Below are 144,179 nucleotides of genomic sequence, written 5' to 3'. Positions count from 1 at the left end.
AGGGACTATACCAGGGAAAAGTAAAAGAAAAGATGTTTTGATCTGATTCAATCATTTTCTAAAGATTAAATTTCTTGAAATTTGTCTTATTTATGGACACAGTGATGATAATTGAATGTATCCAATATTTTAATAGCTTACATTTCTGTCTGAAATCATTCCTGTGGTAATTATATATTTGAGAGTGATAGCTTTTTGCCTCTTTGTTCATTACAGTGAAATGATAAATTGACAGATTGGACAGGAAGACATGGCTTTGGCATAGTCTCCATGAGAAATAAGATGGGCATTCAGATACCAGTATCAACAATATTCCTAAAGATGAAATAATACATTCTCACAGCTGATTCACATTGGTGATAAATAATAAACCATATATATTGCTAATAAATGTTATTAGGCACTTAATGGATAGCTGTTAATGATGAACGAGTGGTTAAATATATGTAAGAAGAGATTAATGATTGTTTAAAGAGAAATGGGCAATAAATATTTAAGACATGAAGTGAGGAGAGAAATGTAAACCTAAATTTTAACTTGTTAACACATTTATCCTTAAGCATCAGGAGAATAAATATTTGCACTGGAATCGTTAGCTGGTAAGAATGGAAAGTGGTTAAGATCTAGACATACTTGGAACACAGAAACATACAAAGAATTAGATTTAGGCAAAGGAAATTGAATGAGTAATAAATCAATGCAAGCAATAGTTAGAGGACTATGGAACCCATATAGTATGCAAGGCTACGCTAAAATTCACTGCTTTTGTTTAGTCATGTATTATTCAGTAATGTCTATATTATTCAACAAACAGTTTCTTCCATCGATGTGTGCAACCTCTAATTCTTGTATTTGGCATTGATTGTGTACTTATTGTGTGGCAGGTTTTAACAGGAAATAGTGCAATGAAACTAACAGGCAAAACTCCCTCCTTCACAGATTTCACATTCTAATGGTGGTGGATTGAAGGGAGATGGTCATTTAGACCTAAACAAAGATGTAAAGAACACAATGGGCAGGAGAAATGGAAGTATGAGTATAATGGAATTATCTTAAATGTGAGTTTGAGTTTCATTAGTTTCATTTTGGAATCATTAAGCAGTGTGCTGAGGAGTACTTAAAGACTAATGATTTTACAGAGGTGACTCAAAGTCACAGAAAATGAGAAGATCATCATGGAGATAACATTGAATTAGACATCATAAAGACAGAGATCCTTGTGAATTGGATAACACCTAAAACTTTACAAGCACTTTAGAAGCATGATATGAAAACCAGTTTGGTGGTTGATGTAGTAAAACAGTCACACTTTCCCAGTTCACCACTTACGGAATCATGATCAGAAAACATAGGAACACAATACCTCGATATGAATTGTCATTCCAAGTTCAAATCTGTTAAATGCTGACCTTTTTATACTTTTTATCCTCACAGACAAAGAAGGAAGGATATTGATCAAAAAGAGGTCCTGATAGTGCGAGGTGGATTAATTAGGGATAGTCTTTTTTTTTATTTATTTAATTAGGTTACTTTATACAAAGGAAAAAATGGTTTTCAGCATGTATTCACTACAATTATACATACTGTCTCTGTTAAAAACAACAAGGAGTTTTATCTCCTTGTGGAAAAAAATCAAATTCTGATTTGCCTGATATCTGCTTTTTGGAATATGTTTGTTTAAATTTTTGATTGCATCAATCTTCAGAACTGAGAACCATTAAAAACCCTAAAGGAAGATACTATAGAATTCTCCAACATTCAAATCTCTAGGTAGTTAAATGTTACTTTAATATTAACTATGGTGTTTCTGAATTATTGCTGTAATATTTCAGTAATGGGATAGAAACTGTCAAGGTCAGAACAGCCTCACAAGGGAGATGGGGAAAGAGAAAGCATTAGATCTGAAAAGCACATCTGAAAAGATTCTAAGGAATCTTTTTATTAAAGTAATGGACCAAATGATATCATATAGGACTGTGAGATCCCAGATAATGCCATGTGGCAAGTGTGCTCAAAGATGAAAAGTGAGTTTTCATTTCTGTTTCCTTTATATTTTAGCACATAAAACGCCTTGACACCTTTCATTCTATTAATACTTATATTTAATGTATGTAAAGCTTAATGAAAGTTTTTGTATAGAAAGATTGATTGTTTGAGGTGACTTTTAAAGGGTTTTTAGCTCACTGAACACAGTGACATTGTTTGTGATATGACTGGTCCTCTGTAGGAGGAGCCCTGGACTGGATGAATGGTAATAGGAACGCCTCTTCAAGCCGGTGAACTTAAGCAGTCTAACAAGATTCCAGCAGACACAGGTGAGTGCAACTTCTATGCAATCTGAGAGAAAATTGCAAAAACTTGAAAGCATATGAAATATAAGTTTTAAAATTATCCCAGGAGGAGTTTCAAATGATTAACCATTGCAAATCTGAACAGTAGTTAAGTGCCTCATTTACGATTAGCATAGGTCTACACAAAAGACAAAGGAACCACAATCAGTGAAGATTTCCTAACCCCCCAGTGTGTGTTTTGTTTTTTCAGGAAAATAAAAAATCTTTCAAGATTAGAAGTAACCAAAGATATCAGTACTCTTTCATGTATATTCATCTATATAACCAAAGTTTATTAGATCAACAGTTTTTCCCAAAAATGTTTTGGTTACAGTTGAATGAAAGCTTTAGAACCATTAAGTAGTTTTTGTTAATATGAGGAAAGAGACTTTTTTTTTTTTAACCAAAATAGTTTATTTCCAAAAGAAAAGAAAGAATTAAAATTCACTTGTTTTCATGTGTTTCTATAACATGAACTGGATTTTTGATACCACTTCTGCCATAATTAGCTGTTTGGTGAAGCACGATTCAATTTCTCTTAGCCCCTGTGTATTCTTCCGTATAATAATGAATATAAAAAAAGATGCCTTCAGATTTCACAGGTTTTCAAAGATGATCAGATGATAAGAATGTGTCCAAAGCATCTACTCATTCCCAGCAATGTAATAAATACACAGCAAGTAGCAGGTATTACTTTTCATATCCATATTACATGAAAGTAATCACTTGCTTATAGTCCCCAAATTTATTAAGTAGTTGCTTTCTATATTCTTTTGGATTATTTTTAATCCACTAACTCATTTAATAAATATTTAAGGCACATTATTATCTGTAACCAGTATACTTAGGATTCAGACATAAAGCAAATTACTTTTCAATAAATTCACAGCATTTTTAGAACCATAACAGCAACCAATTATTGAAAGCATATTATATGAAAAGAATGATTTACATATCTCGAAGATTCTATTTTTAAATCATCTGTATTGTCCAATTCAGTATTTGAACCTCTATAATATGGTGACTTTTAAGCCTAAGTTCTCAATTGCTACAACATACTAATGTGGGAAAAGAAGTACATTTTGATATTGGGAGAAAGGAATCATCATTGCTTTGCTTAGTGAAAAATCTTCATTTTTTTGTCATTTATTTTGTTAAGTGCATATTGATTTCAACAGTAAAAACGAATGAATTTGAATTCTTTTTTTTCAGAAATAAACTTTTGGTGAAAAAAAGGGATAATAATTTGTAAGTCTCATTGAAAAATGAAAGCCTTCTCTATGCTTTTCTTTGAAACCATGAATCCTTTAAATTTTTTTTGACAGGTAGAAAAAGTGTCAATGTTTTAAAATTTGCTACTTTATCTCCTTGGAGATTTCAAATCATTATTGCCATTTTACATATTATTTGATAGTTTTGATCTGCCAACAATTCATTTGACTAATATTAAATTCCAAATTATTAACAATTTAATGTAAATAATTTTATAAAAAAAATATAATTAATTTAATTATAAAATTAATTATAAATAATTTTATAAGGAATCTTTTATAGCAAACTGTTCTTCTTTTAATTTCTGTGGAATAGGTGTATCATTATCATTAATGTAGAAAGATAACCATTTGAATTATCTTACTTTTAGCATGAAACATATTTGATGTTTTGAAAAACTTTTTTATCAAATTCACTTAATTAAACTTCTTAATTTCCCTCATAAAGTAGTAATTTATCTTCTTCCTACTTATGATCCTACTTGGACAAATATATACTCTTCTCAACTTTGTTCTATTATTCTATGGAGTTCAAGCATTTCATCATAGGAGACAATGAAAATAAATATTGATCAATTGTCCAGTTAAGTTACAAGTATCTGTATTAATTCACATATTCCTTGTTAGGAAAATACTGTGCATGAGTTGTATAACTTCAAACACCAACCTTTCTCCTCACAAAATTCTGGTGAATGTAAGTCTGAAATCAAGGGTCATGGTCCCTCTGAAGTCTCTATGGAAGAATTTTTACTATCTGGATTATTCCAGCTTTGGTTGATCCAAGGTGTTCCTTGATTGTGAAACTTTAAATCCATTTCTGCATATCTTCACATAACCTTCTTCTCTGTCTCTGTCTTCACTTCTTCTTGTAGGGACACTAGTTATTAGATTTAGAGTACACATTAAATTTAGCATATTATCCTAATTAATTACACCTTCAAAGACTATTATGAAATAAATTCACATTCTCAAGTTCTGTGTGGACCTGAGTTGTTGAGGGATACTACTAAAATCATTATAATTTATAATTATTTGGAAATAGTAGATATTACCAATTAATGCTGACATATCCATTCTTTTATTAAGTTAACATATTTATAAAATTTCTGAGCATTCATAATACAGAAATTGTTTTTAATAATGACTTTGATATTTATTCTGCATGTCTATTACTACATGCGATATGTAAAATAGATATGGAGTCCCAAATTCATGAATAAATTTGCCAACTAATTGTCCAGTGAAGAATGCAAGCAGCTAATTAAAAATTTATTTAGTTATAAATGTGATAAGTGGAACATGGCAGAAATAATACAAAGATATGTCAAGTTTACATATTAGGTAAAATTGACCCATTCTTGGGAATTGAATTCTTTCGGGAAGTAATATCTAAATTAAGATTAAAGAATAACTAAGAATTAACTAATTAAGAAGAGTTTAGTTTATCAGTTATCTCCATTATATTTTCTGAACAATCTATAGTATAAAATCAGTAATTCCAGTTTGCTGAGAAATGTGTTAATTATATCTCTGGAAAATTCACTCTGATATTAAAATTCAATATCCCCAAAAGAGATACAGATGAATTACCCTACGATTAGACCCACAGTCTCACTTCTGCATTACATTTTGGCATTCAGATAAAATTGGGTAGAAACAGTTGGAAAGCTTTGAATTTAGAAGAGTTCTAATTTTATTCACCAATTCTGGACTTCTTAACTCTTTTGAAAAAATCATGTTTTGTAATGAGACCTATGAGGAAAACCCATCTAGCACAGCATTAAGTTCTCATCCCTGGAAGATTTCAGAAAACCCCCACTTATATGGCAAAGGGTATAAATACTGTATTTCTCCTAACATAATTTTCTGTCCTCTGTTCTGCATAAATGGAGTCTCCTGAATTAAATATACATGAAGTATATATTTAATATAATTCATAAATATAAACAATTATACAATATATATTTGTTTCATCCACAAGGCTTGCAGCACCTATAATCTAATAAAAGACCCAAGAGATCATTACCATTGCATTTTATTTTTTCTTTGAACAACTGATAATTCTAAGAAAATGTTGATGTCCTGAAATATAGCAATCTTTATAAGCTCATTTTTTTGAGTAAAGGAAAGAAATTAAACTGAAAATCTTATTGACCATAACATTCAGGTTAATTAACCATATTAAAATTAAGTCAAAATATCTCAGTGAAATTGTCCCATGTGGAAACATGTCTATTTTCTGATAATGTGGTTGACTGCTTTCTATGAATATGAATATGAATATGAATTATCCTCAGAATATCCTAGGAACCCAGAGATGAAAGAGGGAATTTAATAAAACCTCTGTCATAAACAAGCAAGTCCAAAAGAGACAAAGAAGCTTAAAAGGGCAAGGTAACAATTTAATTAAATTAAATGTAATGTAATCAAATCTAATCATATTCATCTCTATTGTACCACATAAGACATACCCTTAGCTAGAGGATTGGTCTCTCATTAATTAGTCAATGGGGGCATTGATTCCAGTATAATTCAATCATAACACTTGATTTAAAAGGTTGCTGAAATACTCCTCCTTATTGGTTTAGGAGAGTTTTGCATATGTCAGGTGGAAAATAATGCAGTTACTTCTGCTGAATGCCTGATGGTTCTCTTACCTTTATACATTCAACATGGAAGAACAATTCAGAAAAGATGTTTGATTAAATCCTCCTCACCTCTTTACTGGACAAAATTTACTCCTTTATTCTAGAATATAAACTATTACCTGGGTCTGCATGCACATTTAATTCTAACCACCAGGCTTGAATTGGATGCTATGTTGCAAGCCCTAAGTACAACACCTGTCTTCTGTATCTTAGACACAACAATTATGCAGAACATTTCCATACAATGTTCAAATTGCTATAAAGACAGTTGATATTTATGGGTTCTCACTCTCCACCTGGAATTGTCCTGAGAGTTCTTCATGTACTAACTCATTTAATCCTCACCATAACCTTATGAGCTATGAGTTATATACTGACACAGAAGAAGTACATTTCAAAAAACTAAAAAGTGGGAAAACACAGGTGTTTTGGGCTTCAGACAAATCACTAATACTTTTATACAGTGGCTGATATAAAATGTATTGATCCTTCTAGCAGTGTTTTATATCCTTATATCTATCTTATAAAGGACCTTGTTAATCATTCTTTGTTTCTTCCATATAAACCTCTATTTTGATGCATCCCTCACATTAACATTTAAATTTGCTCAAGGTTCCTACCCTATAACAAAAATGAAAAATACCAACTATAGAAATACATTAAGTAATAATCTGTCCTAGGATTTTGTTTTCCCTGGGTAATCAGTTCCTAGGAAATTTCATGTCCTCCAGAGCTTCCATTACAATTGATACAGCAATAATTTCAAATTTCTATCTGCAGTGCTTAACTCTTGGTGTCATGCTTTTTTTTTTTTTTTAATCAGTCTCTGCATAGGTCCCTCCCACAATGAATAGCATCTCCATCTATCCATTTTGCAAGCCAGAAACCTAGAAATTACTGCACTTCCAAATTCCTCTTTCATTTCCTCACAATGGCCTGTATTCTTCTAATTCTCAAAGATTTATGTTTAATTCCATCTCAAATCATATCACTTTAGACTTTATTTTTTCTTACATGGATAGAAATAACTTCAAAATACATAAATAAATAAAACGTTCTTTTTCTATTTTGCCAGGATGTATTTTATGTCTCACTCTGCAACCAGGTTGATGACTTCAAAGTTCTCAGCCTGGTGATCCAGGTCTTGCATGGTCTGCTGCCCATCACTGTGCTGTTTGATACCACCCTCCTCATCTCTGCACTTCACCGTCTGTCCCTTCTTTCAGTCCAGGTTTTGTCACATGAGGGGCTCTGTCTCTGCTACTCTCCCTCTGTGGCAGTTTCCCACATCACATCCTATTTTAATTCAAAACTACAAATTGAGCTTCATGTCCTCAGAGAAACATTATAAACCTCCAGAGAAAACAAGATCCCTTTTATATCCTTTAGAAAGCCTGTATACATTTCTTCTTCTGATTCTAATAAGTTCTTTTGACATATTTACATTTATAATTATTATTAACATACACATCTGTCTACAAATGAAGTTCTGTAAAGTCAGGTAAAATGTTCACATCTGTGTCATTTAACATGAAAAAAGCAATTAATATGTGCTACATAAATATTTAGTATATGAATGAGTGAAAAACATGAATTTAAAAGCTTTTATTTTCCAATGCTTTATAGATTACCCCTCATAAATTTTGTGTATCCTAGCTTTAATTTCAGTCTAAAATAATTTTTTTCAGAAAGAATTGTTGTTTCTTTAACTAAAATGTTAACTTAGGGATCCTAGAGAAGAACAGCTTTTCTGAAGCATGAAATATAACTCAAGAAAACTGAGAAGAATTTCTCAAGGAATTTAGTCTACTGTGTCTGCACTTGCTTGGCTTAAGAGCAAAGTTATTCTCACCTGAAATTTGCTAGAAACAAGATTTAATGGGCATAATACATGTGACAGTTCTTCTTAGAAAATGAACACAAAGAAAATGAAAAAGAGAGATTGACAGAAAGGTAAATACAAAAGAGCAGAGAATAAACTGGGAAAGCACATGTCTGGATAAGTATGTGACACTAAAAGCTATTAAAGGTGACAATACCATCATCATTTTTCTACACTGTCTTTTATGCAAAACATACTCAAACTAGACCTGCACTGACCTCTACCCAAATGGCACAGCTTGGGGTTTTGAAAGCATGTTGGATAGTCATTATATTTTATTCCTTTTCACACTGACTGTGGCAGCAGTATCTAATAATATAAAGACCAGAAAAATCTACCTGTATGATATTCAGGTCACTTCTACCAGCTCTTTTCTATTCTAGACAACTGTGATGTTGCCTGCCTAAAAATAGGAATTGAGGACAAGAGATGATGGAGAAAACACTTCCAACACGTTTCCAGAACTAACATTCAAGGTTTCAGCTAAGTGAAAAGAAAATCAATAATTATCATTCAAGAAGTGAATATGACGATATCTTACTTTTCTCCAGTCTAGAAATCTAACAGAGGGAAGAAAGAACATGCAAGAAATACTTTCTACAGTTCTCTCTTCCTCCTCCACCTCATATATTTTTCTTCCAAGTGATCAACTATAAACTCTGACTTTATTTGGGGGGGAGGGTAATGTGTAGTTAGGTTGCCCAGAGATGGAACTTTTCCAGATATGGGATTTTCAATACTCTTGTCCCTGCTATTGTGTTTTCTTTTATGCTACTGCTGCTAGTCTTGTCCAACAACGCATACTATTGTTATAGTGCATTCTATAATGCTACACAGATTTGAGGAACCAATAGTGAGATTGTGCAAAGTTTTTACATAAACAATCTCAGGGTTGAAAATTGACCAAAACTATCGCAGACATTTAGAACTGTATACTTCCCAGCCCTCCACAAGAGGGGCAGTGTTCAACTAAGTGTAAGAAAAGGCTGGTTATTGTTCTGGATGGAATATCAAAACTATTGTGTTTTCTTGTTCTTCATTACTAGTTTTAAATCATGAATTGGACAACATGATCAAGTTGATATAGAAAGATCCCTAATGAATATCTTTTGAGTCCATTTGTTATTCAAAGTTTTCTTACCTATTTACTGCAAGTAAGACCAAGCAGAATGTTAAATTTATCTAAATGAATATGATTAAGCAATGAATACACTTAATAAAAGTTTGCTGCATAAGCAGGAGAAACTGGAATGGAAATGTAATTTGAATCATAGGCTATTAACACCCAAACAAGTAAGGAGGGTAGTGTTTCTGGCCCCCTGAATGAAATATGATCACTGTTGTATATGTGAAGTGCAAACATACTTTAGCAGTGGAAAGATAACAACTCAAAAAGAAAATGACCTAATCTCTATTGTGAATGCATTATCAATGTGGGTTGCAGAAGGCTGGAGAAACAAAAGGATACACAAATGGGAACAGTGCCTGCAGGATCAGCAGAAAAAAATCAATAACAAATTTAGTGTTTGTACTATGAGAGAAAACATCTCTCCGTCCTGTTATTAAAATGGGAATAGGTTAACCTGAGAGAACCAGGACTTTGCTTAGTTGTGATAGATGGTGTACTCTCAGTGAGTGTATTTAGTTTCTAAGATTAAACTCATCTGCAGTTCTTGGTAAAATGAAACAGATGCATTTTTGCAGTGTTCTTAAGCCTTCCCTTTTTGGGTAATTTTTCTCTAAAATACTAACTAAAATATAATACAATATGAAATCTTCTAAGCAAATGCATGCATTATATTATGACATAAAACTAACAGAATAGTTTGTGGCATTAATTTTTGGAAAAGTGAATCTGTAACTCCCCCTCCACCCAAAGTAGATGGGTACATGGTATTTACTATATCACAGACACAGAGAACTGGATTCTCAGACAAATAATACAAATTAAATTAATATAATTAATTGAATGCTACAGTGAAATAGAAATGTTGAGCAACCAGCATCTTAAATCATAAGTCCTTTAAGATGTAGTCTCAGAGTTATTGAGAGGAAATATATCACAACTCCTGATTGTCTATAAATCACCATACAAAGTAGAATGGCAGTATAAGAAATGCTTGATATTTCCACCACAGCCTGTTTTTCACTCTAAAAATCAGAAAATTCATTGTATTATTATATATAATCACCTTTAACCTTATATGAGCAGAAAACATTACATAATTGGTAAATTCCTGTTTTCTTCAAAAACTCAATGCTACCCTAAATAAATACTGTAAGTTGAGTACAAAATCAGCTAGAACTCCATGAATAATTCAGTTTTATTAATTCATCTGTATCAAAGAGGGTAAACTACACATATGTACAAGTTGATGTATGAAACTCATCTATGCTATTTCAAGTTCAGCTTATAGTTTAGTATAAGAAAATGCAGGGCAAAAGTCAAACATGGTCCCATATCAACTATTCCTGTAATGTAAGGATTTCTGTAGAGGTGTTACATGTTAGCAAACAATAAAAACACAGAGAGGTTCTCATTTACAAGACTATGGTAAAATTCTGTATCTTGGTTTTAGTCATTAAATTTTTATTAATATAGTTAATAAGTTTATATTAGAATACTACTGTAATAAGTACACTACTAAATGCTTGAAATAATAGGGTTTTTTTTTTTCCCTCAAGAGTTTAGAATCTGCTGGAAAAGACATGTCTGAAAATAGGTGAAAATAAAATGTGCTCTATGAACCTTGCACTTAGGTATGTGCCTGTAATCTCAGCAGCTCTGGAGGCTGAGGCAGAAGGATTGCAAGTTTAAAGCTGTCCTCAGCAATTTAGCAAGGTTCTAAGCAACTTAGCAAGAATTCGTCTCAAAATAAAAAATAAAAAGGGTTCGGAGAGTGGTTTGTGATTAAGCAATCCTGGGTTTCATCCCTGGTACTAGTGGGGGAAAATGTGCTGTTTGAGATAGAAACACAATGTGCCATTGGAATAGTCAGGGTGTTCCAGACATATGATGTCATATATCCACAATTCCCATATCTTAAGAAACCATACAATTTCAAGGGCATTCCTGATAAAGTAAGACGGGGAGACCTTGGTAAGAGATGACAGTAGGGAAAAAGGAAGCGGACAGTTACTGGGCTGTTTATTTCATGCCAGGAAACGCGAAGCTGGATCTGTAAGCCTTGAGAGTCAGTGAAATATTTGAAGCAGTAAAATTACGTCTGGAGATTGATATTTCAGAAATTCTGGTAACTGTATAAATTAGATATTAAACAAGCTGAAATAAAGAGATAACAGGGATACAGGGTTTCAGAAGTTCATAGAATATGCCAAGACCCTGAATAAGGAAGTAACACCAGTGTTAGAAAAGGCAACAGAATCAGGAGGTGTAATGAAGTAGAATCAATAGGAAAGGAAAGGGAAAACTCAAGAATGAGGTGTATAACGTTGAGCTTGGCCACCGTGTGGATAGTTGTGCTATTCAAAATGTCAGTGATTGCAGTTATAAACCCAAAACTCAGAAAGAAAATCTTGGATAGGTATTCAAAAATCATCAGTGTATTGGCACTAATGGAAACCTCAGAAAAGACAGATCATCTGGAAAGAGTATACAGAATAGAGGATAAAGGTAGTTTGACAGTGAGTCATTGTGGAACTTTGATATGTTGAGAGCTGGAAAAACAATCGCATAGGTGTTATGAGACAATGAGCAGGAGCTGGTGAAGGTGAACTGGAAAAGGTAAAGTGATTACTAGGAGAACTGATGCCCAGTGAGGATGAAAAAAAAAAAAACAAAAACAAAAACAAAAAACAATTTATAGCAGCATCAATCCATAGGGCATATGACTTCTTCCAGCAACACCTAGTATCCTGGGATGACGGCTTGGCTGAACAAATGGTAAGTAATTTTACAATGCTTGGGAGGAAATCATTTAAATTTGTTATAAAAGAGGCAATCCAAACAACTAAGTCTAACAAGTAAGTTGCAAATTAAATATTGATATGATTAGCCATTGAGCCTGAAATTCATAGGAAATAAATGGAAACAACAGGGATGGAAGAAAAGCGAGGAGTGAATAACCAAAATTATGAACATAAGTCAATTCATAGTGAAAATAATGAAGTGAAGGCTGGAAAGAATAGAGACTGTGATCAGGGATTAGTATTTTAGAACTTATTTCATTAGAGGTAATAAAATTTAAGTGATGATAAAAATCTAGGTCATAGCCATGGGAAAAGTTGTCTAAAAGGGTACAAGTTGAGGGAACTAGAATCCATAAAAATGAGCCTCTGTGAGAATAAAGTGGCCAGTGGGCTAGCCACTTAGGATTCTTTGAAGTCATTATGGAGGCTGCCAGGATGTGAAATAAAAAGAAAGACTGCAAGTCACTTATCAAAGTGCCACAGCAGATGACAATATCAAAGGATGATAAATCGTGGCAGAACTTCAAAACCAGAAATTTTAAAATGGGCTGAACATCAATGATCGGGAAGTAGCAATAAGAATTAAGGAGATGCAGATTTTATCTGTGACACCAAGGAAAATCAAGTAGAAATGAATTGAGGATATCCTTCACAGTAAAAACAGGTGGGCACTTGGACAGTCTGATTTTAGTTAAGCACAAAAGTTGAAAAAAATGAGAATTTAAACATGTAGTTTGTTTTAGTCAGCTTTTTGTCACTGTGACCTAATGATCTGACAAAAACAACTTAAAGGAGGGAAGGTCTATTTTGGCTTACAGTTTCAAAGGTTCAGTCTTTGCTCAGCCAACTTCACAGTTCTGGGTCCAAATGAGGCAGAACATCATGGTGGAAGGGTGTGGCAGAGGGAAGCAGCTCAGTATATGACAGCCAGGAAGCAAAAATCTCTACTCACAGGCACACCACCAGTGACCCACCTCCACTAGCCACACACTATCTGTCTATGATTGCCACCAGATCAATCCATGTCAGTGGATTAATAAATTTATTAGGTTATAGTTCTCATAATCTAACCATTTTACCTCTTAAAATTCCTGAGTCATCTCTCACATAAGCTTTTGGGAGACATCTCATATCTAAAACATAACATAAAGGATTATTCAGACAAATAAAAGTAATTAGTTGTGAATTAGCATGCACATATCAGAGAAAATAGAATTACTTTAGAATAAGGAAAGGGGAGTGAAGGGAGAGGAAGGGGTATAGTAGGAAGGATAGTAGGGTGGAAACGCAGTAGAGTGAAACAGACATTATTACCTCATGTACATATATGTCTGTATAATCAATGTGGTCCTACAATATGTACAACCAAGAAAAGTGAGAAATTATACTCTATTTACATATGATCTATCAAAATGCATAAATGTGTTCTACCGTGATGTATAAATAATTAGAACGGATAAAAAATTAGAAACTAAAATTAAAAAATAAAATAATTTGTTGTGAGGAAGGACAGAGTAAGTTAGATATAAGTGGATAGAAGACCAAGGAATGTGGATTTTGCATGTAATTATGCATGGCAAACTATGAAGTATTAAGGGAATTACCTACAAACTGTGGCAACAATCAGAAAAGACAGGTAACAAAGTCCAAATAATAATTTTTATATGATAATATTCATAAGTTTCTTACTTTAGCATAAAAACATTGAGAAGAAATTAAATATTTTGAAAACGAAGCTGCATAATCAGACTTGTTCAAAATATCATTTTGACTTCATTGAGAATAGATTGTTGTCCAGTGATATTTGAGATAGGGAGAACAATTAGGAGACTACTGTAGCAAACCAAAGGAGAGATGATGATGAGCAGATGGAGTCACCTAGCAGGAAGGAGAAAAGTGGGTCAATATAAGACACTTCAGGATGATTACTTGACAGGGTTGTCATGTCAAAATCACTGAGCAATTGTCAGAAACAATAACAAAAAAAGATGTCATGTGAAAATGACTGAAGTAACTGATCACAATACCAAGTTTGTTTTAGCCTTAGTTTGATCAGTTTTTTTGTATGCTTTACCATTCTTGGTCACATAAACTATCCCCTTGTGATACAGAATCTTAAAACCTAAAAACTACATTTCCCAGAATTCTTTGCCCAGAGGGTTTAAGGTTATCTTTCAACACTGAAAGTAATGGCTTGAAATTTAAGAGTCAGACAAGAATAAATATACTCCTTCCTTTAGAGGCATCAAGGAAGTGGGTGGCCAAACGATATGAAACTCTTATCAGGTTCCTGGGAAACTTCTTCAACTGTCCCACTTTGGTACTCCAGCCGCAATTACAATGTTTGTGTTTCCTATTTCAGAAAATCCAGCTGAGTCTGCCCCTGGCCTATGTTCTGTCTGCCCTTCAGATGTTAAGATCTTCTTCAGCATATTCAATCTGTTCCCATGGAGATACCTAAACTTCTTTCTGTTTTGTTTTGCTTTGTTTTTCCTAACTGAATCCTTGACTGATACTGAATTTTGTAACATAAATAGGTCAGAGGTGGGAAACTGGAATTGATTATCTGACCCAGTTTTATTTGAAAATAGTATTAATATCATTGCTAAGATAAATGGAATGCTAGCAGACCAGGGTATGCCTGCAATTTCCTGCAAAGAAATGTTTCTTAAGCCATGGTGTTGGGAGACCATGATGGTTGTTGAAATGGAATTTAGTGGAAACAGGACCTGTAAACACTATGGAATAATTCCTTCTGAACACAGTTAGTTAAAAAACAAACAAACAAACAACAACAAAAAAAAACCAAAAAAACAAAAAAATTCAAGACTTTTTGCCTAAAAGAAAGGGAAAAAAATAAGCTACTACTATTACTGCTTTCAAAGAACATCTATTCCCCTGTGGCATTGGATCAATGTTCAAAATTAAAACAAAAGTTAACTATTCACAGTCCAAGATAATAATATCTAGTTGATATTCACAGACTCTGCAGAGCTTTTATACGACATACAGAGCATTGAATTGCGCCTAAAAAGTGAAAGGGAAATATGGAATGCTGTTATTTGATGAATCCTGGTGATTATGAATACCTTGGACCTCAAATTCACTGCTTCTTTCCTGCTTGCCTTCTTTTCTGAGATCAGTCTACTCTTGCCAGAGGACACAGTGATGAAATGATTATCTTGCAAAGGGTTGCTGATTCTCCTCAAAAGCTATCCCCACCAATTTTCATTACTTATGGGCTCTTTTTAAAAAAGTCAAATTTCTGTTCATTTAAAGAAACAGGGGGAAAAAGTTGAAATAGATTCCTCTACAGCTTTCTCTAAAATCAGACAATATACAAACCAAAAGAAATGTAATAATGTTGCTAATTTATTTTAAAAATGGGAAATGTGTGTCAGAAGAGATTTTGAGGGTATTATATCAGGGAAGATGTAATAAATGCAGGAACATTTATAAACAAAGTATGTTTCTGCTCCACAACCTTAAAGTTTATCATGCTGATTAGATCAGGTAAGGAGGTATAGAAAATACTCTACTTGATACAATAGGAAACACATTTGTCCCACAAAAGGTCAGATTTTAGGAACATGCCACCCTGATGATTTTTATTATTTGTTGTCTAAGGCTTTTCAGAGTTCCTTCCAAAATAAAGTTGCTGCCATGTATACCCCTAAAACACTAAAAAGGACAAGACTCTTTGGGGGTCTTTTAGGATTCTGTAGTCACAATGTATCATATTTGAGCATGCTGCTTCCAGCCATTTAAGGAGAAGCCCAAAGCCACAGGATCTGAGTGAATATCGGAAAAAGCAAATGTTCTGCAGGCAAGAGACTTCAACACAAGATGCTCAGCCAGTTGGAACTTGTGAAGCAAAGATGCAGAGATGCTCAAATGTCTATCATCAATCAGGATGCAATATGCGGTCACCACTCATTTGAAGCAAAGCATTGCCTTTTTCCACAAATAACTACTTTCACTTTGAGAAGCACCTCCTGGTTTGCTACTGCATTTGCATACATTAACCAACATTTTATTTTATTCTACTTTCCTACATCAGTTTATATGCAGCATATGTGTAGCGTTTTATTTAGTTATCTCATTTTTAATTTATAAAACACAAGGGTAGTTTGTAAGTAAGCTAGTAGAGTGATAATCATTATGAGAGGTAGATAAACTGATCCATGGGGGTGTACATCACTTCTTTTTAGAGGTTTAGGTTTTCACATTTTCACTTGTATCAGACTGTTACACCAAGGAAGAAAGAATTATACAACAAAATCTAACAACATATTAGAAGTAGTCTTAGTCTGTTTGGTTGTTTAATGAGATATCAGAAACTATGTGGCTGATAAACAAGAGAAATTAATTTCTCAAAGCTCTGTAGATTGTGAGGTCCAAAATCAAGAATATCAATAGCTTCTGTGACTGGTGGAGGGCCTAAATCATGGCTTATACAGCACCTTCTGTCTGTGTCCTCCAGGCGGGAAGGGCAAACAAACTCTCTTGGGCCTCTTTTCTCAGGGCACGGATTCCACTTGACAAAAAATTCACCCTCGAATTCCAGGGGCACACCCGCAAATACTATCCCCTTTGGGATCAAGATTTAATGTATGACTTTGGGGGGGGCACAAATATTCAGAACATAGCACAGGGACACCTGTTGTTGCTTTTATTGTTATTTGGGGTTTTTATGTAAATAGAAATACTTCTTATAGGTCGGGAATGCGAGGGGGCAATGAAATCATGATAATATTTAACACTATTCACATCATTCTAAACTCTCCCTCTATCACAGGTATCAGAAGTACTAAAAATTGCAGTTTTCATATTCTTGTCAACAAAATTCTAGTTTAGATTTTGACAATAATAGGCATTTGTATGAAATTTCATAGACAGAAAGCAAAAGTCACTTTTCTCTTCCAATGTCTATACCTGTATAGTTAAGCAGTAGAAACCACTTCCAGAAACACTCTGGATAACATCTTCATATTACCATCAAAAAACAGCTGAAATTGTAGACAGTTTGCTCTTTCAGATTTTCCTGAAGCAAGCAGTAATTCTTCGACCTTACGTCTCCCAGACCTTATAATGGTTTTGTAAAAATCTAGGTGCCTATATTAACTTCTATCTACTAAAATATTCTGAAAGTCAACTAATCTCTGAGTTCTCAAATATAATGAACTAGTAGTTTTAAATAAACCCAAATGAGTTTTAACCAAAAGGAAAAAAGTCAAACTTCAACCTAACAATTATAATACTTCCTTCTGACTTCATTTTTAATAATGAAAACAAGTGATCATAGTCTTAAATTTTTGCTATTATTCATGAACATTTTCTTATGGGACCTGACCTCAAATAATGCTTTTTTCCTGTCTTTCATCATATATAATATATATAAAATATAATATCTATAATATATAATATATATAATTAAAAGTAATTATATATAATTTCAATATAAAAATAGATTACATAAATATATATTATATAATATGTTATAACAATACATATGATTTATACATATATTATTATATATTATGATTATATATAATTTGTATATGTATAATACGATATATATAAATTATAAATGTCATATGTATTTATATCTCATATATGAATTATATATTATATATGATTATATATAATATTATTATATATATGCAATATATATTATATAATACTTATGTGATATAAAATGTATATATTGTATGTTATATAATTATATAATATACTTCTATATTATGTATAATATATATTTAAATTAAATATAAATTATACACAATTACTTATATTTAAGTACATTATTTAAATAGAAATTATATATATTATTTCTATATAATTTATTAAGCACACCTTTGTTCCATTAAATGAAATGCTACTGAGGCAATCAGCAAGCAAGAAACAAACTTTTTTGAATAATTATTATAAATAATTTAAAAACTGATCAGACAACAATTAAGAGATATACAATGATTGTCATAATTCATAATTCTTTATAAGCAAAGTGGAGATGAAAGCCCATCAAAGGCAAGTATAGTAAATAAAAGAATGAATGTGCAAATCCCATTGCTCTCAGAAATTGGTGGTTCAACTGCTAGTTACTGTTTTTGGAATGACAATAATGTGGATTTATAATATCATCATAACATTTTAATCATTACTTAAACAGATGTGCCTTATTATGTAGTAATATTTTCACTATTAATCTGTCACAACTGAAAGAAAAATGAAGATTTATTTGGAATTCTTTCTAGGAAGACAAAGAAATTCTGCTAGTATCATTGTTGACAAATAAGAGGTTTCTAAAACGTTTTCTGAGTTTGACTCCCAGCTGTTCACGTTCCACCACAGCCACTGCCAGAGACTAGGGACTATGCTGTGGACTTCTCTACACCTGGCTCTCAGAAAGGACTGCTGGATAAACCAGACGAGGCTGGTGAAGAAAAGAACCTTTTTTTCTAAGGGTACTAGTCATTGAATTGAGGGCCCACCCCACTCCAGTACATCTTAATAAATTATATCATAGGCTTCATTTCCATACAAAGACACATTCTTAGACACTAAGAATTAGACTTTAATGTAGGAATTTTAGGGGACATAATTCAACCCACACTAAACCACTTCTCTTCTTTCTACTACCCCTTCCCTTACCTAAGTAAACACTATTTTTATATCTCAACTAGATTGATGGTTTTATATTGTGTCTGTTCACTGAAAACTCCCTAATTTATGCCCCAGATTGGACTTCTTCCCTGAATTCCAATCATATATCCAAATATATTTCAACATTTCCACTTTGATATATAACAGGCATTTCACACAGGTAAACAGACTTGTAAACAGAGCTTTTATGTAATCCCAAGCCAGGACAATAACAGAACATAATAAAGCACCATAACTGCCCCCTCCTGTCCATCCCTCATCAATGTCCCCCCTCCCCCAATGATAATCAACGATCACACATAATGGCATTCAGGTGTTTGCTTTTTAAACTATACATACCTGGAAAATATAGCTTAATATGGCTATTTTTGAATTGTATGTAAACTGTATGGAAATGAAATTATGCAAGTTGTGTTTTACTATGTCTCAATTTTTTTGCTCAAGATTGTGTTTTTAAGAATTATTCATGTTGTTTTTTTGCATGGTGCTTTATTCACTATGGAATACTTCATAGTGAATACTTCATACTTTCATAGCAGAAAGAAAAACCCTCATGATTTATTTATTATATCATAATAAACTTTGGGGACATTTTCATTTTTTGTCCATTACAGAAATTGTTGCTGTCAACACTCTTGAACATGTTATTTCTGTGCAATTAAGCATAATTTTCTCTGGGCCGTAGGCACAGAAATAGAAGTGCAGTGTCATAGCTATGTATATCTTCACTTTTACTGAATTCTACAAAATATTTTTCAAAGTTGTTTCATCAAACTTTAGTCACGAAATCGGAAGTCACTTTTTAGTCCTCATACTAGGGGTTAGTATTTTTTAAAATTGTCTTTTATTGCATGAATTGTAGAAATATTTAGGAAACTGAAACCTGTACACAGATAATACTCTCATAGAACTCTCATGCTAAAATGTTTATTACAAAAGTTCTAACCTTTAGTCTTTGCTTCTGTGTTCTTCATCCCTTCTCCGTACATAAAGCCAACTTTTTAATTATTTTGTTCAACTCATTCAAATCCTTACTCTATGAAGTGAAATGAAGTGTTGTCCAATACAGAATTATATGTAAACCAATTAAGAAATTTGTATTACTCGTATCCTAACTTTTCTTTGGGTGGGTACTGGGGATTGAATCACTAAGCCACATCCCCCATCCTTTTTCTAAAAAATTTATTTTGAAAGTCCCACTGAATTACTGAGACTGACCTTGAGTTTGCAATCCTTCTGTCTCAGCCTCTCAAGATGCACCAAAGCATCTTACACTTGTTCTAACTTTTAAAATTTATTGAATAGTGTATGTTAAGTATACAGAATAGCAGATTTCACTGTGGCATGTTCATACATGCATGTAACATTGGTCAATTTTACTCCCAAATATGTCCTCTAATCCTCCTCTCCTCGTTCTGCCTTCCTATACCTTTAAGGTTTCCCTTCTACTTTCATGATATTCCTTTTTTCTTTTTCTTTATTTCTCATTGAGCTCCCCATTTGAGAAAAAACATAAAATAATTTTCTTTTGGTAATTGACTTATTTAACTTTACATCATGGTCTCTAGTAGATTCCATTCTCCTGCAAATGATATAGTTTTATTTTTCTTTATGGCTGAATAAAACTCAATCATGAATAGATATCACATTTTCCTTATCCATTCATCTGTGATAAAGATCTAGGTTGATTCTGTAACTTGACTATTGTGAATTGTGCTGTGATAAACATAGGTGTGCATGCATGCCTAAAATATGATGGCATTAATTTTTTTGGCTAAATATTGAGGTGTGGTATAAGCTGGAGGAAAATGGGGAGAACATCAGGTTTCCTTATGTTATTAGGTTATGTTAAAAATGTCTTCAGATTGCCTGCTACATCTATTGGCTCCCTATATTTTGAATTTGCTTATGATTACTTGAGCTTCCTGATTTTATAGTTTTTTTTTTTTTTTTTTTTTTCTGTTAAGTTTTTTCCTAAAGCTGTTTCCTTGCACCTTAGGACCGGTTTAAAGATTTCTCTTTTCATAATAAACTGCAACCTAATTTGATGTGCAAACAAACTGTAATCCACTCTTGTAAAAAGTAGCCTATTCTCAGCCAATCACAAGTAGCCAACTGTTTAAACTATGTTCAAGTAATATAGCTATAAGTTTCAACCAATTCGGATACTGATTTTTTGTATGTTATTTCCTTTTCTGAGTTATAAAACATAATGTGCTTATGTGGCAGACCAGCACATTCTGAACCATTCTTGAAACAGACTACAATGTGATTCTAGAATTGCAAACAATGCCAATTAAGACCTGCAAAACTAGATTTGTGATTTTATCTTTTAAAATATCTCTTACAAACTCTAGGGTAAATTCCAGTCATTGCTTCTATAAACATGTTCATTGCATATTTCCAGAATTCATGGTATACATATGATAGATGTTCTCATTCCCTTCCCCCATTGGTTCTTCTGTTTCTACTTACTATCTCTTTATAATTTATTTATATGCACTTTACATTCACTGACTTTTTCTTTTAGCTGTTTTCCAACTTCTTTTAAAGTTGCAAATTGGTGCAGCCAATCTCCATACTGGAAAGCAGTGTGGAGATTCCTCAGAAAATTTGGAATGGACCCACCTTTTGAGCCACTATTCCACTCCTTGCTTTATACCCAAAGGACTTAAAATCAGCATACTACAAAAACATAGCCACATGAATGTTTTTAGCAGCTCAATTCTCAATAGCTAGATTGTGGAATTAACCTCGATGCCCTTCAATAGATGAATGAATAAAGAAACTATGGTGTATATATACACAACGGAATATTATTCAGTCATAAAGAAGAATAAAATTATGGCATTTGCAGGTAAATGGATGGAATTGGAGGATATCATGCTAAGTGAAATAAGTCAATCCCCAAAAAAACAAAGGCCAAATGCTTTCTCTGGTAAGTGGATGATGATACATAATGGGGGTGAGGGGGTACAAGAAGAATGGAAGAACTTTGGATTATGTAGAGGGAAATGAGAGGTGGGGGAGGGCGGGGGGAGGAAAGATAGTGGAATGAGACAGATATCATTACCCTATATACATGTAAGAGTTCATAAATGGTGTGAATCTAAATCGTGTACAACCAGAGAAATGACCTCAGCAACAGCCAGGTGCTAAGCGATTCAGTGAGACTCTGTCTTTAAACAAAATAAAAAGTAGGGCTGGGGACCTGGCTCAGTGGTTGAGTGTCCCTGAGTTCAATCCCTGGTACTTCCCTGCTCCCCACCCCCCCAGAAAAAAGTATTCAATGATTTCTGGAAAATAGCAGAGTAGGAAACTTTAAGAACCCATCCTTCCACAGAAACAAGGAAAAAGTGGAAAAACTTGTCATGACACAAAGTTGACAGGATTTAAGTATACTAGGAGTTGATAAAAGATGACAAATGTAACCAGAGAGTCCTGTGGCTTTGTTAAATTCCCATTTTTTTGTCAACACTTTTGGTTCATTGGTGGCTTTGAAGAGAGCAATCCTGAGACTGTGTTCCTTCTGTGAGTTTTAGTTCCAGAGGGAGCGTGGAGGACAACAGGACTTCATTATCAAAGAATAGTGGTTGTCTCTTTGGACGAGGCTGTGTCTCCTGAGGTACAGAGTTAGACTTTATTTCTCATAACTTTTGAACTCTCTCAAGGTGGAAACTTAGCAATGTGGAGACCTTCCTTGAAACACTGAGAGCAAAATGAAACAAGCCATTGACAATTTGGCAAGAGATACCTGGTGAGTCAAACTGCAAGGAAAATCCAGGGAAGTTGATACTTTGGGAAACAAGGGCTTTGAAAAATTCCCACTCCCACCTATGTCAGGTAAAGAGGTTACAAGCCTGTCCAAACCTGTTCAGGAAAGACCTGAGAAACCATTCATTTCTATCTAACCTTTTCTTTTCTCTTACACGAATGGTATTACAGTGTTCAGTACATTCATGTTGTTTGGCAACCAATATCCAGACCCTTTTCATCTTACAGAATCTAAATTCTACATTCATATTAAAATAACTTCCCATTTCTTACTCTGCTAGACCCAGGTACTCACCATTCTACTGTTTCTATTAATTAGCTATATTACATCACTCATAGAAGTGGTATCATATAGCGTATGTCATTTAGATTGACTTATTTCACTTCAAGAGCTGTTATAGTATAGGTCAGAATTTTCTTCTTTTTATAGGGTGAATATTATTTCCTCATGTGCCTATACCATATGTTTACTCTTTTATCTTTTGATGGGCATTTGGTTGCTTCTCCCCCTTGATTATTGTGAATATGATGCTATAACCATGAGTGTAAAAATATCCCTTCTGGTTTCTGATTCTTGTGTATATATACTCAGAAGTGGAACTGCTGTATTATATGGGTAATCTTATTTTTAAGATTTTTAAGAAAGCTTCATACTTTTTGATAGAAGTTGAATAATTTCAAGTCCCCCTTGACAGTGAACAAGGTTGCAGAGTCTTCCTATCCTTACCCATATTTTTGTTTGTTTTTACAGTAAATGTTTTAACAGGTACAAAGTAATATCTCATTATGGTTTTGATTGGCAGATCTCCAGTAATTAATGTTGTTGAACAACTATTCAGATGCTGACTGTTCATTTGTACATCATTCTAAGAGAAATGGCTATTGAACTATTTCTCTAACTTTTTAATTGTTATTTGACTGTTGCCACTGTTGTTGACTTTAAGTCTAAAGAAATAAAGATATTATATACAGTCAAAGGGTTAATTCACCAGGAATGTATAACAATTATATTTGTACCTAAAATGAGACCTCTCAAATATATGAAGCAAATAGTGATATAACTGAAGGGAGAAATGGACAGCAGCACAATAATTATGGAATATTTCAATTCCGTATTTTCAGTAGCAGATGAAACAATCAGATGTAAGATCGATATGGAAACAGAGAATTGAACACTATGGACCTGTTGAACAAAGCAGACATATACAGAACAATAAAAGAATAGACATTTTTTCAAATGTACATCGAACATTTTCCAGAATAGATCATATGTTAGACTCCATAATGTCTCAATAAAGTTAATATTAAAATCTTATAAAATATCTTCTCTAATGAAAAAGGAATAAAATTAGATTGCAGTACCTGAGTGTAAATAGGAAAATTCAAAAGTTCGTCAAAATTAAACAATATGATCTTAAACCAACAATAGATCAAGAATAAAGCACATGAAAAATTCAGAAATAACTTTAAGGAAGCTAAAAAAGGAACACAAACTAAATGCAAAGCTAGCAGAAAGAAAGAATGAAGATTAATAAAAGTAAATGAAATTATAGAATAAAAAACAATGAAGATGGATGAAAATAAGTTCTATGAAAATATTATTAAAATTAGTACATATTCAGATGAACTAAGAAAAAAGAGAGATTAAGATTACTTAATCAAAAATGAAAACACATGATCACAAACCTTAACAAATATGAGTGATAAGAGAGTATTGTGAATAGTTTCATGCAACAAACTGGACAAACTAAAAGATACAAAACCATCTGAAGTAGAAATTTTTAAAAATCACAATAGATCTATAACATCTAAAGACAGTAATATCAGAACCCAATTGAAATATCTTTCAACAAAGGAAAATCTAGGACCAAATGACAACTACTGAATTCTGCTACACATCTAAAGAAGAATTGTTTTCATCTTCTCAAATTCTTTTAAGAAAGAAAGAGAAGAAATAAGGAATAAAAGAAATACTTTCCTGATTAATTGTTATGTGGCTTATTTTTGTGATGATGAACAAGATATCTGCAACAATATTGTAAATGTAGTTATTGTCACTAAATTATACGCATTAAATTGGTTGAAATGGTAAATTTTGTTAGATATATTGTATGTTATATATATACTCATGTATATACATGTATATATACATATATACATATATACCCTTGAATATTTAAAGATTATATTATTTATAAAATTATATTTTATAAAATATAAAATTTATATTTGATAATTTTTTTCATCTGTAAATCATCAATTTGTATAGCCTCTACTCCATATTTTATTTTTAAATCTTTAAAGGAACACATTTTCACTGTCAATGATAATTTTAATATCTAAAATCTTTTAAATTTGATTAGTCTATGTATCAGAACAACTATCATTTATATAGCCTCGCTTCTTTACTTGCTTTGATTGTTGCGATTGTGAATTCATATTTGGAGGAAACAAACAAACTAGCAAACAAAAATCAATACCTGTATTTGTGGGAAATCTGTGACCACGACTGAAGTTTTGTTCCCTTGGAAAGTACATGCCTCTCTTTGCAGAACACTAACAGTACATGATTACCCCATGGGACAATTTTTACACAGTGTTTTCCTTCTTGGGGTTTTTAGGCCACATAAGCCATGTGAAATTGGGTCACAAAATCATGTAAGTACCAGCTTGTGGATAAGAATTCCGAGATCCAAAGCTAAGACGTGCTGCAAGCTTTTGAACATTCTATCATTGCAAATGATGACTTCTCTGTCTTATTTATTTTTCCAGGTTCACTCTTTCACTGAGATTGCTGCCCCTTGTCCCGGCTTTATTTGTGGTCCCTGATCTGATCTTTCACTTTGTGTGGGCCCCAGGCACACATGTGTTATTAAAATCAACACTCTATATTAAGGGATCTACAAGTTTTCCCAGGGAAGCCATGGACTTTATTTCACTTATTACTGTAGATTTATGCTTTCTATTTGCTTTCTGCCTCTGAGGATTACTCTTACTTTATTGCCAGCTGAGACATGCATTTTAAAGTCTTTTAAAAATTATATTGAATATTTTTCAGCATTTTAGCAGTAGGATGATTTGGGGTATCTATGTTTCCAGGTTTTATCCAGAGATAGAAGAAAGTCTCGGGGCATAACACTATCTTCATTGTCTAGATTAACCGAATGATGAAACAAATCTACGGACTTTCCTTGCCAACCCATCTTTGATGATCATTACTGCTTTTACCAGATATTCTAAGCAGTTTGAAATTCACACCCAGAGTAGATTGCTTGCCATCAGTTTGAAGTTAGTTTGCCTTGTAGTTTTATTTGGCCATTGAAATGTGAATGAAAGTGAAATGTGTCGCTTGTGTCCAAAAAGTTGTTTTAAAAATACAAATGATTTGATGCATTTCCTGCCTATTGCTGCACTGGCCAAGCATAGGTCAAGAGTAAGCCTTTGCTGGTTTGGATCCCTGATCATTGGCCACAGACAATCACCTGCATGCTTTCTCTCCACCCCCTGATGGCTGGTCTACATTAGAAATGCCAGATAAAAAGAAATAAAGGTCTATTTTCTAGAGCCAGAAAGTTGGGAGAATTATTTGTCATCATATCATAGCTTAGCCCATGCTGTTTGGTGCACTGTAAAATTCTATTTAAGCTCAGTCAAATGTCCATTGCTTCATGTCTTTTCTGCTATTGCTAAATAGCTAATCCTTACCCTATACTATAAGAATAATGGCAGAAGTGTCTAATTGCGCTTGTTATAAATGAGTTGCTGGGTTAGGCTTACATTAACTCATATAATATGATCTTAGAAGTAGGAAGACTATGATCTCTATGTTATGTGTGCAGAAAACATGGGTTAAAGAAATTAAGACTGGGCATGGTGGCACACACCTGTAATTCCAGTGACTCAGGAGACATAGGCAAGAGAATTGCAAGTTTGAAACCAGCTTCAGCATCTTAGTGAGGCTCTGCAATTTAGCAAGACCCTGTCCAAAATAAAAAATAAAAAGGCCTGGGGATGTAGCTCTCTGGAAAAGCACCCCTGGTTTCAACTCCCAATACCAATAAATAAATGAATAAGTAAATAAATTAATTAAGGAACAACCACATGCTTTTCTGACTTTGTCATACTTAAGATACAATTATTGCTGTATTTTTCCTAACTAAAATTAGTACACCCATTTAATTTCATATTCACACAATAGGTGCTCACTTAAATATTTTTCTACTTCTAAGAAAAGACACTGAAAAGGAAAATAAAAATCATCATATCGCTACCCTTTAAACTACTTTCCTAAACTTATTTGAAAGTTCTTCTGGTGTTTTCAGTTGGATATTTAATTCTTTCATTTATTCACTCATTCTCCTATGTATATTGTGTGTGAATATGCAAACACTTTTATAAATATGCAAGGCTATGACTTTGTAAATTGCAGTTGTAGACAAATTTAAAACATGTTCACATATAATTTCCAGGGTTTTTTTTTTTTTTTTTTTTCTTTTCAAATCATGTATCAGGGACTGGGGAGATAGCTCATCAAGTAGAGTGCTTGCCTTGCAAGCACAAAAGCACAAGGCCTGGGTTCGATCTCCAGCACCACACACACCAAAAAAAAAAAAAAAAAAAAAAAAAAAAAAAAAAAAAAAAAAGTATCATTGTATTTTGATTTCCTCATTGAAAAATTCAGAAAAATGTTTTCAAATTTCAGATAGTTATTCTTTTACTTTTCTTATTAACTTAGAATTTTACTATAATTTCCTAAGATGTTTTTGATATTTATCCTAAACAGTTAAAGTCATCATAATACAGTGATCATGCCTATTCATGTTTATAGCAGCACAATTCACAATAGCCAGACTCTGGAACTATCATTGAATAAACAGATAAATAAAATGTGGTATTTAGGCACAATGGAGTTTTATTCTTTCATCAAGAAGTATTAAATGATGTCAGTTGCAGTTTACTGGATGGAACTTGAGAACATTTTGTCAAGCAAAATAAGCCAGAAAGTCAAGGGCTATATATTTTCTCTCATATGTGAAAGCTAGAGAGAGGAAAAAAAAGAGAAAGATAGGCAGATGATAGATTAGATAGATAGATGATAGATAAATAGATAGATAGATAGATAGATAGATAGATAGATAGATAGATGATAGAAGAGAATAAATTAATTAAGGAAGGAAAGGGAATATCATGAAAATTGAAGGGAGACCAGTAGAGTGGAGAAAATTCACCAGGGAAAGGAAGAAGTGGAGGGAAAGGGGAAATACCGGGAAATGATAGTGGTGCATCTTCACTGGTAGGAGGTGAAACGGCTAGCTGTTCATTGTCATAACCCATTTACAAGGAAGGTGACCTCATGGCCAAATCACCACCAGTTAACACTTCCCTTTATGAATTCACATTAGCAATATTTGCATTTGGGGGAGAATAAATTCAAATCTTGGAAACTGTGATCAAGGAAGAAAACAGTTTTGAACATCCCCAGGTATGTTGGCACATGCCTATTACCCCGGACATGTGGCAAGCTGAGGCGAGAGGATCACAACTTCAAGGCCAGTCTTGGCAATTTAGACAGATCCTGTCTCAAAGTTTTAAAAAAGGACTGGGTATATAGCTCAGTGGTGGAATGCTCGCCTAGCAAGCATGAGACCCTTTGTTCCATCTCTAGTATCGTACACACACACACATACACACACACACACACACACACACACACACACACAGTGAAAGATTTGAACCCATTCTACATGATTAGTTGTGATATGAACACTCCCACAAATTACTTTTCCTTACCTCTTTCTTGCAAAATGTCTGTTTCACAGAGTGGTTTTCCTTCATAATATTTTTAAAGGGCACTATCTACTTATAACTCACTGCAAAAGGTGCCAGATGGTGTGTTGGGTTAACACATTTCTGAACAACTCCAGTCTGAGATGAATAGCTACTGGATGAGCTTATCCTATGTGCTATTACTCTTGGGATGAGGCCCAGGAGTGGTGAGTGTCTGCTTTGTATTCCTACCAAGACTAGGAGGAGTCTCTGTTAGTTTGGCTTGTTGTGTGTAGAAGACATCCACTTCTAGATGATATCCTGCAGCTATGTTGGATTTCTGCTTCATGTGTCCACCAGCTCCCTGGGTTATAACATGATCTTCTCTACTCTCGGTAAAAGGAATAACTAATTGTGCCTGCAAGACCATTGAAAAGATTTCCAGAACAGATGGTATTTGAGCTAGCTTTTTTTGTAGGATGAATTGTAGCCTGCTGTATGAAGAAGGACAAGAGAAGGATTTTTAGGTTATAGGAAAAACATCTGGAAAAACACTATTTTCATAACTAAAGTCAACTATGCTATGTTTCTCTTGAATGCTGAATTTATATGACTTTGCAAAGGATGTATATGCCATGTCAAGAGTTCTTAAATTATAACATCAATGGTGTTAAGACAAGTTTTCACAGTTGGATGTTTTAGGAGTAAAATTGAACTACCCTAGCCATAGGAATAATCACCAAGCCTTCTGCCAATGCTAAGCCTTGCCAGAGTCAACAGAATCCACTCAGTCTAATAATAGCATTTACCTTGCAAGTGTATTTGAAGGTAGTTTTAATTCCTTATTGAGGAAGATCAAGTCCACATGTTTTAGCAATGAAGATGAACAGCAAACCCCCTAAATATTCTGGCCTATCTGGTCCAGAGCCAACTCACAAGCAGGAGCCTGATCCTCAGCCAAACAGAATTCCTTCCAATTTTATTATCCTTGGTCCTTTATTATCAGATTTTTTTTCAGTGATCAGATTCTTCCTTGAAATGTCTGCTAATGTTGCCTTGCATTATGTTATACATAGGGGCCAGGATTTTTCTTCTGCAAAATTGAAATACTAAATATTTTAGACTAGTGCAAAAGTGGCCCCTGACAATACGTAAAAGAATAAGTATGGCTATATTCAAATAAACCTTAATTTGGATCAATGGCCATAGTTTGCTGATCTCTGGTTTATACCTTACTCATCTTGAATATCAAGATCTGTTTGAACTTAACTGAGTTTATCACACTTGTTTTCATGGACATGATATATACATGACATCATCCTTGGAACTCTATTAGGAATTTAGAAACTATTTTTTTCTAAATGAACTAACTATTTACTTGGGCCTACAGACACTCAATGGGTAAAGAAAAGCAGGATAAAAAATTTCGCATCTTTGCCTTCATTTTGTATCTGTCTCCTTTCTACTTTAAACTTGAGTCAGATTCCTGCCCAGTTCTGCACATAGACCTTCATCATTTAAAGAATATTCATTCAAAACTGGTAATCCTCTCCTTTTAGGGATAAAAGCACCAAAACAAGAATTACTAATATATTTTCAAGATCTACAAGGGCATTGCCAAATTGTCAGTTTTGATAACATCCTTTTCCAGAGTATAGAAATCTCTAGTTATTCATCTCTAAACCTGAAGAAACTAACTCCATCTTGCCTTTGTGGCTTGTTCTTCTGAGTCATTCTTTCCTGCAGTTACCCAGTTACCTTGGATTCCAGGAACAAGTCTGATGAATAAATACCTGTGGTAAGTCCAGACTACGGCATCCATTCCTGCTCCAAGGCAGCACTTTCTCTGCCCAGAAGGTTCCATATGGCCAATCCTGAGATAATGATCAAACATCAGTTTGATCAAGATTTCTTGACTAGACATACTTACCACCTTCTTTATAGAATCTGGGAGTTCCTGTTAGCCACTAAGACAGTACTGAGGATGTTAGTCCCCCTGCCTCCCAGAATAGCTATAATAATTAAATTCCTTGTTTACTTAACCTTTACTTCTTCTGCTGGATTTTTGAGGCAAGGGCTTGCCTGCTCTTTTGAATTCCCTGAAGTCAGGGTCGGTCTCCATTAACAGAATCATTGTCTGACTCCCATTATATTGTCTCACACACACACACACACACGCACACACACACACACACACACAATCCCTTGAGTTATTTCAGTACTATAGCAGAATGGCTCACTCTGCTCCCCAAAGTATGCTGCAAATCCTAATTCCCTTGTGGCATTGGGAGCAGTTAATGTTTCAAGAACTCAGGCAACTGATTATGAGGGTCAGAAGATTTATAAAGGTGATGGAAATAATAACATAATAAATAATAATATTATCTAGTACTTGTGTTCACCATGTGTCAGACACTAATTAAGTGTTTACATATAAAAACTCATTTAATCCTCATAATAATGCTATGAGTTATTATCCTCTCTAACAGAAGAAGGAACTAAAACAGATGGATTCATTAAGTAACCTGTTCAACACCAAACAGCTGGCAAGTGGTGAAGCCACTTGGGTCAGCACACACACCCAAGAGTTACAGTTCCAGTATCAACATGCATAAGCACCCCACTCTCTGGAAAGACAGACTGATAAAATATCCTGAGACAAATGATCAGCACTCAGTGAGTAATTAGATGAAACGAGAATGGGAGATAAGACTAAGGATACGTTGCAAATAATTTAATTGAAAGATTAGTTAGGAATATAGAATATGTGTTGACTATTTTACTTTTTGAATTATTTTGTATATAGTTTTGCAAGAATTTCAAGGTAGATTTCTCATAGATAGATGACTTGGCCTTAGATAGAGAATTCCTAATTAGAAATACATTTTTTAAAAAATTGTGTGGTCTTATTGGTGCTTTTCAAAGCACGTGCATATAAGAAAACTTATTGAAACACAGATTGTGATTCAGTAAGTCAAGGATAGGGTCTGAGGTTCTGCATTATTAATGAAGTCCTGGTCAGAGCTGGATTCAGGGATGTGTGATCTATAATGTTGTGTACAGATTCCACACTTGAATTAATGCTCTGCTGTCAGCATTTTATTATTAGTAACTTATGAACAAGGAGTGGAGTCCTGCATTTTTATCTTACACTGGGCACCATAAGTTATTTACCTTTAATGCTCCTGCTGGTGTTCTGTGGTCTACACTTTGTGTTTGAAGGGATCTAGTATGGAGTTTTTTTTTTTTTCATATCATCTTTATTTATACAGTATTACCTTCAGAATTCTAATTAAGCTTCGGTTGGAGCAAAAATATAATAACTAAAAGCAGTTACTTAAACTAAAAAATAAGAGATGTCATATTTTGAAGAGAGATCAAATATATTCTTAGGTTTCTTGTTGTGGTTCTGGATGTTCAAAAGCAGGCTCATTTGAAGGTGGAATCAACCCTGAAGGGAACGCGCATCTTCTCTCAGAATGTGGGGGTAGGGACAAAAAATTCAGCTCTTGGCAGAGGATAATGAGGAAAACGCCTCAGTGAATAGACAATTTTGCATTGGATTGGAGGCAGTTCTCCTGGTTCAGATGGTCTTCCATAATTAGAATAATATCCATGTTGCCAATATGGTCGGCCTGGTGGAGGGATCATCATCTTACATTCCGGTTCTCGTGGCGATGACAGGGGCCCAGTGTTAGCATGTGCTCTGTGAGGATCAGTTACTGAATCAGAGCTTGATTCTCTTCTCTCATTGCTAATCTGATGGTCCAGAGGATCCTCTGGGCCTCCTGAGCCTCTTCCTCCTTCCCCTGGATGTAAAGGTGACAATCTGGGTGGACCCTTCTTTTCCACAGGGAAAGCTCTCATTTCAAATGAAGGTTCACTCAATGGTGAGGGACCATATGGGGACTGCCCTCTGGCAAATGCTGTATTCCAAACATCAAGTGCATATGGGTCTTCTAAAAGTTTAAATTGAAACTCCATTTCAGTTAATTTTTGTCTCTTGTGAGCATTTACTGTCTTGAAATACAGCTCTCCAAGATGCCAAGGCATTATCACGTGCTTTTTTCTCATAGGAAATACTCCGCCTCTCATAATAATGAACTATGGTATCCAATTCTTCCTCAAGATCTTTGGCTCGATTTCTATAGGTCTGCAGCTCTTTAGCTGCACGGTTGATCCTTCCATCAACTTTGGAAAACCTCTCCTCTTCCTCTAACCGGCACTTTTCCTCTACTCCTAATTTCCTGTGGAGTTTCACTGCATTTTCTTGATGTTGTTCCATCTTTACTTTAAATTTCTGCTGAAGCCTCTGATTCTCATTTTCAAGTTGTGTGTTTTCTGACTGCAAAGATTCTTGATCGGTCTGAAGATTTTTAATACGTTTTATCAGATCTTCTTTTGTTTTATCTACTTCAGATAATAAAATGTAAATCTGATGTCTTTCTCCTTCTAAGGTTTCTAAAGAGGCATTTAACTCAGCTGCATAAACCAGTTCCTTCAAGGCTTCTTTTGGCTGATTACCTAAGTGAGCACCAATTTCTGATTCACTCTTCATCTCCAGCTCCAAGTTACCATCATCGGTTAGGTCTTCTCCAAGCACAGGAGACTGATCTTTCATTTTTAACAAGCGTTTGGTCAGAGACTTAATGTGATTTTCTTTATCACTTAGAACTTGTTCTGCCTGTACTTTAGAGTCTTCAAATGTTATTTTCTGTTTTTTAAGGTCACTCACTTTTTCCTTCCATACTTCAGCCTCTTGTAAAAGGTGTTTCTGACTTTCCTGCAGTTGGAAATTTTCATTCAAAGCCTCTTTTATTGCTACTTTACGGTCTTCTTCATTCATTTGAAATAGTCTTAAGGTTGTTTTAGCTTCAGCTACTTGTGATATGAGGGATTTTGATTCCTCTTCTAGGGACTTTATCCTTTTTGATATGTCTCCCATCAATTCATCCTGTTCAGAACGTTTAGATTTCTCTTCTTTTAGCTCTGTTTCTTTAAAGAGTATTTTATCCTCAAGTTTAGATTTGGACCTATTCAGCATTTCATGTATTATCTCCAAATGTTGCACTTCTCTTGATGCCTTCTCAGGATTGGCATCCTTGAAAGACAACTGTAAGCCTTCATGCTCTTTTTGAAGAAGGCTAACTTTATCAAGTAGGTTACATTTTTCTTCAATTAGTTCAGAAAGTTTTAGAGCAAGCTTTTTTTCTCTCTTCACATAAAGCCTGCTTCTAACACACTGAACACTTCTCCACAAAAACAAGAGAACAGTAAAAAATCCAATAGCTGCACATATTACCAGCTCCAGACGAAAGGTATCAGCATTAGGGCCTGGTCTTCCATCTTCAGGCAATGCTGGCACAACCCTGAATATTTTTTCCAGACCCAGGTTCCAGTAAGACTGAGAGGTGACCCTTGGCCCCTCCATCACACCAAAACTACTTTGGTAACTACATCCTACCCAGCCACGAAAACAGGCTTCGGACACTAGACTTTGGGTGGGAGCCCAAACCTGCACCTGCGAACAAGCCGATCACTAGGAACAGAATGCTGGAGGTGTGTGGGGAGCCAGGCAAACCGACCCCACGGGTTTTGTGACCTCACTGCCCCGCCCGACCCCTCCCACTCTGCTATGCCCGGCCCATACCCCAAGCAGCGCAGGTTCAAGCCGGTCCCACTGGAGCCCCCTTGCCGCCCACCCCTCTGGTTTCAGCCAGGCCACCATGGAGCTTATTAAGCGCTACTTATTCTGTGCAGTCAAAATATCATCTAGTTGATATAACTAAAATTCTAAAGCTTAGTAAACTTTTTTGTAAGAGGTTAATGCCATATATTTATATTTGTACCACATGCCCTTTTGTTTTAATGGCTCATTTCTTTCTGTCTCCTCCCCTTTCCTTCCTTTTTTCTTTTTCCTTGCCTCCTTTTCCCTTCCATCCCTGTCCTTTTCTTGCAGTGTTGGGGGTTAAACTCCAAGGCGATGTGTATGCTAGGCAAGCTCTCTACCACTGTATGGAGTTTTGAGAATTATGAATCACTGGCACAAATACTGCCTGCTTATGTCAACAACGGTTTATTGGTAAATAGCTATTCCCACCTGTTCCCATACTCTCTTTGACTGTTTTTGTGCTGCACCATGAGTTGAACAGCTGTAACTAACAAATATGATATGATCTTGAATATCTAAAGTGTTAACTATGTGGTCCTTTAAAGAAAAAGCTTGCAGATCCCTGGTCTAATAGATGATGTGAAGCAAATAGTTCCCAAATACTTAAGATGCTATTGACTTATATTTTTCTTTAAAATATAGTTTTGAACTTATATTTACTCAATTTTTCTTATAACACTGCCTGAAGTAGATTTTAAATGTTGAATTATACTTTAAGAAACTGGATTCAGAGGGCATAATAGACTTGTTCAGGATCATGTAGCATTTAAGCTAAAGAGACCAGGCTGTTTCAACTATTTTAACCCCATACACTTGTTTCCTCTGTTTCTCTGTGATCCTCTTAGAAAATTATTTTCCCTAAGCAGAATTGTAGCTACATCAGACGTCTTCCTACAATGATACTCTCTTTGTTCAATAACTCGGTGGTTCTCAAACTACCTTCCACCTGGCACCAGGGTTCTCAGAACCACTTTGAATGTCATTGAAAATGAAGACATTACAGTAGGTTGACCACAGGTTCAAAGTTCCTTACAGACATTCCATATTCGACCTCTGGGTTACAATTCATCTGAAGTGGATTTTCCACACAAAATGGTTTTTCAGAACTACTTTGTTATTATCCCTTTTTTTCCTTTGGTTCCTTAAACCCTAAATGCCTTGAAAACATCTGTTTTCCTTCTCATTCCCCACCCTGAGCAATGTGACAAAACTCCCGTTATAAATTGTTACACCATTATCTTTAACAAAGTTGATTATCTGTGAATCATGTTGCTCAGCATGACTACATTAAAGCATTATGCAAATTGAGTCTATTATTTCTTCCTTTTTGTATATGAAGGGAGGATTGTTTAGGAAGGAGTAACAGTGAAGATTAATTAGACATTGTATCCCATTATACCACAATAATAATTAAGACAATGGCTTAGTTATTATTATATTATATTAACTGTATCTTACAGATATATATGACACAAAAGGCATATTTAAGAAATGACGTTGAAATTCTCATATAAAAATAAAAAGATAAGCTCATTTTATGGCATTCGGGTTTTAATCTAGTTGTAGCATAAAGCTAAATACGATTAAAAAGTACCATATCAGACTTCCATAAAGACACCAGATTCACCTTTTACTTTTTTCATTAAAAAGAAAAACATAGCCAAGAAGAAAATTAACTTCTATCAGTATTTAAAAGCTGCATTAATACTTGAGTTTAAAATTTTCCTGTCTTTTTGTCTCACAATATAGATTTATCAAGAGTTATTTTTAATAATTTCTTAAAATAAATTTTCAAAAAATCTGTTGTCTGCTGAATGTGGCATACGGTCCAGTACTGATCAAAAAATTTGTGGTCTACTATTCCCTAGCTTTGGGTTCTATTCTCATTTCCTTCACATGAACTTGAGTGCATAGTTTCAGTTTAGTGTTTTTGGTAAACTCGAGGATTGAAGCCTTCCCTATCAGAGACCCAGTTTATCTCTAATGGAAAAAAATACAGTTGTTTGAAATGGCTAAATATCAAGGACATTTGTTAGATGAGGAGCAGGTCAAGGTCAAATGACCATGAATAAATGACAGTTAAAGTTGAATTCCCATTTAGAATGATAATTAGCCATGGGCTTATCTTAGAAGGCCTTTATAATGTTAAGGAATGTTCCCACTACCCCAATTTTTTCTAGTGTTCTGAGCATGAAGGGATGCTATATTTTATCAAATGCTTTTTCTGCATCTATTGAAATAATCATGTGATTCTTGACTTTAAGTCTGTTGATATGATGAAAGACATTTATTGACTTCTGGATGTTGAACCAACCTTGCATCCCTGGGATAAAACCACTTGATCGTGGTGCACTATCTTTTTAATATATTTTTGTATGCGATTTGCAAAAATTTTGTTGAGAATTTTTGCGTCGATGTTCATTAAGGATATTGGTCTGAAATTTTCTTTCCTCGATGTGTCTCTGTCTGGTTTAGGTATCAGGGTGATATTGGCTTCATAGAACGAGTTTGGTAGGGTTCCCTCCTCTTCTATTTCATGGAATACTTTGAGGAGTATTGGAATGAGCTCTTCATTAAAGGTTTTGTAGAACTCGGCTGAGAACCCGTCTGGTACCGGACTTTTCTTTGTTGGTAGGCTTTTGATGACCTCTTCTATTTCATTGCTTGAAATTGATTTATTTAAGTTGTGTATGTACTCCTCGTTCAGTTTAGGTCATTCATATGTCTCTAGAAACTTGTTGATGTCTTCGAGGTCTTCTGTTTTGTTGGAGTATAGATTTTCAAAACAGCTTCTAATTATGTTTTGTATTTCACTCGTGTCTGTTGTGATATTTCCTTGTTCATTCTGAATTTTAGTAATTTGAGTTTTCTCCCTCTTTCTCTTTGTTAGTGTGGGTAAGGGTTTATCAATTTTATTTATTTTTTTCAAAGAACCAACTATTTATTTTGTTAATTTTTCCAATTGTTTCTTTTGTTTCAATTTTGTTCATTTCGGCTCTGATTTTAACTATTTCCTGTCTTCTACTACTTTTGGTGTTGGTCTGCCCTTCTTTTTCTAGTGCTTTGAGCTGTAGTGTTAAGTCGTTTATTTGTTGATTTCTACTTCTTTTGTCGAATGTGCCCATGAAATAAATCTTCCTCTAAGTACTGCTTTCATAGTGTCCCAGAGATTTTGATATGATGTGTCTTTGTTCTCGTTTACTTCTAAGAATTTTTTTATTTCCCTCCTGATGTCTTCTGTTATCCATTCATCATATAATAGTGTATTATTTAATCTCCAGGTATTGCAGAAGTTTCTGTTTTTTATTCTGTCATTTATTTCTAATTTCAATCCATTATGATCTGATAGAATACAAGGTAGTATCTCTATCTTCTTGTATTTGCTAACAGTAGCTTTGTGGCATAAAATATGGTCAGTTTTAGAGAATGATCCATGTGCTGCTGAGAAGAAAGTGTATTCATTCTTTGTTGGATGGTATATTCTATATATGTCTGTTAAGTCTAAATTGGTGATTGTGTTATTGAGATATATGGTTTCTTTATTCAATTTTTGTTTGGAAGATCTATCCAGTGGTGAGAGAAGTGTGTTAAAATCACCTAGTATTAGTGTGTTGTGGTCTATTTGATTTCTGGAATTGAGAAGGATTTGTTTGACATACGTGGATGAGCCAATGGTGAAAAACTGAAAGCATCCTCCCTAAAAACTGGAACAAGGCAGGGATGCCCTCTTTCACCACTTCTATTCAACATCGTCCTTGAGACTCTAGCCAGAGCAATTAGACAAACCAAAGAAATTAAAGGGATACGAATAGGAAAAGAAGAACTCAAACTATCCCTGTTCGCTGATGACATGATTATATATTTAGAGGACTCTGGAAATTTCACCAGAAAACTTTTAGAACTCATCAGTGAATTCAGTAAAGTAGCAGGTTACAAGATCAATGCTCATAAATTCAATGCATTTTTATACATAAGTGATGAATCTTCAGAAAGAGAAATTAGGAAAACTACCCCATTCACAATAGCATCGAAAAAAATAAAATATTTGGGAATCAATCTCACAAAAGAGGTGAAAGACCTCTACAATGAGAACTACAGAACACTAAAGGAAGAAATTAAAGAAAACCTGAGAAGATGGAAAGATCTCCCATGTTCTTGGATAGGAAGAATTAATATTGTCAAAATGACCATACTACCTAAAGTGCTATACAGATTCAATGTAATTCCAATTAAAATCCCAATGATGTACCTTGCAGAAATAGAGCAAGCAATTATGAAATTCACTTGGAAGAATAAGAAACCCAGAATAGCTAAAGCAATCCTTAGCAGAAAGAGTGAAGCAGAGGGTATCGCAATACCAGATCTTCAACTCTACTACAAAGCAATAGTAACAAAAACGGCATGGTATTGGTACCAAAATAGACAGGTAGATCAATGGTACAGAATAGAGGACATGGACACAAACCCAAATAAATACAATTTTCTCATACTAGACAAAGGGGCCAAAAATATGCAATGGAGAAAAGATAACCTCTTCAACAAATGGTGGTGGGAAAACTGGAAAACCACATGCAACAGAATGAAATTAAATACCTATCTCTCACCCTACACAAAACTCAACTCAAAATGGATCAAGGACCTCAGAATCAGACCAGAGACCCTGCATCTTATAGAAGAAAAAGTAGGTCCAAACCTTCAACTTGTTGGCTTAGGATCAGACTTCCTTAACAGGACTCCCATAGCGCAAGAAATAAAAGTAAGAATCAACAACTGGGATAGATTTAAACTAAAAAGCTTTCTCTCAGCAAAGGAAACTCTCAGTAATGTGAAGAGAGAGCCTACAGAGTGGGATAATATCTTTGCCACTCATACTTCAGATAGAGCGCTAATTTCCAGAATCTATAAAGAACTCAAAAAACTCTACACCAAGAATACAAATAATCCAAACAACAAATGGGCTAAGGAAATGAATAGACACTTCACAGAAGAAGATGTATAAGCAATCAACAGATATATGAAAAAATGTTCAACATCTCTAGTAATAAGAGAAATGCAAATCAAAACTAACCTAAGATTCCATCTCACCCCAATTAGAATGGTGATTATCAAGAACACAAGCAACAATAGGTGTTGGCGAGGATGTGGGGAAAAAGGTTAGTGTTAGGGTTAGTGTTAGGGTTAGGGTTAGGTTTAGGGTTAGGGATAAGGAGGGTGGTAAGAATGAAGGAAAGAAGGACTGTATAGAGGGAAAAGAGGGGTGGGAGGGGTGGGGGGGAAGGGAAAAAAATAATGAATCAAACATCATTGCCCTATGTAAATTTATGATTACACAAATGGTATGCCTTGACTCCATGTACAAATAGAGAAACAACAAGTATCCCATTTGTATACAATAATAAAAAAAAATAAGAATCATAAAAAAAGTAAAAAAAAAAAATTGAATTCCCAAATACAATTTTTGATTTCTTATGTTTCTTAATGTGTCTTCACATATGTGTGTGTGTGAACACAGTACCACTCACTTTTGACTCTTCTTTTTGGAATTCTGAATTCCTAAAACACAATGTAAAAAAGATATCTATATGATTTTTTAAACATAGCACACTCAAAAAGCAATAATTTATTATTGGCATTAAATTAAAATGAGTTGTTTATTCAAAATAATCCAAAAGCAATGAGCAACTCAACTTACAGAGCTAAATATATACACATAAAAGGGGTTGTGTCCAGAATATATTTAATATTTCTATAAATGCAGAGAAATATAATTCAATAGAAAAATGTTCAGGAGACAAACAGGTCCCACATAAGTGAGGGTATTCAAATAGACAATAAATATAAGAATTATCTCATCAGTCATGACAATTCCAATTGAAATACCACTGAAATATGTAACAGAAGAACAAAAAAACCTTTTTTTAAGAAAAACAATATTTTTATCTTGTCACATGTCAAAAATAATTTGAGGGAACAAAACTCTCAAGATGCTGGGCACAGTGGTGCACACCTGTAATCCCAGCACCCTGGGAGGCTGAGGCAGGAGGATCATGAGTTCAAAGTCAGCCTCAGAAAAAGTGAGGGACTAAGCAACTCAGTGAGACCCTTTCTCTAAATAGAACTCTCAAGCTCTTCTGGTCAGTGCTGAAATTGGATAATCTTTCAAGAAAATTCTTTCTATTATGTATTGAGTTTATAAATATGAACTGAAAATATCGTCACAAATTACAAATGTAACATAAAGGTATGTACTCAGAAGCATGCATGAGAATGGTCATGCCAACTGTATCTATAGTTGCCAAAAATATACACAATCAAAATGCTTATCAACCACAGATTGGATAAACACATTGTGGTATACTTATATATATCATATAAACAAATGGAATATTGTGGATGAAGCAATAAACAAAACAATCAGAAGTAGAAGCAAACTTAGAGAATTATTCTATTTATATATTTGAAGTCAGGATTGTGGTCACCTTAAGAGAGGAAGCAGGTAATGACTGCAAGAGTCATGAAAGTGGTTTTTGAGATTCTGGGAATGTTCTGTTTCTGTACCTGGACGTAATTTCTGGGTTTTCATTTTGTAATAAATCATTGAGCTCTACATTTGTGTTTTATACACTCTGTGTGTATTATATTTCATTTTGAAAAAGGGTGAAGGTTACAATGATAAGACAAAATCTGTACAATAAAAATTACTTTTCCCATTAATTCATTACAAATGAATGCAAAGTTTTGATAGCTACAATCTTATCACAGCTGAGCAGAGGTGATTATTTTTCTTCCCACTCTAAGAACATATAAATGTCTAATTTATATATTTCATTGAGTTGAGAATGTTACAAAATAGCTTGAAACCGACATTAAGATAATTAAAACAATGGCAGAATGGGTTTTACTATCCAGCCAACAAATATTTCTACTAATAAAGTTACAGGTGAAATCGTTTCAACTTAAAAAGTAGTGAGTCATCATTTGAATTAGCATTTGATATGCACATTTTCAAAAGGTTAAGAGATAAATTCAACCTTGTTTCTTCTAAAAAGAGAAAAAATTCCTTTTTACAGAATCTTGAATGAATACTGATAACTATGCAGGTACATTAAAAACTATAAATGAAAACCAAAGATGAATAGTGAATCTGTCCAAATAAATCTTTCCTAACTTCAAAAAAAAAAAAGTAGAAAAAGGCTAACTGTGTTACAACTGTGTGAGTAATGAGATAGTGTATAGCTGATATCAAACAATGGTTCCCAAAATTTATCTCAGCAACTAAGGAACAGGATATTTCATTTGTCCTCCAAGAAGAAAAATGGGAGCCACTTGAAGGACAGAATTAATAAATTCCAAGCATTGTATTTGGCAGAATAATTACCATGTTGGAGATTCAAAAACTCCAAAAGATTAATTGGAAATTAAAAAAAAAAAACAAGTAATTGTTTACAAAATGAGAAATGGATAAATTAAGCAGAAAGCAAGACCTAAGAAAACGGGATACTTATTTAATTGCCACTTCGAAGAAACTGAATTATACTTTCAGTAGGAAAGTCAAATATCAGAGGGTTCTGAAGGAGCTTACAAAGGGGAAACTGAGCCATTTCTGCAAGAAACTCCACAGGATATAATGTCATAAGAGATGACAAGATGGAGAACAAGATGGGAAATAACCAGGCACAGTTTTGGAGTTTGCTGTCAAAAAGATATATAATAAACTATAGCTTGTACTATAATTTTCAGGAAAGAAAATTCTTGCCATTTTCCTGACCACCTTGTCTGAATATTATTTTTAGAGTCCCTGATTTTCCCTGAGAGAAAAGAAGTAAGCATAAACCAGATGGACTTTCACTGCAAACTCTCAATCTACATTCGAAATTGAGAGTCAAGCATTGGTAGATTTTTAGTAACAACTGAGAAGCAACAAGATGAACTTTCTCAATACGTGTGATGTTATTTTCCTTATGAACCTTGGAAGTGCTCATGTATGATATTGTTTATTTGACATTGCGATATTCAATTAGCATGATTTGACTGTTAGATATATACTTAGCCTCTAGTTCCTAGAATTGCAATCATGTGTCTAAAGATATGCATGAAACATAGGAATTACCAAGGGGAAATGAAAATGACTGAGCATATGACACATATAAGGAACTGTCCTTACTAAAGTTATGTTATGTTTTCCACAAGTGGCTATCATTTAACTATACATTACAGGCTTAGCGACAAACTAACTGACACCTATGCAGATTTAGTAAATTGTCAGGAACCACTAGATGTTAAATGCTGGTGTAAAAAGTTGAAAGCAAATCCATGTGATCTATTCCTTTACTTCTTACTACTTCATTCTCTTTCCTACAATCCCCCACCATCCACAAAATGAGCAAAATGATTAGACTTTGTGACTGACAATATTTATGTGATACAAAATATTCTCTTCATTGCTCTAACATCCTATGAATTTCCTACTCTTCTTATTTAAAGTTGAAGCCCTCAGTTACAAAGAAAGCATTTTCCAATGAAATAACCTTCACAATCATGCCTCAGATATTGAGTACCTTAGAAATCCAGGTAGCCTACAGAAACATCTGAGAAAAAGGCCTAAAGGGCTGTTCCATCTATTTCTATTCTTTCCTGAGAACTGTTGTTCACTCTCAACTGCTACAGCTTTCATAAAGTATTATTATCAAAGAATTCACCTCTTATCTTGTACTCTGAAAGTTATATTAAACCATAAACCAAAAGTACAATTATGTAAAAATGAATGATAATATATTAGGTATTGATATTAATTGAACAAATATACACTAAGATTCCATTCTGTATCAGGCATTCTGACATGTTCTGGGTTCATCAAATTAAAAAACCTTTGTTGCTGGAGTGTGAACTTAAAGCAGGTAAAAAGAGTCTCTGCACTCCACTCTTGCTGCCTGTGTTTCAATTTCTTGAGCATGCCATGCCCTGTGAAGTCATATTCCTAAAGAACAGGACATGATGTTCACCCTTTCTACTACTCCTCAGGCTTAAAATATCATTTGCTGACTTTTTTCATCTTCTGGTCTAGGTTATGGGAAGGAACATATATTAGTGGATTATTTAAAACATTCATTCAAGTAACAAACAAAGGAAACTTGAGGGGAATTCCAGAATGCTTTAATAAAAAAATAAAACTTTGAATTAGGGAATTTCATTATATTCATTGGGATCTATATGTGTCCCAATGTGGATTATATGCTCTTTCTGTTGCTAGATTTTCCAAAAAGCAACAGAAAAGACTGTCATTGATAAATATGTATGTAAATAAGTATGTGTGATAATTATATATTATTGTCATCTTAAAGCCTTTTATCAAAAAAAGAAATATTTAAGCATTGCTACAATGGTATTTAGGACATACTACCCCAAAATATGGCACTATGTTAGCCAACTTCCCATACCTGAGAAAAGTCTTGTTTTGTTTGTTTTTTTTTCTTTTTTTTCTTTTGTCTCATAACTTTGAAGGCTTCATAGGCTTCATTCTGTGGCAGTTGACTCTGCTGTATTTGGGTCTCTGGCAAGGCAGTACATCATGGTGGGAATATATGGTGGGACAAGCTGCTCACTTCATGATAATCCAGAAGTGAAACAGCAAAAGAAAGAGAAGAGGGTACTTTCAAGGACTTGCCCTCAGTGACCTAAACCTCCCATGTGGCCCCTCCTCTATGGTTCTACCACCTACCAAGAGCACAGTGGTCTAGGGGTCAAGCCTTGAACACATGAGTCTTTGGGGCATTGCAGATTCAAACTACTGTAAGGACTTTGGCATTTGAGAGGAAAGGGAAGAAGAGGAGGAGGAGGAGAATGAGGAGGGAGTAGTAGTACTAACAAGATTCTTTCCCACATTTTCCTCTCACCTTCTCCCCTGAAGAAGACTGTAAAGCCTAACTAGACTTTCCCTGAATTAGGGCATCTTCTTCAGAGAAATCTGTATACCCCAAAGAAAAAATATGTCACACAAGAACACAATACCTTTCAAGTTCCCCCTTGTTCATGCCATTAGATCATATTATTTTTGTCTTCCAAACATGCTTCCTCACAACTATCAATAAAAGTATAAATTTCCTCTTTTCTTTGGATCTTCATTACTAAAGGCACCTGTGTCATGTTAAACTTATATTAAATAAATGTGTATACTCTTCCCTTGTTACTCTGACCTTTGTTATAAGGGTCTCAGCCATCACTGTAGCAATGGATGAGGAAAGAAATCTTTTCTCTTCTACACCCAAAAGAAATAACGATTTGAAAACTCAGCTCCTATTCATCATCTCCCAAGAAGCCTTTCTTTACCCCTAGATCCTCTGTCATTGAAAATAAAACTCATAAGCTTAGAAATCTTGTCAAGATCAGATCTGTATCCTTAATGCTTAGAACAATACCCAGGAGACTTCCTCAATAAATTGTTGGTTGAGAAAACAAATACTTCTTTTAATTTCCCATGGAATTGACGTCACCTTCTAGTGGGCCCATTGTTATTTACAACTTTGTTTCCCCTCTAAAGGTGGGTTCTTTAAGTACACAGATATCATCATGTTCCATTTTCTTTCATATCCTACTTAACCAACTTAGCATGTATGTGCATAAACCATGTTGGTAAAATGCACATTTTGTCTATTTCAGTGGACAATATACAACGTCTAATGTGTAGAGAAAGAAACTAGATTGGCATTTCAAAATAGGAAAGATAAAATTACAGTAGTACATGGAAAAGATTATGTGTCCATGAAGTACTTTAGCAATAAAATTGGGGGTAAGGGAAGGGAATTATTTGTTTGAACATAGAAAAATAAGAGAAAAAGCATTAATAAATAATAAGAAACTTAAAATTTCTAACACAGGCAAACATGAGTACCATTAGCCAATATAAGAAATAAAAGAGATAATTCTAGTTTACAAATGAAAATACTGAACTGCATTTAATTTAAGCAGAAATGGGATATGAAGATGTTAATATAAGTAAAGAGTAGTATAAATAGGTGTTATGGTTTGGATGTGAGGAGACCCCCCAAAAAAATCACATATAAGACAATGCAAAGTTTGGAGGAGAAATGACTGGGCCATAGCTTTAACTTAATCCATGAATTAATCCCTGGTGTGATTAACTGAGTGGTAACTAGAGGCAGGTGGGGAGTGACTGGAGGAAGTGATTCACTGGGGGCGTGGCTTTGGGGTATATATTTTGTATCTGGATTGTGCAGTTTTTCTCTCTCTGCCTCCTAATGGTCATGTGAGCTGCTTCCCTCTACTACACTCTTCCACCATGATGTTATGACTAACCTTGAGCCCCCAGGAATGCAACTGACCTTCTATGGACTAAGACCTCTGAAGCCTTGAGCCCTAAATAAACGTTTCCTCCTCTCCTGTTGTGTTGGTCAGATCACTTAGTCATAGCAGTGAAAAAGCTGACTAAAGCAAGAAGACTTAATTAAATACATTTCTTAGGAAAGAGGATCAGTTTGCATATATGGTTTTGTGAGACGATTTTCAATGCCACAGCAAGGCACGTGGAGTGAGCAAGTGATTAAGGTCAAAGTGCTTGAAAATGTGTGAATGGAATGAATATGTTAGCAGAGTAACACAATAATGGATTACAGACCCAGAAGTACATAGGAATAGCAGAATTGTGAAGCCCAGTTTCAAGGAAGGATGATCATCAGCAATGTCAAAGAAGAAATAAACTATTAGTTAGATTTGACAATTAGGTACTTTTAATTACTTTAAATTTAGATATAAGACATTTTGATTCAGTGTACTTCAGCTATCTTGGTGATGTTTCAAAATGCACCTTGGCTTCTCTAAATATAAAAAGAATTCAGATAACATTCCTGCCCTGGATGCATGTGATGTCAGCAAACCTGGACTAGAAGGTGTGAGGGAAGGATGTAGGGAAATCAATTTGCAGTAGTAACTTGTTGCCTTCTGCTCTGTAAGAAAGATTGATTTATTGATACTTAGGATTAAAAAAATTAAAAATTGTGAACTTGAACATTGTTTATGTCTTAGGAGATGATATAATCTTTAGAATGATTGTAGAGGACTCAAAAATCTTAACACCAAAAAAACCAAATAACTCAGTTAATAAATGGACTAAGGAACTGAACAGGCACTTCACAGAAGAAATTTGATTGGTCAATAAATATATGAAAAAGTGTTCAACATCTCTAGCAATTAGAGAAATGGAGATGAACACTACACTGAGATTTCATCTCACTCCAGTTAGAATGGCAATCATCAAGAATATAAGCAACAATAAATTTTGGCAAGGATGTGGGGAAAAAGGTGCTCATACATTTCTAGTGGGACTGCAAATTTATGCAACCACTCTGGAAAGAATTATGAAGATTCCTTAGAAAACTTGGAATGGCTCCACCATTTGTCCCAGCTATCCCACTCCTTGGTTTATACATAAAGGATTTAAAATCAACATACTACAATGACGCAGCAACATCAATATTTTTAGTAGCCCAATTCACAATACGTAAGCACCAACTCAGGTGCCCTTCAAAAGATGAATGGATAAAGAAAATTTGGTATATACAAAGTGGGATATTACTCGGCCTTAAAAAAGAATGAAATTATAGCATTTGCAGGTTAATGGGTAGAATAGGAGAATAGCATGCTAAGTAAAATAAGTAAATCCCCCAAAACCAAAAGCTGAATGTTTTCTCTGACATGTGGATGCTAACTCACAATAAGGGGGGTGGATGGGGAAGAATAGAAAACTTTGGTTTAGACAAAGGGGAATGAGGGAAGGGGACAGGAATGGGAACAGGAAAGACAGTAGAATGAATTACTATCTATCCTATGTGCATATGTAATTACATGACCAACCTAATTCTGTATTATGTACAATCACAAGTTATACTTCATACATGTATAATATATCAAAATGCATTCTACTATCATGTATAATTATCAGAACAATTTAAAATATATTTTAAAAATCAACTTTAGGATAGTTGTGCTTTAACAAATTCAATAAAAAATATTTCAAATAAGCTTTATACTTTCCTTGAGAGTGTTTTTTCAAGACAAGGTTTTCATCAGGCACAGCTGTGAACTTCTGTAATCCCAGGAATCTGGGAGGCTGAGAAAAGGAGGAGCACAAGTTTGACCAGCCTGGGCAACTCAGCAATACTATGTCCCCAAAAATAAAAAAGGGTGGGGATGTAACTCAATGGTAGAGCACCTCTGCATTCAATCCCCAGAACTGCAAACAAAACAAAACAAAAAAAGACGAGGTTGTCTATAGTATATTTTACAGAGATCTAAAAATATATCATTGAGAATTTCTAAACTACGTGTGTGCATAGAAGCAACTCTATGTACAAGAATTTTTAAAATATTGTTGAGAGCAAACTCTGTGTGCTTGTGCATATGTGTGTGTGCAAGGAAACAAAGCTGAACAAATATTTCATTTTTTTCTGAAGTGAGAAAGCCTAGTTTAAATAATATAAAACAAATTTGACAAGGTGATGTCTTTGACCACATACCCTCAAAAGGCAAAATGTCTTTTGTAATTCCATTCTCTCAAATATAAGTCCTGACATATTTATAACATAAATTATATTCATGAATATAATATTTCATAATGTTAATCAGAAATTTATTAGTAAATGTTATTGTAGATTTTTTAAAAATTAAATAAACATGAAATTATAAAACAAAACACATGAAGTGTTAGTGATTAGCTCACTTTTCATTTCAAGAGAAGTATATTAAAGAATTAAAGTAGATAGGAATACATTATAACAAATTCAATTATTATGTACAACTATCATGCACCAATAAAAAAATGGAAAAAAGAATCTGATTAGAAATTAGCAAATACATATGTATATATAATATTTAATATGACCAACTATTTGAAGTTCCTAATATCAATGCCTCTTTTTCTTTTGTTTTCTGCAAAGTAACTCCATCCTAAAGAGTCCATACTGCAGAGTGTACTTTGACAGCACATCTTGTGGCCTAGAATCCCCACTCCCAGAAGACATATGGTCTTCTGTTCACTAAAAGACATGTGCAAGAATGTTCAGAGCAATGCTATCCATAACTTCCAAAACCTGAGCACAACCAAATATTCAGCAATCCTAGCGCAGATGAAGAAATTGTAGTGTATTTGCATGACGGAATAACATCAATCAATGAGAATAAACAAACTACAGTCATATACTTGAATGAATCTCAAAAACATTTACTGTATCAAAGAAATCATGTACAGTTGAGTGCATACCGAGTGATTGTATTTACATAAAGTTTATAAACAGGTAGAAGGATCTGTACTGACCAAGTCAGGATATTAATTACTGTTAGGAAGGTGGTAACTGAAAGAAAACACAGGACGGACTTCTGGGCTGCTGGTGATTTACTGAGTCTTCATCTTGGTACTATTTACAGAGCATTTACTTTCAGAAAATTCATCAAGCTGTCTGCTTTTGATGTATGCATTTTTATATATGCAAAACTTTAATTAAAAGTTTACCTTGGAAATGACATATTTTGGGAGCTATGAAAAAAAGTGATTATATGGGTGAGTCTCTCAAGGAGGATCCTATTTCTAACTTAAACAATTTACATCTCTTTAGTTATGCTGTGACTAAATCACCATCAGTGTGGGCTAGTGGGGGTAAATTCAGTAACGATTTACATATTTGCTGGCTATTTTCAGAAAATTTTGGAAGTTAGTTGATGTGTATAGTTATAGCCAATGTCTGTGAATAAGGGTGTTTAGGAAGAAAATAAATTTAGGTGTTTTGATGAACAGATTGTGAATCCAGATGAGCCTTGTTAGATATTTATTCACAGTTCCCCACAACATATGAAAACCAAGTTTTTTTGACCTTCTCAGGAAAAGATAGACCAACTTGTATTTACTCTCTTCCATTTCCCTCAGCAAGGCATTGTTCTAATAAAACATCAAGTCTAAATTTACCGAGTTAAATTCTGCATGAGTTTTCTCCTGCTGGATGACTAGAAATGTTTCATTTAGGGGGAAAAAAAGGCCATAAAATTATGTCAGTTGTAAATAAAACAATATCATGTTTTTAAAAATGTGACAGCAGACTATAAACTGAAAATCCAACCGGCTTGCTTAGTAGGAGGTGCCATATGGAAATAATGAGTCACTCAATCTGTCAACAAACATTTGTTGAACAACTACTTTGAGCCAAACACCATTCTAGCACGAAGAATATACCGTCAAACAAAGTGAACCTAACACCTGCCCTCGTGAGGCTTGCTGTAGAAGAATTCTTGTCAGTTCATCAAAAATAGTAGAAATGAAGAGTTATTAAAGTGTTACAAATAAAATCTAAGCACTTTATTTTACCCTTTGTACCTAGAAATTTTTTTATCATTTGTGCATTCAATTTCAAGATTTTTAATTGTATATTCTTACTTTGAAGGTGTATGCTTCTTTTTTAATTAACACAATCATAAGATTACTCTGTGATTTTCAGACTCGTTCAACACTTACCAAGTAGCGTGAATAAAAAATCCCTCTAGCTTTTGATTATAGTTCTACACTTTTTTTTATTTCTCTCTACTACTTTTATTTAAAAAAAAAATCAGTATCTCTTCTTTCCAAAGCATCTATGCTTTCCAAAACATTTAACCTAATATACAGATATACTGTTTTAAAACTGGGGATATAACCCAGGACATTTCATATACAAGGCAAGTGCTCTACTATTGAGTTATAACTCCAGGCAAATATAACATAATTTCATAGAAATAACTATTTCTTTCCCTACTCACATTTCATTGACTTATAAACAAATTAAATTATTATAACAACACATATTTATCATAAATATATCTGAAAACTTCCAATGGATTCTTCATTAACCTGCAGTTCAGCTGGTGGGAGAAGATATCCAAGGATGTATGAAAATACTGTTTGTGAAATCTTGGAAATTCAACATGCTGTAAGCATATTTTGTTAAACAGAAAGAATAAGGAGAAGTAGTTAATCAAGTTAAGTTGTTTAAATAAGTGTAGGTTGAAGAACAACTAAGCTTGCGATGGTTGATAATAGAACCACCAATCTGAAATGTGGCTAATCCACACTGAGAAGGGCTGTAAGAATACTGCTGTACTGGTATAACTATATAATAGATTATAGGTAACTTCTGTGTTTAAAAATGTAAAAATACCTCTTTAATCATTTTTATACTGTTTATATGTTTAAATGATAATATTAATGATAAATGATTATATTGCATTGAGTAAACATTTATATTGGGTTAAGTAAACATTAATTTTACCTGTTTCTTTTTCTCTTTTTGAAGTAATAAAAAACATAAAATCACATATATGGCTCACATTTGTAATCCTGATTCTATTTTTGCACAGTGCTCTAATGCATGTTATTATATCCATGTATATATTTATATTTTCTTTATATATTCACGAAATGGTTGTATTTTATTTGCAATTAAGAAACTAAGGGACTGCTGTGTTAAGAAATATGCTAAACATCACACAGGGGGCAGCAGAGAGCTGGGCTAGAAATGAGTCTGCTGGTTCCCCAGGCTGTCCTCTCCTAAGCACTATCCATTCTGCCTCCTACTACCACATCCTTGACACCAGGGCAATAATTTTCATTGTTCCTGCAATAAAATGGCAATTCTGAACAGAAATATTTAAACTGGACCAGTTGAAAAGACTTAAATGAAGGGTCAATTTATAAAGATGTGAAAAAAAGTTTGAGAAAATGAATAAAGAAAAATATATTTACTCAGATGAGTAATAGCAGGAAACCCGACTCCCCCTAGTGCTGAAAGGATAAAGTAGTTATCAGAGCTCAGAGAAATCACACAGGGATGCAGTTACCACATGATAACTCAGAAAAAGGTGCCAGTGTAGTATATATCCAGCCTTCATCCTCCTATCCTCTGAGCTTTTGCAAGTATCTCCCATTGATCTAAGTCAACGGGGAGCCAGAGGGCAAGGGCACCATTAAGCAAGCTATATGGATCAGCTTATATCAGAGACCACAGAGCAGGGTGGAAAGAGGGTAAGGGTAGATCTAAGCGGGTAAATGAAAGGTATCTCTACTCTACTAAAATATAGAATGAACTCATTTTTCTAACCATAAACTCCTATACTAGATATATGTACTCATATGTAATAAACGACAGCCACAAATGTTATTGCATTAATTTTTTTAAAAACTCCATGAAAGTAATATGTTCTTTAAGGGAGAGGTATGGTTACATTGTGATACTAGCTTAAAGTACTCACTCAACCGAAAAATAAGAATATATAAATTTTGGACTCAGATCCATAGCTCATTAAAATCTTTTATATAGTTAAAATTAATTTTATAAAGCAACAACAACATTTCCCCAACTATACAACAAGATTATTATAAAGGGCAACACTTTAGTTCTTGAAAAGTGTAAACTATGATACAGGGGCCTTATGATCAGAAAGCAATCTGACCTTTGATCTAAACTTTGAAAAGTCCAAACTTCTCCCTACGGTTACAGTCAATCCACAGCAATTATGTTTTCATATCCACCATTCCCTCATCCCTAGCTCTAGGCTCCTGCTTTTGCTGAATCAATTCCAAACATGAATTTCCTCATTGACCAACTTCCACTTTCTCTGTACTGCAATGCAAAACGAAATATACATTTCAATTTCCATTAAAAAATTCCCTTCAGAAAGAGATTGTTCAGTGAAATAGACTTGATTTTTTTAAGTATAAAATATTCACTCTAGCAAAGCAAATATAGTATATTGTTACTATAAACTACTTTGTAACTTTGGGACATTACTAAAATCTTTATCCATCAATGATTTTGACTAGAACACATTTATAATTTTTTAAGATTTTTCCCCTAAAAATAACAGTAGAAAAATATAATAATAATATACAATAAAAAGATAATAAAGTATTAGTTAGCTCAAACATTTTCACTTCCTAGTGGTTATGTTGATGTTATATAGCCAAAGTAATAGAGATGCTCAATAATAATTAAGGTAAATTTAGACTTTTACAAAAACCACAAATACAACCTCCAAATCATTTTCCATATTTAAGCCAGATGCATTTTTTAAATCTCAAATGGTATTATGTCAGTCATTTCCAAGCACAAAATACCCCACCAGCTTTTTCAGATTCAGAGTCAAGTTCAAACTCACCAACAAAAACATTTCTTCCCATTCATCCACATGTATCCACTACCTGCTCCCCTTCACCCTTGCTACCATTAAGACTGGAATGAGATTATTTGTTCAACTTGTGTTTTTCATAATCCAGATAAAGTAAGTCCGTAAAACCTACTCCCCACCCCCTGGGTGCTAGGACTCAAACCCATGGCCTTGCATATGCTAAGCACCTATTCTATTACTGGCTGACAAACCCAGTCATTATACGAAAATTTGGAACATAAAGTGTATCTTCTTCATCATATCCCTTATTCATTATTTATCTTATTTTTTCATAATATGTATTACTTTTACTTGTCAAACACATGAAGTAAAAACTTAGCCATTGGTAGGAAAAGTAAAAGTTATTTGTTATAAATATGAACGTTGGATATACTGATAAAATAGACAAACCAAAGAAGAAAAACATTGAGATAAAACAAAAGAGAAATTGATAGTGAAGTCAACCCAGAGAACTCATCCTTAGGCAGAGAGGTGTGTTAGTATAATACCAACAAAGCTGTTTAAATTTAGAATGACAGTTAAGAAGCAAATTACAATAAATTGTGGAGGAAAAAAATCAAGTTGCAACTCGGTGATAGTGTCCTATTTACTATCTTTCAATATTTCTGTCAAACTCCTTTCTTTTGTTAGAGTGACAGAAAGAGTGTTAGGTCCAAAGAGTCAGTGGCTGTTTTTTATGAGCAGGCATACCAAATTAGTTTTTACATATAAATTTGAAACTGATGTTTTCTCCTTGCCCAAATAGTTAAGCTACCCCAAGGGCCATTCATAAATGTGTAATTGTTCTGGGAGAGTGTTATACACCTTAGCCTACCACCAATAAAGCTAAATTATAAATTTGCATTGCAAACTGATATTTAAGGCCTCTGTCAAAGAAAAATTGTAGCAGATGGAGTTAAACAAGCAAGGAATACTTGAGAGGCTGATCTCAGTTCCCTTGCAACAAAAGGTAGGAAAGTTTGTAAGTGCTGAGATGAACTCATGGCAGAGCACTGAAGGATATTGGGGGTTGGAGGAGGCTGGCTACAGATCATGAGGAAGCAGAGAGGCATTTGTCAATATGATTAGGTCATCAGTGTTTGCTGGTTGTCCTTGATGGACATCAGACTCCTACTCTCCCACAGAACCTTGGAAAAGGGAGCGCCATACCCTTTAATGGTCACATTTAAAATGGATGGTCAGAAGTTCTCCAGAAAGATATGTCTGGGTCATAGAAGATTCACAGCTCAATGACTGAGAGAACAAACTTATAACTGAGAGTTCCCTAAATTGAATGCTCTAAGAAAAGGAAAATTAGGGGATTACAGCCAGAAACTCTGCAATACTACGACTATTCACCTGGAAGTCCCTACCAAGAGAAGAAGAGGAACTGGCTTGTTCTACATCAGCTTCCTTGCCTTTGCCATGACTTTCTTAATTAAAAACAAATGCAGAATATGCATCTCCCAATATCTTTACCAGTAGCCCCTTTTCCAAACCAAAGCATGGTATTTTCTAATCCATAGGTAAAAGAAATATTTTCTAAAAAGCTATTTTCCCTCCTATCAAACATATATATAATAACAATATGCACAAACATTTACTGAATGACTCCCATTACTTAACCCTTTGCTTAGAATAGCTTCCACTCTTAAAATGTCCTGGAAATCTATTGTTACACCCAGTTTCCTATGTGAACAATGAGGTTTGGAAAGTGCTTACTTTCATTATACTTAAAGATGGCATCAGTTATGTTTTTATATTATCAGACATTCTAATGCATTGTTAGTTTTTGGAAAAAAGCATGATCTAAGTAGCAGAACAACTTCTTTGAGCTTAAACTGGTTTAATTATGCACACTCACACACATACATACACACATGCACAAGTTCATATAAAAATATGTATAGCCTCCACAAATTCTACCAACAGATATTGATTATTGTGTGTTCAATTAAAAGTTGCAACTTCAGTAAAAATTTGAAAGGTAAAAATAAGAATAGGTCTAACCAAAATGTCCAAAATCTTTATGGGGAAGTCTTTAAAACACTTCTGAAAGAGAAGTAGAGTTGAATAAGTGGTAGGACATTGATGTCTTCCTTGGAACATTTCAACGTCATCAAGATGTTAGATGTCCCTAAATGAATGTAAATTTGAGAAATCCCAGCAAAAATTCCAAGAAACATTTTTTTAAATGGAGCTAGAATAGTTGACATGCAAGGGTATCAAGAAAAAACTGAAAAGGTAAGACTATGGAGTAGAGAGAGGGAACTAGTTGCACAAACCCCAGAAACAAACCATAGAGCTGCTATGATTAAGAGTCTTCTGGTACAGGGATAGACATAGAAATGAATGAAGCAGTTGAAAAGCACAGAAATGAGAAAACTACTCATAGAAATCTTGTATAGGAGAAATGTAGAGTAGTGACTCAATGTTTTTGTTGTTTGTTTGCTGTAATAAATTACATTGGTTCAATTGACTATTTGACTACTGTGAAAAAAGGAAGAATAAAATCAAATATTCACATGATACACAAGAATTAACTGCAAATGAATCAAAGATCAAATATTTTGTACAGAATGTATTTAAGTATTAGAAGTTTAGGCTGAATTTCTGTTTAAACTGCATATAAAGAAAATTTTATAACACACAAACTCAAGATATAATAAAAAGTAAAGATTTTTATTTTTTTAAAAAAGTAGTTTTTTATTTTTTAAAAAGCAAAGATTTTTATTTTTTATATTTTGAAAAGATTTAGGGGAAAATATGCACACACTTCATGGGGAACAACTCTATAGCAAAATCAAAAGTCATATGACAAAGACATATGGGAAAATATTTGCCACATATACCACAGGAAAAGCAACTAAGAACTTTTAATAATGAGGGAAAATGTCCAAAAATCCTATCAGAGAAAATATGTGAAATCAAAATGATTACAAGGATATAAAAAACAATGAAAAGGTGTTCAATTTAACTCATAGTAAGAGGACTGTAAAATAATAACATATGGAGTTATAATTTCACAACTATGAGATGGGCAAAATTCCAAAAGCTTAACAAAATAGACTTCAGCAAGAATGTGGCAAACAGCCACTCACATACTTTGCTAGTGAGAATGCAAAATTATCCAATCCCAGTGGAGAGGAATTTGATAAAATCCAAGAAAATTGCATTTGGACTTACTTTTTGATGCAGAAGTTCTACCTCTAGGAATGCATCCTAAAGACACACCTCCAACAATATTAACATTCACAAAGACAAGATTATTCATAGTAGCATTCCTATAACTGTAATGTATTAAAGTTACCTAAATATTCAAACATAGAGAATTAAATAGACAATGGTATATATACAGAATGACATCATATACTGCTGTTTCTAAAGAAAAAGTGAAGAATAGGAGGATGTCTGTGAATGCATATGGAGCCATTTCTAGGAAATACTGTTGTTCAGTCTAAAAAGTCAACTACAAAGAATAAATAAATATATATATATAGATATATATATAAACACATACATATATGAATATGTTGATGAATATGTAGTATATATACACATATGCATGTACATGTTATATATAATGCTATCCTTTTTACAAAAGACAAACAAGGCAGAAGAAAATATGCATATTGTTGCTTTTCTTGTGCCGGGCTAGCTCAAGGTAGCTAGCAGGGTAAGCGGCAGAGTCAAGACTCAGACTCTGGGAGTTGGGTGGAAGCAGGCATGTGGTGAGCAGCCTGCAAAGTTGTTTATTGTGGAAGTACACAAGACTTTTATAGTTTTCTTGACCAATCATCATTTGCCATGGTTACACCTTTGTCCTATCCGAATTGACATCCTTTTCTTAGGTCTCTCAAGCCCTGCCCTTTGGTTCCCTTGGTAACAGCACATATCTGCTTATCCTGTCATAAAGATCCCAGAAAGTCCATCAGTAAACAATGAGGTTTATCACTTCAGCACATGAAGGGAGGGTGATGGGATTGTCAGAATATAAGAGAAAGCACTGCCGAGTGTGTTTTTTTGGTATTAATTTGACATTGGGAAACACACTAACACTGTACATACTATAAAAATAAAAATGTGGTCTTATTAAGAGTTAATTACAGTACTTGATGGTGAAAACACTTTACAGCAACAACTGTAGGCTAAGTGATAACACCTTTCAGTAACACACTTTTACCCTGTGAGGTCACTGCAGAACCTTTCTATTTTCTCCAGAAATCTTTACATCAGTGACTAATACATTGTGTTATTTCACAGATCTGGCTCCATGAGAATGTTATAGGCCAGACTCTAAGGGAAATGACTAATCAGACTCCATTTTGCTCTAAGACTCCATGTTAGGTAGGAAATAAGCTTCTCCCATGGGAACACCCCGCCTCTGTGCCCATCATCAGTTACTTGGTGTGACATGTTGAATAATATACAATGGCAACTCCTATGTAGTATAGAATTGCTCTGTTTTGATTCCTATTGCTCTTAACCAAGGTACCATGTAAACGGTAATTGTGTGGATGTTAGCAACCATTCTTTAGTTTATACTTAGGTAAGGATCATTTTGACCATCTTCCCCCTCTGTTGATGATCTAATGATGTTAGTTTGTAATTTCGAATCATAGCAACAGACACTTATGATTGATGTGATTTTTGGTATAAGAACCCCTACAACCCTGTGGTCGAGGCTGTTCTCCCAATAGACATTTTTTTGGGCATTGTGTGAGACAGTCAGCCGGCCAGCTTAATAAAGACTCTCAAATTTGGACTTCTCAGTGGTGATCAGTCTGTTCTTAAGTTGCGTCCCATAACAGTACTTGCCTGAAATTCCACTGACTTGGGAGGCTGAGGCAGACGGATCATGAGTTCAAAGCCAGCCTCAGCAACTGAGCAAAACCATGACTGAAAATAAAACATAAAAAGGGGAAGGGATGCATCTCAATAGTTAAGCATCCCTGCGTTCAATTCCTGGTAACCAAAACCAAAAAAGAAAAAAGAAAAAAAGTCACAACTCACAAAGTACCTTGCTGAGAACAGAGAGCATATGGAACATATTGTTGGAAAAGATAGTTATCAATACCAACTACAGCCATATGACCAGCTGCAGAAAAGGACTATAACAACTGTAAGTATTTATTTTGCATTTGCCATGTTAATATACTTTTGCCATGTGCATATATACTTTTTTGCCATGTGCATATACTTTTTTCCCATTTCCCCACCATCTGACACATTACATGTGAATAGTATTTGTTATATTTCCATATTAAAGGTCTAGGATGTCAAAGGAGGAATATAACTCAGAAAATATATGAACATCAATGAAAAATGTACAAATCCTCTTTTATAAAGAGGATTTGGACATATTTGGCATATAAGGGGTAGTTACCTTAAGTTAGGCAGAAGCACATATTCTTTGACTATACCTTTTTGAAAGTTAAATGTGGTCAAAACTTTGTGGATGAAATATCCACACGGGGTAATCATAGTAAATATCTTTGGTGTCAAGTTAGCTTTGTTGGACCTAAATTTCTCAGAATTCCCTTCCATGGTGTGGTACTCAAAATTCTGTTACTGTATCACATACCAGAGATGATCAACTTATAATGAAGAAAGGCTTACTTTGTCTCACAGTTTTGGAGGTTTCAGTTCATGGTTGGTGGGTCCTATGGCTTTGAGGCTTGTGTCGAGGCAGCACACCAAGACAAAGCACGTGGCAGAGTCGATTACTCTGTGGTGGCCATAAACAAAAAGAAGAGAAGAAGAGGGGCTGAGGTCCTACTATCCTCTTCAAGGGCATGTCCTTAGGACCAGAGGTCCTCCCACGAGGCCCCACCACTTAAAGTTTTCACATGGGTTTCAAGGAGAAAAACTATAGCTCACGGATAAATCTGGGTTCATTTGGATCATAGAAACTTTGCCCACTGAAATGAAAAGGTACCATTAAAGAGTGGTTACAGTGTTTGATGCTGAGGAAATCAAGACCAGGACTAAAATGCTGCTGCAGGCCATGCATGCTATTCACCTGCTGCTCCTGACTAACAGTATGTCAGCAACCAGGGCAACAATCCTCCAGTTTTGGCTTTAGTTTTTCCACCTCTTGTTCCAGTAGGCTTTTAGCTTCAAGATGTGGGACACTCCCAGTAGAGAAACTGGAAACTTGGAGGACTTAGGAGACCAATGCAAAGTTCAATTGCACGTATACGGGTTACACTTCAACCTCACATATTTTAGATTTTCTTTGTTTTCCCCCACCTTATATCCACCTTTCCTGTCAGCCTCAATCTAAAATGCCAGATATAGACTTTTATAGACTGTTTAACCTGCAACCACAATTACAGAGGACCAAATCCTAATAGATAGATTGGTTCTGCTTTTCTCATCAAATCATAACTACAGAGTTACCTGCATGAGTTATATTATAAAAAAAACTAAAGGAGAGAAGTAAAAAGTGATAATTCAAGTAATTTATGAACACAAAATTGGACTCTTTACTATCAGTCTTTGGCCATGTTAGAGAAAATACTTATATTCTTAGTATATTTAGGTTTTTTGATGTTGAAATAGGGTAGCAATCAATTTTAAAAGTATTTTAAATATTTTATAGTATTTTCACATTCTAGGATCTAGAACATTCACTAGGAAAGAATAACTTACAAATATATAAATAAAAAAAGCAATAAAGACTCTTGTGGAGATGGATTAAACTTGACAATAATCATATAAAGTCATGATTTCTAAAATAGAGAATAAATAGATGCATAGGTGTTTATGTATATGTGCATTATATGTGTGTATGTATGCATTATTCCTCAGTTTTATTAGTTGGAAGGGCTTAGAAAAGAATAATTCTAAATCTTGTTTTCTGATACCATTCTTCAATGATTGAAAAAAGATCATCTGTCCATATTAGCAATGCAAAAGAAAATAAGTAGAAGAGAATGGGCGTTTCTTTGTAGAGAACTAGAGGAACTTTTGGAAGTTGAAAATCAAAATTTTAAAGTCATCATAGTAAAGACTGGTTTAGGCAACAATCATGAGTTGATACATTTTGATGAAAGGTAGGATATTTGTATTTCCTTGTCTATAACTGACTTACTGAATATAAGGGAAATGACTAAATCACCAATGGAAGAAATCAATGATTCTTCATCCTTGTAACAAAAATTAAAAACACCAGTGAGAGTGAAATTGGGTATCCAATATGGTAGATGTTTCCAGGTGTGATAATACCAGAATGACAAAACATGACTTACACAGTGTTATGTCTAGGAATGCATAATCAGAGCTGAATATGAGGCACCTTGGCAAATACAAAATAAGTGACCTCATAGTTTAAAAATTTGTTCTTCAAAAATGTCATTATAAAGATAAAAGACAAAGGAAGACTGTGTGAATATTCTAAATAAACAGAGACTAAGAGACATGACATCAGACCACCACATCTGACCCTAAACTGGTTTCTTTAAAGGATGGGAAAAATGTTATTCAGGACATGATTGTGTCAATTGGCAAAATTGGAATATGAATGGTAGATTACTTGCAAGTGTTATTTCAGTGATAAATTTGCTGGATTTATAGTTTTACTGAAGTTAGGCAAGATAATATTTTTAAGAAATAAATAATGGGAATTGGATTGATGAATGCAACTACTCTCCAAAGATTTACAAAAATATTATGTTTGTAGAAATATGCACAGAGAGAGATCACACAAATGGATTAGAATATTAACAATAGTTGTACTATTTCTTTTCATTCTTATTCTTATAAATTTAATAAACTTAAAAGCATTTCTCAATTTATTTTTGTATTAAACATGCTTGAAACTATGATACAGCTGTCTAAACAAAATCTGAAATGTTCTTAAATCCATGGCATAAATTTTATCAGATGAACAAACACAACAAGACTATCTAACTTAGCATATATAAGAAAAGAGAATTGTAAGATTTATGCACACTAAAACCTGGATAAACTTTTCTTCATGTGATAAAGGTTTTATTGGAACTATTAACTTCTTTTCCTCCCTTTTTCCCACTCCCATTAGTCTCTGGCTCCTCCTCCTCCACCTCCTCCTTCTCTTGTTTTCCAGCATCCAGAGCCTTGAAGTACGGAGGAGTTAATGAATAGTTTTCTCAAATGTTGATTGTTTTATACCACTTTTATACCAATTCCAGCAAGATTCAGGGAGATTCCTATTTCATGCTCTTTGCAGAGGTCTTTAATGAGATAGTGCATAACCCTCTAATTCAAATATGTAAATGGAGTCCAATTTAATACTTGGTAGATCCCTCTTGGTTTGGCATTAGGAAGAAAATACCTCCTTTGGGCTAAAAAAAACCCAGAGAGTTTAATACATTTCAAGGAGTTGGTTGGGGTGCTTTATAGAGAATCTAAATTACTGCTACTTTTGACAATTAGGTCTTGGAGGTAATTAAAATAAATATATTGATAAAATTTTAAAAAGAGTGAAGAGAAAGTGTCTAAGATGGTCTCAGAATTCTCTTTTTTGCATACTTATGGTTCATAACCCAAATCCTATCTGGAAGTCATTTTCTAGTAAGAGTTGATTTTGAAACTTACTGAGTAATCTCTAGATCAACAGCTTTTGGAGTCAGTTTGTGATTCAGAGTTCAAAGTGCCTTGCCGACGTTGATTTATGTTGACTAAAACTATTAAGAATAAGGCATTGCCAATGCAAAACTGCATGGTTAATGACAAACAGCTTAACTTAAAATTGTTTTTATATTTGTTTGCTATATTAGGAACTATTTCAATGTGTATTAAATACTGTAAACTTTTCGTGAATGTTTACAAAATGACAAAGGTTTTTGCACATTTTTTAGTGAAAGTAATTTTGCCCAAAGTTTTCCTTTTCAGTTGAGCCATGGAATCCATGAGGACAGACCTATGCATGTTGCTGTTCTTCCTTTCTTTGACCAGGACAGCAGACAACTGTGCTGCTAAGGGACGGGAGAAACTTGACCTTTTCCCTTGTGAGTTAGTGAGCATGCAGGCAGGACAGACAGGTTGTCCTCTGAGCAGAACTGTATCCTTCCCCACAGTAGACAAATTAATCTTTCTGAATCACCCAGAACAACTTTGTCTGGATAATATCAGTAGTCAGATTTCATTAAGGTAGAATATAATAGTAGAATATAAAAATATTTTACCAGAAAACTTGTGAATATCTAATTTTTATCCACAACCTGTCATTAATTTTCCTGAAAGATCAGCAGGTGGGTACATATCAAGCAAAGCACAACACAGAAACATTCTACTCTGCTTTGCCCATATATTCTGAAGTGAAATTACAAGGAATTAAGTTAAATCATTTGAAAGCCTTCTTTATTTTTGTTGTTAGATGTCGGGGTCTTAAGCCCCCTTGCTCTTCTCGACCAGCAACAAGGGAAGGGGACACTCCCCAACAAGGTCAGATCAGGATAGGTAAGGCTGACTGACCGCCCGCTCCCAGCCCTCCAGGCGGAGGACAATCAGACGTGTCAGGGAGACCTGTCACAGTAGGAACTCGTTTATTGAGGAAGTCACACAGCTTTTATGTAGGGTGGGGGCTAGGTGAGAGCCAATCAGCTTAAAGGTCAGCAAGGCAGCAGGGTTCACGCAGGCAAGAGTCCCATTGGACTATATGGCAAGCACGAGCTGATCATGTTCGTGGAACTGTTGTTAACCAATCCCTGACGGTGGTCCGGTTTATTGTCATTAACTATTGAAACCGCCTTTGAGGCCTTGATCCTGCTCACTCACCAGGAAGTAAGGAGTCGGCCTGAGTTAGTTAACGTGTCATTAGACCCAACGGTTAGATATTTTGGTATCATATTTATAATCAAATAAATAAAAGAACCTCTCTCTACAGACATGAGAGTCCAAATCTTGATCTTTAAATTTGCCCATTAAATGGGATGAAGGTTTGAAGGTCCAATATTTCCAAAATCAGAAATAACTCAGTTTGGTTGATACAGATTTGATTATTCCAACTGTAAAATGTCATCCAAACACTGGCCTTAAGTCTGACCAATCCATATAACTAATCCTTGCCTTTGGGCATGGAGTAAATGTGATCTGAGAGGACTTGTTTATTCTGGTGAACAACTAAGGAGTTAGCATAGGGAAATTTCTTATTCAAATCCATGTGTGAAATTAGAGACACACGTGATATCAGGCAGGTAAAACTCTGTGTTCTAGGGGCATTCTGGTCTGTATAGTCTTCAGTCATGACAGTTTTGAAAATAGTCCTTGATTCAAATTTAGGCTCCATTTCTTATATTTGTTTTGAACCATAAATAAATATGACTTAATAGCATATATTTAAAAATGTTAATATCAGGCTGAAATTCTTTGTAACGGCCTCAAACTACTTGTCAGGCACTATTTTATTCTGAACATTATGAAAACTCAAAGAAAAATAACATATAACCACTTATATTGAGCTATTGTGGGAGGGTTAGATATTCACATTAAATGTAGATAATTTGTAGTAACATAATAAGCACCATGATTCTGGTATTCATGGGTCAATGGGTACATGAATGCAAGACACTTTGCTCAGTTTAGAGGCTTGATAAACACTAGTTTTTTTGTTTTTTTTTTTTTTTTTCTCTGAGCCTTGACAGATCTGTAGGAATTACCCAGGAGAAGAAAGTGAAATATGTATTCAAGGTGGTAATCAGGAATACGATATAATATATTCAGAGCACAGCTAGGAATTTTATATTAATAGAACAAAAAATGAAGAGTGAAGCTTAGAAGATAAATCTTTAGAAAGTAAAGAAGTGTCAAATCATGAACATGTTGACTTAAAAAGTTTAGAGACAATCAAGGCTTATCAAAATGAAAAAAAAAGTCGAAAACAAATCGAACAAATAAAAAAAAATAAACTTTTGAAAACCTAAAAACATTTAAAACACTTCACCGTTCCAATTTTGCCTATTCCAGAAAGCTTTTGGAAAGATAAAAATGTAATCACTCTTGACTTAGAATCACTGATGTTCACAACTGGGTTGGCCTTAATAGACAAATGGAATTAGTTTTGAATCATCCCATGCTCACCTCTGCTCTTTTTGAGCCCTCCTTTTAGAGCTGCACATCTGGAGTTCAGCTACTGATTTAGGCTGGTCCAAAATTGTGTTAGGTGAATACTAAAGAGATTTAAAGAATCAGAATATTCACAACCCAACACATGTAACAAATGCAAATAAACATGCATGTTTTGACCTACATGATTCTTTTTTTTCATCCAAAAAGATGGTGCCAAGTTATTTCTGTTATCAAAATATTAATTATATAAACTATTTCAGGTGTGAGCCAAAGTCAGAATGGGTGGTCATTTTCAACTAGAGAAGCTGTATGCTAATCTGCAGCTGCTGTAGTATTTAAGGAACATTATTACCAAGAGATGAACTGTGCTGAAGAGGGTAGAGCCAAGTAAGGTGAGATGCTCAATTCATAGTGGTTTCAGGAGTGGGGAGAAAATGCTTGCAAGGAGAGAGTCTGATGGTAAAAATAAATGACTGGAACAGGATCAATCCTAGGCAGAATTATCACAGAAGCAGATACATATTTTAACTCAGAAAATGAGTACAGAGGGGCTGGGGAGATAGCTCAGTCAGTAGAGTGTTTGCCTTGTAAGCACAAGGCCCTGGGTTCGATCCCCAGCACCCCAAAAAAAAAGAAAGAAAGAAAATGAGTACAGAATACAATCAGGGCTTACAGCTAAAGGTAAGGGGCTGGGGTTGGGGTTCAGCACTGGGGCAATTGCCTCTCCTGCATGAGGCCCCAGGTTCCATCCTCAGCACCACATAAAAATAAATAAGATAAAGATATTGTCTCCATCTACATCTAATTATTTTTAAAGCTGAAGGTAGGAAGTTGGAAGTTTGGATTTACCATCTGAAATTGTATGTTTTGACCAGTTTAGGGTCAGAGGAAGATCAGAATCAGCACTGGAAGTGCAATCTTCCAGAGAACAAACAGCATAACAGTCAACATGGTCTTCTGTGTGTACTTGTGTGCACATTTCTTCTCCACGTTGTATACTTTGCTCTACTCTTAGAGAAAGTTTTCATGATCTCAGACAATATATGACACTTAAATCCTCATGAATAAGGTGCTGTCTACAGATGATATCTGCACAATGACCCTAGTGTAATTATGGTGTTCACATGCCCTCCAAGTGATGAAGGTGATTTTATTCAACATACAGAAATTATAGTATATACCTTCACCTACTCAACCAGCAAATGTATATAGAGGATTCTGCATATTCTTCCTGATGCCATAAAAGTTAATGTAACTAATGCAGACATATCAGTGTTTCCAAATTGCTTCTGAGAAGCAAAATAGAAGCACCTTTAGCCTAGGTAGCAAGAGGGGAAAATACTACAATGAAGCATTTGAAGAAGTTTCTCAAAGAAATTAATAAGCAATAGTCTATATGGTGTTCATTTTCAAATGGAATAATAGACTATGACATAAAGTGTACAACAATGATGTATGATACACAAATGATGTATAATAATCGTTAACTCTCGTGTCACTTTTATATTATCAATTTTTATCTGACTCTATCACTTTCTGTGTGATTATCTACCTGAAAAAACTCAAAGACATAGCATTTCTGGTTAGATCAACTGGTTTTGTAATACTATGTTAGTCAGCTTTTTGTCACTGTGACCAAAATATTCAATAAAAATTTACAAGAAAAAAATTTTATTTGAACTTAGAGTTTCAGAGGTTTGGTTCATGGTTGATAGACTCCATTTCTCTGGGCCCAAAATGAGGCACAGCTCCATGGGGAAGGGCATTGTGGAAGAAAGCACTTGGCTCAATACAGCTGGAAATCTGAGACAGAGAGAGGGGTGGAAGGGAACCATAGAAAAGATGAACCCTTCTAGGGTACACCTCCATTTACCTACCTTTGTTATGCCCACCTATCTATGATTACCACCCAGTTAGTCTATTCAAACTTGGATGCACTGATTAGTTTACAGATCTCATAATTTGATCACTGTGCCTCTGAATCTTTCTCCATTTAATGCAGTAGCTTTGGGGGGACACCCAATGTTTATATCATAACTTTCCAACCAGAGCCCCAAAAGATCATGTCCTTTTCATAGTATAAAATTCATTAGTCCATTACCCAAAGTCTCATCTTAGATTCAAGGCATACACTTGGATATGATAATAGCCAAAGGCAAGTAAGTGCCAGGTGAGGTGGCACATGCCTGTAATCTCAGAGGTTCAGAGGCTGAGGCAGGAGGGTCACCAGTTCAAAGCCAACCTTGACAAAAATGAGGCACTAAGCAACACAGTGAGATCCTATCTCTAAATAAAATACAAAGTAGGGAATGTGACTCAATGATCGAATACCCCTGAGTTCAATTCCTGGTACTCCTTCCATTACCCCAAAAAGCAAGTAAGCAACATTCATCTAATATACAATGACACAGAGTAAACACTTCCATTCCAAAAGGGAGGAATAGGGCCATAGAGAGAAGGAATGGAACAAAAAAAAAAAAAAAAAAAAAAAAAAAAAGATTAAAACTTGGACAAACATTTCCTGTAGTTTCACATCCAGCATCTGGGATACATGGTGGCAAGATGTGATCTCCAAAGAACAGTTTCACTCTTTTGGCCTTGATAACTACAAACTATGTGATCTTTTCATCTTGGCTATCTCTACAACCAGCAAATATCCTTGGCACACAGTCCATATTATTGGCATCTCTCACCTTGGGAGGGCTCCATTTTAGTCTCAGTTTCAACTTTACAGCTTCACATATTGCCATCTCAGGGACACCCTCAGGGGCAGAGATTTTCATCCACTACACTTCCTGACCACCCAATCTTTTCTTTGAAATTTCAGTGTAAGGCTCCATGACCCCTTAACTGCAGCATCCTGCACTCCTGCAGAACCAGAATTATGTGGACAATGTCAAGGTTTACCACCAGTTGGAGCAGTAGCTGGGCCCTTAGAATCGTGGCTACAGTGGACTCCGTGTGTGTCTGTGCAGCTGAGCATGGTAAAACAACTTCCTAGGCTGCTCTGTGAGAGCAGGTTGCCCTAGGATCTCCTGAGTCTGTAATGAGTGCGGTCTTGCTAATCCTTGAGATGCCCTCAAGGCAACTTTCCTAGTGTAGTGATTGTAATGTCTTTAACAACCACAACTTCCTTGGCCTCAATTCTACATACATTTTTTTCTGATCATATATCAAGGTAATACAGTTTCCCTTCTCTGTTTCTACTCCTGATTCTCCCAGTAAAAGTGGCTAAAAGTTGCCAGCAATGTGCATGCCATTGCCTGAATGCTGTGCTGTTTTAAAATTTCCTCCACTTGTTAATTAGTACATCACTCTTAAATTCAGCCTCATAGAAAGTCTTAGGACACAAACGGTAGACAACTTCTTTGCCAGAATGTAACATAAATGACCTCTAGTCCAATTTCCAATAAAGTCCTCATTCTCTGAAATCTTCTGAGAATGGTCTTCACTGCCCTCACTCTTACCAGAATTTACGGTCACCACCAGGATTGCCCACTGAACTTCACATACAACATTCTAAGACTTCTTCAATCTGCTTCTACAAACTCTCCCAAACTGCTCCTGCAAACTACTCCCAAAGGTTGCTGAACTACATGGTCAAGTTAGTCACAGTAATGTGTTCGCAGTGCCAATATCTGTGACAGTCACCTTTTCTTCATTGTGAACAAAATAACCAACAAGAAAATCTTAGAAAAGAAAAATATATTTTGGGCTCACAGTTTCAGAGGTTTAGTTCATGGTCAGCTGATTTTCTTTACTCTGGGTCAAAAGTGAGACAGAATATAATGGTGAAAGGGTATGGCAGAGAAAACTACTTGGTGGCAGTGGGAAATGGTGTGGAACGGCTTCAGGGGAGACGGATCCTCCCAGAGAGGTCCCCAGTGAACTACCTCTAGCCATGCCCCTCTGCCTACAGTTAAGATCTAGTTAGTCCATTCAAATTAGGATGGACTGATTAGATTATAGCTCTTGGAATTTACTTATTGTACCTCTGATTATTGCTGTGTTAATACTGGAAATTTTGAGGGATATCCCTTGTCTAACCCATAAAAATATTGAAAAATAAAATGTGATATTAAAAAGAAACTCGAGTTGAAATATGCATGATTAATTTGAACATTTGATAGTTCAAATTAAAACAAAACAACAGAATATTTCACCCAATTGACTGAAGATTCTTAATATTTAAACTTGGCAAGAATGTGATGTCTAGCTTTACATAGTATTAAGGAGAATATAAAATTAAGACAACTTTCTGAAAAGTAGGAGGGCAAATTACATTTCAAAAGCCCTAAACATTTTCCTACTTTTTGACCCAGTAATGAAGTATCTCAGAATTTAGTAAAATAGCTTCATTTACACACACGTGCATGTATTCAGATTTTCGTTTGATCTTTATTAGAAACAATACCAAATCATTTATAATGACTTACATTTCTAGTAAAAATAATCACTTAAGAACATATTCAAGTGACCAGTGATTATAGACATTACAAAAGATATTTTCAAGAAATACTTGATGAAATCAGAAAATGCCTAGAATAAAATTTGCTGCACAATATTATTGCCTTCTAACTTCCTCTGGGCTGTGGGTGATGAGTGCTGCAGAGCAACAGTTACCTGTTCAGTGTCCAGCACCTATTCTTAGACCTTGCTCCGTTCTGCTTTTAACGGAGGTCACCCACTAAATGGAACTGATAAAATAAGGTCCAGGGCTACATCTCAACTCCACATGAATCATTCAAATAAATAAATTACAGAAGGAGGAGGAGATCTGAGTTCATCCATTGTACAACCAGGAAATGCATGTCAGTTTACCTGAAGAAGTGTATTAGAGGCAAAAAGAAATAATCTAGGAATTATTCAAAGTTGTCTCAGTTGTTATAATGGAAATGACAAAAATGTGTAAGGTCTCACCTCAGAATACATATCAGTTTGACCTGGTCCTTGCATTCATCTTTTTTTTGGAAATCTCCCTGATTCACATGTTCTATTTAAAATAAAATGAATAGTTATTTTCCAGCCAGTTCTTAATTTCCATTATTCTACAATTCTAATAAATGGAATACACATTTTTATAGAAATTAAAAAAAAGTTGTGAAGATTTGATAAATTATGCAAAATGACAGAAAATTATTACTTTATAAAAAGACATATTATCATTTATAGTATATAAGATATGATGAAATAAAAAATTTTAAACCATCTTTATTTTCTCACTATCAAATCAAATAATTTTCTTAAATGTTGCAATATTTAGAATAAAAAATACCAAAGCACCACTAAATTGAATATCAATGCCGTTATGCCTGGTTTATTTGTAAAAAACAAGTTAAAATTTTATAGTGGTCTCCAACATTTAAACATGGAAAATGAGTTCAGGGAGACAACAATATTTATAGTTGTGAAACATCAACATAAGTAGATGTTAATTTCTTTCCCCCCCAAATTCTGTGGTCAAGCACTTGCCTAACATGCATGAGGCCCTACATTTGACCCTTAGGACCAAAAAAGAAAAAAAGAAAAAGAAAAAATGAAAAAAAAAAAAAAAAAAAAAGAAACCTTTTTCAGAAGTTCAGATTTTGATTGCATAGAAGTGTTTTATTTTCACAGTAGCCAAACAAATAAATAAACACAAAGTGCTTTTATAACCTGAAGGCAAAGTCATTCTACCTAGTATGTAGGTCATCTGTTGTTTACTGGTTCTGTTTTGTCCAAACAAATACTTCTTTTCACTCATCATTGACCATTAACGCCCACTACCATTCTTTGAACACTATTTCTTAAACTGTTTTCCATCAGTGAAATCTTGAAGTTGTACAATGCAGGGCTTAGACTAGGCTTCAGTTGAATAAAGGCAACTCTAATGACAAGCTGGAGGGGCTCCACAGAAAGGAGGGTGGTGTCGGGGTGATGTGGTGTCACACTCTTCTCAAGCACAGATGGAACAGGCAGCCCCTGCTCAATGTGGCTGGAGAGGCTCCAAACTCTCTCCGTCATTAACATTTCCCTCATTAATCTGTTTTGATTTCTTCTTCCCCACTTACTTGGCCTGAATTTTTTTTTCTTTATTTTTAGAATCTTAGTGATTAAGTAAATAAAGGCAGAATAACCTCTTTATGTGGCAGCTTGGTACAGCAGTAAGAATATAAATAATTTCTGCAATCAAGGGCCTTTTTGAATTTTGGCTCAGCTGCTAAAATTTAACCTACGTGGACCTCACTTTTTCAAAATGTGGAAGAGAGAGAGAGGGGAGAGAAGAGGAAATATTAGAATATCTTTACTTCTAGTTTAAGTGTTATTTTGAGAATAAAATAATATCAAATAATACATAGGACTAGGTTGTAGAAACCTGACGACATTGTACACAAATTTGACTGTTTTATTTAGTTAGAAAATAAAGGACCCTCTATCACTATTTTGGTACATGATTAATTGCTAATCATCATATCTTAAAGGGAAAGAAACTTCAATAAAGGTAAATAGAATCTATTTTTAAAAAGGTATAAGGGACATTTTATGGCCTGGCCCATGAATTTTACTGGCAAGAGGTATAAAAGCCCAGGTGCATGAACTTGGAGCTGGAATGCACGTTTCAGAGCTCTTTTTGGGAACTACCCATAACTGGATCTCACTTGAACTAACTCTGTGTTTGGCTGCTCCCCCTTTCCTGCCCTGCTCTCTGTCTCCTCCCCACTCGTTTCTCTTGGGAGTGGGTCCTTAAGAAATCCCTTGCAATTAACTCCATCCTTGGCTTCAGAAACGCAACAGATAAATTTGCTTATTGATTCAATAAATATTTATGAAACACCTTAAGTTCCAGCAATGTCCTCTTCCAAAAGGCAGAGCAGAACACAGTTTCATTCTCTATGCAACACATATTTTATAGAAAAAGAAAAGTGAGAAAATAAGTAAATTAATAAGTCTATAACACAGTCTTTAATTTTTTTTCACAAATTTTCAAGAAGTGATAAAAATGCTATGACTTAAAAATTAACCAACGTAATTGAGGGAGGTGATAGAGAAGGATAGAAAGTGCTATCTTAGAGAGATCTGAAAGTACCCCAGAATCACTTTTGAATGTGAACAAAAAACATTCTCTTGACTATCATTTATATGTTGTTAGACATCTCAAAATTGAAATGCTGGATTATGCTGGGATAGTGCTTGTCCAATATGCCAAAGGATCTGGGTTGGATCCCAGTACTACAGGAAAAAAAAAAAATGGGTCTGAGATATTACTCAGTGACAAAGCATTTGCCTAGCATGCACAAGACCCTGCCTAGATTCTCTTCCCAGTATTGCAAATAAATCAATAAATAAATATTGATTTACACATTGGCTCAAGGCAGGGTAAGAACTTACCATGTGCTGAGTATCCTGATTGGCCCTGAGAAGACATTTTCTCACAGAATTAACAGGAATAGAAGAGGGCATTGGGCTGATACTCTGATACTCATTGAGGCCCTGTTTAGGTGAGTAGGAAGTGGTGCCTTCTTCTCAACCCCAGGTCCCTGACAACCCAGGCAGAGGTAGGAGGACGAATGAAGATGCTGAGGTATGTTTCTGAAGGATGATACAAAGAGGCCATTCATATCAAGTATAGACTCTAAGAAAGAAATTTATTGCATTGTTTTCCTTCTGTTCTTTTAGGAAAATTAATGTATTTTCATCTAGTCATATGTACCATAATTAACATGGATGCTTTTCTGCATACAATAGTTATTCCTTAAGTGATGACTGATTAGAGGAGTGTGTTTGTCTGTGTTTGTGCACATGTTCCAATTTTGACTTTACACATAGAGGAGTTAACCAGCATCCTCTCCTGCTGAAAGTTATAATTAGATATTTCTCTCAATTCACTGTTTACATTGATTATTGTTTGGAGCCAGACAAATGCAAAATTAATACATTTAATATATAATATATAGAAGGTAATATATGCAATAGCATTCATAAATCCACTTTTGTGTATGGATTTGGCCTTTTTTACAACTCTTATTCTAACAATGTAGTCTTTCCCTATGAGGCATTTGTCTCTGCCTACTATTGCAATAGGGCATGCTTAAGAAGAACTAATATATAATATATCCTAGTCTCCTGCATTTCAACCCTTGGAGAAAAATCAAATGGAAATATAGCCCATAATTCATTCTATAAAATTCAAGTTTCCCATAATCTTAATAAAATATCATCAAACTAAGCATCAAAAAATGGCTCTTCAATAATCAAGTACTGCTGACTTTGTTTCCTGGGAGGAAAGGCTCACTAGAATATTTTAAGCAAATCATGGATGCAAATGTGAAGCATTGCCTCAGAGTCTCTGTGCCTGATTTCAAGAACATCAGTTCACAGGGCTGCACCAGGACCTCCTCGAAGATGAATGGACCATTTGGACTTAATGTTGATCCAGACGGCAGCAATTCAGTACAAGTTATTTCCATCTTGTGAGATTGCAATCCTCTTTTTCTGTTTCTGTGAAGAAAGGAAAAATAAATAAGCCTACCAATGTAATTTCTTTTTATATTGATCAGGTTTTTGGCATTAAAAATGTCTGCCCTTTAACCTTTTCCTTTTCAGAAATCTTTCAATGACTCAGATGTGGATGACATGAATATGTTCCCCAGAAGACACTATAGCCAATACTTTTTTTATTACTGACAATATAAAAAATGGACATGTTTTAGGCTTTCTACAAATTACTATTTAAAAACACAAGACATGATTGATCACCAGATGGAGCAGTAAAAATGAAAACTGGGAGATGGAGATGGAATACAAATATTTAATCATGGATGGGAAAACAATGAAAATCTGAGGGTAACTATATTCTACTTGCAGATAATAACCTTTCCTATGAGAATGAGTCACTTATGGAATTTAACATAGGAACATAAATCCCGTTGCATAGTAAACACAAATTTTTGCTTTTGACACACTCACTGTGATCAAAAACATTTTTTAACTATTTTAATTTGAAAAGATCTTTTATACTAAAAGTTTTAGATCATACAACTTGAAAATCATCACTTCACTTACCGAGAAAATAAGTCAATTTCTTCTGTGACTTAAAGAAAATATGACAATATCATGAAGCATATTGAAAGCTTTCTGACAAGAGATTTGAATCCTTAATAGTAGAGGCTATATGTAGTACTTTGTTTATAAAAAAAAGAGTGTAGATCTGATGTGCCCCCAGAACACTGATGGAATGAAAATTTATTTGAAAATACTCAGCAGATGGCATCGTATTATTTCTTTATGCAATTAAAGCATTTTATGTTGCATATGCATGTATTTGAGATGTTAGACTGTGTTGTAGTCAGTTTTTACCCTGCTGTGACCAAAAGACCTGACAAGAACAATTTTAGAGGAGGAAAAGTTTATTTTGAAGCTCACAGTTTTAGAGGTCTTAGTCCATAGACAGCTGGCTCCATTCCTTGGGGCTGAAGGTGAATCAGAATATCATGGCAGAAGAATGTGGTAAATGAAAGTGGCTCAGAACATGACAATTAGGAAGCAGAGAGACAGAGAGAGCTCCACTCAGCAAGGACAAAATGTATACTACATAGGCACACCCTCCAGGGACTCACCTCCGCCAGCCACACCCTACCCATCTAATGTTACCATCCAAATCATCCCTATCAGGGAATTAATAAACTTATTAGGTTAATATCATAACCCCATCATTTCACTTCTAAACTTTCTTACATTTTCTTACTCATGAGCTTTTGGGAGACACCTCACATTCAAATCATAACAAATCAAAACTTTTTCTGTCAATTATTTGCCACACTATTCTGTGGTACTCGGCAAAGATCATTGACCACTCTAACATTCATTCACCATCCCATTCTCACATTCTGAGAGACCTAGACTCTGAAAGTTTACTATCTGGCATCTCTCTAGATACACTGAAGTAAATCAAAATATTCACTCTGAAATATGATAAACAAAGAATATGTTATCATATTATACTGACTGTGACTTTTATTTGCTCCTATAATGCTTGAAATGAGACTCTTCCTACAATTTTGACCCCATTCTGCATTTGAATATGTTTAGTTTATACGCCCTGGTTCACTGATAATGAAGAGGCCAGGAGAATATGGCAGTGATTTCTACCAAGGCACCTTACGGGGAGAGATACACCTTTTACTTTATAATGATTCATATTTAAGAGAATGAGTGACTTGAATTTCAAGGATAAAGGAATTGAATACTGATCTTGCTTCTCTAACTTCCTATGGTCTATCAGTGCTGATCAGGGTAACACATTCATGAAAGTTCAACTGACAGTACAGAAACACAGTGAGTTTCACCCACTTAAACAAGAATCTGGATTAAGCCATGTAAAATGATTCTGCCTCTATCAGTCTGGGTTATCACAATAAAAAGATCTTCCAGGTCAATATAAAATATCTTCTCAGATGTCATCTGGTGAACATGTCTGGTTCTTTTACTCTTTCAGTTTCAAATTGTCTCATTGTAAAATTTTAGCCAAATTAGCCACCTGTGCATGAAATTTACCAGCTTAGGTCAAGTTGAGAAATAACTCAAAAGCTGCACCTTTTATTGTCCGCCTATGAGATGTTTCCCCATAGCGCCTGTGATAATACAGGAATATTCAAAAGTAAATTGACTAGATATTGAGAGCTCTAACCTAATCCATCCATCCTACTTGGAACGGACTAACCAGGTGGTAAAGTAAGCAGAAGAGGCATGGCTAGAGGAAATAGCTTGCTGGAGGCATACCCTGGAAGGGTTCACCTTCCCTGCATCCCTTCCCACTTCCTAGTCACCATGAGCAGAGCAGTACTCCTCTGCCACGCCCGTCCACCATGATGTTCTTCCTCCCACTGACCCCAGAGCAATGGAGCTGGGTGACCAAGGAAGGAACCTCTGAACTATAAGACAAAATGAACTTTTCCTCCTCTAAGTTGTTCTTGTCTGGTATTTTTGTTACTGCAATTACAAGTTGACTAATAGCACCATAGCAATTCCACCTATTGGAAGGCCAACTCAGTAATGTTGGACTCAATACAAAATTTACAGACCTTTCTTTTTGTTCATTTTAGTTTCTTGCATTCTAACTAATGAGTGAGTATTCATCTCCTAGTGTTACCACTCTTTTTGGAACATCCAAATTATAGCTCAGTGCTTTGGAATTCAAACCATTCAATAGGTCTATGGTGATTTGCTCAACAATTCAGTTCATTCATAGGTAATGCTTAGCAGATTATACAGTAATCCATAGCAATCTTCCCTTAGAGTTCTTGTCTGCCACTTTGGGGTAATATCAATCTGTGAAAGTAATATTTTCCTAGGGGAGACCTTTTGCTCTATTAAAGCTCAGCTTCTTAGATCTAATATTCCATCATATTAGATCATATTCTTCATCATATTATTCATCATATTCCATCATATTCTTGCTAGACCTATTAGCTTTTTGAGAACTAAATGAAAAAAATATAAGCTGCATCAAATCTACCAACTGCTAACTAGGTGGTAGCTTAACAAAAGCCCAGAGTCTGACCTACTCCTTATTATTAACCTGAAGTTGTTATCAAGAGCTACATATATAAGTGGAAGCTACATTAATAAAAATGGTACTACTCAAATGGGGAGAAATATATTGGATAGATATAATATTAAATAGTTGCCAACTTTGAATAAGTTTACATACCTGGTTTCCGGGGTGGTTATTTATCTTTTTAAGGGATCAATCTGGAGAAAAAGAATTTGGCTCTCAAATAGAAACAGTTTAATTACGAAATGGTTTAATAATATCTGATAAAGTTATGAATATTAAATGGAGTAACACATGACAAGTGGTTAAGGCATGGGGTTTAGAATAATTACAGGTGTTCAGCAAATGTTCATGCTCATCTGTTTTATTATTTAGTGTAGGTGAAGTTGCCCATAATGCCATGAAAGTTGGAAATCAATGCGTCCTGCACAGTTCTCAATAGCAACTCAATATACGGTAACCCCTCACTTCTCAATAAAAATGGAAGCAAAATCATGTGTCCTTGCTGATTCTAGATGACAGCATAATCTAGATGTTAGATGTTGCTACATTTATCTTACAAGGTTGGCCAATAAAAATAGAAATTTTAACTCAAATCTGTGCTCATTCTAGAATCCTTGTGCAGCAACCTGGGTAGCAGCAACTCTGAACTATGACCCTCTCATGGATTCATTGCTCCAGTATCTCACCATGCCCTACATGTTTCAGTTCCTCCATCTAAAGTCTTCAATTCTGCATATTATACTTTTGACAGGAGTTACCTGCATCAGCTAGATTATTTGACATTGTTACCTTAGAGAAAGTGCTGTTGAATAAAGGGTGGTTGCTATCTTACTCATAAGACAGAGAATATTTGCATCTTAATAGTGTTCTGTTTGTAAGCTTGAGTCACTCTGAAGAGTGACTCAGGATCCAGGATCCCACATTCCCACTCAGGCTACTGACTCATTCTTTCCCAAAGGGAGACTCACTTATCTGATGAGTAAAATTGTGTTTCCCAGGTTGCTCTTCTCTTTGAAGCTCCTTAATGAAACATTAACTACTCTAGCATAAGATCACCTTAAGAGCATGCCTTCTGCTAGTCTGGATGTGTAAAGATCACTGGGAATCAGGAATGGAGAAGGAGAAGAAACAGGATTCCAATCTAAGGCTGAGCTGTATTTTGTAATCCAGGTTTTATTGGTTTTTAAAAATTAATATTTTTGATCCCCATCCAATTCCTGTGCTTATGTTTCAATTACTTCTTGACATGAGAGGAAAAGGATAAGATGGTCACCCAAAAGATTAATAGAAATTTCTTAAACCCCACAGTAAACAACCTATTCCTTTGAGTTTATGAGATATCACTCTGTGGTTCTCCAGGCAAATAAAAATCCAAGAAAGAAGAAGTCAACAAAACTGAATGCAGAAAGATGACCACATGACAGGCAAGCTGATGATTCAGAGTCATTAATGATTCTGGCAGGAAAGGTATATGGGAACTTGGGCATCCACTGACTTTCCAATAATACCTGCTGATCTTCTGACTCCCAAAGTGGAAAGCAAATGTATCTGGTAGATTAATTTGTCAGGGTTTTAGTCAGCTCTTCATTACTCTGACTAAAAGACCTGACAAGAACTATTAGAGGAAGAAAAGTTTATTTGCTCACAGTTTCAGAGATCTCAGTCCATTGATTGCAGACTCTATTGCTCTGGGCCCAAGATGAGGAAGAACATTATGGTGGAAGGGGTGCGGCAGAGGAATGCAGGTCAGACAAGGCACCAGGAAGCAGGGAGAGCTCCACTCAACAGGGACAAAATATAAACCACAAAGGCACACTTCCAGTGACCTATCTTCTTCAGCTATATACTACCTGCCTATGGTTACCACCCAGTTAATCCCTACCATGGGTAAGGTCACTGATTAAGTTAAGACTCCCATAACCCAATCATTTCACCTCTAAACGTTCTTGCATTGTCTCCCATGCAAGTTTTTGGGAGCACCTTATATCTAAATCATAGTGATTAACCACCAGTAAGTTCAGATTTAAAAACAAGGCTACTTCTTCTCATTCTTCTTTTTACACTGTTCTGAGCCTGAGCTGAAGGTGTGAATATAGGACTTGAACATAACATTGAGATCCCTTGCCCTTGTTTCCTGAAACTCCTAATTTTTACTTCTTTGAATGCTGCTGTTTTCATAAAGAAAAACGTCACTAAAAATAATTGCTTCAGGAATACCCTATAAATTAATTGAAAAAAAGAGCCAAATGCTATTTTTTAAAAAATAAATCTCATGCTCAAGAGTGGGGAAACCACTTTTTTTCTGAAGCAAGAAGTATTTTACTTGATTCAAAATAAACTGCATTTTTCCTGCCTAAGAAATTTGCTAGGCCTAGCAATGGCATGTAGATATGCCCATATGTACAAATGCCTTTTGTAATAAGATGATCATCATAATAATGATTATTATTAGTTTAATATTCTTTTTTGTTTGCTTGTTTTGAGATGGGGTTACTATGTTTCCCAGGCTGACCTCAAACTGCTGTGCTTTAAAGTAGCTGGGACTAAAGGTATTTTGGTATTCCTTTTTGTTTTGTTTTGTTTTTGTTTGTTTGTTTTTAAAATAGCATTTATTTTTTAAAAGTTAATGTGTGCATGATAGGAAAAACAAAAACACAAGCAAAGAACAAGTCATCCAGTCAAATAGTTCCTTAAAGATTGATATATATTGTTGAAGACTATAACCATTTAAACTTTTAATATGTTGCTTAATAGGATCCATAAGAATAAGATCTCATAGACCCCCATCATATTTGTGCAACCTAATAAATTAGTAAACTTGCATTTTTGCTACATTAAGAAGGTAAAAGAGTTAGTGAAGTTCAAGTTTGTGTTTTGGTAATTATGAGTGATGTTCATTATTTTATTAAAGTTTAGGGACAATTTATTTTTCTATTCTGTGAACAGTCTCTTCATTGTTTTACCTGGTTTTCTATTAACGTGTATTCCTTTATCTGTTTGTAGGAACTCATGTATTAGGAATATTAGTCATTTGTCTATCTTATAAGTAGTGGATATTTTAGGTAATTATTATTATTTTGAGTTTGCTTGGTGTACAGAACTTTTATCTCCATGGAATAAAATTTAACAATTTTTAAAACAAATATTACATCTACTGGAATTTGAAATATTGTAAGAAAAATTTACTCCATTCTAACATGACAAGATAATTCTATGCTTTCTGCAGGTACATTTATGTCTTAATTTTATATATTCAAATGTTGTGGCTAGTTGGTATAGATCCCAGCTAGTGGTATGATATATGGATTCTCTCTCATGTTTTTATCTGATCATTATCTATTTATTCCTACATCATTTTTTAAATAATCACTTATAAAGTAAGTCTATTCCTGGGTTCTCTTTTCTTTTCCATAGGATTATCTTTTTCCCCATGTAACATCAGCAAGCTGCTTTAATTTTTGATAGATTTTAAGATCTTAAAGAGCTAGTTTTTCTTCTATGCTTTCTTTTAAAATTTTCTTGCTATTCTTTCTTATTTATTTTTCCTTTGGAAATTTGATTGATTCACCTTGTCTAGTCTCTCCTACTCAAAAGAGACTTCCTTATATTTGACCCATATTTATTATTCTTACTTATGACAACCTGAATCAAAAATGTTGGCTTTTTCCTTTAAAATCTACTTACACTCCTGCATCAATCATTTGCATGACACCTCTGGATTTGTAGCTACCACTTTATGTGTACCTTCTCCTTAATTAGATAGCAAAGTGGTTAAAGATAGTGATTTCAAATGAATTTTTATGTTACTTATATAAAAATAAGTGTGTGTGTGTGTATGTGTGTGTGTGTGTGTGTGTGTGTGTGTGTGTGTGTGAGAGAGAGATATGTATGTCCACTGTCTTTTCATTAATTTCTCAGGATTATTTATCACCTCTAAGTGCTGCTCATCCTCAGCAATTCAACACAATCAGCTCAGAACCCCTATTTTAAATAACAAATTAAATATTTGACTCTGTTTTAATAAACAGACAACTCTTTCCATATAGTAGCAAGGCAATACCCACAATGCTGCCATTTTGTCATCTATCCAGTTTTTAATCACTGACAGAAGTTTCCTTCTCCTCTCTCTCCGTTGCCAAGAATTTATAGGTTCTTGGGAATCAATCTGTAACAAGAAATGGATTTGTCCAGAGGCAGCAGCTAACTCTGTGGTCTCTGGTAAAGCTGGACTGTAGCTAGACCAGATGGCAAGAAAGCTTCTTGTGTGTTCTCTAAATGGAGGCACAGATTCCCACTGTCAGGTGATACTCGGGATAAAAATATCTCTTTTAAGAGGCATTGAAAACCTAAATTGAGTACATCTGGCATTCCTTCTTTATTTACTCTTTGTTAAGCATCATAAAGTATCCTTTCAAAGCAGAATGATTTACATTTGCAAAGCTCAGGCTGATTTATTCCTAACGAATTTTGCTCACCCAGATGATTTGTGCTTCACCTTCCAAGATCTTTTAAACTAGTTTTCCAGGTGCAGAGGTGAGAGTTGCCAATGTATAATTTTTGGATTACCCTTAACTCTCTTCTGCAAGATGTTCAACACTTTGGCTATGCTCCAATTTCCAGCTATAGTCTCTGCTTGAAAGGATAAATTACATATTTTTGTAATTATATAGAAATAAAAACACATTTTACCAGTGAAGGAGCCAAATCTGCCAACTATCTTAAAACATCTTTATTCTCATGCAATCCAATCTAAAAATAAGTTCTATTGCAAATTAGATCCCTTTTGCAGGGTTTTACCAGCTTATAATGAATCTTAAAAACAAGTGCCCTAAATTTAAAATACATTGAATTAGATAGCACAGTAAATGATCATTTAATGAAAGACATAGGAGTGTAACTCTATTAGACCAGACCCCCCCATGAAGCAAGCCCTTTATTCTGTAGATACTTCCCCTTCATCCTTATCTTCAGTTTACTAAGACTTTTAAATAAGAATGACATCTATCATTCTCTATTTCCTCAATTGTAAAACAAATATTTTCTATTCAGTTTTATTAGTACTTATGGTATCAACAGAAGGTAGATATTATACATGTGAAGTGTTCAAAAAGGTGAGTTGGTCAGTTATGTAATCATTGCTGCATTAGAGAGAGAAATAGCAATATTTGGAGATCTTGTCTATAAACTCCAGGTGTATGGTTTCTCTGCAGAGAGCACTCCTGTAAGTTATTTTAATTACTGAACATCAATGCATTAGTACACTTGCTCAATAAAATAATAGAACATTATCTCAGAAGTATTTGCACAAAGCATAGACCATCGTGTTCAAAATGACAGTCAGGATGGAGATTTGTATTAAGATCTGAAGCTTTCCTGAAATTTATCCAGGAAAATAATCTTTTCTGTCCCTTCTCTCCAAAACAGAAACTAAAAAATTATTACTAAAAGGAAAATTAGAACCAGCAATAAACTAAAATGACATGAGTTAATAAATAATAAACAATCTATATTAGTTAATCAGCAGAATAAGCAGATGTTCTTGTAAGAGAGATAAATTAACATTAAACCTTGTTAACTTTAATCAATGTGTAAATGTATACCGAGACCTAATGCATTTGAGGAAGTGTATTAGCTTTTCTGAAAATTAAAATCTTAATCCATGACCTTGCATTTTAAATGGTTTTTTAAAATGGATAGTGAGGGAGAACAATTGAAATTAACTTTAACTCTTCTAATGTACTCACAGAAACCATTGCATAGCTATCACTATTCTCACATTTTTCACATTGAAATTTTCTTTATTTTATTTTTATAAAATTCAAAAATGTTTTAAAAACCAAATACTACCAATGTGTGCAAAAAAATTAATATTAATACTAACTCAATATCCCTCATTCCTAGACCACCTATCTGAAAGTATCATTTAAAGTATTTCTACATTTGAATCATCTAATGAACACTCACAGAATTACAAATGGAATAAAGAAAAGTTGCAGCTTTCTGATTTATCAAGTTTATACCTTATCTTTTGATGTCTCATTTTAAATGAGAAGACTTAAAACTAACTCCTTGTCCACATGTCCAAACTTCTTCTTCTAATTATTCCATAATCCTATTTTTCTCTCTACTGGTTTCACCTGTAAATTCAAGTAACTATTTATGTTCTGTCAACATTAATCATTATGTCTTGGCACTCATTTTGTAAGAGGATATGGTGTCTTCCTTCTTCCAAATCACCTTCATTCATAACCTTCTTTTTCAAAAATATTTTTAGTGGTAGGTGGGCACAATATCTTTATTTATTTATTTTTTGTGGTGCTGAGGATTGAACCAGTGTCTTGCACATGCTAGGCAAGTGCTCTAGTACTGAGCTACAGCCCCACTCCCTCACAACCTTCTCTTAAAACCAGATTTAGTCTTTTATAATTTGTCTATGGGTTTATTATAAAAGTATAATACAAATGTAAAATAGAGTTCAAAATAGAAAGAGTGTGTTGATTATATTTTCTCCTTTTATGGTTTCTCTGTAATGAGTACTGGATTACTTAGGGAGAAAATAATATAATAGGAGATGACATAATTCTTCTACTTTATTTTTTGGTTTAATTTTTTAATTTGCTGGAGTGTATCTTCAATTAGCTTTCTACAAAAAATTTTTGGTAAGAATTCTCCTTCAATTCTTTCAGGTTTTAAAATATTCTGGTTGTGGCTCAGTGGTGGAGTGCTTGCCTATATTTTATGCATATAAAATAATCAAAAAAAGTTAAATATTGTGTTTATTCCTAACATTTTAGTGAAAGCATGCCTAAGACTGCATTGAAAATCATTGCCCCAAGGAACTTAAAAAGCATTTCTCAGTGTTCATTTAAGATACTGAGTTGCAGGGAGATCCAAAATGGCAAACTAGAGGGAGGCTGCATTCCTTGTTGCTTTGTAACTGGAGACTCAAGCAGAGGAAAATCTGTGTCTCTGTGAGGCACTCTTTGTTTCTCATTGATCCCCTGTTATTTATCCCATTTGTCCACCATGATCACCTGCAGTCTGTCAGCATATTGCCTACTTTTTGAGTGCAGATTGATCATTGACTGCTGCCTATCATCTGCCATTTGCCCATTTCCCTGCCTCTTGCCTGTCCATCACCTGCCTTTAAACTACCCATCAGCCACCTCTTGAGGTCCACCTGCCAATCATCCAATTATGACCTGCAGACTAACTAGAGACTGCCAGTGAATCACCTGGTTCCCACAGTTGCCTGCAAGTCCATTGTCATAGTACCAGTTGGTTTGGTTATACTTGGCTGCCACCATTTTGGAAAAACAGTCAGGACCTTCAGGACCCCTGGCCCACCCAACCATGCCCCACATGGACTCAGTACCTGCACCCTGTGCTTCAGTTCCCCAATTGCCAACAGGTTTGGAAAACAGTGCAACCATCTTGGATTATCCTGGAAGCGGAAGTTGCCATCTTTAGGTGGGAAAATCACACCCAGAGATGCCTGCTGGAGACAGGAAGCTCCATAACAGTTACCTCTCATGCATCAGGCTACTGAAGACTGGGAGGTTTGACTAATATATGACTGTTATAGTGTAGATTTCTTTCTCTTCTTTTTGAAAAATTTTAAAGTTTTTATCTCTTTATTTCTCTCACTCTATTTTGTTTACCTGTTTCCTCAGAGTCTCTTTCTCCCTTTTCTCAGACTAAAAACTAAAAACCAACTTCTTTTGATTCCACATTCACTATTCCTATGATATAATATTTCAATATACTCTTTTCTTATTCCATTAAGAGTTATATCCTACAACTCTCCACATTTTCTTTGTCCACCATTAGAAACTGTATACATCATTGTAAATCTATTGGTTACACTGTAGATAATAATCAAATTCATCCTCTGTGTTTATTAGGACAAAACTGTTAATATCTTCATAGGAGCTATTTGTTTTAGGGCTGCATATTGTCTATACTGAGTGATGCTAATATTGATCTCCCTCTTAAAGAAGAGGTATTGGAAACCTGCAGGGTCACTATAAGTCTATAGGGGGAAATTGCAATACCCCAGGTCTGCACTGCTAGACAGTAAGATATGTGAACAACATGAAAAAACTAGGGAAGAAATTGTTCCAAAGAAACCAAGATTTTATATTACTAGAATCCAATGACAGTATAGTAAAAGAAATGTTGAAAAAGGAGTTCAGAATTTACAAGATTAAAATGATTCATGAAACAAATGAGATAAGAGAGTAAATGCAGGCCATGAACTATTACTCCAATAAACAGTTGAATGAGCAACTGCAGGAAATAAAAGATCATTTCAACAAAGAAATAGAAATTCTGAAAGAAAACAAACAGAATTCCTTGAAATGAAGGAAACAATAAACCAAATAAAAAACTCTATGGAAAGCATCAACAACAGACTAGATCACTTGGAAGACAGAAACTCAGACAATGAAGACAAAATATTTAATCTTGAAAATAAAGTTGACCAAACAGAGCAGATGGTAAGAAATCATGAACAGAACCTCCAAGAACTATGGCATATCATGAAAATACCAAATTTAAGAATTATTGGAATTGAGGAAGGCACAGAAATACAAGCCAAAGGAACAAATAACCTATTCAATAAAATAATACCAGAAAATTTCCCAAATAGGAAGAATGAAATGGAGAATCGACAACAACAAAGGCTTACAGAACATCGTGTACAAAATTAAAACAGAACCACACCACGTCAAATTATAATGAAAATGCCTAACATTCAAAATAAAGATAGAATTTTAATGGCCACAAGAGAAAAGCATCAGATTACATATAGGGGGAAAACAATACGGATAGCAGCAGATTTCTCAGCCCAGACCCTAAAAGCTAGAAGGACCTGGAACAACATATTTCAAGTTCTGAAAGAACATGGTTGCCAACCAAGAATCCTATACCCAGCAAAACTAACCTTCAGATATGAAGATGAAATTAAATCCTTCCATGATAAACAAAAGTTAAAAGAATTTTACAAATAGAAAGCCTGCATTACAGAATATTCTCAGCAAAATGTTCCATAAGGAGGAGATGAAAACAACAATGTAGGTTAGCAAAGGGAGGAACTATCTTAAAGAAAAAAATCATTCAAAGGAGAAACCAAGTCAAGTTAAAAACCAAAAATAAGACCAAATGACTGGGAATACAAATCATATCTCAATAATAACCCTGAACATTAATGGCTTAAACTCATCAATCAAAAGACATAGACTGGCAGATTGGATTAAAAAGAAAGACCCAACAATATGCTACCTTCAAGAGACTAATCTCATAGAAAAAGTTCCACAGGCTAAAAATGAAATGATGGGAAAAAGTCTACCATGCACACGGACTCAGTATTATTCCACAAAGCAGCCCTTAGTAAATACAAAGGAATAGAGGTACTACCTTGTATTCTATCAGGTCATAATGGAATGAAATTAGAAATCACTGATAAAATAAAAAGAGAAATTCTACAACAATTGGAGACTAAATAATATGCTATTGAATGAAGCATGGATAAAAGAAGACATCAGGGAGGAGATAAAAAAATTTCTTACAGGTAAATGAAAATGATAATATAATACATGAAAATCTCAGGGACACTATGATAGCAGTCATTGCATGGAGTGCATTCACAAAAAGAATAAAAAGTCAACAACTAAATGACTTAAAATTACATCTCAAAGTCCTAGAAAAAGAAGAACACAAAAAAACAAAAGTAGTAGAAGACAGGAAATAATTAAAATCTGAGCTAAAATCAATGAAATTGAAACAAAAGAAACAATTCAAAAAATTGATGAACCAAAAAGTTGGTTCTTTGAAAAGTAAACAAAATAGACAAACCCTTATCCAAACTAACAAAGAGAAGAACAGAGAAAACTCAAATTACTAAAATTCATGATGAAAAAGGAAATATGACAGACAACATTGCAATGCATAACATAATTAGAAGCTACTTTGAAAATCTGTACTCCAACAAAATAGAAAATCTCAAAGACATCGACAAATTTCTAGAGACATATGATGCTCCCAAACTGAATCAGGAGGACATACACAATTTAAACAAATCAATTTCAAGCAATGAAATAGAAGAAGCCATCAAAAGTTTACCAATCCCAAAAAGTCCAGGACCAGATGGATTCTCAGCTCCATTCTACAAGACCTTCAAGGAAGAACTTATAGCAATCATCCTCAAAGTATTCCAGGAATTAGAAAAATGAGGGAACCCGTCCAAACTCATTCTATGAACCTAGTATCACTCTGAGACCAAAATCAGACAAAGATGCATCAAGGAAAGAAAACTTTAGACCAATATCTCTGATGAACATAGATGCAAAAATTCTTAATGAAATCCTGGCAAATTGCATACAAAAACATATTAAGAAGATAGTTCAACACAGTCAAGTGGAGTTCATACTGGGGATGCAAGGTTGGTACAATACCCTGAAATCAATAAAGATAATTCATCACATCAATAGACTTAAGGTTAAGAATCATATGATTATTTCAATAGATGCAGAGAAAGCATTTGACAAATTACACTAAATGTAAAACCCCTTCATGCTTAAAACACTAGAAAAAATAGGGATAGTAGGAACATGCCACAACACTGTAAAGGATATTTATGCTAAGTCCACGGCCAACATCATTCTAAAATGGAAAAAAACCTGAAAGCATTCCTTCTTAAAACTGGAATAAGACAGGGATGCCTTTTTCACCACTTCTATTCACCATCATGCTTGAAACACTAACCAGAGCAATTAGACAGACCAAAGAAATTAAAGGGATATAAATAGGAAAAGAAGGACTCGAGCTATTGCTGTTTGCCAATGACATGATTCTATATTTACAGGACCCAAAATATCCCACCTGAAAACTTCCAGACCTAATAAATGAATTCAGAAAAATAGCAGGATATAAAATTAACACACATAAATCTTATGAATTTCTATTCATAAGCGATGAATCCTCTGAAAGAGAAATTAGGAAAAGCATTCCATTCACAATAACCTCAAAAAAAAAATACTTGGGAATCAATTGAACAAAAGAGATAAAAGACCTCTACAATGAAAACTACAGAACACTAAGGAAAGAAATTAAAGAAAACCTTAGAAAATTGAAAGACCTCCCATTCTGGAAAGGCAGAATTAATAATATCAAAATGGCCATACTTCAAAAGGCACTATGCAGATTTAATGCAATTCTAATGAAAATTCTAATAACATTCCTTACAGAAATAGAGAAAGTAACCATGAAATTCATCTAGAACAACAAAAGACTTGGAATAGCCAAAGTAATTCTGGGCAGGAAGAGTGATGTAGGATGTATCACAATACCAGATCTTAAACTGTAGCAAAAACAGCATGGTATTGGCACCAAAATAGACAGGCAGACCAATGGTACAGGATAGAGGACACAGACACAAACCCAAATAAATACAGTTTTCTCATACTAGACAAAGGTGCCAAAATCATATAACAGAGAAAAGACGGCCTCATCAACAAATGATGCTGGCAAAACTGAAATCCATATGCAGCTAAATGAAAGTAAACCCCTATCTCTCTCTCACCCTGCACAAAACTCAACTCAAAATGTGTAAAGGTCTAGGAATTAGACCAGAGACCCTGCACCTAATAGAAGATAAAGGAGGCCTGAATCTTCATCACATTGGATTAGGACCAGACTTCCTTAACAGGACTCTCAGAATGCAAGAAATAAAAGCACTAATCAATAATTGGGATGGATTCAAACTAAAAAAGCTTTTTCTCAGCAAAGGAAAATATCAATGATGTGAAAAGAGAACCTACAGAGTGGGAGAAAAACTTTTCACACACATGTCAGACAGAGCACTAATCTCCAAAATTTAAAAAGAACTTAAAAAATTTTTACACCAAAAATACAAAGAACCCAATCAATAAATGGGCTAAGAAACTGGGCAGACACTTCACAGAAGAAGATATACAGGTGATCAACAAACATATGAAAAATTGCTCATCATCTCTACTAATTAGAGAAATGTATATCAAAACCACCCTAAGATTTCATCTTACTCCAATTAGAATGACTATTATTAAGAACACGAGTAATAATAAGTGTTGGCATGGGAAAAGAACACTCATATATTGCTGGTGGGGATGCAAATTGGTGCAGCCACTCTGGAAAGCAGTATGGAGAAAACTTGGAATGGAGCCACCATTTGACCCAGCTATTCAACTCCTCAGTTTATACCCAAAGGAATTAAAATCAGCATACTCCAGTAAAGCAGCCACATCAATGTTTATCAATGCTTAATTCACAATTGCTAGATTGTGGAACCAACATAGATGCTCTTCATTAGATGAATGGATAAAGAAACTGTGGTATATATACACAATGGAATACACGATCATAAAGAAGAATAAAATTATGGCATTGATGGTAAATGGAGTTGGAGAATATCTTGCTAAGTGAAATAAGCCAAGTCCAAAAAACCAAAGGCTGAATGTTTTCTTCGGTAAGTGGATGATGATACACAATGAGGTGGGGGGCAGGTGTAGGGGCAAGAGAAGAATGAAGGAACTTTGGATTGTGTAGAGGGTAATGGAGTGGGAAGGGGTGGGGGAAAGAAAGACAGTAGGCTGAGACAGACATTATTTCCCTATGTACATGTATGATTACATGAATGATGTGAATCCACATTGTGTACACCATAGAAATGAAAAGTTGTATCCCATTTGTTTACAATGAATCAAAATGCAGTCTGCAAAAATTTTCAAAAAAAGAATTTGTGCTAAATGTAGTGGTGCATCCCTGTAATCCCAGCAGCCAGAATCTAGGGAGGCTGAGGCAGGAGGATTGTGAGTTCAAAGCCAGCCTCAGCAAAAGCAAGGCACTAAGCAACTCAGTGAAACCCTGTCTGTCAATAAAATAGAAAACAGGGCTGGGGATGTGGCTCAGTGGTTGAGTGCCCCTGAGTTCAATGCCCAGAACCAGCACCCCCAAAACTGAATCTTCCTGAGATCCCAAGAAATATTATACTGATGATATCAGTATAAAGTGCCAAATCTGCACTCTTTCAAATAAAATATTAAAAAAGGTCACCCTCAGGTAAAATTTAGGAGGAAAAGTCATCTAAGATTACCAGACAGTTATTTACCAAAAATAGAGGAGGAGTGTCTTAACTGTTGCTCTTGGATTTAAGTCAAGGTAGACATTGCAAAGTTCAACATAGCTTTTCTTGCTCAGTGATTTTAAAAGAAATTGAGTTGTTCCAGTGTGATTTTTTTTTCCCTTTTTTAAACTGCATTCCTTTGCCCACTTAAAGCATGCCTCTGTGTTTTGGCTTGTACGGTTTTGTTTAAAGTAAGGTATTTCTTTAATTATGCACAACCGAAAATAATGGTGTTTTGTGTGAATCATTAGTGCATTCCTTAATTCTTTCGGCTATTTGTCACAACTGTTATTTAAAGAATCAAGAATGTATTACATGAAAACATTATGATATTTTTCTCTTAATTTAAATAAAGTTCAAGGTAATTGGACTTCTAAAAATAAAAAAGATACTGAGTTAATGATGATCTGATTATCTGTCATTTATAAGTAATTTTAGAATCTTTAATCTTCATTTTCCTTATTATTATATGATTTTTTTATAAATAATTTAAGATACAGTGCTTGGAAAGCCTTTTAGTTTAGACTGTTTCTCTCTTTAAGAGAATTTTTTATACTTTAATCATTTTATCCCTGTTCCCATCACCATTTTTACCAAGAACTCCTCAGGCAAATGCTAAACATTCTAAATGAATATTTTCTCTTGCAGATTCCTTTGTTATTATTATATGTGTACCAAGTGAATGATTATCTCACATTTGTCTTCTAATTTTCTTGTTGAATGTATTATTCCAATAATGACTTAATTTTCAAGTACTTTTTACTTCTCATTACTTATTTTGTTACTTTTTTCATTTCTGTCCATTTTCATTGTGCTGCTCAGAATGGAATGCAATTTAAACTAATGAATTGTTTATTTCTGGAATTTTCTATTTAATATTTTCAAACCATAGGTCTTGAAGGGCCTTCTCAAATTCATCTGAACACATAAGTATGAGATTTTTTTCATTATCTTTATTTCCTAAGTTACTCCTATTTCATCACCACCATTATTTACTTACTATGCCTTCACCATTGTTTTTCATGTTGTAGCAATTTTCTTTACTTCTGGTGAATCATGTGTAGCCATTCCATGATTAATAATGAAAGACTAAGAAGATGAAAGGGGGAGAATTTGTACTTAGCAGGAAGTGAAAAATCATGGGAGTGACTCGGGCTGGGACCACCCATATAACAGGACAAGAAAGATTTCACTCTGGATCTCTATTACTTAAACTACCTATATTTATTCTCCTCAGATAGGGTTGTCAAATTTGTAATTGTGTTAACTGGTACTGTGTGGCAACCTGCAAAGTATATGATAAAGCAGTCATCGAGTAGAGTCCATGCTTTATCAAATCCAAAAATGTGGGTGACAGCTCTCTTTCTATGAAGTGGTTCAACCAATGTTTTATCTCAGATAAAGTGTACTGGGGAGAGGAAGGGTTGCAATTTAAAGTCCTACTAATAATATACAATGTATCTATCTATTCTTAATCTTTTTGTTATAAAATAAAAATATATAGGGTTGTGTTTTTACCTCCATGTTCAACCTCATTGCTTCAACCCTCTGATCAAGACATTATTCAGCTTGTCAAGGCCACAAACAGCTTCCTGGTATTTGACCACACTCCATCAACAATTGATGCAGACCCTAACCTTCTGGAACTAATTCCCTATTGCTGACAAAATAGCATTCATGAAATATGCAAAGGATAGATTGAAGACAAAAACATAAATGCCAACTAGAAGATTTTATGAAGTCATAAATGATTTTTAAAGCTCATTAGGTCATGATAGAGAAGTTAGAAAAATAACTCGCATAGTGAAATAAATGAATGGAAAAGGATTTGCTGACCTACTTGGTAAAAATGGAAGAATATATTGAAGGCCATAGGGAAGTATTAACAAATGAGGAATTGGAAAAACTTGTAGAGACAGCCACAGAAGAAAAGAAAGATGATGAAGAAGAAAGAACTAAAGTAGCACCAGCAGTGCAAACATTCCCAAAATTTGCCGAAGTGTGTTGATTTGCCATAGATGTTAAAGGACAAACTGTGGAATATGATCCTGGGATGAAATGCAGCATTAGAGTCACCTTTGTAATTATCAAAGTTTACAACCTCCAGCACAATACTTCAATGAGCTCAAGGACAATTACAAAGCCCTTCCAAAGATTTTCAACAAAGATTCTTCAATTAAAGGATCCCCAGCCATTGACATCATTCTGTTGATAGACAAGCATCAATATTGTCATGTTCCATGATCCAGGGTCACCCAAAGCAGAATATTTCCCTTCTGCCTTATCACCCAGAGGTCAATATTTCCCTGATACTGTCACAATGCCATGCCATTCATCTCACTCCATCAGGTTATGTTGGCATTGCATCATCTCACCACACCACAAAAGAGGTGAGTGCAGAAGAGCAAGACATTATGAGAAAAAGACCATAGTCATTTAACTTTTACTGCACTGTACTGTTACACTTATTCCATTTTATTATTCTTATTAATCTCTTACTGTGCCTAGGGATTAAACTTTATCATAAATGTGTGTGTGTGTGTGTGTGTGTGTGTGTGTGTGTAGCCAACAATATACTTGGGGATTAGTCCTGTCCATAGTTTCAGGCATCCGTGTGGGTGAGAAACAAATTCCTCACATATGAGGGAAGACAACCATCAGGGCAGATGCTCTGACACCTTGTCCTGACAAGTCTGTCTTTTATGTGAAATGGAGAGATCCTGAAGGGGAGTGATCATATGTTTTTGCTATTTGTTTTTCTAGTACTTATCATGTGTCTGGAATAGAAAAGCAAAAGCAAATTCTATCCCAGGCAAATGTGTGGTATCTAAATGTCATTGTATTTCTAATGTACAATTCTTCTAGAATGCAGGGTTGTGCTGTTTAAAGTAAAAATGTCTCATCGTCATCAATGATTATCACAATTTCCAATCCTTCCTGTGATGATTAAAGTGGTATTATAATGAGAGAATAGTAAATTTCCTTAATAAGGAAAATAATAAAACCATGAGCCCATCAGATTAATAAGAATTTTTGTAAATGAAATATATTGACAATGAAAAACTCATTCAAGGTAAATACTTCATTTACATGAAATCCCCGCATAGAGCAGCAGCAATAAATAAATTTGGATTTAATGGCATGTACTCACCAAATACTCATGACTGTGCATCATATAAAACATTTATATACAATTATGTTTGTCACCAATGCAGGCTGTTGATAGCTCAGTAACTCATTCTGCATATTGCTTTAGAACAATGATCTTTAAATATCACCCACATGGTAGCTCTTGAAGGGTTTTAAATGAATAACATTATTATAACTTCCAGAGTGTTTATGGAGAACATACAATTTAGTTTAACATCATAGTGAAATGCTGTCTTTTTAAAAGACAAAGTAAACGAAAAACAGTGTGTTTTCCTTTTAAAACTCAGGGAACATTTTTCTAAATGTCATTTAATATCTTACTTACATGAAAGAAAAAAAGTTAAATTCCTACTTAAAAGTCAACTGACACTCCGATGCTGTACAATTACCTTCCCATTTTGCTAGTTTTTGAGACAAGAAAATAAAATAGCAAGGATAGTTTATTGTGTACCTGATACAACAAGGCTATTTTCAGTGTGAGAACTAGAAGTCAGGGCACCTGAATTCTACTATTCTTTGCATCACACAGTTTGTAAGACATATGTCCACATAAGGGGAAAACATGGGCAAGTGGAAACAATTTGAAAAGTACTGGCTTAAGTCTACCTATGTTTTAAAAGACTGGGTTCCTGATTACAAAGAACAAGGATATAATTCTTAACAACAAAGAACTTCCCTGAAGAAAACCAGGGAATTAGGTCATTTGAAAGATCCCGAGTTTTGCAGGAAAAAAAAAAAAAAAAAAGTAGAAAAGTTGCTTCATGATTTCTCATTGAAATGGATGGATGTGTATCACTCCTAGGCAGGACGACTTCCAGGCAGGGTGTGTCCATGTTGCTCTCCAAGGAGCACCGCTACTGGCCCCTTTGAGATGAATAACACTTTAAAGTTGTTCCTCCACGGGTCAGAAAGACTTGGGGGCACAGATGGTGCTGTCATCACATCATCTTCTCAAGAGTTAGGACTTGGGGAAGAAAGACCTGAGCTGTGAACAATGGACTGGGCATGTGGGATCAATAAACACAATCCTGAATCCTGGGTAATGGAATGATGTGTCAGAATGCTGAGCTAATAGCTGGAGGTGGAGTTCATCTCATACGGATAGGAACACATATTTTTACTAGAGTCTGAAGGACCTACTCAAGAGGGCCCTGAGCTAAATATAGTTAGGTAAAGGAGGGAGAAAAAGGCAGTAATGCCAGGCAGTGGTTAGCAAATGAGTAAGGCAAAAGAGAGAGAGAGAGAGAATGGATGGTTTAGATGAAGTCACACATCATTACGAAACGCCTGGCTGGGATGACCCCGTTTCCCCTCTGGTCACTTGCCAAGGCACGTGCCTTGGCAACTGTGTATTCATTTTGCTCCAAGGCTTTAGTGGTCTTGTTAAAAACCTTTGAAAAGATTGCCTGAAAAATGTAACATTATTGATAAAAGATCCTCTGTTACTGACTTCCACATGTTATATTTCTAGGACGAAGATTGTTATTTTCTGGTCCAACCCAGTATAATGCAGGTATATAATCCCAACGACTTGGGAGGCTGAGGCAGGATGATCTCCAGTTCAAAGCCAGACTCAGCAAAAGTGAGGCAGTAAGCAACTCAGTGAGACTCTTTCTAAATAAAATAGAAAATAGGGCTGGGGATGTGGCTCAGTGGTTGAGTGCTCCTGAGTTCAAACTCTAGTACCTCACCCTCCATAAAAAGATGGCTTCTTTCTGTAACAGGAAGATTCTACTCAGATTCTACATTGAGTACATTTTGGGAAGCTCAGTAAGCAGTAAAATGTGCTGAGCTAGAACATAAAATGTATTGTTTTCCTAAATATTTTCTTTAAAGCGTATATCATCAATAGATTTAATACAGAATGGAGGTATGAGGACTCACTGTATCCCTCAACAGGTCCTTTCCAGCAGTGTCTTCTTTCAGATTGAAGCACCCACAGGAAATACAGACAAAGGACAGTGACATTCACCTTATTTTACAACGAATCTATCGTTTGCATGACCATAATGTGTAACTGTTTTGAGCCCTACATCCTGGTTTCCTGAGGTTTTTATATTTTCCTACAGTTGTCTCTGCTTGAAAGGCTAATAATTAGTTCTATATTGTATTACTTTACTCAGCTCTGAAATGTCGGTTTCCTACTTTAGAGATATTAGATTGTTAAATACACACTGACATACACACCCATCCTTTTTATCTGAAGAGAGCACACACACACACACCCTGAAATTCATATAAAAGTTAACTTGAAACAGGCTGGATGCATGGATGAAAGTGGAAAGCCTCCTATGGAGTAGAAGTCAACTGCTTGCAAAGATTTAAATGTTTTGAATGAACCATGAATTTTTAGGGGGTGTCAAGAAGGGGTACTAAGTAACCCAGGACTTTGTACATGCTAGTCAAACACTACTACCAAGTTATTTTTCCAGCCCTGGATAATGTGGAAAGTATTTAAATCAAAAAAATCGAGATCCATATGTATGCTCTGAGTGCAGGAGATGTGAAAATGTGAAAGACATGGATAAGAAGGAGCTGGAAAGAAAAGAATATTAAAATGATGTTAAGAAGGTTGAAGAGACAGAATGAAGGGGTCTTATCTTGCCCTACACTTGAAAGATAGAGATGTACACTTTGAAAACACACAGACACACACACGCACACACATTATGAAAATTTTGTTAATTTGCTTAATTCTCTCTTGGAATTGCAAAAGAAACAAAGAGTTTCATCAGTCATTTGGACCCTAAGTTTTTAGCCTTTCTTATGCAAATCAAAAGTACTATCTAGCTGGACATGGTGGCCCACACCTGTACTCCCAGGAATCTGGGAGTCTGAGGCAGGAGGATTGAGAGTTCAAAGCCAGCCTCAGCAATTTAGTGAGTTCCTAAGCAAGTTAGCGAGACCTTGTCTCTAAATAAAATATAAAAATGGGTGGGGATGTGGCTCAGTGGTTGATTGTCCCTGGGTTCAATCCCCAGCACATCCCCTCCAAAAAAAAGTACTATCTATGTTTCTGATTCATTTGATTCATTTACTTTTAGCATAAAGTTAATGTCCTTAAAAATTCTCTATGTATTTTCTTGAAAATGAAAAAAAATGGTAGTTTTCTTTTCTTTTCTCTTTTCTTTTTCTTTTCTTTTTTTTTTTTTTTTTTTCTTACTGTATCGGGGATTGAACCCCAGGTCTTATACTTGCTAGGCAAGTGCTGTACCACTGAACTCCATTCCCAGACCTTTATGATTGACCTCAAACTTGTGATCCTCCTGTCTCAGGCTCCTGAGGAGCTGGGGATTCCTGGTGTGTGCCACCATTCCCAGAAGTTAGTTTCTTTCTCCCTTTTTCTTTCTTTCTTTGTTTCTTTGTTTGTTTGTTTGTTTCTTTCTTTCTTTCTTTTCTTTCTTTCTTTGTTTCTTTCTTTCTTTACCATTTTCACATGAGATTTTAAAATTTATTTCCTAATTCAGATCACCCAAGATGTCCTTAGATTCCAATGTTAACCAAACTCCCTGATAAAGAAAAATCTAATTGCCATAAACAGTATCCTTGGACAAAATGCATTCCTGAGTTTGAATTAGGAAAGATGTGGTGGGGGGAGTCTATAGACAAAAGACAGTTTATTAAAAAAAAGTCTCACCAATATATTGGACATGAATTCATGACTGAGTGAAAGCATACACTTCTAATACACATACAACATGGGTAAACTAAATCTGATACTGATAGATGACAGACATGAGTGGTGGGAACATAAGGTTAAGGGGCTAATTCTATAAACTGGGCCTACTGTTCTGACGCCCACATACTTCTTTTCAAAAAGCAATTTACCTACAGCCCTGGCTTAAGTCACTAGGATATGCTACATTCTGTTATCTGCAGGAGAAATGTAGGTGTTATGGTTTAAATGTGAGATGTCCCGCAGAAGTTCACATATGAGACAATCCAAGAAGGCTCAGAGGAGAAATGATTGGGTTGTGAGAGTCTTAACCTAATCAGTGAATTAACCCTCCAAAAGGGATTTGCTGAGTGACTGGAGGTAGGAATTGGGGTCATGGCTTTGGGATACATATTCGTGTCTGGCAAGTGGAGTCTCTCTATGTGAACTGCTTCCTTCTGCCACACTCTTCTGTCATGATGTTCAGCCTCACTTCTAGCCTGAGGAATGGAACCGGCCTTCTGTGGACTAAGACCTCTGAAATGGTGAGCCCTCAAAGAAACTTTTCCTCCTCTACAATTATTCTGTCTGTGTCTTTTAGTCCCAGCAGCAAAATAGCTGACTAAAACAGAAGACCTGAAAGACTGCTCCTTTCCAGACAGGGAGAACACAAGTTACCCTCTTGGGAAGGGCTTATATGACCTTTACACAGACCAGATTTCAGAACTCAAGGAGAGATAATCCAGGAGCAAAGTATCCTAAACATAAATTCTGTTCGAACAAGTTCCAATTAGAACTAGTCAGCATGGGCCAAAGTGAACCAGAGTTGCCTTTGATCTTCATGGCCAGCAGGGACTTGGATATCTGATGCAATCCTGCCATCAGTCAAAAGTCAAGAGGAGGACCTGAGTGGACTCTATAAACTTTACTGGGATCTCCAAGTAAATCGGAGGATGGAGGGGCTGATGCAGGGGGTGTTGTTCTCCTTTTCTGAAAGGATGCAATTTCTCCCTTGAATGTTTCTTTTTTCTTTTTCCTATCCTTTCTAATACTTGGGTATCTAATACCCTCAGGATGTGTCTAAAATCTTTCTGATATGATTTCAAGATCTGGTAACTGAGAACCTCCATAGCTGCATTGGCTCTGTGGTGGACCCTTGCTCTGTAACAATACCAGGACATGTTCATTTCCACTAAGGAACTTATTTTTTAAAGGAAGGTTTTCAATTCTTTCCTGACCCTTCAAACAAAATATTGAATGCAGACCTCAAAGCATCAATTAAAGAGTTAGTTTACACAGAATGCCTCTTTCAGGTGTCAGTAAAACATTACCAGCTGGAATTAGGGAAAAAGAATAATTTTATAAGAGAAAAAAGTTGTGGCAATTTAGTTTTATTCCATGTTTAATGAGATTATTTCAATAGACTGCTATCTGAAGAAGTAATAGCAAGCAAATATTCCATGAATTACTAGATATTTAAAACTTCAGTTTTTTGTTTCCTCTAGCGCAAAAACATCTGGGAAAGAAAAAATCACTATACTTTATTGTCTTCCTGATAGCAGATTGGAAATTTCCAAGTAACTATTACTATAAGTGTCTGGTATTTTATTTGGTAACATTATGTGACTAAACAACATCATATAATACATGGCATGTTGTAAATGCAGAAGAAAATACTGCCCGTTCCAAATGTTTAGGAGACCTACATTTCATCCAGCTAGCCTGACCTTTTACATTGTATCAGTGTCTACTTCTTAGAAGCCTGATAGATGTGAGTTGGCCTCCTCAGTCCCATATATCACCCAAGTCCACTCGAATGATGTTATTAATGTAGTTAACATTTCAATTCCCTTATTTCAGGGACCCGGCATTCCATAAATCATGAAAAGACCAAGGGTGGCTGCCTTTCCTCCAACCTATTACAATTACTTTTGATCCTGAAGATTGTCAAAATGTAATTGTCTGTTATTCCTAATGATAACTCAAGAATATTTGAAAAGGGCCAGCATAATCTGGAGAAAGTGGTTACATCATCTGAAATCTTATGATGACTTTTGCATAAGATCCATAATTAAAGAAAAGACAGGAAGTATTTTTGCCTCTGCTTCAGCAACACATCAGATGGCAGTGCATCCTAACTGACTTCGAATGTCAGATGGCCAGCACAGAATATTTTGGGGTGTTTTTTTATAATATTTTTCTAATGTTGGTCAATATGTGAAGGGCTAATTGCAACTTTTCAAAAGTTTTGCAAAGTTGAAGGAATTCAGAGAACAACCCATTAAAAATGTAATGCCATTTAGAAGAAGTCTTTAAGAAAAGAGACAATATTGGAAAAATTCTGTTAAAAATTTAAAAGCATTGGATTGAGGTTAAAAAACAGAACAGATTCAGGGAGTACATAAGTTTCATTCTCTTTCCTCTAGTGAAAATAAAAGGAGGTCTATACTTGTCTAAGGGAGTTCACACTAAATTGACCAAGACAGACATTGAAATATAGGATATTTCCATAGAAAACAAGCTTCCATTTAACTGTGATAAAAGTGCACATAACTCTGGTTTGTGTTTCTCAAAGTGACCAGTCCCCAGAAGAGCAAATAATTTGATAGGACAGAGCTGCTACTGTGTATCTCTCACAGGTTTGCAAAAATGTCTCACTCTAATTAATCATATTATACCAGAAACTGCTGACACTGATGTTCCTATGACCTGGAACAGTTGAACCAACAACTGAGTCATTCAACAGGGTAGTCACAGATGAAGTTTCCGGAAAAAAAAAAGGAAAATTAGTATAAAAAACAAGGTCTGCTCCCTTCTATCACTGAGAAGGGTGGTGACATTGATACAGCATCCTGATGAATATAAGGCATCCTGATAAATAACAGAATTCAAGCAAATATTAAAATTTTCACATTTTATTAGTAACATTTGTTTGTTTTTGTTTTTGCTTTTCAATTCAGACTACAGAATCCACTCTAGTCAGTTTAAGTAGAAGTTGGTTTATTACAGGACATTTCAACTTACAAACTATACACTCAGAAGCATGGAAATCAGAAAAATGTTCAACTATACCATAGGACTGTTTCAACAGAAATTTACAGTTGCTACTTCCCAGTCTCCACAAAACATAGATCTGTGCCATAGCTATGAAAGGAAAGAAAAAATTAAATGCTTCCATGATCATTTTCGTGGAAGGATCTTCCCTTTGTAGTTTCCATGTGAATGTGTTTGCTAGAACACTCCTGAGCATGTGTAGAGCACCACCTGCATAGGAGTCCAAGAGAGGTAGTCACCAGCATTTCAGACTGTGAGCCAATTCAGGGTATTGGCCACCAATACCTGTAATGATAGGTCAAGTTGGAATGGTCATCAACTGCTGAAAGGAGATTAAGAAATTGTTAGAATTGCTAGGGAAATTAGAGTCATGCTTCCAATGGTTGAAGAGTTTGAGTGTCCCTCAAAGATCACAAAGATTGTGTAATACTACAGTCCAAAAATTATGTATTTATTCTACATTGTATTATAGTAACTGTCTGCTACTGTTTAGATATTGAAGGTTCCCCAAATTCCCATGTGTTAAAGTCCCTATTGAGGGGTAATGGAACCTTTAAGGGGTGAGGCCTAGTAGGAGGTCTCTAGGTCATTGGGGAGGTGCCCTTCAAGGAGTTTGAAGGACCCCCATCACTTTCCTCCTCTTCAGCTCATCAGGAGGTGAGTAGTTTTATCCACCATGCACTCCTACCATGATGTGCTGAGTCGCCCCAGGCCCAGAGTATTGGTTCCAACAGTTCATGGACTGAATTCTCCAAAACTTGAAGCCAAAATAAACCTTTTTGCTTGATGGTCTCAAATATTTTTTATAGTGACAGAGAGCTGACTAAAATATAGTCCTTTCATTATTTTATATTGTAGGTCTTAAGAGTGTGATGCAATAAGAAAGTTTAAAAAACAACTACATGAATATTTTATCTCTCTGTATAAGAGGTTCTGTTTTAGTCCATTGGTGGAATTACTAAATCTGAAGACCATTGAGCCTTTATATATATATATAGCCTTTAGTTTTCACACAAGGAATGATGGTATTTCCATGCTGGACAATGTGTTGTCACTTATGGTCCATTTAGTTTAAGCCATTTGGAAACAGCCACACTTTCATATTCAAAGTTATCTGTTCCAGGAAAGATGGAATGACATAACCCACAACATGATGAGTTATATGTCATAAACTTGAGATTTTGTAACATATGAATAAACATTTGAGAGTAAAGTAGTACAATTTATAAGCATTTAAAACACAAAATAAAATTTAAAAGACTTGGGTCTGCAAATTTCAGCTGGTCATTCATATTTCCTTGATGTTTCTTTCCACTTGCCAAACAAACATCATTGCTCCTTTCACACATCAAATGTTCTCTGCCATTTACCTAGCACTAGGACCACAGTATGCTGGTACTGCAGACTCACTTTCCAATCTCATTCTACTGTTATCACTGACAGAAATGCTTATTAAGATTGAGAAGTTGCTTCCAGGACCCATGAAATGCACTCATTTACATTTACTTACATAGGAAAAAGAAAAAAAATAAAAATAAAACAACTCTACTTATAATACTGAGGAGTGAAACACAATATTCACCCCCCTCATAATTATGATTTTTGTATACTCTAGATCTTTCACATATTTTTTTCCCATTTGCATACATTACTTTGTCTTATGTTTTGACCATTGTTCTCACTGCTTTGACCAAAAGACCTGACAAAACAAATTTTAAAGGAGAAAACATTTATTTAGCATTCATATTTTCAGAGGTCTGCATCAATAAGTCCATTGCTCTGGGCCTGAACTGAAGCAGAACATCATGGCAGAGAGCATGGTGGGAGAAGAAACTTAGGACTTAGCACCAGAAAGCAGAGAGAACTCTGTTCATCAGGGACAAATATATATATCAAAAGCATGTGCCAGTGACCCACTTACTCCTTATCAGTGATCAGGTTAAAGTTCTCATAACACATTCATTTCACCTCCAAATTTCCTCGCATTATCTCACACAATGAGCTTTGCGAGGAATACCTCATGTATAAATCATAGCATCATGTTTATGTATTTGTGAAGAGAGTCTGTGAAAACAAGAGACACAAGTGCACAGTAAAGACACTTCCCCTCATTGCTCCCTAAAATGTCAGCATACACACACACACACACACACACACACACACACAAATGTGTATTTGAGCTTCTTAATCTCAATTTATTCAAACAACTTTCATTTTAAAGATATATCTGGCTTCTAATTTGAACCTATTCCTGAATTGACTTCATAAAAAAAAAAAATTGTGTTTATAAGGAATTTCCTCTTGGTAGTTGGAGAAATGGAAAGTGGACATATTTTTGTATTAACTAATTATTTTTATCTTTTGAGAAACTTCACAGAATGTTATGCTTCACAGTGTATTGAAATGCAAAACAGCTTCTTTATACCAAGAAGTGGAGCTGCTGTTGGCTAGCACTTCATCAGTGAATCTCGTGGGCAGATGTTCATTTCCTTTCTACATAGGAGAACCTCCTGTTTTAGGACTAAAGATCTTAGTCCTGTCACATTAAACTATGACAGGCCCTGAGCCATCCAACTGATATGAAAACTCAAACAGCTTTATTTACCACCGAATGTACTGGAGGTTTTAGGGGGTGGAGGAGATCACGAAATCCTTAATTTGAGCCAGCTGTGAAGCTTCCAGAGAATCCCTCTGCAGCCAGAGCTGGGCTAAGATTAAACCAGGCAAAATGCCTGAAGAGATACTGAATAGGTTTGATACAAATTACATTGTCCTGCTGGTTTGAAAGTGCACATTACTGGAGTCATTAACCATAATCATCCTCAATTATGAGCACTGTAAGCGTGAATACAGCAACCCAGTAAATGTAGCCATTGTTTGCCTGTGATGTCCATAATCTGTAAAGAGATTGCCTTCCCTTACTGGGTAGGAAGACATCTCCTCTATGACCCTTTCTTCTCTCTGTATGTGTGGTCCCAATTTATTGAGCTTTATCTCCAAAGTAGTGAAAACATATTTTCCTCTAACAAGTCAATATTGTTAAAGATATCATTTTCCCTTATTCCAAGCTATCGGATGAAGATTAGTTAGAACAAGTTCCAGATAAGTTCTAGTTTGTCCTGTTATGCCATTTAAAAGAAAAATAACAATTGCCTAAATATTGTACAATGGATAACAAATCTTTGTATTGCAGTGAGTACTAAGAGAAGGAGATGTCAGAAACATGTGATTAATAACTATCATATTGTAACTTTTCATTATCAGAATATATATGGTTCTGATTAAGGTTAAACTTAGGAAGAGTTTAAATAATGTCAGAATATTTGACATTATTTTCACTCATCCTTCATCGTTCTGTGTCACTCTCTGTCAGTATTATCTGTTTGGTGTGGTTTGAATGTTTGTTCCTCCCAAAACTCATGTTGAAATTTGATTGTCATTTCAACAGAATTAAGAGAGGGGACCTTCGGGAGGTGAGTAGCCCTGAGGGTTCCACCCTGGATTTAAAGCCTTAATGAAAGGGCTTCAGAAGTGGGCTTTCTTTCTTGGCTCTTCCACTCTTGTCCCACAGAGATGAGCATTTCTTCCTTTCAGAGGATGCAGCATTAAAGGAGCCATCTTGAAAGTGGAGACTGGGCTCTTACCAGACACTGAAACTGATCTTGGACTCCCCCACCTCCAGAAACATGAGAAATAAATTTCTGTTTATAAATTACCTAGTCTGTGCTATTCTGTCACAGCAGCACGAAACAGACTAAGACAGTACATGCTTAGTACTTTTCACAATTTTGGAAGGAAGCTGCAGGTTTTATGTCTAAATGCCCCTTTATTCAATGTACTTCATTGTATTGGTAAGTTCAGTGCATTGTTAACAATAGGTCATTCCTTTACATTGCCTGGATATAATTATCAAAAGAAGGAAAACAATGCTGATAAAGCAAGTTGACATAATCCAAATAACTTATTCAGATTGTGCCAGTTCTTCTACTGATGTCCTTTTCTATTCTAGGATCCAACACACATGACACATTATCTGTAGTTTTCATTTCTGTCACTCTTAGTATTTCATCACATAATTGAAGAGTTCAAGGCTAATTATCTTGTAGAATGTTCCTCTTTTTGAGTTTGACTAATGATTTCTAACTATTAGATACAAGTTAAAAGATCTTTCAGAATACAGCAGATGTGATTACATGCTACTTATTCATTCATTTATCCATTCTGGTACTGAATTTTTTACTTTTGTGCAATTCTGTATATTATAGTCTGTTATCATCATTATAATTTACTTTGGTCAAATTCTTTCAGATATGGTCAAGAGGGGAGACTTTAAGCTAGCCCTTGTGTTCTTTGGGCATGTCCCCATCACATTTTGCTTATCAGTACTTACTAATACCATAAAATGTTCCCAGTGCATCTTGTTATTTTCATATTTTGGTCCTGGGATCAGCCATATCTACAAGAATTCCTGTGAACCTTTTGTTAGAAAATGGTATTTGGAAGCAGAACCGTGGACATGAGATTTGCTCAATGGCACTGGAGTGCCATAGCTTCCCAGAGCTCTCAGAGATATATTTACATATATGCGTACTTACATATGTGTGTGCATAGCTATATTTTGCTTCATATCTACTTTTTAAAAATTATTGTTTTTGGTACCAGGGATTGAACCTGGGATGTGTAACCACTGAATCACATCTCCAGTCCTTTTAAAATATTTCATTTTGACACAGGGACTCCCTAAGTTGCTGAGGCTGTCTTTGAACTTGCCTCAGCCTCCTGAGCTGCTGGGATTACAGGCATGAGCCACCACACCCAACTTTTCATATCTACTGTCAAGAATTATTAGTTCATTCTGACACTTCAATTCCAGTACAACTTTATAATTCAATTTACTCTTCACCTTTTTAATATTTGTAATTCCTTTCTCTGACAGTGGGAATGTCTGGCTTTTATTATCCACAAGTTTTTACATATTTCCTCCAGTAAGTGAGAAATTACTTCCCCATATCATTGTAAAAAAAACAAACCTATTTCCTGTATCTCTTTCCTCAGTTCAACCAACTCTTTAAAAAATCTTCTGTTTTAATTTTTAAAAAGTCCAATTTGATCTGTTTTATGCACATACTGCTTTTTTTCCTTATACTTAATTTATTTTTGAGTTTTGCTTTGCTATTTTCTTATACTTCCCCACCCCCCTTCCATCTGGGGAAATTTTCATCAGCAAAGGTATTTTAATTTATACTTTAGCGTCTTGGTTGGTAACTTTTAATAGATTTAGTCATTTTCTTTTTACTTATTTTTTAAGTTTGGGTTTTTTACAATCTTCCTCATTCAATATATCCTCTTCCATCAATGGAAAAAAACTCCAGTTTTTTAATGGGGTGTGTGTAGGTGAGACAGAAAGAGGGGAGGGGATAGGTCAGTTCTCATTTATCTTTCAGGACCCTAAGAATTCCTTTTTTTCATTTTATTTATCCTTCTCTCAAATTCCAGAGTCTTATTTTCCCCTTCTCTTCCAGACACTATGCCTTTTGAAATGGGGCCTCTCAGATTGCTTTCTCCATTTTTATTTTTTTAATCTTTTCAGTATTTATACTCTTGTTATGAACTTTTCCTTTGTGGTAGTGGTTTTAGAGCAATGTTAACCTTGCCACTAGATCCACTTGGTTTTCCTCACCATTTTCTTTTCTCAGATTACTCTTGATCAAACGAGGACTTGACTAAAGTGTCATCCCTTGCAGGGATTTGATGAAGCTAATTTTTCCTTCACATTTTAATGTAAAAGTAATTTGTTATATGGGAATGTTCTGCCTTTGGAAGATATTAATGTCTAATTTTCTTTGATCTTTTTCTGTATTAGATTTTGAGGTACTACGGGACAATATGGATTTAGGGGTCTGCCATTTTCTTCAACAACATGGAAGCTTGAGCATAATTTCATATTTACATTTTATTTCTTTCCTTTTTGCACTTGGGAATTATGTATTTAACAAATAATAGGCATGATAAGAAATACTTGAGATATTTGCAATTTGAGGGAGGTAGTCTTTTTTTATTAGTTTGATTTGCTTTAGACAAATGGGGTACAACTTTCATTTCTCTGGTTGTACATGAAGTAGAGTCACACAGTTTGTGTAATCATATATGTACATAGGGTAATGATGTTTGTGTCACTCCATTATCTTTTCTCCCACTGTCCCCTGCCAGTTTTCCCCCCTCATGTTCTTCTACACAATCCATCCATTCTCCATTTCTGCCTTACCCACCCCCCTTTATGTATCATCTTTCATTTATCAGAGAAATCATTTGGTCTTTGGTTTTTTGAGATTTACTTATTTCTTATTTCATTTAGCATGATATTCTTCAATTCCATTAATTTACCTGCAAATGCCATAATTTTATTGTTCTTTATGGCTGAAAAATATTTCATTGTGTATATATACACAGTTTCTTTATCCATTCATCTATTGAACCCAGATATTCATCTAGATTGGTTCCACAATTCAGCTATTGTGACTTGAGCTACTATAAGCATTGATGTGGTTGCAGCACTGTGGTATGTTGATTTTCAGTCCTTTGGGTATAGGCCAAGGAGTGGAATAGCTGGGTCAAATGGTGGTTCCATTCCAAGCTTTCTAAGGAATCTCCACACTGCTTTCCAGAGTGACTGCACTAATTTGCAATCCCACCAGCAATGTATGAGTGTACCTTTTCCCCCACATAGTCACAAACACCTATTGTTGCTTGTATTCTTGATAATAGACATTCTATTTGGGGTGACATGAAATCCTAGGGTAGTTTTGATTTGCATATCTCTTATTAATAGAGATGTTCAACATTTTTTCATATATCTGTTGATTGATTATAGATCTTCTCTGAAGCGTCTGCCCAGTTCCTTAGTCCATTTATTGGTTGGGTTCTTTGTGTTCTTGGTAAAATTTTGTGAGTTCTTTGTAGATTGTGGAGATTGTGCTCTATCTGAAGTGCATGTGGGAAAGATTTTCTCCCACTCTGTAGGCTCTCTCTTCACATTGTTAATTATTTTCTACACTGAGAAAAAGCTTTTAGATTGAATCTATCTTATGTATTGATTCCTGCTTTTATTTCTTGTGCTTTGGGAATCATGTTAAAGAAGTCTGGTCTTAGCCTACATAAAGAAGATTTGGTCTTACATCTTTTTTTCTATAGGTGCAGGGTCTCTGGTCTAATTCCTCAGTCCTTGATCCATTTTGAGTTGAGTTTTGTGCAGAGTGAGAGATAGGGGCTTAATTTCATTTTGCTGCATATGGATTTCTAGTTTTGCCAGCACTATTTGTTGAAGAGGATATATTTTTCCTTTGTAGGTTTTTGGCACCTTTGTCTAGTATGAAATAACTACTCTTGTGGGTTTGTCTCTCTGTCTTGTAGTCTGTACTATTGGTCTACCTGTTTTTTGGTTCCAAATCCATGCCATTTTTGTTACTATTGCTCTGTAGTATAGTTGAAGTTCTGGTATTATGCTATTCCTGCTTTGTTCTTCCTGCTAAGGATTAATTTGGCTATTCTAGGTCTCTTATTCTTCTAAATCAATTTTATGATTGTTTTCTCTATTTCTATGAGGAAAAGCATCGGGATTTTAATTGAAATTGCATTGTATTTGTATAGCGCTTTTGGTAGTATGACCATTTTGACAATATTAATTCTGTCTATCCATGAAAATGGAAGATCTTTCCATCTTCTAAGGTTTTCTTTAATTTCTTTCTTTAGTGTTCTGTACTTTTCACTGTAGCAGTCTTTCAACTCTTTTGTTAGATTGATTCCCAAGTATTTTATTTTTTGAGGCTATTGTGAATGGAGTAGTTTTCCTAATTTCTCTGTCAGAGGATTCATTACTTATGAATAGAAATGCATTAGATTTATGAGTGTTGATTTTACATTCTACTACTTTGCTGAATTTGTTTATGAGTTCTAGAAGTTTTCTGCTGGAATTTTTTGGCTTCTCTAAATATAGAATCATGTCATCATTGGCAAATAGTGATAATTTGAGCTCTTCTTTCCTATTCATATCCCTTTAATTTCTTTGCTCAGTCTAAATGCTCTGGCTAGAGTTTCAAGGACAATGTTAAATAGACATGGTGAAAAAAGGCATCCAGTTTTTAGATGGAATGCTTTCAGTTTTTCTCCATTTAGAATGATATTGGTCATGGGCTTAGCATAGATAGCCTTTACAATATCGAGGTGTGTTCCTACTATCCCTATATTTTCTAGTGCTCTGAGCATGAAGGGATGTTGCATTTTATCAAATGCTTTCTCTGCATCTATTGAAATAATCATATGATTCTTAACTGTAAGTGTGTTGATGTGGTGAATTACATCTATTGGATTCTGAATGTTGAATCAACCTTGCATACTTGGAATGAAACTCACTTGATCGTGGTGAACTATCTTTTTACCATGTTTTTGTATGAAATTTGCTAGAATTTTGTTAAGGATTTTTCATTTAGGGATATTGGTCTGAAGTTTTCTTTTCTTGATATGTCTATGTCTGGTTTTGGTATCAGAGTGATACTAACTTCATAGAATGAATTTGGAAGGGTTTCCTCATTTTCTATTTCATGAAATACTTTGAGGAGTATTGGAATGAGTTCTTCTTTTAGTCTTATACAACTCAACTGAGAGTTCATCTGATCCTAGACTTTGGTCTTTGTTGGTAAGCATCTGATGGCTTCTTCTATTTCATTGCTTGAAATGGATCTGTTTAAACTGTATATGTCCTCCAGATTCAGTCTGGGTGGATCATATGTCTCTAGAAACCTGTTGATGTCTTCAAGATTTTCTATGTTGTTGGAGTATAGATTTTCAAAATAATTTCTAATTATGCTTTGTATTTGAGTGGTGTCTGTTGTGATGTTTTCTTTTTCATTGGGAATTTTAGTAATTTGAGTTTGAGTTTTCTCTGTCCTTCTCTTTGTTAGTGTGATTAAGGGTTTATCTATTTTGTTTATTTTTTCAAAGGACCAACTTTTTGTTTTGTCAATTTTTTTTGAATTGTTTCTTTTATTTCAATTTCATTGACTTCAACTCTGATCTTAATTATCTCCTGTCTTCTACTTTTGGTGTTGATCTGTTCTTCTTTTTCTAGGGCTTTGAGCTGTAATGTTAGGTGGTTTATTTGTTGACTTTTTATTCTTTTATTTAATGTGCTCATGCAATGAATTTTCCTCAGTACTGCTTTCATAGCTTCCCAGAGACTTTGATATGTTGTATCATTCTTCTCCTTTAACTCTAAGAATTTTTTTTATCTCCTCTGTGATGTCTTCTGCTATCTATGCATCATTCAATTGCATATTAATTAGTCTCCAGTTGTTGGAGTAGTTTTTGTTCTTTATGTTCTCACTGATTATGTTATCTAATTTCATTTTATTATGATCTGATAGAATGCAAGGTAATATCTCTATTTTTTGTATTTGCTAAGAGTAGCTTTGTGGCATAACATATGGTCTATTTTAGAGAAGGATCTATGTGCTTCTGTGAAGAAAGTGCAGTCACTTATTGATGGATGGACTATTCTATATTCTAAGTTACTGATTGTTTTATTGAGTTCTATGGTTTATTTGTTTAGTGTTTGTTTGGAAGATTGATCCCATGTTGACAGTTGTGTGTTAAAGTCACCAAGAACTATTGTGTTGTGGTCTATTTGGTTCATGGAATTGAGAAGGATTTGTTTAATGTACATGGATGCACCATTGTTTGGGGCAAAATATTAACAATCATTATGTCTTCCTGATTTATGGTTCCCCTAAGCAGTATGAAATGTCCTTCTTTATCCATTCTGACTAAATTTGGCTTGCAGTCCACTTTATCTGATATAAGGATGGAAACTCCCAATTTTTTTTTAAGTTTGTGTGTGTGGTATTTTTTTTCTCATCCTTTCACATTTAGTCTATGGATGTCTTTTCCTGAGATGAGTCTCTTGAAGGTAGCATTTTTGGGGGTCTTTCTTTTTAATACAATCTGTCAGTCTATGTCTTTAGATTGATGAGTTTCAGCCATTAACAATCAGGGGTATTATGGAGACGTGACTTATATTCCTGGTCATTTGGTTTATTTTTGGTTTTTAACTTGGCTTAGTTTCTCTTTGATTGGCTTTTTATTTTAGGGTAGTTCTTCCCTTTGCTGACTTACATTGTTGTTTTTTATTTTTTCCTCATGGAATATTTTGCTGAGTTTGTTCTATAGAGCAGGATTTCTATTTGTAAATTCTTTTAACTTTTGTTTATTATGGAAGAAATTTATTTTGTCTTCAGATCTGAAGGTTAGTTTTGCTGGGCATATGATTCTTGGTTGGCAACCATGTTTTTTCAGAGCTTGAAATATTTTTGTTCCAGGTCCTTATAGCTTTTAATGTCTGGGCTGAGAAATCTGCTGATATCCATATTGGTTTCCCCCTATATGTAATCTAATGCATTTCTCTTGTGGCCTTTAAAATTCTATCTTTATTTTGAATGTTAAGTCTTTTCATTATAATACGTGTTGGTGTGGATCTGTTATAATTTTGTACATTTGGTGTTCTGTAAGCCTCTTGTTGTTGATTCTCCATTTCATTCTTCAGATTTGGGAAATTTTCTGATATTATTTCATTGAACAGGTGTTCATCCTTTTGGTTTGTATTTCTGTGCCTTCCTCAATCCCAATAATTCTTAAATTTGGTCTTTTCATGATATCCCATAGTTCTTGGAGGTTCCATTCATGATTTCCTAATTTCTTTTCTGTTGGTCAACTTTGTTTTCAAGATTAACTATTTTGTCTTCATTATCTGAGGTTCTGTCTTCCAAGTGATCTAGTCTGCTTGTGATGCTTTCCATTGAGTTCTTTATTTGGTTTATTGTTTCCTTCATTTTAGGGATTTCTATTTGTTTGTTTGGTTTTTTATTCAGAATCTCTATCTCTTCATTGAAATGTTCTTTTGCTTCCTGCATTTGCTCTTTTAACTGTTTATTGGAGTGATCACTCATTGCCTTCATTTGCTTTCTTATCACACTCTTTGCTTCTCAGATCATTTTAATTATGTACATTCTGAACTCTCTGACATTTCTTCTACATGGTGTCATTGGATATTATTGATATAGCATCTAGGTTTGTTTGGGATACTTTCTTCCCTTGTTTTCTCAAGTTCATGTATCTTCCCCTCTAGCAGCATGGATCCAAGTTATTACAGTTTCCCCCCCTATAGGCATATAGTGTCCCAACATATTTCCAATACCTCACCCTTAAGTGGGAGATCAATATTAGTAGCACACAATACAATGTGCATTCTTAACCCAAATAGTCCCTAATAAGATATTAACAGCATAGTCTTAATAAACAGAGATAATGAGTTCAATTATTATCTAAAGCATAAAAAATAGGTTTGCAATAAGGTCCACAATTTCTAATCATGGTCAAAGAGGATGGGGAGGGGTGTAGGATGTAATATTAATGAGCTAAGAAGTGAGCCTATAGAGATACTAGGTCACAGAAAGATTGAAAATGGAATCATTAGTAATAGGTTGTTAACATGAGAAAAGGGAGAAAGAGTCTCCAATGAAAAAGATATATAAGAAGAAAATAGAGACAGTGAGAAAAATAATATAAAAATAGAAAAGTAAGAATAATAGTACTAACCTACTAATTAAAAAATTCTACAATTAAACTATACAATACTATTAAAATTCCCTAGTCTTCAGTAGCCTCATGCATGAGAGATACTTGATAATGTGGTGTCCCTGGAAGGGAGCTATCCCAAATGAGCATGGCGGCATCCAGGTTGGGAATAATCCATGACAGCAGGCAGAGGCAACCACATGTGTTGATAGATGGGGAGCCACAGCACACCGGGTCCATACCATAATGGGTGGGGCATGGAGACTGTGGACTGGGCCTGGGCAGTGCTGGAGTTGCGCCTGGGTGGTGGCTGTGCCAGAAGTAGTCTTACATCTTATATTTATGAATAGTAATTATATTAAACAGCAAACAAAAGCTAATGTCGGGAATATCAAGAATTACATTGAAAATGTTCAATATTGAACTAGTGCTATTCAGTTACTTCAATGGCTTTTGTTTCTGTCTCTAACTTGTATGTCTCCCTGGATTTCTCAACCCCATTTAAATTTTTCCAGAAGATAAGAGGAAACAGAACAGAAAGTTTCTTCCAAATCAGATAGTTTCAATTTTGTACCTACAGTTACTGCTACTATTTCCTGCCAACTCTTTCAGCCAAACAAAACTAGTTCAGCATCATATGAAATTACTCTGAGTATTTTTTTAATTACTCCTTTCAAAAAAGAAGAAAAAAATAAAAAAATTGTTGTATTGTTTTGCCAAAAACACCAGAACTAAAACTTCAATTAGTAAATAATACTTTATATTTCTTTAAATACCATTGTAAATTTACATTTGAATTATATGTGACTAAGTAAATTTATCTCAGAATTAATTTAAATGAGGTGATTAATATAAATTTTATAAATCCATTTTTATGTAGTTTGGTTGTTTATAATTTTCCTCTTTTTCCTTCAAGTGAGTGGAATTGTATTTCCAAACATTCCCCTTAGTTCTGAGGTAGATAATTTAGTGTTGTTTTATCAAACTATGTATCTGTCACACAATGTGTATAAACAAAAATGGAAATAAGTGGTCAAAGGGCATCCCACAATTTAAAAATAAATAAAAAAAAACAAAAAACAAAAAGGAAAAGTAATTGCTTGAGAACTAGATTTAAAATTTTGCCTGTCTTGTTATTTATAATATTTTAAAATATTCTCTAAGCTACTGTGGAGACAAATAACACCACATAAAATACAAGATTCTTCTTTCAGGAAAATTAAAACCAAATATCTGACCAACATTTATTCTGAAATGTCAAACAATAACCCTCAATGCTATATTTTACATGTGGAATATCACCCAAAAATCTGTTTGTAAAAGGCCTGGTCTTCAATGTGGTACTATTGAGAGGCAGTGGGAAACCGAACAGGTGGGGCCTAGTGGTCGATTTTAGGTCTTTGGGTGTGTGCCCTTGAAGAATATCCCAGGACTCTGTTATTTTCTTTCTCTTACTGTTTCTGACCTTCATGAGATAAAAGACTTGTTTCCTTGAAATTCTCCCACCATGATGTCCTGTTCACCACAAGCACAAGCACAGTCACAAGCAACAGGGACAACCTGTCATGGATTGAAATCTCAAAACTGTGAGTTAAAGTAAACTTTTTCTCTTTTTAAGTTGATTATCTCAGGTATTTTGTTACATTAATAGAATGCTAACACACTCAGTAATTCTTATCAATCTCTGGCATAAATAAAAAAAATTTTATTACCCTTTCCATTACATACTACTTAGAATTCACTGTGCCAAGTAATCCAAAACATAATAGCTTATGTACTGTTTACTATAGGCCAATCTGTCCTAACTGGTTTAAACAAATAAACTTACGATCATTTTATAAAACTTGTAAATTAGGTTCCAACACATACCTGTTTAAATATAAGGAAACTGAGGTAAAAAGACTTTATATAATCTGTCTAAGTTTTCCCAGTTAGTGAATTGCAGAAGTGACCACAGAACCATAAACAGGTTTGTAATAGCAAAAAGTGACTTAGTTTCTGAGAAACATTTGGGTTTTAGCTTCAGAGATTAGGTTCTTTATTATCAACATTTGAAACTAGATCAATTGGAAAATTTTGTATATTCACATCTTATATATCCACAGAAAATTTAGTTTCTTTATCTGGTTATTAATAATGCATAACAAAAACAATGCCATAAAATAACCAACATCACTCCCTCATTGTTGACTTTTAAACATTTTTACATTTAAGTTTTCATTTTTTGAAATTTAAAGCTCCTTAAAATGCTATGTGTACAATGTAAATGAAAAATAACTTTATCTACCTGTGACTTTTCTTTTCATTGTGCACATTTATTAAAAAATGATCTCTTCTTTGACTTCTAAAAGCTCTTACTCAGTTCATTCTCACTCTTGTATTGATGCCAACTGTTGTCCAGGCCTCTGCTGCAACCCACAAAAGATTAAACTCTATTCCAGACCCATTAAAGATCAAACTCCTTTCCACACATAGGAACTTATAAAACTGCATATTAAATCTGTATGATGTCTGACAATCACTGCCGAATAACACATATAATTGCAACAGCAATAAAACAACTTCATTGGGTGTATAAAAATGATTCAAATTTCATGCAGTGATTCTGTTTTGAGTTGGACATCTGGGAGCCAAGGATTGGAAACTTTAAGTAAAGATCTCTCAGCATCAGTAGTTACATAAAGCTGCCGGAGAAGCAAAGGGACATTGTAAATAAGTCATACAACCTCAGATCCTAGAGAAAAAAAATTTTAAATATCTGATCAGGGAAAATTAAAGAAAATTGAAAAGAATGTATGGACAAATTAAAAAACAATACATGTAATTAAATCAAGTCATAAGGAGTTTAATGCACATTGGTATGTTGCCTTATAGAGCTATTTTCCTTTGTTTTAACATCTGCTTTTCACTGTGTAAAAAAAATAAATTGTAAGAGTTTTTGGAGCTTGCAATGTTTGCATAAGGTAGCTCATAGGTCTCTTGTATCAAATCATTTTTGTTCACTTATTAGAAATGCAACATTTTAGGTATCATTCCAGATTAACTGAATAAGAATCTCAGGTGGTTCAATCTAAACAGGTGTTACCTTACATTATGGGTGAATTTTATGCATGTGAAAATTTAGGAAACACTAGAATAGAAACTATGTGTAACCCAGGGAAAATAATATTGTCTTTTTTAAAAAAAATTTAGGCTCAGTGGGAAATTTAGGCAAATTCAATGGTCAAGTATGTATGCTAAAAAAGTCAGATAAGATACAACCATTATTTTTAGCATTACTCTTCAGGGTATACCGACCTGTCATAGTGCTCCCTTGCTAGACAGTTCAGCATATTCAAATCACAAAAATAGCACTAAGGAAGGGAGAAAAATGAGGAGACATATAGTAGAAAGTGTATATATATATATAGATAGATAGATATATGTATATATATATGCACACACACACATACATACATATATGTGTGTGTGTATAAGTATATATACATATATACATAGGTTCATATATATACATATATGTGTATATATATATAATTTAAGCTACTGAAATTATTAAATTATGAAGTGATCACAATGGTAATGTACATTTGTTAGGCAAGTAGCCTGGAAAAGAATAAATGACAGAATATATGCATTTTAAGACATAGTCACATCTATTTTTCCATTTATATGATAACAAATCCAAATGTTTCTTTGTGAGTTTAACTTCCTCATCCCCATCAACTCTGATCATCATATCCAAATCTCAGTACCCTATCCTTTCCTTAAACATAAAGTTACAGTGCAACATTGGACTCACAAGAGGTAGCTGAAATAGACTGGCAAGAATAAAATATGTCAAATAGCACAAATACCTACAGAGACTTTGGAGCTCATTTTGTCTTGTTCAATGGTGTCTCCCTTCTTTGGCCCTTATTGCGGTCTTTGACCATCCACAAACCATCACATTGCAATGCATTGTTGGACTTCCTCAAGTTTAGCTATAATATCGCACTTCATAGTCTTTGATGCCTATCTACACAAGAGACATTAAACCATAGAGTATCCATTGGGGGAAACAGGGAGAAAAATTCAAAATATTCATTCAAAGTCAAATAAATCAAGATTGGTTCCTGTCTCATTAGTACCTCATAAAAAAGTGGATACCACAGTGCTATATCATGATGTGTTCAGTATTTTCATGACAAAAGTTTTTTTAATAACAATAACAGCTTGTATTTATGCAATGTTTGACAATTTTGAAAATACTTTCACATAGATTTATTTAATTTTTCCAAAATAGAACCAACTGAGGCAAGCAAGGCATGCATTATCACATTATTTCACAAATAGGGAAAAAGAAGAGTTTTCTTAGTTCCCACAGCTAATAGCAGTAATCTGCATTCAAAATCAAATTGCAAATCTGGAGATATTCCTTGATATTCACTTGGTAAGTGCTGACTCCTAAGACAAAATCAGATCAAGTAATGATGAAAAAAATGAATTTTTGCCAATATACTCTAATTACTTTTTCTGATATCATATTGCATAGACTATATTAATTGTTCACTGACCTTGAAAAGCATTTTCAATGTTTTTTCCAGGGTACAACGGACCTGAAGGCCAGAATGAGTAAGTGTCTGTGAGATAAATATATTTATCTTACAGGTTTCTTTAAAACAGAGTGTTCATTAGATGGATTTTTTAATCCCTATATTAAACTTTATACTTGATATTCATTAGCTATGTATATCCAACACACTAAGAATTACTATACTAAACATTTAAAATTTGCATCTCCGAAGATATGATAAAGGGTTTCTAATTTTATGTACACCATCACCAAAAGAACAATGTAGAATTTGAAGATGTAAGAACTCACTAATACACAGATTTTAAAGACTAACCAGGAAAAAACAAATAAGATTGTTCCACATGAAAGATACCTTTATGTCACTCAATAGAGCTTAGTTAATGACATTTTTAAAAAAATGACCAAAATCAGAGTATAATTCAAGTGCAGTGGAAATTTGATATTTGCAAAGCATTTCATACATACAAATCATTTTTTTTTTATACTGCAACCTTGTTTCTAAAAGAGAAGATAGAATCAAACCATGTGAAAACTAGAAAACTAGATCAAAGAATCTTTTTATGGAACGGCATGTATTCAGCAATATGACTGAGATAATTTACAAACTCAGCAAACAGCTAAGCTTTTTACTTTTTTTTGAATGTTTGATTTAGTATTAGAGTATCATTTTATTGATGGAAAACTGCACCACTTAAATATTTTATACTACAGTCTATTTCAAGAACCCTGGAGGTTTAAATAACTTAAAGCCACTCTTTGGCGAATAGCAATTGACCTCTGAATAGGTCTCACTTTACAGTGTTATTTCCTTCCAAAAGAAATCAGAGCACTAGAAAGATTTAGAAAGTCAATCATTTTTTTAGAGAAATAAAATAATAATTTGTCCTAGAGTTATGCCAATAGTCACTGTCAAAAGCAGGATATGATTTAGGTCAAAATTCAAGTAAAATACAACTCAGATGTAGTATTTTCAGCTTATATGAAGTTTAACTTGAATCAGATCTAACTGTATTGAAATAATACAGAGATACATGGGTTTAGATGCACATTCTGGAAATAGGATTATTGTGCAAAACATGTAAACATTTTCATGGAGCAAACATAATATTGTATCTCTGAGAATTTCACCAGGCCCACTAGCAAATCCAAATAACCATTTTTCATCACATCTGACATTTATGATAAGATTTTTGGGTGTATAGTGAGGAGAGCTAAACTAGTATTTGGCAAGTGACATTTTAAAGTTAGGAAATTAAATTACAAAGATGTTAAATGTTGCACCACAGAACCACAGGGTTTGGCAGGAGCAGAAGTTCCAAAATCATTTTCAGTCTATTCTCTGAAGTATCATTTCACAGTTTATGCAGAAAACCCAACATTTCAATGGTAATTAACAGAAGTTAATCCAGATGACTCTCTATGGAATAGACATCATAAACTTACAGGATGTGAGTTAACTGTCCGTCATGAAGAAAATAAGACTAAAAAGACTATCATAGCTGCAGACTCATCACAACTATAAGAAAAATAGAACAGTCTCTTTTACACTGATCAGCTGAAAAGTAATTTCACTTCAGCAAATAGCAAATGGAATAAAATGACAATAAATACTAATGCAGAATATAATCAAAATTTTGTCTCAAAATTTTTAAAGAAATTCCTACTGAAATTATATCTTATCTCTATACTATCTACTGGAAAGTAAAGTCTCATTGTAAACTAGTCCTCTGTAATTTAGGCCATGAATTGGCATTATGCTTTCTAAATTAAGTAAAGACAAGACAATTTAGGCCTATGAGAATCTGACATTACCAAACAATGATATGAATAAATATTTTATTTCATTTGAACCTATATTTTTATCTATAGAAAAAATATTTTCTCAAATATGTTGAATAAAAATATATGCTCAAAAGAAAAATGCCCATGATATGGTATATCATAATCCCATACATTCTTCTTAAATTCCTAATAAAAAATTGTGTATGTTTACTTTGTTTACATCTTTCTTTAGAGTTTGAAACATGTAATTCTGCTACTTAATTGCCCAATCCTGAGTCAATCAACTGAATGTCTTTGTATCTTGTTTTTTTTTTTTTTATTGTAAACAAATGGGATACATGTTGTTTCTCTGTTTGAACTTGGAGTAAAGGTGTACCATTTGTGTAATCATAAATTTACATAGGGTAATGTTTGATTCATTCTGTTATTTTTTCCCTTCCCCCACCCCTCCCACCCCTCTTTTCCCTTTATACAGTCCTTCCTTCCTCCATTCTTGCCCCTCTCCCTAACCCTAACTCCAACCCTAACACTAACCCCACCCACTCCCCATTATGTGTCATCATCCACTTATCAGCGAGATCATTTGTCCTTTGGTTTTTTGAGATTGGCTTATCTCACTTAGCATGTTGTTTTTTATCTGCTTTAAAACAAGTGTATTGGTTCAGATGATTTCCAAGGACACTTACAGCTTTCATACATGGTAAAATTTCTGTTTTCCTAAATATCATAAAAACTTCTAAATAAATAATATTGTACAAATTCATATTTTAAATCTTGATAAATTCCAGAATTTGGAGGATTATTGTTTTTGTGATACACACCACCATAAAACTAGAAATCTTCAATACTGTGATATTTATGTCACATGTACTCTGCTATTATAATTTATAAAACTAAATATAGTATTTGAAGACCTAGACAAGGAGTTATGAATTCTAGAAGCAGAGAGAAGATAGTTACATTCATGTCCATCCCTCCTAACATTAATCTTTCTCCTGCGACTCTTTTCATGTATTTGTTTTTGTGTTTTGTTTTATGGTGATGGGGATTAAAACCAGGGCCTTGCATGTAGTAACCAAGTGCTTCACCCCAAGTTACACCCCAGCCCTCCAATGGCCCTTTTCTGTTGCCATTGGCATCAATGCTTCTTTTAATAATAATAATGATAATAATAACCCATTCACCCTATATTTCTCTGTATTCATTGTGTCCTATATATATTGCTCAGCGAATCCTTTCAATTAGACCTCTATGTGACACAAATCTATTCAATACTCTCACACTGCACATTTGTAAGATTGTCATATTTCACTGAACCATCATAATAGTGACTTGAATTGTCTCCAGTCTAGTTCAAGCCATTTCTTTATTCAAATGTTACAACAAACCTGGTGACACCAATTACTGCATCTAATAAAGTTTATCTAAATGTGCATTTTGTTTTGTTATTGCAAAGAATATATATGTGTGTGGGTTCTATGTATGCATGCACATGTGTATGTACTTTTTTCGATAAGCTCATGGAGAGTGAAATAAATACATATATATAGATCAGAATTTTACAAATTTTACCTTAAAACACCTTAAAATATTTAATGCATTTATAGCATATTAGTCAAAAAATAATATGCATTAAGATTTTTTAAATTAGGAAAAATAATTATTATAATTTTTTTTCAAAATCTGGTATGTGTTTGCAAGAAGTGTTCAATACATCCAGTGATGTATATAACATTATACTGATGTAATGCATGTTATAGCATGGTTAACATTTTGAAATGACCCATAGTAACTAGAGATTATTCAATGGCATTTTACTCCTCTATTCACAACCCTCTAACAACCACTGTCCTCACTCAGAACAAATTCCAAAATCCTTGCAATGTCTACCATTCTCACTACTCCAAACACCATTAGCTTCATCTTCTAACTTTCTCTTCTACTCTCCAATCCCACTGGACTCCTTGACCTTCCTACAGTCCCAAGGTCATTAACACTACTGGCCCTTAGGTTTGTTCTTCTTTTCTTGACTCTGCCACTAGATAGTCCATGGCTCACTCACACTGTATTGTCTGCTCTAACAACCACTCACTTGAGAGACCTTCTAGTAATATACTGTGTAAAATGTCACCCACTCACATCATTGCACTTTATCCTCCTAGGCTGCTTTCTTCATCTCTCTACACTTCTCATAATCTAACCCATTAAGTATACGTTCATTTCTTTGAGATTGAAGTCCTTCAACATTAGCTCCAAAAGAGCAAGTACCTTGTCTGTTTCATTTCCTGCCGACACACAGTGTTGCTGAGAATACATATTGATTCAATATATTAGGATTTCACATAAACTCAAACACTTCATGGAATTCATTTTGAGAACTGCAGCTCCAAGCCATTTTCTAAAATAAATAAAACAATTTCAATTTTATCTTGTTTAGTCATATTTCCACCAAACAAAACTACTCGTCCTGACTAGTGGTACTTAATCCATATGCAACAAAATTTGAAGTAGATATGAAATGTAGATATATGTAAGTAAACTTTAAGTAAATTTTGATAAAAAGTATTTGAACCTTAGCTAAATGACTTAACCATATCCATGTTTTTTTTGTTTGAAACTGTCATCTAAATATTCCTCTAAAATGAGGAGTCCTATTGTTTAGCATATACATTAGCAATATTTTAAAAATAAAAATAATTTATGAAAACATCATGTCACTAATAATCCTTACCATAGAGAGATTCTGCTTCTCAAAGATATGCTCTGAAATCTTTCTTAGACATCTATGCTTTTATTAGAATAAAGCTTCTGAACATTTAACTATTTTGAATATTCTTTCTTCTCATCATAAATTACTATCTCAAAAGAGTTTAAATGGAATAGATTTTAACTACCAAATGTCATAGAATGGAATAATAATTTAGGAGCATATTTTTACCTCCAATACATTTCCACTCATTATGTCCTCTATTCAATACTGCATTAAGCCACAGAAAAGGTGAATCAGACATGCCATTAAGATTGCCAAGGCTTAAAAATCAGTACAATGGATAAAAAAGGTATTACTCAAATGTGTCAAAATGGAAGCCAATCATGCCTGATCTTAATAAGTCCATTACAAGCTATATTGATTAAGAAAGCTTGTCAATCATTAAAAGACATTGCATAGAGATATTTAATGTGTTAGGTTATTTTAAAATATGAACAATTGAAATAAGCTGTCAGCATATGTTTAAATGACAGTCACTCAACGACTGTTTATTGAGTAAAAGTGCTGAGTGAAGGACCACTAGAAATATAATGATGAATGAAGATAATTCTTACTATGAAGGACCCAGAATTCAAGTTGACTGTTAGTCTTAAATATTTTATTTGTAATTATGTAACTAAACTAGTTAATTTTTAAGTTTAATTTATGATTTGCTTTTTCCTCTGTCTTTTCAAAACTTTATTTACTTAATTTTATGTATGAATAGCAATTAAGATGTGAAGCATTGGGAATTTCCTCTAAACCTGTGTGGGAAACACTTTTAGTTTCTTATAAAACTTCCTTGCAATTCTTTTATGTAAAGCAAACTAATACAAATGTATATACCTCTTACTTTTTAAAAGCTAATGTTTTAATACTGTATATACCATATTTCCCTTTATCAATTAAAAGTAAGTTCTAAAAATATGGTACTTTTCATTTCTTTTCTACAGCTACAAGTATTTTGAAGTGTTTATCATCTAAGCCCATAGAGTGGATATTGGAGATGCAGATTCAAGTTGCAGCCCAGATTTGTAAAACCAACAGAACAAAGTTACAAAATAAAGGTTCAGATCACATCAACATGTGACATTCAAACTAATATGTATTTTTCCTTGCTGAAATAAACATGAGAAGCAATAAGTTAGTGTTCCCAACTATCAAATAATTATTTTCACCATTTTCCAGGAATCTACTAAGGCATGAAGATCTTACACACAATATATCATATAATTCTTGGAGTAATTCTGAGGAAGACATTTTAAAAAACATAGCTGATTAAGTTGATGGAAAGGTATGTTAATTTTTGCCTAATTAACCAGAAATGATAGAAATTGGATCTCTATAAAGATCTATAAAACTCCAAAGTCCACAGGCAGAGGTGCTTTGCAGATATTTCATGTACAAATTCATTCACTCTCTACTATCAAACAAAAATTCAGTGAGATATGAATATGACTTCTAAGTTCACTCAATCTTTGGAGGTCCAGCTCAGTTTATTCAGATTCCTCACAGGGACAGTATTGTGTTCACAGACATCAAATGACATGTGAATTTCCACATCTTCTCTCTTTTCATCTTCTGACTGACACTTATATTTTAGTCTAGGCCAGGTAGAACAGAAATAGAAATTAAGAAATTCTAATTCTTCAAACATCCTATTAAGTGTTCTTTAACTTGGTAGTGATGTGATATCCCCAGAAAGGTGTAGGTCAAATTCAATTATATTCAAGAAATAATTGTTGTGACCTTTGTTTTTGTAAACTTCAACTCCCTGATGATTTTAATTCCTCATGGATGGTTCCCTAAAGTACATCCCCTAAGTAATTTTATAGGCCTACACCTTTAAAATCCTCTATGCGATAAAGGTTCTACCCATGAAGTGAACACATTAAATCACTATCATGTTATTTTCCATTATATCAAAAGCTATCCAGCTATTATATTAGTAAGGGTACTTAAATTTATATACATTATATATTCTAGTATGTATGTATAACACATAGACTTTCATTCACATATGTTTTCAAAAGTTACCTAGGCACTTTTTAAGATAATGTCATTTAAAATAGAAGTTGTAAGTTTCATATCATAACAAAATAACTAAAGGCATGATTTATGCTGTTCTTTGTGACATCTGTGATATCAAACAGAAAAAGAACAATGAAGAATGAAGGAGGAAGTAAAGCAAGGTCTTGAGACTGGGGACCTGGGTACAGTATTCCCAGGGTCTACCAGTTCTTTGAGAAGTGTTCATTCCTTCTTCAAGGAATCCTCCATTCTCTGATACCCTAGGTCAGCAGATACAGAGTATGAAAAATGGTTCAATACATAATCTAAGATACAAGAGCTAGCCCATAAGCTAGCTAGGAGCTTATGTATGAACCAACAGCACTGTAGTCTTTGAGACATTGCTGGTCAGGTCCTGCTATGGCTTCAATATTAGATGTCCCAAAAACTCATGTGTGAGACAATGCAGGAAGTTTAGTGGTGAAATGATTTGGTTATGAAAGCCTTAACCTCATCAGTGAGTAATTCCCCTGAGAAAGATTAACTGAGCAGTCACTATAGGCAGGTAGGGTGTGGCTGGAGGAGGTGGGTAATTGGAGGCATACCTTTGGGGTCTATATTTTATCCCTGGTGAGTGAAATCTCTCTATATATGTTTCTTGGTGGCCATGTTCTGACCTGCTTTCTTCTACCACATTCTTTTGCTGTGATGTCTTACATTACCTGGAACCCTGAAAAATGGAGTTGGCCATCTACAGTCTGAGACCTCTGAAACTGTGAGACCCCAAATAAACTTTTTCTCCTCTAATTTTTATTGTCAAATCTTTTGGTCACAGCAATGAAAAAACTGACTAAAGCAGGTCTTCCTGAGAGCAGTGGGCAAGTAACTCATCCTCCATCAAGGAAAAAACTCCATTAAGGAATTGATAGGGAATCAAAGAAGACAAAAGTAACATTTCCAAGAGTAGCTCTTGGTTCTGCTTTTAGGAAGTTAAGGGCACCTTGTGGGAATGAAATAAGGAACTTTAGTCATCTCAGGCTGCCATAACAACATATCACAGACTGTGTGACTCAAACAATAGAAATTCATTTTCTCACTGAGAATTCCAAGATTGGTTTGTCAACCAAGTCAGTTTTTTTTTTTTTTTTATTGTAAACAAATGGGATACATGTTGTTTCTCTGTACATGGAGTCAAGGCATACCATTTGTGTAATCATAAATTTACATAGGGTAATGTTTGATTCATTCTGTTATTTTTTCCCTTCCCCCTCCCTCCCACCCCTCTTTTCCCTCTATACAGTCCTTCCTTCTTCCATTCTTGCCCCACTCCCTAACTCTAACCCTAACACTAACCCCTCCCCACCCCCCATTATGTATCATCATCCACTTATTAGCGATATCATTCGTTCTTTGGTTTTTTGAGATTGACTTATCTCACTTAGCATGATATTCTCCAATTTCATCCATTTGCCTGCAAATGCCATAATTTTATCATTCTTTATGGCTGAGTAATATTCCATTGTATATATATACAACAGTTTCTTTATCCATTCATCAATTGAAGGACATCTAGGTTGGTTCCACAATCTGGCTATTGTGAACTGAGCAGCTATGAACATTGATGTGGTTGTATCTCTGTAGTATGCTGATTTTAAGTCCTTTGAGTATAGGCCAAGGAGTGGGATAGCTGGGTCAAATGGTGTTTCCATTCCAAGTTTTCTAAGGAATCTCCACACTGCTTTCCAGAGTGGCTGCACTAATTTGCAGCCCCACCAGCAATGTATGAGTGTACCTTTCTCCCCACATCCTCGCCAACACCTGTTGTTGCTTGTATTCTTGATAATCGCCATTCTAATTGGGGTGAGATGGAATCTTAGGGTGGTTTTGATTTGCATTTCTCTTATTACTAGAGACGTTGAACGTTTTTTTTCATATGTTTGTTGATTGCTTGTACATCTTCTTCTGTGAAGTGTCTATTCATTTCCTTAACCCATTTGTTGATTGGATTATTTGCATTCTTGGTGTAGAATTTTTTGAGTTCTTTATAGATTCTGGAGATTAGTGCTCTATCTGAAGTATGAGTGGCAAAGATTTTCTCCCACTCTGTAGGCTCTTTCTTCGCATTGCTGATAGTTTCCTTTGCTGAGAGAAAGCTTTTTAGTTTGAATCTATCCCAGTTATTGATTCTTGCTTTTATTTCTTGTGCTATGGGAGTCCTGTTGAGGAAGTCTGGTCCTAAGCCGACATGTTGAAGCTCTGGACCTACTTTTTCTTCTATAAGATGCAAGGTGTCTGGTCTGATTCCGAGATCCTTAATCCATTTTGAGTTTAGTTTCGTGCATGGTGAGAGATATGGGTTTAGTTTCATTCTGTTGCATATGGATTTCCAATTCTCCCAGCACCATTTGTTGAAGAGGCTATCTTTTCTCCATTGCATATTTTTGGCCCCTTTGTCTAGTATGAGAAAATTGTATTTATTTGGGTTTTTGTCTGTGTCCTCTATTCTGTACCATTGATCTACCTTTCTATTTTGGTACCAATACCTTGCCTTTTTTGTTACTATTCCTTTGTAGTAGAGTTGAAGATCTGGTATTGCGATACCCCCTGCTTCACTCTTTCTGCCAAGGATTGCTTTAGCTATTCTAGGTTTTTTATTCTTCCAAGTGAATTTCATAATTGCTTGCTCTATTTCTGCAAGGTACATCATTGGGATTTTAATTGGAATTGCATTGAATCTGTATAGCACTTTTGGTAGTATGGCCATTTTGACAATATCAATTCTTCCTATCCAAGAACATGGGAGATCTTTCCATCTTCTAAGGTTTTCTTTAATTTCTTTCTTTAGTGTTCTGTAGTTCTCATTGTAGAGGTCTTTCACCTCTTTTGTGAGATTGATTCCCAAGTATTTTATTTTTTTCAATGCTATTGTGAATGGGGTAGTTTTCCTAATTTCTCTTTCTGAAGATCCATCACTTATGTATAAAAATGCCTTAGATTTATGTGCATTGATCTTATATCCCACTACTTAACTGATATCACTTATGAGTTCTAAAAGTTTTCTGGTGGAATTTCCTGGTTCCTCTAAGTATATAATCATATCATCAGCAAATAGGGATAGTTTGAGTTCTTCTTTTCCTATTCGTATCCCTTTAATTTCTTTGGTCTGTCTCCAAGTCAGTTTTTGATGGTAACTTTCCTCTTGACTTGTGCATGACTGTCTTCTGCCTGTGTCCTCACATGGTAGAAGGGGCTGGGAAGGATAGAGAGAGAGATGATAGAGAGCAAGCACTTTTGAGGCTCTTATAAAGACACTAATCCCACTGGATCAGGACCGTTGGCATCATTTAACCTGAATTATTCCCACAGAGCCCCTCCAAACAGTGGCAAATTGTGGTTTAGAACTTCATTATATGAATGTGGGGGAAACACAAGCATTCAATGCACAGGGGGCGCTACATTATTGATCAGGGAAGTTGTATGAAGATGAGGTCTGGGATTTCCTAATCAGTTGGAACAGTGGGAACAACAAAAGTCAGAGAAATCAGAGTAATAACATTGTATTTTCATGGAAGGATAATGGCATTGCTTATACTATCTACATATTTATAAAAATAAAACAGACTTCAAAGTTATTAATTATAAATAGGAGAAATTAAATGGGTTATTTATACACATAAGTTCGTTTAACTATAGACAAAATTCAGAATTTGTTGTACAGTAATGCAGTGTTTTGATTTGCATTGGGCTTAATTTTTATAATCTAGAAATAGATTCTAAATGTAGTACATTAACAAAAGATTTTAGTATTCACCCTTATAAAATCATAATAAAGGACCAGAATTGCTAAGTAAAAGACCTGCTTATTGTAAAGACAGACTAGTTTTCCATGTTTATCCTTTCAGTATAACATCATCTTTAGAAGTCTCATTACAATGTGTCCTCTGGTTAATTAATTTATATACAGATCTTTGACATTTTTATTTTTCTCCATATAATCTTTCCCTTCCATTGGTGATCTTAGCCTTCGAAGAACATTTTTGTCTCCCCCAGTGTATAATGGAAATAGAGATAGACTACTGCCCAGAAAAGGTGGCAATGTCTCTGAAAACCAAGACTGAATAAAATAATCTCAAAGAAGAGAAAGCAAAGTAAATCATCCTTTTTATAAAAATCATTAGCTTTTTATAAAGTACATGAAATCTACACACATGCAAATCTATACAAATAAAATGTATTAAATATATAGGAATGTAACCAATAACATTTAAAGGTAAAAATTTTTTCAGAATCTATATATACTAATATCTTCTACATGGTCACTAATAATGACTATAGAATTTCTTTAAAGTTAATGGACAGTAGAAAACATAATAAACAGTGTCATTTATTATGCCACTAACATGACCAGTCACATCAATCCTGTTTTGGTAAGAAGCATCAATTATATAATAAGGGAATTTATTTTCCAATGTACACAATATACTATTTTTGGTATATTTTATAGAATTAATAAAATGATAGTAATAGAAGCTATGATTTATTTATTTCATATAATTATTAACATTTTCAAACTTTAACTTTGCTTGTGCTAATTTTACTAAGTGGAGCAATCATATTATAATATTTTCCTTTTTTATGCTTCAACTTAATTAAGTTGCCATAAGCCATGTGTATCTTGCTCTGGAACCATATTTATACATTGTGTGTTCCTGCCCTAAATAACACTTGATGAATTTAAAAGCATGTTATGTATTCTGCCACATGTATGCAAGCAAATTTATAATGCAAGGGTTACACTTCCCTTGTACATGATTTTGAATGAATTAAAAATATTTTCTAAGAATAAATAATTTGTGATTTTCTAGGTATAAATAGTTTGTAATTTTTATAAGCAGATCACCATGAAGAAGGGATGATTTACTGAGCTTTGGTGTTTTTTGAGGCAAAGAACAAGCAAAAAGAAAAAAAAAATGAATAAAAGAACCCCAAACCAAAAATTGCACTATTACATTTAGCCATTGGAATGAAGACACAGCATATTTCAAATATGTCAGTTGACAAGAAATGAGCTTACACTTGCCAAAACTGACAATTATTTTCCTTAAAGAAGTATAAATGAACTAAAAGTTTTGCCCATGATTGTTCTTGACAGTTTCTTAAATGATTCCAATGATCCCTGCATAGAATATTTGTACTCTTTGGTCATCTCCTGAGTACGGACCGGACCTAGTGACTTGCCTCTCAGGAATTAAACACTGCAAAAGTGATGTGGTCCAGTGACTTGGGAGACTGAGGCAGGAGAATCACAGGTTCAAAGCAAGTCTCAGCAACTTAGCAAAGCTCCAAGAAACTTAGTGAGACCCTGTCTCAAAATAAAGTGTAGAAAGAGTAGAGAATGTGGCTAAGTGGTTAAGCACCCCTGGGTACAAATAAATAAATAAATAAATAAATAAATAAATAAATAAATAAGTGGTTGGGCATAGTGGTGTATGCTTGTAATCCCAGTGACTTCCACAGGTTGAACATGAGAATTGAGTCAAAGCCAGTCTCAGCAAAAACGAGTACTAAGCAACTCAGTGAGCCCCAGTCTCTAAATAAAATACAAAATAGGGTTGGGTTGTGGCTCAGTGATTGAGTGTCCCTGAGTTCAATCCCTGGTCCAAATAAATAAATAAATAAAGTGGTACTACCTGTAATAACAGATAATAGAAGAATGGACTTTTTGTTTTGGAGATTCTTTTGCTCATTCTGATGAAGCCAGCTTCTATATTTTAGGCTAGCTTATGGAGAGGTCTATATGGCAAGCTGCATCAATAGCCACCAAGAAACTAAATTCCTTACTCAGCCCGTGACATACAAACCTGATCTACAGTCACTGAGAGAGTTGTGTCCAACCCCAATGGAAACCTGAGATGACTCTTTAGCTCAAATCTTGATCGCAGTCTTGTGGGAGACCTGTAAAAGAAGGATCCACATAAGCCACATCCATATTCCTGATATTCCTGACCCACATAATCTACGAACTAATATATGTGTGATATTTTAAGTCATTAAATTATAAATAATGGTGTACAGCAATTGATAACAATTATAAATAACATTTTACATTAGAGGAATAATAATGTTTTATTTCACAAAATGGATATCATCTGCCATTTTTCAGTATTCCTATTCTGTAGTCCTTTGTTACAAAATCTGAGAATTAGGAGAATGTGAATGTTAGAATATCCCTAATATTATTTATTTGTCTAAATTGTATCTCACTTACTTAATTCAATTACTAAATTGTGCCTAGTTTTAATATTAAATTAGTAAACAAGAGTTATAAACATTACATCACACATGCATGAACCTAGCTAGTGCTGTTCACTATTAAAGTGCTTAGAAAAGAGGAAGAAGCAGATGTTGACCCAGGATGGAATGCAGGCATAACACGCCTAGGGTCTCAGCTTAGTTTCTGTTTATTGATCAATTTGAGTTTTTCAAATGGAGTAGAGGGGAGTGTTTGGGAGCTAAAGTTTTCATATGCCCCAATAGAAAATGTTCAGTCCCTTGGCATCTTTCACAGATGTTTATTTTGGGTTTATCTATTTTTAAATTTTGTTCAAGATCAGTTCTTAAACTTTCTGTAGGAAAATGTTTAGAATGTCGGAATAAAAATAAAAGTGCGAAATACACATTCACAGTCGTACATTTTCAAATTTAATAAGCACATGATTTTAACAGGGCTACAATTTGAAAATCTGAAAATGTACATGGGGAATGATGAAGGCATACATGGTCTGCTTGAGTTTTGTAATTTAAAATTCAAACATTTAGGAAGACCAAAGAATACTGATATGAAAAATAATTTTGTAGTATTATTATAGTAGATTAAAGATGCTGGCAAACCCTTTGCTACTCCTTCCATTGAGAGGTGCAGGAAAAATTCACTACCCTTTGAGTAAAGGCTGGATTAATTAATTAATTAGCTTGGCAAGTGGAATGGGGTGAATTGATTTTCTGGGGTTTTCAAAGCAGGGGGGACTTTTAGCTTTGACCAAAATCTCTTATAATGCCAACAACTAGGTGAAACTAACAACTACTTAAGAAGTTCTGCTACCCTGAGACCATTATACTGGAGAGACCACAGGTAGGTCAACAGTATGATCTGAGTCCAGCCTTCCGGCTATCCATGCCATGTGAGTGAAGCCATATTGGACCCTACAGACCACTCTTAGCTAAGTGAGTGTTACTGAAGGATGCCATGAGAAGGAGAACTCACCCCCTAATTCTTGGTGAGTTATAATAAAATGGTGGTTGTATTAAGCTATTTAAGTTTAGGGTAGTTTGTTACATAGTAATCAATAATTGGAAATATCAACCCATTTGACTAATTTAATATTATGTAACCAGGCAAATGGCAGACTCAAAAAATGAAAAATACTTTGCAATATTGTCTAGAAGTGACAAGACTTCCAAAATACCTGAGACAAACGTGTCATGGGAGATCTACAGGAAAATCATAATAATAAATAAATAAATGAATGAGTAAATCAGAACTGGAGTATGTTCATATTCGGAGTATATTGTATGACTTTATAGAAACTTTATATTCTGCTTGAATTCTATATGCTGCTATAGAATTAAATATGAAAATAAATAGAAGAACGTGTGTGTGAATACAAAATACATATGTAGTCAGGTATATAATTATTATATTTAGATATAGAAGTTATGAGTTAAAGAATACATTCACTTATTATTCCATGTAGACTGCTACATTGAGTGAAAACAATTTCTTGCAGCAATGTTTCTAATGGACAGGAGAGACATAAACAACCAGATCAAGAATGTCCCTGAGAAGACTCATAGCTCTTTACATAGCATGTATTTTAGCACAGGAATAATAACACTCCCCACTTGAGGAAAAATATGAACATTTCTTCAGGTTGATACTGATAACAAACAAAAGTGATAGTTTGGTGTACGAATTCCTGCAGCATTTCCTTCTCACAGAAGCTGTCTTGTATACTGAGTAGGACCCTATGATAGATATATTCAACTTGATAAAACTCTATTGATGATTTTTCCATAGTGATGCATAAACATGGTTTTCAAATAAAGGAAAGAAAAACCAAGGCATATAGAAGATTTAATGAGAAGGATCCATCTGGCAGCTGCTTCAATCACAGTTCTTCTTAGTAGCAACCAAATTTACGTATTCGTTTCTCATCTTTTTGTGTTTCCCTCATGTCCTCAATATCAAGCTTCTACTGCTACTTCATGATTATTTATGTTTGTTAGATAATGATGACATCTAGATATTTTCTGTTGACATTTTTCAGTAACGATCAGCAATGAGAGATGATGATTTTGTTCCTCATACTATTCCATTCCCTTTCCTTTCTCCTTAATTATTCTTAGTTTCTTAGTTTCTTAATTCTACTATTCAAATTCAAATTGTGCACTTAATCTTTTTCTCCTTACATAAATAATATTACATTTTAATACAAAATACTTAGAAAATCTTGATTAACTCAATTGCAATAATTCAACATAATATTTAATAATTTGGGGAAAATGTGTCAGTTTCAAAATTAAAGTTTTTATAGATTAAAAAATTTTTCACAACATGTAGTGACATCATTTTTCAAAATGTACTTGTCAGATATATGTATTTTAACCCAGATCATTCCCTTTTAACTCCCAATAAAAATTTTTCAGTGAGGTGTTTGACATATACCTTTTCTATCAGAAGAATTATATTGGAAAAATATAATAAAAGAGATTTTACACTGAAGAAAATTCCTCGGTGTGACTTGTTAATAATACTATGTCTCCTTAGTCTCAGAGGCTGACACATTCTAGTCTGATACTTTCTCTCTACTTGTATGAATCAGCATGATGTCTCAGTGCAGGAAATCTATAATGATATAATGTCCCATAAATAACACTAAAGAGGTAATTTTCAAGTTAAGAAAGAAGCAGGTACTTTTCACTAGGAAAAAATAAATTAAGATACATTTAAACATTTATCTTTTGATTTTTATGATAATTAATAATGGATAAAAAGTTTAAGGACATCTCTGCCGAACTAGGTAGTAGGTATTAGAGGATTTGCACAATAAGAGGGTTTTTGTTTTTACTTATTCCAGTTGCCTTGTTTGTTTCCCAGATATAATGGTTTAGATATGCAGTGTCCCCCAAAAGCTCATGTGTGAAACAACACAAGGACATTCAGAGGCTAAATGATTAGATTATGAGAGGTCTGACCTAATCGGTGAATTAATCCACCAATATGGATTAAGTTGGTGGTAACTGTAGCAGGTAAGGTGTGCCTGGAGGAGGTAGGTCACCCAAGTGTGCCTTTGGGATTATATTTTGTCCCTGGTGAGTGGACTTCTCTCTCTGCTTCATGATTGCATGTCCCCCCTCTGCCCTTCTGCTGTAATTTTCTGCATCACCTTCAACCCAAAGCTATGGAGTCAGGAAACCATAGACTGAAACCTCTGAGACCCTGAGCCAAAATAAACATTTTCTTCTCTACATTTCAAACAACAGCTGACTAAAACACCAGGTGAAGTTTCTTTACCTATCTGTACATTAATCCTGCTTTTCTTTCAGATGAAAGGCAGATGTTTAATTTTGAATAACTAAAGATTATGATGCTTTGTCCATATTCCATTCAGTGGTTAATAATTTTCCCTTCCTTGCAGAAGATAGAGGCAAATAGGTTTCTATTTGTTGCTCACAAAATGAAGATGAGTTTCCTTTGCCAAATTTCCTTTCTGAACTGTTTATGCCCTACTAAAAATAGTGTCTTCTTGGAAAAATTATGTGTTTGATTTCTCATTTACCTGTGGTAAAACTATTAAACATTTCCTTGTTTTAGCTTTCAGAGCATAGTTTTCCTTAAATGTTTTTGTTATATCACCATTTCATGCATGTTTTATAAGCAAAGAATTCCCCATTTTTAATCTAATGAGTGAAACTTTAGTACCTGGAAATAAAACACATATGTCCTGAAAATATTCTCATTAAAAACACCAAAATCAACTGAATAATATAGAAAAGACATAGTTTAAATGTTTAACTAGATTGCTAATCATTAAAAAAAAAAAAAAAACTATATGGGCGGAGGTGTCACAAAGATTCCAAAGGATGCAGAATGACAAAGAGAAAAACTCATCCCTTGACACATCGAATTAAAACTACAAAACACAAAAGATGTCAGAAAGATTTTAAACAGAGACAGAAAGAAAGGAAAGATGACCAGGACTAACACCAGGGTTTTGGAAAGTCATTTTCAAGAAAGAGTAAATAATACCTTTCCAACTATGAGGAAAACAATAATTGAAAACCTATAATTTTGTACATGGTCAAAGTATTATTATAGAAAAAAAGCAGAATATAAACAATTGCAGAGAGGTAAAATTCAAATCTGATACAAATCCCAAGCATTATTTTCAACAGGAAAATGAATACTAAAGAATAAAAATAAGTTAAAAGGAAGAAACATCTTCAAGGCAATAATAAATTAATTTTAATGCCAAATTAAGAGAAATATGTAATGCTGGGCAACAATGTAAAGAAAAACCCCCTCCTGTGAGGACACCAACAAAAAATTTCACCAACTATCTAGGCATCTCCTACCCAATCTACTTAGACACATGAAATTTAACCTTCACTTTAAGGATACAGAAGAGGGTTCAAGTGATATGAAAATACAATGAATTTCTGTATTTGAATGAATGTAAAATTTGTATGACTTGGAAAATTTCTTTTAATACTAACTCATGAAAAAATTTTCACATAATAAGATGAAAATATTTCATCAGAAGTTGAAAATTTATCTCCAATATATACACACAAAATACAATTAGAAAAAAAAACATGATTTAAGTTTAATTGTCAAAACATTCAAGAAACTGATAATTACAAACTACATAAACCTCTTAAGAAAAGTAAGAGAAAGCTGTTGCCAAACTAATTCTGTTGATACCATAGAAGAGAATAGTGTTACTTGCAACAGCCAATTAGCTGATTGTTGTTGATCAGCAGTTGGATTAGAAGTTTATACTGGAACATAAATCAATGCACTGCTTCCTTTCCAGAGAGAGGTTTGCTTCATGTCATTTCAACGAAAATTGGCATGCTTAGTTATGCAGTTGATTTACACTGTTGCTCGAAGTCCTTATTTCATGATGATGTAATAACAAATAGGAAGGAAGGAAGGAAGGAAAGAAGGAAGGAAAGAAAGTGGGGAGGGAGGGAGAAAAATAAAAGTAATCTAATATATGAACAAAATGTAGCAACAGGAAATTGAAGGAAAAGGAAGTGTGATTTGTGTGTAAAAATGTTTACTCTCAACAGTAATAAGAGGATTGCAAGTTAAAACTACAATAAGAAACCATTTCACACTAAGAGATTGGCAATGTTTAAGTCTGACAATAACATGTTTTGACAAGGATATGGAGAAATATATTTTCCATAACCTGCTAGTGGGAATTTAAATAAATACAACCAATTTGAAGAGTAATTTGATGATATCTAGAAAAACTGAATATGTGTATATTCTAAAACACAATAGTTTCTCTCTAGAGAGGCAGATGTACAAGGCCACATGTACATAGAATCACTTGTAATAAATAAAATTTAGCAGAAACCTATATTTCCATAAAGTAATATATATACATATATTTATGTATATATGCATATACATATGTGGAATTTATTCAATAGGTGTGAGATGGATGTACATTAGTAACGTAGTCAAGGTGAATTATTCTCAAAACAACATTGAAGAAAAATTAGCAATTTGCAAAACCAGAGACAACATAACACTTGAATGAACTTTAGTAAAATAGATACAATACTTATTTCAGAAATAAAATATAATATGAATACTTACCAACCTATAAGAATACTGAATTAAGCAAAATGATTACTATTTAGAGAATATTTCAATGGAATTAAAATATTTCATTTCTTAAGTGATATAACCACACTTAAGCAATTTTCTTTTACATTAAGTCTACAGTTTTTGCAGAAATTGCCACCAAATTCTGCAATATTGCACATATTGAGCTCCATTCATTGGAAGTAAGAAAAGTTGGTAATGTTATTATAAGGAAAATGTTGATATTAAATGGGCTTTGAGTATGGAAAGATCTTTTGAAAACTTCATCTGCCTACTAACAGCAACTTAATTACTGTGTTGAATCAGAATTTCAGTAGTAGAAACTGAATGCAAACTATGGGAGAAGAAAGAATCTGCTTATGACTAAAGCTATTGAGATTCAGGAAGACAAATGAAAAAAAGGGAATGTGAAATAAAGAAGGGAATGTGAACCTTCTAACTGGACTTCAGCCAAGCTCAGCTTTATTAATTTCAGTACTTACAAAATCTACCTTATTCAAACTCAAGATTTTATATGTATGCTGTACCTCCTTAACTCTTCTAAAATTTTTTACAGAAAATTCCATTGATAAAATTATTAGTATCCGTATGTGTATGTTTGTGAGTACATATATGTGTGCTAGATAAGCACACATGTGTTAACTTTCTAAGAAAGTCTAAGGGTACAAAGAGACCCCCGGAATTGGGACAATAATGAAAATATATGAAAACAGAAAAGTTATCTAAGCTAGAGATAGAAAAACAGAATACCTCTGCAACCAACCTGAATCAGATCTAGCACGTAGGGTTCATCAAAAGTAGCAAAGAGGAAATGAATATCAGTTCTGCCTATTTAAGCCAAGTTTCAAAAATTACCTGGTACACTATACATTGCTAAGAAATCCATATGCAGTAGCATTTATAAATCTATCTTTTAATAGAACCTGTAATTTTTAGTCTCTGACAGACTTAAGTTCATTGTAGGGCAAATATAAGATCTTAGTTCTAGATATAAACTGTGTGTCATATTGTTTAGTCAGAATTACCTAGTGATACTCCCAGGACAAAAGGTCTTTTCAGGACATTGTTTCATCTTCATCATCATTAGTGCCATTAGTTAATGATGGTGGCATCATTAACACAAAAAAAACTCATGTACAATTTAGAAAGCATTAAATCAAACTTAAGAGCTCCTATGTATGGGTATGTGTGTGTCCAGGTAGATGGATAGGGAATATCTTTTTGAAAATGTTTGATCTGAGATAGATTTTATTCTCCTTGAAGCAGGATTGACTGACAGGACTTTTAAGCAAGGGAGCAATAGTTATTTATAACTTTAGACATATCAGTCTGGTTGATTTGAGGAGAGCAGATTATAGGGGACACTTGAAGAGTCTCAACTGACAGATGATGATGGTTTGTACTTAGTTGGCAAATAGTGACCTAAGACATTAACTTGAGATTTACTACCATGTAAAATGATATCTAGAACCATGGGATTTAAATGACAACATCTAAACAGGGAATAGAGAGGAAAGAAAAATAGGGAGGAGCAGGAGCCTAGTGGGTACTCCACCATTTAGAGGATGTTTATAGAATGAACCTTCTGTAATGGAGCATCACCTTTAATGGAGGAAAGTATGGAGTAGCCAACTAGAGTGTTCCAAGGAGGTAAACAACAGTTGGATAATTTCGATACTACTTTTATTTACCTCCTTGGATAAATAGCAGCCTTTGGCTGATGGATTCTGATCTACATACTTCAAGTTCAATGAGGTTCACATTGTTCTGGAAACAAAGCTTTATACATTGTATTTAGGATATTTACAACCAGATACCACTACATTTCCTATATAATTCACTTAGAATTGTGACTGCCTGGGTTTTACTTCTTAATAACTTTAAGTCTAGAGATGAGTCATAAAACCTTTATTTCAAGTATTACAGTAAAACACATGAGAAAATTTTCAATTAATATTCTATCAAAAGTTCTGTGATGTGTATGTAAAATTTTATTTCTTATTTATATTTCAATTAAATGATAACCTTTAACAACTTAATTCCTTCTGGAAGAATTTGCACATAAATAAGAAAATAAGCAAATAAATAAATCTGATTCTCATCATCTGTTCACACATTTTAGGTACATTGAATTTGTTAATCAGATTTCTTTAATATAAATAAACTGTTATTGAGACAAGTAGTTCATTACTATTATAAAAGTAATTATGGTTATATTAGTTTTTTTTGGGCTACCATAACAGAGTGCATTAGACTGTGTGACTTATAAACAACAGAAATTTGTTTCTCACAGGTCTAGAAATGGTGAAGTCCAAGTTAAGGTACCAGAGTTGTCTGATGAAGACTTACTTCCTCATAGACATGCCTTCTCATTGCATCCTCATGTGGGAAAAGGGCTAGCTAGCTCTCTGAGGTCTCTCATATGGAGAGTCATCCCATCCGTAAGGTTAGAGTCCTCATGACCTAATGCTATCATATTGGAGATTCAACACATGAATTTTCAGGGGACCCAGCATTCAGACCATAGCACATATAAGTATAAAGAGGGTAAGATCATATCCTTATCTTGCTTATTTGTCTGTATTTTTACTGAATGTACCATGTCACTATATCTAATAAATATATAAATATTTGAATAATTTTGATATACTTAGCAATCCTACTTTTACAATTTGATCCAGTGATATTATTCTTTTAAAATACCACACATACACACACACACACACACACACACACACACACACACACACAATCAGTAATGGTACATGTTAATGTGTTAAGAGGCAAACCACACAGAAATGCTTTATTTTATTAAAGTTTGGATATAAATTGATAGAACACTGATAAAGTACTCGATGTCTATGCTTTTACATCTTCTTCAATTCACCTGAAACTTGAGAATATTGCTATTGCAAAGATTATAGCAGTGTAAAACTCTTCACAAAATCTGAAGTGTGCTCTGCATAATATTCCCTCTGATTTATTAATGTTAACTCTATACCATTAACTAGAGATAGAACATGTTGATATGGAGAACATAACATGATTCAACTCAGAGTGTTGCACATTATAAATGTTTAAAACCTTTTTCCTCAGGTAAGAGCCTTATTCTCCCTGCTAGACTAAAATTCTTATAACACCCCCAGTCTACACACATTTGTTTTTCTAATTTAACCAAGCATTTTATATTAATTGAGGATCTAAAGTTGGAAATTTAAAACAATGAATTTAAAAACTATCATTTATTGTGTGTATAATATGTGTAAAGTGAAATGTTAAGTTTATTGTATGCATTATTTGATTGACTCCTCATAGCTATTCTATAAGGTAGGTGCATATTATCCTACTTGGTGTATGAGGAATTTGAGTCACAAGTTTAATAACATAGGTTGCCACTCTGGTAAGCAGATTGCAACATTCAAATCAAGATCAATATTACTTTACAGGATAATCTATTGATTAATCCTATTGTTTCTGCATGATTTTTGAAACAAATATTCTGCCAGGAGAGGAAATTAAACTTAAAAAAAGAAGAAGAAAAGAAAAAAGGAGAGAGAAAGCTTGTTTGTGTAAAAAAATATAATTGCCTTTGTGTACAGCAGTAGTAAAAAAAAAAAAAGAAAGTACATCAAATAAAGTTTAATGTTAATAAATTTACCTATATTTCTACTTAAGAATTGTTAAGGGAATGATGAATTGCTGATAAAATCACTTTTATAGCATGGTAGAATCTTTCCGTCAGTATAAAGTCTGTTTTAGTAGTCAATGGTCTATTTATAGATTAAAATAATATTTTGTCCTCCCCTAGGGTTCTGTTCAATTTCTTCACATCCCTTAAATAGTTACTAACCCCATTTTCCAGATGGGATCTTTATGGGCCAGAGATGTTAATTGTCCAAGGTCACATATCTACATATCTAGAAAACAACAGACCAAATATAAACATGCAAGCTGTGAGATATATATATATATATATATATATATATATATATATATATACACACACACACACACATATATATATACATATATATTCATATATGTATAAGAATATGTGTACTTGGATGGGTTGGTGCTTATGTGTTTGTATGCATACATATAAAATTCATATATGCCAGCATGAACCAGGAAGTGAACCCTCACCAGGTACTTGGACTCCAGCCTCCAAAACTATGAGAAACAGATATTAGCTGTCGAAGTCACATGGTCTACAGAATTTTTGTTATAGCAGCCTGAACAGATTAAAGATATACATATACACATCTATGCACAAATACCAGACCCTTTTAAACCTTTTTTAAAGCTAGTATTTCTGCAAACAATGGCCATTGTGAAAGCATCTATTCTTTCACTCCCTGAAAGAGTAAACAGAAATCTTAATGAATGATTTATTCCCAACTATTAAGACAAGACACTCCTGGAAAGACATAGTCCTATTCTTTATTTGTTATATAAATTCAGAACTTAATCGCCAAAGTAAATTTTAAGTATGAAAGTTATGTTTGAAACTTTGTCTCAGGATTGTGTCCTCAAACATTAAGGAATTTGTTTTTCTCCTGCTGGTCTAAAAAGATAAGGGATTTACTTTGCCAGTGAGTATAAATTAAAAAATATTAATAGCAAGGATATTCTCTAATGGTAAAATGAAAAATATGCAGTGAATGATGATAGATATAACCATAAATTTTAAAGGACGTTCTTTTTTTTTTTTTTTTTTTTTACTTCTTAAATTCATTCTGTTTAAAAACCATGGAACACCTGATTTAAAGATTAGAAGGCATATGATTAATATTGTGACCCCATAAAGGCAAGGACAGAACTGTCAGAAGTAGAGAAAGCAAAGGAAGGATGAAGGGGAGGAATTGAGAAGGACTACAGGCCTGCTCATTTACTCCTGATGTGTTAGTCAGCATCAAAATGATGAATTGAGAAATACAAATTCAAGCATAACTTTGGAAATCATAAACATAATTTTTAATGAATTAAAATTACACGCCTATCAAATTCAGGTGGTGTAGGAAAGAAGCAAGAATATAACCAAATTTAGAAAAAATATAAAGGTATAGTATTTTTATCATTACAATGGTGATCCAAAAAAACAAATATCAATATAAATATTTAAAAATTGCTTCTTCTGTGCAATAACTCCAAATTTGGAGAAAAAGATTTACTAATGTGATGATTGAATACTTTTCCTTATATATGTATTACAACCACATATGTATAATTACTAGCACATTTTAGAGTTCAATGAATAGTTCCAAAGAATCAATTAATTTTTCTGTTTATTTTCAGTAAACAACTCATGTGAAACTGAAATTTCATTGGGTACACACTCTATTGCATCCAGCTTGATAATAGTAAGCAATTCTACTCAAAGATTGAATTGTCAAAGGATATGTTTTGCAACTAAATCTCCCTGGTGGACTCTTTGATGGCAGTTTTTCACAAAAAAATATTCTTCAGGAATCATAGTTATGTTTCTTTATGATAAAGGTAGACTGGCCACTCCTACCCAAAATAACTCCCAGCCTAAGATAATGCCTTACATGCTTTTGGATCAGAGGTCTAGACCTTCATCAAAGTACATGTTTGGAAAATAAATATAAATCAAAGTATTCTTTGACCAACTGTGACAATGGTTTTAGACGTCCTTGTATTTAACCTCCATATTAAATAGGGGGCTCCATTCAAACTTGAAAGTGAAATTTTTATTTAATAATATAATAAAATATTAAATTTATTATGTACATTTTATGGAAAATGAATATTTGGCTTTAAAGTATTACGAAGACTATCCAGTTTAGGAATCTACCAAAGGCTAAGTCATTGATAATGGTCTATTTTTTCATGGAAAAACTCCACTGAGCCTATTAATAGTAAAATTATAATAATATAAAATGTGTTAAGGCAAATATTCATTTCTCAATTTTCTGTACATCCAAGCTTTGTATCTTGTCCAATTACCAGCAAAATATATTAGTAATGTTTCTGCATATTTGTGGTCGATAAAGCTTCATAGAATCATAGATTTATGATTCACAATTATGACTTTAGTAATTGAGACAAGTGAGGCTTAAATAATACTTATGAATAACACATGTGCAAAGTAGTCTTTCCAAAATATCCCCATTAAGATAGCATTTGCACAAAGTTAATTTTAAAAATTTAAAATTTTAGGTCATATGTCAGATTATATGAGAGTTAATATATATTATTTTATTAGAGCAAATAGGATTTCCAAATTTTCTCTCCTCTTTATTAATTTTATAAATAAAATAAAGCAAAAAAATAATACCACTTCTGTCTCTTTGTAATTATATAGGGTAAGCCCTGAACAGGTTATATTTCACAAAGGTCAACTCCCCTGCTTAATTTTTAAATCCTTCATTATTCTGTTCACCATACATAACCAAATTTAGTTCCCAAAATTCAGTGAATGAAATTCCCCTTTTCCCCAATCAACCTTTTCCAATTTTCAATTTCAATTAATTATCTTATTTCCTGGACCACTATAACATTCAAAGACATCTCATATTAAACTAATATCCTCAGATAACATTATTTTTTTTTTTACTCAGTAAGTTTGTTTGTATTAGGAAATAAGAACTCCATGTCCTAAATCTCTCTCTTGAACATTTACCCACTGCCCCTGCAATAACAGGGGAATCACAAAAAGCAAAAAGAAAATTAAGAAGCAAATATAGGGTTTAAAGAAGCTTTGTTATAAGTTCTTGCAAGGAAAATTAGTATATTTAAAAGAAATTAATCTATTGTCTTTGAAGTCTTTGAAAGTTCACAAAATATCCTATTCCTCTTCAATATATGTGGAAACACTACTTATACAAAAGGTGTTGTCTTGATTTTAGAGTCTCTAATTCTTTATATTATCCACTGTTGAACAGTCTATGGGAATGAATAGTCCTCTTAGTCAGGAAGCAACACCATGCACCTTAAGTCCATAAATTCCAGGTGTCTTCAGTATGCAATCAGAGAGAGCAGGTATTTTGCTCAGCATTTTTGTCACCATGACCAAAAGTCCTGACAAGAACAATTAGAAAAGGAAAATTTTAATTTGGAGTTCATGGTTTCAGAGGTCTCGGTTCATAGTTAATTTCATTGCTCTGGGTCCACGCTGAAGCAGGAGATCATGGTAAAAGAGTGTGACAGAGAAAAGCAGTTCGTATCATGACTACCAGGAAGCAAAAAGAGAAAGAGAGACTCCTCTTGCCATGGGCAAAGGATGCTCCCAGGGACCCACATCCTCCAGCCACACCCTATGTGCCTACAGTAACCACCCAGCTAATCACTATCAGAGAATTAATGTGCTGATTAATTGGGTTAAGACTGTCATAACCCAATCATTTCACCTCTAAACTGTTTTGAATTGTCTCACGTATGAGCTTTTGGGGGATATCTCACATACTAACCATAACACCGGTTATATCCTACTACAAAATCATTTGGTGACTAGGACTTTATTGTTCTGCCAGTGAATGCCACTAGTTTGAAAGCTATGGTATATGGTCACTAATTTGTTTACAAGAAAGTTTTGATTGCAACCATCTTTCTGACAGGTAGTTTTCAGTGGAGAGAGAGGGTTACAGATACCCTGTCAATTATTTTCTATTAATTTGGACTACATTAAATTTAATCATTTGTTTGTCATAAGAAATGCTTAAGAGAATGACTAGGCGACCCAACAAATGGAGAAAAATATTTGAAATACATATATCTGACAAGACCTTTATATCCAGAATATACGAAGAACTCTAAATTAATTAAAAATAACAACACAGGAAAAAATAAAGTCGAAAGACACTACTAAAATAAAATAACTAATGGATAATAAACCTACGAAAAATTGTTCAGTCTCAGAGAAATGCAAATTTAAACAACAAAAAAGTACAATTACACACACACAAACATACACATGAATAACGGCTAAAATTTAAAAATCAAAAAAATACAAATTATTTTGTGAAATGTGAGAAATGTGAGAATTTAAGGTTAGAATTCTCATACACTGGTTCTATAAGTCTTTGCAAGTACAACAACTTTGAAAAGCTGTCTGAAAGTATCTGTTAAAACTGAATATGTGTATATCACCTGATTTTACAATCAGGTGTATGGGTAACACACACCCATCAGAAAGGTGTGCTCATGCTTTAAAAAAATATGTTCTAGATCCTTCCAACCACAAACTTGAAATTGCCCCAAACCCCATCAACCATTAAATAAATAAATCCCTACAATAGAATACCAAATTGCAAAAATAACTAAATATGTAACTGTGTACAGGCAGCCAGACACAAAAAAAGCACATACTGTGTGGTTCTTAAAAAGGGAAATATATTTATATAGTTTTTATCTCTTACATATTTCTTTTAAAAAGAAGAGAGAGAGACAGAGAAAGAGCGAAAGAGCACTTATGTCTGTCATGTTAATTCAGAGGAGTCATCAGAGAGGTAATGGCTAAAGGGAGAACACAAGGAGATTCTGGGGCTTGGGTGATGTTTAGTTTATGAATCATATTTACCTGGGTCTTTTTACTTTGTGAAATTTGATACAATGTTTATGAGGTTTTATTTAATGAAAATAAATGTCTGCACACAGTGAAACACAAACATACAGTGCAGATAAGCAAGTTTCCTTTGTGACAGCTGTGCACTGTCTAACCCAAGCCCCTAAATTCCAAGGATAATATAAATAAATATCTGTTTATTAAACTGAACTTAAATGCATATAACACCTTCTCATATTGGGGACACTTATTAATAAGGTGGAAGACAGAGGATAAAATATTTTTATAGATTACAACTGTTTAAATTAAACTACCACAGATAGCATTGGGTTCAAGAAAACAATATAATTAGGGATTACGTTTCTCACAGAAACTTGGTTTGAATTTCTGTTTTCAAAACTCTGAATTGCTTTTCTATTGAAATATCTATTCATGAGGTTTATCCACCTACAAATCAGTCTTTCATAAGAGGAACAAAGATATATTTTCTAAATGAGGGCAGAAACTGAAAGAGCAATACACTTTTCAAAAGACAAAACTCACTAGAAGAACCTGTCTTAAATATGGTCTATTAAATCAAATGTTGGTTTATAATAACTCTGGTACAAATGAAAGAATATTCCCCAACATACCCTGATCTACTTAAGTGCTTAATACTATGTTTAACTCTGGTAGCCTATGTCACAAAGGGTCACAATGATCCTGCTCCAAATGGTTAAACTCTTGTCTTTGAAACAACTCAGACCTGAGCTGAGGAAAAATCTTCATACACACATGCCATGATTGCATATAGATTATGATATTATTAATTGAGATATTTCATAGAAATTGTGGTTGAAAACCAAAAGAATCTCTACTGAATTATATCCATGCCTACTGAAAAAATCACTTTTAATCAGAATGTCAATGTAGATATTAATAATCTTTCAGAAGCTCCTTTATACTTATTGAGGAAACCAGGCAGCCAATGTCCTCTGCCCCCATTCTTTTGCTGTGACAGAGTAATCCAAGTTTCATTAATTAGCCATGATATCTTCCTATTGTCAGCATGCATGGCAGGGATGGTTTTAGTTTGGGCTAATATTAGAAGGTGGTGGTAGAGACTGCTCCCGACTCTGTTTAGTTTGTGTATACCACCTTGGTATTTGTAATTGAAGGCTTTACCATGCTTTTATTAGGAGAAACATGAGAACCATCCATCAGTGCCAAAGACAGGAAACTGATACGATAAATCAAGTGTCATTTAACACTTGCACATCATACAGAAAGATCAATTATTACTGTATTTATTATACACTGCCCAAGTTATATGCACAAAAGTAAGACATTCATCTTTATCAGTCACATACCTTTTATTCCTAACATTGTTAACTGGATATTGCATACCACTGCCAGCCACTCTCTGAATTCTGAGAAAGTAATAATTTTTAATTTTATTTAGACATTTCTCAATTTATCTTCATCATTCCTCTTTTTGAATTCAATAAGTTCTTGTTTTATGAACCCAGTCTGTAAGTCCTTATTGAATCAACTGTAATAACTGCACAGTATTGTTAAGTGAGAGGTGACTTTGCTTCCTCATTAAGTAAAACAGTGGGGAAAAGGTTGGGTGGAATGAACTTTCCTCAGCGAAATCACACTTGTGCTTTTGGAATTTCCACACACCTTTGTTGGAAATAAAGTCTCCTGAATAAGAACCAATAAGGGAAAAAATGGAAAATGTTTTGTAAATAAGGACTAAATTTCTAGTGACCATGTTACTAGTTTAATTTCCTTAATCTATTTAAGCCTGCCTGAGTTGTGCTTTCTGTAGAAAGTTGGGATTGTGTGCCAGGGAATTGCTAGATTTGATGTTAATGATTTATAGAAGTTGGCAATAGATATAATCACTTTAAGTGTTATGGGAATAGTGGCTGTGAATAACTTATCTAGAATGAGGATTGGGGCTAGAGAAGTAGCATTCCTATTACATATTCAAAGTATCCTTATTTACAGTGCAGAATGAAATCTGTTCTCCTAAATCAATCCAGAGGATAGGGATAAATTTGCATTTAACTATACCAAGGAAATGGACAGCACATGGAATTTAAAATCAAGCGCCTAAATAACCCAATCAGTGTAGAGGGGTAATAGAAATAATAACAACTTTGCAAACCAAACTAAAATAGTCATAGGATAAGAAGATAGAGGTTATTGTGGAGTTACTATAGCATATTTTTTAAAAATGTCTTAGATGCCATAAGCAACATTTTATGATATTCTTAATTTAACAAATTTTTTTCAATATTTTTCATTTCCCTTCACAATTACTTTTAAAATTCTCTAAAAAAATAATTATGCTTAACATTTAATATTTTTCTTCAATTCACTTTTAAAGTGTTTCTATCATTGACAAACATCTTGACTAGGAATTAACACTGTTCTGGTTTTGAAAAAAATCTCAAACTATTATCTCCAAAGAGACAAATTCATTGCACTATATCATAAATATCAGTCCAAGTTTTGTGCTACTGACCTACTTGCCAGCCACTGCATGTTCCCTTTCTATATCAATTTGAATCTTACCAAAGGTCCAATCTGAAACTATTATAAACTTTTTCATTATCCTAACTGACTCTTGCACTTTTATTGCCTGATAGTTTGGTTCAGTGACTGTGACTAAATATTTGTTCTCTAATGCTACTGTCCAAGTTTAAATTTTCCTCCTTTGCTTATTGACTATGCCAACTTGAATAAGTAATGTTTCTTCACCTCAAATCTCCATCTGTAAGATGCTGATAATGGTATATTCTCACAGAGAATAAGGATCTGGTGATGTCAGAGATGACACATATAACATTCTTAGACATGGTATAAAGAAAACAAAGAATAATATAATTTAACTATTCTTATGGCAATGCACACTTTATGGATTATCACCACCACACAAATTTATGTGTTTTTTTATATGTGAAAATATTCAATTCCAAATCCAATCCTATGAAAACAGATACTAGTATTTCCACTCAGGAAAAGAGAATTCTATAACTCTTGCCCAAGTCAGAGTGTGTTTCCTGATCTTAATGTCCCTTAAGATGCTCTACATGTGGGTCTTTGGTTTCAACTTTTGTAACTAAACAACACAGAGATAAATTATCAACAAGACATTATGTGTAATAATTCTAAAATATCTAGATTTAAGGTGAGTTAGTCTACAAAGTTCTATGCATAATATGACGTATCAGGTTAAGTTCTCACAGTTATTTAATATTACCTGTTAGTTGAATGAC

General features: G+C 34.2%; 1 protein-coding gene across 1 annotated transcript; it reads right to left on the bottom strand.

Moving 5' to 3' along the window:
- Nucleotides 1-31,741: 31,741 nt before the first annotated feature.
- LOC124965364 (melanoma inhibitory activity protein 2-like) lies at nucleotides 31,742-33,698 on the bottom strand. Its single transcript, XM_047526220.1, is given in 2 exon segments — nucleotides 31,742-32,294; nucleotides 32,296-33,698. Coding segments are annotated over 2 exon segments (1,956 nt in total).
- Nucleotides 33,699-144,179: the final 110,481 nt, after the last annotated feature.

Source organism: Sciurus carolinensis, chromosome 15 (assembly GCF_902686445.1).
Source record: "Sciurus carolinensis chromosome 15, mSciCar1.2, whole genome shotgun sequence".
In the NCBI taxonomy this organism is placed as follows: Eukaryota; Metazoa; Chordata; class Mammalia; order Rodentia; family Sciuridae; genus Sciurus; species Sciurus carolinensis.
The sequence above is the reverse complement of the archived record's forward strand: the minus strand, read 5'-3'. Positions and strand labels throughout refer to the sequence as shown.